Source organism: Oncorhynchus mykiss, chromosome 25, assembly GCF_057628025.1.
Source record: "Oncorhynchus mykiss isolate SJ-2025 chromosome 25, ASM5762802v1, whole genome shotgun sequence".
Taxonomy (NCBI): Eukaryota; Metazoa; Chordata; class Actinopteri; order Salmoniformes; family Salmonidae; genus Oncorhynchus; species Oncorhynchus mykiss.
Genome location: NC_143046.1, coordinates 36,456,518 through 36,580,872, shown reverse-complemented (window position 1 = coordinate 36,580,872; position 124,355 = coordinate 36,456,518). Strand labels below are relative to the sequence as shown.

Genomic DNA, 124,355 nt, shown 5'->3' with positions numbered 1-124,355 from the left:
AGCAACAGTGGTAAGTATGAATATTAGCCATCTCAAGCCTAACTGCACTACTGATGAGAGAGAGCAGAAGAAGCAAAAGAGCCCCCACATAAAAACAAATGACAGGCACTGTCAAGGATTCTAAGGCCAAAATTTATTATTTCATATCACATTACTGTAATTTCAACCGCCCACGAAAGCATCTGTGATTAAGTGCAAGGTCACATACACATACATGTTTATTGTACTATAACAACAACTCAGCCATCTCTCTACCGTCTTTATTGTTCTACAGTGCATTCTGAAATTATTCAAACCTCTTGACTTTTTCCACATTTTGTTACATTACAGCCTTATTCTAAAATTGATTAAATTGTTTTTTCCCCCTCATCAATCTATGCACAATACCCCATATTACAGCCTTGAGTGTTCTTAAGTATGACTCTCCAAGCTTGGCACACCTGTATTTGGGAAGTTTCTTCCATTCTTCTCTGCAGTTCCTGTCAAACTCTGTCAGGTTGGATGGGGATCGTCGCTGCACAGCTATTTTCAGGTCTCTCCAGAGATGCTCGATGGGGTTCAGGTCTGGGCTCTGGCTGGGCCACTCAAGGACAATCAGAGACTTGTACTGAAGCCACCCCTGCGTTGTCTTGGCTGTGTGCTTGGAGTCGTTGTCCTGTTGGAAGGTGAACCTTCGCCCCAGTCTGATGTCCTGAGCACTCTGGAGCAGGCTTTCATCAAGGATCTCTCTCTCTACTTTGCTCTGTTCATCTTTGCCTCGATCCTGACTAGGCTCCCAGTCCCTGCCACTGAAAAATATCCCCACAGCATGATGCTGCCACCACCATGCTTCACAGTTGGGATGGTGCCAGGTTTCTTCCAGACGTCACGCTTGGCATTCAGGCAAAAGCGTTCGATCTTGGTTTCATCAGACCAGAGAATCTTGTTTCTCATGGTCTGAGAGTCCTTTAAGTGCCTTTTGGCAAACTTAAAGTGGGCTGTTATGTGCCTTTTACTGAGGAGTGGCTTCTGTCTGGCCCCTCTACCATTAAGGCCTGATTGGTGAAGTGTATCAGAAATGGTTGTCCTTCTGGACGATTCTCCCATCTCCACAGAGGAACTCTGGAGCTCTGTCAGAGTGACCATCGGGTTCTTGGTCACCTCCCTGACCAAGGCCCTTCTCTACCGATTGTTCAGTTTGGCCAGGTGGCCAGCTCTAGGAAGAGTCTTGGTGGTTCCAAACTTCTTCCGTTTAAGAATGATGGAAGCCACTGTGTTCTTGGGAACCTTCAATGCTGAAGAAATGTTTTGGTACCCTCCCCCAGATCTGTGCTATTCATTCAACATCATGACTTGGTTTTTGCTCTGACATGCACTGTCACCTGTGGGATATTATATAGACATGTGTACCTTTCCAAATCATGTCCAATCAATTGAATTTACCACAGGTGGACTCCAGTCAAGTTGTAGAAACATCTCAAGGATGATAAATGGAAACAGGATGCACCTGAGCTCAATTTCGAGACTCATAGCAAAGGGTCTGAATACTTATGTAAATAAGGTATTTTTGTTTTTATTTTGAATACATTTGTAAAAACCTGTTTTTGCTTTGTAATTATGGGGTATTGTGTGTCAATTTCATCAATTTTAGAATAAGACTGTAACGTAACAAAATGTGGAAATAGTCAAGGGATCTGAATACTTTCTCAATGCACTGTATTTGTCCCCCAAGTTCCGCCTCTCTGATCTTTACTGCACGGCTCCATTGAGAATTAAATGTAAGCCGATCCCTCAATGTAGCGGCCTGCCTGGTCTAAGGGGAGCCAATTTACTGTCTCCTCTCCTCCTCCACTGTACTCTCTCCTTTCCTCATCTCCTCCTCAGCCAGACTCCCCCTGTCACCTCTTCCTCCACTGCTCTCCCCTGTCCTTCACAACAATCTTCCTATTCTCCTCCCCATCAGTCCCCCACTCCTATCTTTTTCTACCAGAATCCCTCTCTCGTCTCCTCTCCTCTCCTCCACATTCCCTCTCTTCCTCGTCCTCCATGGCCTTCCTCCTAGTCATCTATGTTTTTAATAATGGCTAAAAGTCTGTACACTGGCCATGCACTGGAGACTCATCTCCAACTCCCCCGCCTCTTCTTATGGCTACTGTTGGCTGTTAGTCTAAAATCAACTGGCTTTTGTGCAGAGCACAGCAAAGGAGGGAAAATACAAGAATCTGTCAACAATGGTTAGAGGGGGTCTAGACGGTATAGTGACAAATGGACAAAGATGTGGAACACCAGGGGAAGCCATTTTTATGTGTTCAGGTTGAAAGAGTGTTACACACACTGTGTAAGAAGGGGAAAGACATAAGCACATCTTTAAGTTTTTTGTCTGGATGTGTGTGAAGCCGTATTTTCCCATTTCCCCTGAAATGTCCCTTTGTGAAAACATTATCATAAAATAAACAAATTCACAAGCAACATTGAATAGGCTACATAAAGAGCTTAGCTTAGTTAGATTTTTCTAGCATATACTGTACCTGTCACTGCAGGATAGTGACATATTGCTTGCCCTTATCAATAACAGACTATAGGCTACCAGTATAGAACATGGGTCCAGCTGACACATTTTTTTCATAATTAGCTGCATAGAAAAGGTGCTATCTAGAAGTGGTGGAAAAAGTACCCAATTGTCATAAGTGATTAAAGATATCTTAATAGAAAATGCCTCAAGTAATTGCTCAAATATGCTTAAGTATTAAAAGTATAAATAATTTCACATTCTTAATATTAAGCAAACCAAATGGCACAATTTGCTTGTTCTTTTTTTTTAAACCAAAAAAAAAATTACTAAAACCTAAACGTCCCTTGTCTGTCACCAATGTTGAATAAAATTACATTTGAACTTACTCTACCAATTGTCAATGAGATTGGTTGTTATATAGGGTGGAATTTGAGACAAAATACCCAAAGGAACGTAGTATTAAACAGGCCTCTCAAACTTGGGTCTCAAGCCACTTCCTCTCAACTTTCTTTCTGTCAAAATAGTCCTGCATATGCGCCATATATGCACAAAGAAGCTATAACATGTTGGGGATTTTTATTGTGACATGAGGAAAGCAGAGAGGATGTGAGTCGACAACAGACTCATGTTTGGAAAGTCTGTTAAATAATTTCCTGCAGTACGTTGGTGCCTTTGGATATTTTGTCTCAAATTCCCCCATACTGTATATTAGGGTGGCAGGTAGCCTAGGGGTTAGAGCGTTGGGCCTGTGACCGAAAGATTGCTAGATCGAATCCCGAGCTGACAAGGTAAAAATCTGTCATTCTGCCTGCGAACAAGGCAGTTAACCCACTGTTCCTAGGCTGTCATTTTAAATAAGAAGTTGTTCTTAACTGACTTGCCTAGTTAAATAAAATATGAGAAGCAACCCCAAAGACAATTAGTAGAATAAGTTCAAATATAATTTTATTTAACATTGGTGACAGACAATGGACCCTGTAAGTAGAGTTTAATTCAGTAGAGTACTGTACTGTTCAGTTCATTAGAGTAGAGAATGTTAGAATAAAGGAGGATACAGTACATTATACTGAACTCTATTTTACTGAACTATACTTTAGGATATTACATCCAAATTATAACACAGTACATGGGATCATGACACACATCATCAATACAGGCACATATCAGGCATCATAATTAGGTGCCAGATTACATTTAAACCAAGTATTTTTCTGCATATCTAAGCACACATCTTGAGCTATCTGTATCCTCCTGACTGGTGGTTATTTTATTTATTTATTAACGAAACAAAATATTAGTTGCATCTCTGCTAAAATCTGGGTAAAAATATTGAAAGGAAGGTGGGTGGCTAGTACCACAGAGAAACAACCCCCCAAAAATCGTTGTATTTATTATTCAAGAAGGACTCAATACCCTATAGCTTGATCAAAGCTCTGTGCCTGGTCCAGTCAACTCAAAAATATAAACAGGATAAATATGAGGGGGCACGTGCCCATATGGGCCCTTTCGGGAACCCTTGTTTTCTACGAGTGTATATGTTCTTACAATTGGATATGAGGGACACTGTGGAACCAAAACGATATATCAGTATTCCTGGGCTCTGTAATGTATTAATTAATGTCGACAGGTGATGTAAGGCTGATTTAAGGTTACAGGTGGGCGACCCTTTAGATAACGAACGGTTGTATACTGTCGTGATAGTACACCCGCCGCTCTCGCCCCCTTCTATGTGCGCGAGCTTTGTGTGTGCCCACGTCGCGCTTGCGCTGTGGAACCAGAAGAGCCAGAAGAAAAAGACGAGAGAGTGGATTCGATTTAATAAAGCAAGGCAAGAGATTTTGTGTCAATATCGTTTTGGTTCGACGAAATGGAGAAGGTAGGTTGCGCATCATGGCTTTCGGAGGTGCGAGTTAATGCGAAATGCGTACATTAATGGCTCCGATCAAGGATAGCGCGCTATCATTGGCACGCTATTGTGAACAAAAAGCAGCGATGACAGCTGTTCACTTGTGGCAATAATGCACATCTGTAAAAACAAATAATTGTCATTAGAAAGACATTGCCACTATTGAAAATAATTATATTCCTAAATTAAGAAGTGTATCTCATTTTAATGTCAAGGCTTTGTATTTTGGGATATATTCGGGATAGCCTACTAAATAATCGAACGATATAAATGCGCATTATAGTTGACATTTAATATAGAGCTTATTATTTTCAAATAATGGGCACTCCTTAGGCTGTCATGCGATAAAAGGTAACACGGCTTGTGTTGTAAGATTAAGCCATTTACAGCAAATAGGCAACCCATAACATCTTAAGTATATAGCCTACACCTCTCTAAAGCCATTTGATTTGATTCAATTATTATTTCAGCTTTTCATTCTACAGTTCTAATGTGCGGGTTTTTGTTCGTTCCAAAGGCAGCGTAGGCAACATGTATTGGAATAAGAAAACGATGTGAAGAGCACAGAATGTTTTTATGACGGGACGCCGCAGGGAAGACGCCGAGCCCCCGTCAGTTTATTTGGGGGAAAATCGTTGGAGTGGTTCAATTCCCTGAGTAACAGCTTGGATGTAAAGGGGACGTTACAGTAAGACATTCCAAAGATGCCCAAGAGGTGGACCGCAGCAACGCCATGCAGCTATCTCCCTGTCGTCTTGTTGGTGATCGTTCTGCCCAGGTGTATACTGTCGATCCGTGCTGACAAAACCATCAGCAAGGAAGACCATGTTACTGCTACGGTCAATGCCACCGTACTTGACTCCAAAGGCAATCCAAAGCAAATTCTAACCAAGGACGATGGCACCTACGGTCAGAATTCACCGAAAGTGGACGCGAAAGGAATCGTGATTGGACCTGCACCGAATCATGGAGGTAGGTCATATATCATTTATCAGCAGTGATGTATAGTTGCATTCAGAGGTAAATACATGGTGTTAATGCATGCGTGATGTTTAAGTAGCTTACCCCATTAATGCAATTGTTTGAATGATATTGAGGAATTGCTTTGTGGGCTACTTAAGATGTCAATAATACTACTACCAGCATGCAAACTGTGCTTGAAAATGGCAAGTGAAAGCTGTTCCCATAATATTTTCTAGTTCCAGACATTGCTTCTGTGTAATCATCAAGAGGGGCACATACTGTGTGGGTGGGTGGGGGTGTACATAAAAATGGCACCCAGGAGTTCACCTGACTGGGGAAGTAGACAAAGTTGCCTATTAACATCTAAGATAACACTTGTCAGAAATAATAGGGGTCAATGTATGGTTTTCTTCAGGCAATTGTATCTATAAAAAACATCTGAACTATTTGCCAGGCTCTGCTGGTGACACACGCCGCACACAGTAACAAGACAAATGCAGTGTCTCTCCAAATGACACACAGTAACAAACTACTGGGATATTTGCGATCCAGTTTGAAGGGCCTTCTACCAAACCGTTGCTGTATTAATAAATACACAATTGTTTAGGCAATATTTTCCTGTTATTCCAAGATGCTATATTTTCTTTCTTCAGTAGTCGCATTTCCCCTTTCGGCCCTTCTCATTATCTGTTATGGGGCCACATATTGGAAATAGCTCATGTTTCTGCAAAGCCAAGCTGATTTCTGGTCACTTCTTAAAATATCAAAGGGGATCTCTGACATACTTTCTGGACATTGTCATTTACATTATATTTTGTTCAAAATCGAGCACTACTTCCTTTTCAGGATTTGCAAACAGTGGTAACTTTTCAAATCATGAAAAAAGGACACTCTTCTAATTCAACCCGTTTAGTTATTATCTATTTTCTGTATTTTTACCTCACTTTTTCTCCCCAAATTCGATCTTGTCTCAATGCTTCAATTCCCTAATGGGCTCAGGAGACAAAAGTCGAGTCGCGAATCCTCCGAAACATGACCCGCCAAACAGCGTTTCTTAACGCCCGCCCACTTAACCCGGACGCCAGTCGCACCAATGTGTCGGAAGAAACACTGTTCAATTGACAACGTGGTCAGCCTGCAGGCGCCCAGCCCACCACAAGGAGTCGCTAGAGCGCAATGAGCCAAGTAAAGACCCCCCGGCCAAACCCTCCACTAACCCAGACGACGCTGGGCCAATTGTGCACTGCCCTATGGGACTCCCGATCACGGCCAGTTGTGATACAGACTGGGATAGAACCCAGATCTGTAGTGGCGTCTCTAGCACTGCGATGCTGCTCCACTTGGGAGGCCCTAACCATTTTTTTCATTGGACTTCGGGACCTCCTTGCTGTGTAAACTCATATTTACCCGATTTCCCTAAGCCCCTTGTTTGAGTGCCTTCAGGCTAATCTGTAAACAGACTGGATGGGCTGAATACACATTGCAACTGTAGCTGTCCTGTATCTCTCCCCTCAGCTTTCGATGAACACTTAACAGCAGTGTCCCCAAAACACCCTTCCCCAGGGTTTATGTAATCATTCTGAGGAGGCCCTGGCTGACTTGTGAGGGCTTGGCTTGGTAAGGAATCTGAAGAACACTCAGAAGGGGGTTGAGGGCCATTTCGCATGCTTGTTATTTACAACCACAACATCATGTTCCACCCACCCCTTACAACCACTGGTGTGCACTGTGCATTCACCACAGGCTGTGTGTTTTGAATGTGTCCATGATTTTGTGTGTGACTGTATTACTGAGCGTAATTTCATCCTTTAGCTATGAACATTGTGTGCTAGTACACTCTTGGTCCACTTTTTCCCTACTCCAACAAACATTCAAAAAACCATTAACCGGGTCTCTAAGCTTCTGTAGTAGAACATTACATAATGGATCACTTAAACACGTTTTGGCTGAATCATTCTGGCCCTGAGATGTATTGCAATGATAGGCCAATGGTGATGGGGCCATATCATCTTCCCGGCATCGGAGGCGTGAACCCTCGTCTCTCTGCTCTGGTCGCTAGCTTTGTTCAGGATACAGGATGCACAAAAAAGAGCATGACATTGAGAGAAAGTGTAAATGAGGTCAAACATCTTCACCTAGCCAGTCCCTCCAGGATTCTGTGATTCTGCGATGGCAATGTTTTTGGCAAAATCAACAATTTCCCACATATTATGCAAGGGCTTGCAAATGTTAACATTCACCGCACTATTAGCTGTGAAATCATTGCAATATTATAGCATACAACTGACCAATCACTGCAGTACAAAAAGTGGGCTCCAACTAATCACACATTTATCACATAATCTGGTTCAATCAAGCCAAACATCCACATTTCCCTCATCACTGCATTTTTGCCACAAATTGGACAAAATCATTGCATATTGCCATGCAAAATGTCAGAATTGCCGCAGCAAAATCTGGCATTTTTGCCCGCAAATGTATAAAAAAAATCCTGCAAAATCATGGAGTGACAGCATATCCTGGACTTCTGTCAAAGGAAGAGCGAGGATACAAGCAAACAGTCAGTTTCAATTTTCCTACCTCTCTTTGTTCTTGGCATAAGGGTTCTTTGTTCTGAACAGTTCTTTGTCTTCCTTGTTCACAAAGAACAAAATGATACCCTTTTTGTAAAGGTTTTACTTGATATAGAACATGATAGGTGTACAGTTGCTATGGAAACTGAAATGGCCAGAAAAGTAATACCACTGTTTCCATTTCTGTTGTGGACAGAAGGTGCCTTTTGAATCGTCTAAGTGTATATTCAAACTTCAGTATGGGCAGCCTAAAATAGTTACAAACCCCCTGTTCTTGTGGTGTCCAAAAGTATGACAGAGAACTTCATTGGTTGAAATCTGATTTGACGTACAGTGCCTTCAGAATGTATTCAAACCCCCTTTTTTTTAACAAATGATTAAAAATGAAAAGCTGAGATGTCTTAAGTCAATAAGTATTCAACCCCTTTGTTATGGCAAGCCTAAATAAGTTCAGGAGTAAAGGTTTGCTTAACAAGTCACGTAATAAGTTGCATGGACTCACTCTGTGTGTAATAATCGTGTTTAACATTGACTTTTGAATACTTCCTCATCTCTGTACCCCACACATACAATTATCTGTAAGGTCCCTCATTCGAGCAGTGAATTTCAAACACAGATCCAACCACGAAGACCAGGGAAGTTTTCTAATACTACAAAGATACAGGCATCCTTCCTAACTCAGTTGCCAGAGATGAAGGAAACCACTCAGAGATTTCAACATGAGGCCAATGGTGACTTTAAAACAGTTACAGAGATTAATTGCTGTGATATGGGAACTGAGGATGGATCAACAACATTGTAGTTACTCCACAATACTAACCTAAATGGCAGAGTGAAAAGAAGAAAGCCTGTACAGAATACAAATATTCCAAAACATGCATCTTGTTTGCAATAAGGTACTAAAGTAAAACTGCAAAAAGCTTTATGTCCTGAATACAAAGAGTTATGCTTGGGGCAAATCCAACACAACAAATCACTGAGTACCACCTTTCATATTGTTAAGCATGGTGGTGGCTGCATCATATTATGGGTATGCTTGTCATCGCCAGGGCCAAGGGAGTTTTTCTTCAGGATGCAAATAAATGGAATAGCGCTAAGCACAGGCAAAATTCTCCCAGAAAGACACTGGGATACAAATTCACCTTTCAGCTGGACAATAACCTGACACACAAGGCCAAATATACACTGGAGTTGCTTACCAAGAAGACATTGAATGTTCCTGAGTGGCCTAGTTACAATTTTGACTTGGCTTGGCTTGAACATCTATGGCAAGACTGTAAAATGTCTGTCAAGCAATGACCAACAACCAACTTGACAGAGCTTGAATAATTTAAAAATAATAATGTGCAAATATTGTACAATCCAGGTGTGCAAAGCTCTTAGACTTACCCAGAAAGATTCACAGCTGTAATCGCTGCCAAATGTGATTGTAACATGTATTGACTCAGAGGTGTGAATATTTATGTACATTTGATATTTCTGTATTTAACATTCAATACATTTTCAAAAAAAATCTAAAAACATGTTTTCACATTTTCATTATGGGTTATTGTGTGTAGATGGGTGGTTAAAAAAACATATTTAATCAATTTTGAATTCAGGCTGTAACACAACAACGTGGAATAAGTCAAGGTGTATGAATACTTTCTGAAGGCACTGTAGATTAGCCTTGAGTCCTAGACTAGGACTTGTTTTTGGTGTCACTCAGGTTGACTGCCAAAGGCCTAGTTACCATCATCTGCTGATGGCACCGTGGTGGCAGTTCGGCCTGGGTGGGGTGGCGTGACCTGTGCCACAACCCTTCCAGCAAACCACCAACCCCAAACTCGGGTCAGGCAAAGTGGAACATCAACATCATGTTAGTAGGCATATGACCAAGAGAAGGGTGAAAAAACATACATGGAATAATGTTCAACAAAGTAACAAAAGAACGAGTTTGTATGTCTTGGGTCGTAGTTACTTAGGAGATCTCTGATGTTTGGTATCACATCAACACTAATGTCCATTTACCGTACTCAACGGGAATTGCTATTACTGTCATGGTAAGGTTCTTCTGTTGAAGGGGTTACTTAACTGGGCTAGAACTGGTTTTCACACTGCCTACCTACACAGGATTCCATTACTCTGCTGAGGGTCAGTCGGAATTGCTATTACTGTCATGGTAAGGTTCTTCTGTTGAAGGGGTTACTTAACTGGGCTAGAACTGGTTTTCACACTGCCTACCTACACAGGATTCCATTACTCTGCTGAGGGTCAGTTCAGCCATCGCGTCTGTAACTTGGTGAGCAGGAACACTTCCCTGTGCTGGTCTTTCTTCAGTTCAATAGGTCTGACAGAAATCAATTTTCATAGCACCACACATGAACCTGACTCAATGGAATTATCACCAGCACTCGATTTCAAGGAAGTCACATGCCTGTTGAATTCTTCGACCTTGGCAGTTACCTGCATTCCACTTGACACTTTTGTGTTCGTATACCTGAGGGAATGAGAGACATTTGATTTCAATACAGCCTTTTCCTCAGAGGTGTAGGTATGAGACTAACATGGAACCCAAACCGGCTGGGTGCGTGCGCCATCGTGCATAAATGTATTTTGTCCCCCTACACCAAACACGATCATGACATGCAGGTTAAAATATCAAAACAAACTCTGAACCAATGACATTAATTTGGGGACAGGTCAAAATCAGGGTATTTAAATATATATATCTTTTTTACCTTTATTTAACTAGGCAAGTCAGTTAATAACAAATTCTTATTTTCAATGACGGCCTAGGAACAGTGGGTTAACTGCCTGTTCAGGGGCAGAACGACAGATTTGTACCTTGTCAGCTCGGGGATTTGAACTTGCAACCTTTCGGTTACTAGTTGAACGCTCTAACCACTAGGCACAATCCTCTTTGTCCACTGTCTCTTATCAATCCAACAATTCATCCACCTGATTTTGCAGAGTCAATGGAGCTCGGTGTGTGTGGCAGGTCAGAGATCAGCCCTAGGCATGCGCACATGCAGGGGCGCCTTGAATTGCAGGCCGCAATCACACACTATATTTAACTAGGCAAGTCAGTTAAGAACAAATTCTTATTTTACAAGAACGGCCTACCCCGGCCAAACCCTCCCCTAACCGGGACAACGCTGGGCCAATTGTGTGCCACCCTATGGGACTCCCAATCACAGCTGGTTATGATACAGCCCGGGATCGAACCAGGTTCTGTACTGATGACTCTAGCACTGAGATACAGTTCCTTAGACTGCTGAGACACTCGGGAGCTCGTTAAAGTACTGTGTTCTAAATTTGGTGACTGCTATTATTACAAAGCTAACACGTTCTCCACGAGGACCAAATATTGTAAGGACTTCATAAAAATGGCAACTATGTTGCTGCGGTGGCTGCCAGCTGTCACTTCTATGGAGGCCATGAATAGAAACAGAAACAAAATCTTGGCTTCATCAAACTGGTTTACTCTGGAGTCTTGGCAGAGATATAGAATGTATCAGAGCACCTATAAAGTACAACAACTGTCTTCGCAGAGCGCCTTGACCTTTGTCTGTACCCTTTGAACCTTGACCCTTAGTTGTGCCTAGGACATTTCAATCAAACCCACTTCGCTCTGCTGATTTTGAACTCTGTCTGTGGTCTGTTAAGTGAGGTGTCAAACTGATCGTATCCATTTAATTCAGTTCTCTTTTATGTTAATGGAAAGTTTATCTTGTAACATCCTCACATAACCTTTTCAATAGCCCCTGAATTAAATATGATTTGTTATACAGAGTGTGAGTACTGGTAGTACTTCAGGAGAGAAGTTTACATTTCTGAAAGCCATTCTAAACACAGTCCACAGCCTCCAGATCTCTTGGAACATAAACCTGTTGATTTATCGCTTCCTGTTTTGAGTCGTGTAGCATTAGAATTTTGTCCTCGGGCCATTCTGCCTTTCCATCTCTATCTCTCTGCGTCTCTGGCTGCCCAACCGTAGGACTGAGGCGGTCTCCAAGGGCATAGGACATATGGTGGCGAGATCAAACGATCGAAGCCCAAGCTGCTCTGCCTTCGCTAGAGCCATAAAGAAGAGCAGTCGCTCGGATAAATGTTCTTCTTTCCCCTCCTCGCCTCCGCTCCATTCACTTTGCCCAGTCTCTCCTCACCAGCCAGTGCCAGCACCTTAGGCCTAGAAATCATAGTTTAGGAATGAGAAATCATTCCAAAACCAAGACAAGCTATCAAGACAGTACCACCCAATCAGAAGTCAGACCCAGAGCAGCCAGAGTAACCAGCCTTGTCAGATGGATGGAAGCCTGTCCGTATAGAGTACTTGGCCAGTAAGACCGTGTGTCAATGGAAACCCTGTTGTGCCGTTGCGTAGTTGCCGAGCCAGGTGATTTGGGAAGCTCGAGTGAGCCCACATGGCGATAAATGACCCTAGCATGGCATGGCTCGTTGGGGATGTAGGCTAATTAGCCTCACCCCAGGCCATGGATGACCAACACTCCCTCGCTACTGGGAAGAAATATTGGCTTGCAGTAGGTAGGGATACTGAGGTTGCTGCTGTACCCCCTGAAAAATCTGAATTAAAAAAAATGTATTTTAATAAAAGATGTATAATAAATTCTCAAAAGTAGTGCACTGGGTCTTTACGAGTATTAGCTGGCCGATATAGACGTCTGTAGTGCAGGCAAAAAAAAATGTTAAGCATCTCCGCTTTGGCAAAAAGGTAGTTGTATAATTAAGAACAGTGTCTTTCAGGATTTAATAGTTGGAATTGTAAGAGTTGTTGCCCTGTCCCTTTCTCTGCAATTGTCCTTCTAATGGAATCTAGAAAGAACAAAACCCTGTCCACAAACATTTACATCAAAAAGTTCTGGGCAGAGACACAAAACATCCAAATTTTGATCAAATAACATGGAAAACAACAATTTTTTGTGCAGTATTACTTTACCATCCTTACAAACCACTTAATGTACATTACTGCATTGTACATAGGCTGGTCATCTAGGTTTATACCTGTAGACTTTCCATCACCATGAAGAGAAACAGTGCATAATACAGTAATTGAGTACATTGAGACATCAAGTGGTTTGGTGCTGTGATGATGGGGCTCAGTTGGTAGAGCATGGTGCTTGCAATGTTAGGGTTGTGGGTTCGATTCCCACGGGGGACCAGTTTAAAAAAAAAGTGAGTGCATACATTTTCATACTAAGTAAGTTGCTCTGGATAAGAGTGTCTACTAAAATGGAAAATAACTGAAATTGTCAATTCATTAATCACATAGAAATAAGTTACATTTGCAAGATATTTCAAGATACTGGAATAAATATCAAGCAAGTATTTTTTTATTTCACAAAACAGGTTAACTGTTTTGTACAGATAATTTTCAGACGCAAGTTAAAAATTATGGTAAACTTATTTTGTTGCATCCACCAAAATTGCAGCACCCTTACCCCCAAACTGCTTCCTGTGGCTATATCAAATGTAGAGTTTTTTTCCCCCTATGATTTTTATTTTGAGCAGCAGTGGCAACATTTTAATTATATTGTTATCTTCCATTGAAACTCATCTGAATATTGAGGACAGTTTAATTGTATTTCTTGATCTCAATGACATCACCAGCCAATTCTATATTAATCCCAAAAATGATCTAACTAGCGTAAAGTTACTGTTACTACGCTTCTAGGATTACAAGCCAGCTAGTTAGCTAGTTACCATGGAGGTTTCTTGGACAATCTGATGAGAATATGAGCAGATATGGATCTTGACCATATCTGAAAGGCATGATCTTTCACTCTGGGGGGATGCCTTAATACTGTATGCCTTGTGAACCTGCTCAGTATCTCCTTTATCTACTGTGTCTCACAATTAACACAAAACAATTATGTGGGCTGTAACATTGTAATACCACACACGCAGGATAGGAAATGTATGCAGGACAAATAGGAAAAACAGATAATTTAATTTCACACCAAATTGGTTTGGATCGTTTTTTCTAAACTCTGGCACGTGTTCCTCCTTAGTTTGGTTCGTTTGGACTGGTGTGAACACTCTATCCGCACTAGGGAGTGCACTAAACAACGCACTGTGGATTGCTCAAAAAAGGGTGGTCCTGGTCCGATTATATTAGTACCATGATGCAGTTCGCTCCAGGTGAGAACGCAGTCCGGACCAAACACCGGAAAAGAACCAGAGGCGTACAGCATTTGATAAAAATGCATGCAGTACGATGGCTTAATATCTCTGAAACATTCTGTGAGTAGCAGTGCTTTTATAACCTCATCAGATTAATCAATCAATCAAATGTATTTATAAAGCCCTTTTTACATCAGCAGATGTCACAAAGTGCTATACAGAAACACAGCATAAACACCAACAAGCAAGCAATGCAGATGTAGAAGCACGGTGGCTAGGAAAAACTCCATAGAAAAGCAGGAACCTAGGAAGAAACATAGAGAGGAACCAGGCTCTGGAGGGGTGGCCAGTCCTCTTCTGGTTGTGCCAAGTGGAGATTATAAGAGTACATGGCCATTTAAGGCCAGATTGTTGTTCAAGATGTTCATAGATGACCAGCAGGGTCAAATAATAATCACAGTGGTTGTACAGGGTGCAACAGGTCAGTACATCAGGTCAGTTGGCTTTTCATAGCCTAGCATTCAGAGGTAGAGACGAAAACAGCAGGTCCGGTGAACAGGTCACAGTTCCCTAGCCGTAGGCAGAACAGTTGAAACTGGAGCAGCAGCACGACCAGGCGGACTGGGGACAGCCAGGAGTCATCAGGCCAGGTAGTCCTGAGGCATGATCCAAGGGCTCAGATCCTCTGGGAGAGAGAGAGAGAATTAGAGGGAGCATACTTAAATTCACACAGGACACCAGATAAGACAGGAGAATTACACCAGATATAACAGACTGACCCTAGCCCCCCGGCACAAAGACTATTGCAGCATAGATACTGGAGACTGAGACGGGTGTGTCGGGGGACACTGTGGCCCCGTCCGACGATATCCCCGAACAGGGCCAACCAGGCAGGATATAACCACACCCATTTTGCCAAAGCACAGCTCCCACACCACTAAAGGGATATCAACAGACCACCAACTTACTACCCTGAGACAAGGCTGAGTATGGCCCACAAAGATCTTCTCCACCGAACAGACGCAAACCGGACAGGAAGATCACGTCTGTGACTCAACTCACTCAAGTGATGCACCCCTCCTAGGGACTGCAGGGAAGAGCAGTAGTAAGATTAGGGGAGACGGGGGCTATACCAGGGATATAGGCTACTGAATATAGACGCAGTTAGATTGGCTATTCTTCCCGCATGTTTTTTGAAGACCAAAGCGAAAGTAAAATGATGTTTTTGGACACAAGGTATGCTTCTTGCTAATCATAGATGGATTAAATGTGAGCATTTTTCTCCAATAAACAAATGGCTTGCATGAACGCGTGGTATTGTTTAGGCATTTCAGTTTGTTTGACATTTGGCAATGTGAAACCAACCGGACCAAATTAGAAAATAATTCTATGTAACTAATAATCAAACACTGTTTCAAACTATAGCTCAGAACTATGTGTGAAAACACCCTTAGTCAGTGGTGACTAATGAAAGCCTTGGTAGTGGAGTTCCATCCGGTGTTCTGCTATTAGACTGCAGTGTATTATTTCCATTGTGTGCTGCCACAGTATCTGCGGGCTGCTAGCTGTGGCTCTGTGAATGTGAGGAGGAGGGGGGGGGGGCAGCTCTGAAGCAGACAGAGAGAGAGCAGTCTCCTAAGCCTTCAGTGATGATGACGGATGAGCCATTTTGATTGGTTGGAGGTTGGTGGGTCGAACAGAGCGCTCCATCCGCAGCATTAAGGAGAAAATGTGCCGTTAAATTGCCTTGGACGCACCAGCCTAACCACAGACGAGATGAATGTTAGAACAAAGGGCAGCAGCCTACACTCTGTCATCATCTCTCTGGAGTTTCACTGTACATTGGCCATGTTGGGATATAGAATATACCCCAATTGGTTGCCTCTGGAAGGAAACGGAGCAGGTTTGGGGAAGATGTCACTCAAATTTAGTTTGCCTTTGTCATTTGACCATGACTTTTGTACAGTGTGTTGTTACTTATACAGTATGATGCCCAAGGGATTGACATTCATGGCAAAATTGGATGAGTTTTCCTCCTCACTCACACACTTACAAAGTAGACGTGTAAATATCGGCAGAATTTTTTTATATAATTTTTTTAATCAGTTATTCTGAATATTAGATTATTAGCAGTAATATGTAGGTTATAATAACCTTGACCTTGACCTTAAGAGGGTTCAGCTGTGACGTTGGTGTTCCTGTTACCTCACAGTGGTCCTGCTGGCTCTCTGTCACCTATGTGAGCCGAGCCCACTAAGCCGAGTGAGTCAGGCGAGGTTATGTGATTCCAATGGTTATCCTGCTCCCCACCACCATTACGCTAACTCATTCATTAAACAGAAGTCTGAGCTTTGAGGGAGAGCAATCCTCGGGGAGTGTGGAACTGGAGGAGTCCCACAGACAAGTGGTTTACTGGAACTGTGAAGTTAAAACTGTAGCTTTAATAAATAGCACTAGCCATGTTCTGAGAGCTTTCTTGGTTGAAAACTAATCTGGTAAATATACAGTGCCATTCGGAAAGTATTGACACCCCTTGACTTCTTCCACATTTTGTTGTTACAAAGTGGGATTAAAATGGATTTGTCATTTTTGTCTACGATCTACACAAAATAATATAATATCACAGTGGAAGAAAAATTCTAGCATTTTTAAAAGAAATCGATATATTTGTCAATTTTTTTTTGCCTTATTGCAAACAGGATGCATGTTTTGGAATATTTGCATTCAGTCCAGCCTTCCTAATTTTCACTCTGTCATTTAGGTTATTATTGTGAAGTAAATACATCGTTCCTCCGTTTTCTCCTATCACAGCCAATAAACTAACTGTATTAAAGTCACCTTTGGCTTCATGATAAAATCCCTAAGCGGTTTCCTTCCTCTTCGACAGCTGAGTTAGGAAGGACGCCTGTATTTTGTAGTGACTGGGTGCATTGATACACCGTCCAAATTGTAATAAATAACTTCACAATGCTCAACGGGATATTCAATGCCTCCTTCTTTGTGTTTGATATTCACTGCTCGACTGAGGGACCTTACAATTATCTGTATGTGTGGGGTACAGAGGTAAGGTAGTCATTCAAAAATCATGTTAAATATTGTACACGTAGTGAGTCCATGCAACTTATTATGTGACTTGTTAAGCACATGTTTACTCCTAAACTTGTTTAGGCTTGCCATCACAAAGGGGTTGAATACTTATTGGCGAAATACATTTCAGCTTTTAATTTTAATTTCTAAAAACATAATTTCACTTTGACTTTAATTTTTCAATTCAGGATGTAACACAGCAAAATGTGGAAAAAGTCTAGGAGTGTGAATACTTTTTGAAGGCTGATTTGTATTTGTATTTATTATTAGCAGTAGCAGCTACTCTTCCTGGGTTCCAGCATAATTTTAAATACACCACAATACATTTCACAATAGATTTTACCACACATTGTGCGCCCTCAGGCCACTACTAAAAGGACCTTGCTTTCTCGTTGTAAGCTCATTTACTTGTAACTCCCAGCCGAATAGCGTTGCACTTCTGTCATCGGATGGAAATGAAGTTATTTTCTGCCGAATGTGTTGCACAAATGTATATTCTGTGAAGGAAAACGATAGTTGCATGTCCCTGATCACTCTATTGAAGCAAAAAAAACACTGTTGACTTTCAATATAAACCGCAACCCCTGTCAATACACAGCTGGACTCGCCTGCTCCCGCTTTCTCCTGTTGTGCTATTTACAAAAAAACACGTGACTGGCTCAGCTATTCTCTCTTCATAATGTAAAATAATGTGACCGCTGAAATAAAGAACACAATCTGTTTCATCTCCTAACTTTGACTGCAGTTATTCACTTAAAAAATAGCTACAAATATGAAAATGTATAGAAAAACTTAAAAGAAATAGTTGCAACGATATTGACGATTTTGAAAAACAATCCCATGGCTATTTCCGGTGTACTGCCCAAGTCAAATGTTGTTTTTTTTTAACATCAGATTTTACTTCTTGCATTAGTTCAAATAGATTTCCATGTCATGGCTCTATGTAGTACTGTGCGCCTCCCATAGTCCTGGGGGACTGTGAAGAGACCTCTGGTGGCAGGTCTTGTGTGGTAGGCATGGGTATTCGAGCTGTGTGCTAGTAGTTTAAACAGACAGCTCGGTGCATTCAACATGTCAATACCTCTCACAAATAAACTCAGCAAAAAAATCAACAGCTCTTTTTCAGGACCCTGTCTTTCAAAGATAATTCATAAAATCCAAATAACTTCACAGATCTTCATTGTAAAGGGTTTAAACACTGTTTCCCATGCTTGTTCAATAAACCATGAACAATTAATGAACATGCACCTGTGGAACGATTGTTAAGACACTAACAGCTTACAGATGGTAGGCTATTAAGATCACAGTTAAGAAAAGTTAGGACACTAAAGAGGCCTTTCTACTGACTTAAAAATACCTAAAGAAAGATGCCCAGGGTACCTGCACATCTGCATGAATGTGCCTTAGGTATGCTGCAAGGAGGCATGAGGACTGCAGATGTGGCCAGGGCAATACATTGCAATGTCCGTACTGTGAGACGCCTAAGACAGTGCAATAGGGAGACGGGACGGACAGCTGATCATCCTCGCAGTGGCAGACCACGTGTAACAACACGTCGCCTATGGACACAAACCCACCGTCGCTGAAGCAGACAGGACTGGCAAAAAGTGCTCTTCACTGACAAGTCGCGATATTGTTTCACCAGGGGTGATATCGGATTCGCGTTTATCGTTGAAGGAATAAGCGTTACACCGAGGCCTGTACTCTGGAGCGGGATCGATTTTGGAGGTGGAGGGTCCGTCATGGTCTGGGGCGGTCTGCAGGCAATCTCACTTCTGTGCGCTGCAGGGAAGGCATCCTCCTCCCCTGGTACCCTTCCTGCAGGCTCATCCTGACATGACCCTCCAGCATGCCAATGCCACCAGCCATACTGCTCGTTCTGTGCTAGATTTCCTGCAAAACAGGAATGTCAGTGTTCTGCCATGGCCAGCGAAGAGCCCGGATCATAATCCCATTGAGCACGTCTGGGACCTGTTTGAAAGGATGGTGATCGGATTCCCCCCAGAAATGTCCAGGAACTTGCCTTGGTGGAAGAGTGGGGTAACATCTCACAGCAAGAACTGGCAGATCTGGTGCAGTCTATGAGAAGGATATGCACTGCAGTACTTAATGCAGCTGGTGGCCACACCAGATACAGACTGTTACTTTTGATTTTGACCCCCCCCCCCCCCCCCCCACACACATTATTCTATTTCTGTTAGTCACATGTCTGTGGAACTTGTTCAGTTTATGTCTCAGTTGTTGAATCTTGTTATGTTCATACAAATATTTACACATGTTAAGTTTGCTGAAAATAAACGCAGTTGACAGTGACAGGACGTTTCTTTTTTTGACTTCATCAGTACTTGTTAACTCAGCAGTCTTTCCACTGCTTTGAGCCAGTAGAGGTTGACATGCATATTATTCATGTTAGCTCTCCATGTACATTTAAGGGCCAGCCGTGCTGACCTGTTCTGGGCCAATTGTAATTTTCCTAAATCCCTCTTTGTGGCACCTGACCACATGACTGCAAGGGATATAAAGCCACAACACATATGTTTTTCCAGCAGCCTTTTATGGTCAATAATGTCAAAAGCTGCACTGAAGTCTAACTAAACAGCTCCCAACAATCTTTATATTATCAATTTCTTTCAGCCAATCATCATTCATTTGTGTAGTGCCATATATGCTAAGTGCCCTTCCCTATAAGCGTGCTTAATTTGTTTACTGTAGCAAATAGCATTGTACCTGGTCAAACACAAGTTTTTTTCAAAAGTTTACTAAGGGTTGGTAACAGGCTGATTGGTCGGCTGTTTGAGCCACTAAAGAGTTCTTTGCTATTCTCAGGTAGCGGAATAACTTTTGTTTCCCTCTAGGCTTCAGGGCACACACTATCCTATAGGCTTATATTGAAGAGACGGTAAATAGGAGAGGCAATATCGTCCACTGTCATCCTCAGTAATTTTCCATCCAAGTTGTCAGACCAAGGTGGCTTGCCATAGTTGATAGACAAAAATAATTGTTTCACCTCTTCCACACTCACTTTATGGAAATCAACATTACAATGCTTGTCTTTCTACGTTTGGTCAGTTATGCATGGATGTGTATGTTCAGAATTTGTTGTTGTCTAAGTTTTCTAATAACCTGGTAGGTTGACTAATAACCTGAACCAGGCTGCAGGCAATGGTTACAATTTTAAGCTTTTTCTTGAGTGGGCAGCTTGATGAAATCCAGTCAATATTTAGGTCACCCAGAAAACATAAATATTTAGGTCACACAGAAAATGTTGAACAAGTCTTGCATTTTGCAAAAGTACTGTATGTCTCAGTTTAATACCAATGCGTTTCACAACATCCCACATTTGACATGTGCCATTTAAAGCCTTGTGCAACAGGAGATACACAAGATCTGTGTGCAAAGCATTGTCTATTCTCACCACAATACCAGAAGCTGGTTTACTGTCTTGTGGGTCTTGTCGCAGATTCACACTTTCTGTTTGTGTTCTCTCGCTGCATAGTGCAACATTGCTCTGAGTCACCCCACACACTCTATTATGAAGACACTATCAGTGGCTAGCAAGTAACTCAGCTTAACAGCAAAGCATTGCATCGGTCTTCTTCCAATGGAATATATCACCCAAGAAGGCTCTGCAGAAATACATATGGGCAGTGTCAAATTGAAGTGCACCACGAGATGTCTTATTTTCTGTACAAGGCCCGTGGATGACGAGTGCTGTCCTTGGGGGCAAAAAAAAAACATAGTTCTGAATTGCACCGCAACTCTCAGAAATTAGTAGGAGTGAAAATGACCCTGTTGCGAACTTCAGAATCGTCATTGTGGTGACATGTGCCGACAGAAAGTAGTTGACTTGTTCCACATTTAATTGTGTTACAGCCTGAATTAACAAATGTTTCATGTGTTTTCTCACCCACCGACACACAATAGCCCATAATGACGAAGTGAAAATGTTTTTAGAACTGTTTGCACATTTATTGCAAATTAAATACAGAAATCGAATTTACATAAGTATTCACTCCCTGAGTCAATACACTTTAGAATCACCTTTTGGCAGCGATTCCAGGCGAGTCTTTCTGGGTAAGTCTGTAAGAGCTTTGTACACCTTCCTTGTACAATAGTTGCACATTATTCTTCTTTGTGCACAAAATTCTTCAAGCTCTGTCAAGTTGGTTGTTGATCATTGCTCGACAGCCATTTTCAAGTCTTGCCATAGATTTCCAGGCCATTTTTAAGACAACTGTAACTAGGCCACTCAGGAACATTCAATATCGTCTTGGTAAGCTATTCCAGTGTATATTTGGCCTTGTGTTTCAGGTTATTGTTCTGCTGGAAGGTGAATGTCTCCCAGTGTCTGTTGGAAAGCAGACTGAGCAATATTCTCCTCTAGGATTTTGCGTATTCTGTAATTTTGTTGTTGTTGTTGATTAAACTCCCTAGTCTAGCATACCATAACATGATGCAGCCATCGCCATTGAAAATATGAAGCGTGGTACTCAGTGATGTGTTGGATTTGGCCCAAACATAACGCTTTGTTGTTAAACACTATTAAACACTATTATTGCACAGTCCATGCAACTTATTATGTGACATGTTAAGCAAATTTGCCATAACAAAGGGGTTGAATACTTACTGACTCAAGACATTTCAGCTTTTGATTTTTTATTAATTAAAAAATAAACATAATTCCACTTTGACATTATGTGGTATCGTGTGTAGGCCAATGACACAAAATCTCAATTTAACACAACACAACAGAATGTGGAAAAAGTCACAGCCTAATTTGTTTTCAAGGGCCTTTGCTATAAGAGCTACTGCAAATGCTCTGACGGTTCCACCATGCATACATGTAGGGTTTTTAAGCCTGAGAACTAGGCCATGCCTCCATTGGTTGAATTTCTATTTGTCAATTGGCTTATCAGTTCAGATGTCGGTCAACGTATTTTATATAAACTTACCTCAGGTGAAAAGAATAGAGGTTACTTCATTATTTCAAGCGGAAATGTTACCCACTGCCTTGATTCGGAGCCCGATTTAAAAAAATTAATAAAAATAAATAAATAAAAAAAGATTGGATGAAGGTAGAGACTCAGAGCTACTAAATTGTATGTCATACACTGCAGTTTGGGGAACAATGGGAAAGTAATTATGCTTTGAAAGCTGATTAACTTGTAACTCCACTTTTGAGAAAATGGCCCTTGAATGTTTTTGGTACAGCTACTGGAGAGCTCTTATTTGTCAACTCCTATTGAGCATCGTTCACACCATCTTAAAGGAAACATCCACTCAAAACCACTCATTCCTTTAATTTACAGTGTTAAATAATACTAATATGTGAGAATACAATTTCTTGTGAACAAATGTTTCATTTTGCTATTATAATAAGGTTGGTAGCTTGGAAAATCGTTGTGGAAATCTGTTGCCGCTCAAGTCAACTACAAAATCCAGAATGCAAATGTAGCTACACAAAATAATACCAAAGACAATATCAGCATGTAAAGTAGCTAGATAGCTGTAGAATCGGCAAAAAAAAAAATCTGCATTATCAATTTAGGAATCTACAATCTCACCATGTTCAACCTGCAGATCAATGTGCCACAGAGTCGTGTCTGACATTCGCAACGGCAGATATACACTGCTCAAAAAAATAAAGGGAACACTTAAAGAACGCAATGTAACTCCAAGTCAATCACACTTCTGTGAAATCAAACTGTCCACTTAGGAAGCAACACTGATTGACAATACATTTCACATGCTGTTGTGCAAATGGAATAGACAACAGGTGGAAATGATAGGCAATTAGCAAGACACCCCCAATAAAGGACTGGTTCTGCAGGTGGGGACCACAGACCACTTCTCAGTTCCTATGCTTCCTGGCTGATGTTTTGCTCCCTTTTGAATGCTGGCGGTGCTTTCACTCTAGTGGTAGCATGAGACAGAGTCTACAACCCACACAAGTGGCTCAGGTAGTGCAGCTCATCCAGGATGGCAAATCAATGCGAGCTGTGGCTAGAAGGTTTGCTGTGTCTGTCAGCGTAGTGTCCAGAGCATGGAGGCGCTACCAGGAGACAGGCCAGTACATCAGGAGACGTGGAGGAGGCCGTAGGATGGCAACAACCCAGCAGCAGGACCGCTACCTCCGCCTTTGTGCAAGGAGGAGCTGGAGGAGCACAGCCAGAGCCCTGCAAAATGACCTCCAGCAGGCCACAAATGTGTATGTGTCTGCTCAAACGGTCAGAAACAGACTCCATGAGGGAGGTATGAGGGCCCGACCGAGATGAGATCCTCAGACCCCTTGTGAGACCATATGCTGGTGCTGTTGGCCCTGGGTTCATCCTAATGCAAAACAATGCTAGACCTCAGGTGGCTGGAGTGTGTCAGCAGTTCCTGCAAGAGGAAGGCATTGATGCTATGGACTGGCCCGCCCGTTCCCCAGACCTGAATCCAATTGAGCACATCTGGGACATCATCCAGGAGTTTGCGGATGCTTTAGTCCAGGTCTGGTAGGAGATCCCTCAGGAGACCATCCGCCACCTCATCAGGAGCATGCCCAGGCGTTGTAGGGAGGTCATACAGGCACGTGGAGGCCACACACACTACTGAGCCTTATTTTGACTTGTTTTAAGGACATTACATCAAAGTTGGATCAGCCTGTAGTGTGGTTTTCCACTTTAATTGTGAGTGTGACTCCAAATCCAGACTTCCATGTGTTGATACATTTCCATTGAGAATTGTTGTGTGATTTTGTTGTCAGCACATTCAACTATGTAAAGAAAAAAGTATTTAATAAGAATATTTCAATAATTCAGATCTAGGATGTGTTATTTTAGTGTTCCCTTTATTTTTTGGAGCAGTGTACTTTTGAGGAGATGGGCAACGTTGCCCATGCTACGTCAATGGGCCACATGGTGCATTCTGGGCGATTCTAGGACAAGGAGCGCTCTCTTTCAAGGGGTTAATGGAAGTCTATTAAGCGCTAGCTCCAAAACCAACATTAGCAGGCATTTCGTCAACAAGAAGTATAACATTACAAATATTTTCTGAGATGTGAGATAATTAACTTGCTATCTGTAATATTGTATAGCTTTAGAATATCGTATAGCTGAGGAAAATGTGCCTGTTTCTCGACATATACACTGACTTTGAGAAGGGATTGCGTGGCGATTAGCTTAGCAACTGCGTGATGCAGCATGGACGGGGCGTAATATGATTTCTATCTCCTTTCGAATAATATTTCTAGCAACAGAACCATGCAATGCACCCTGGACTGAACTAGCAGACAAACATTTCTCGAGGTAGGAATATCAAAAACATTTGATCAATGGCTCATTCGAGAGAAGACATCCTACCGAGTTATGACATCGGCCAGAAATTAAATCTGACATGTGTGATAGACAGTTTCGCAATCTAAAAGTCGTATTCCTATTAACTTCCAGTGTGTAGTGAGAGCAATTCTATCAGAGTGCTACGTCATACCAGACGGATTTCTGCCTGCTTGAACATCAATAACTCAGATACACATGAAATGACAGAGGAAATCAATAGAACATCACGCAGAGTTGCACAAAAACAATATAACGTTCAAGATGGGTGAACCTTTAACCCCTAGCCCGCCCATCTTTTTAAGGATTCACATGTGAGGCCATGTGCTAAACAGAGTGAGTCGTGTCAAACGACCAAAGATTTCAAGACTAAAAGTGGTCAAGTGAAATGAAAAATTCCAGGTAAAAATACACTTTATCTAGTCCTTTGCCTATGTCTTAGTCTGACTTTGGTGCAGGTCATGTTGTTCTTCACATTACCATCTCTGGTAAACACACACTATATCAATTAAAAGTGTATTTGTCACATGCACAGGATACAGAAGGTGTAAATGGTACGGTGAAATGGTTACTTGCATATTTGCATAGTAGCAATATCAGAAATAGAAAATGTCTAGATAAAAAAAATATTGTTCCAGCAAGCATGTTTCTCATGTTTCAGTCACAATTTCTAAACCATACTGTACTGTCTTTGAGGCAGTCGTGTGTGGGTGTGTGGTCTAATAACTAAACTGGCTAGTTTGCCTGTCTGTAAAGAGAAGGGTGGGCATTGCGTTGATCCTGCTGCTCTGATTGGAAAGAGTGAAGCTCTATTTCCCTGTCCACTCGCTTCATAATTTCTCCCGATCACTTTTCCTTGCATGTTTTCGGTCTGATCGTTTAGATTGCTGCTGCCTGCTACTATGATACATCACATGGCGAGGACGTTTGCTATCAATGTGCATAATATCTAACAAGTGTGGCAAGGGTAGGGAAAACATATGAAATATTAATGCCCATTCTGACTGAGTGACAGCAAACTTGGCTGCCCTCTGCAAATTGAGGAGACACACAGACACACCCACCCACCCTTCCGCACGCTGCTACTAATCCTCAGCTTTTTTGCAGTGATAATGTGCAGGGAGATATTTTGCCAACATCTATTTAGACATATTCAAACACTATCTTTTTTTCCGATCCAACTATCAACTGTCAATTTACGGATACAATTACGAGTATGGCCATGTCGGCACACCCCTGACACACTTGTCTAAATTGATGGGTAATGTGAAAGAAATGCTGTAACCACCCCACAGCCACAACTAGCTAAGTGGATGGGTCACTACCGTCTAGACATGTTCATGAAATACAATAGATGGCCGTAATCACCCCCAGGCACACCTGGCTAACGTGATGGGTCATGTAATCACCTGACAAAGTGGAGTATTTTGTTTAGACATGTAGGTAGCTAAACATTGAGCCATAATCCCAACCCATACTACTAGCAACACAAACGGATTGTCATAGCTAGCCACCACGCATGAGATGCTGTAGTATGAATCTGGAGGTAGCTAAAGCTAAGCATCTATGTTCAATGTTAGCTAGCTAGCTAACATTAGGCTATATCTAACAATGCAAATCGCGTTGTAGATTATGAGAAACAAATAATATTACTACACAGATCATACATGTAAAGTTATCTAGCGAGCCAGCAAGCTTGCAATGAAAACGACTTTCTGACCAAATTAGAAATGTAGCTAGACTCTGACCCATATACATGGATTAACATTTCATGGCAGACATTTTGTTTGGCCCGCATTGTGTCAAGTCACTCCAGTTCACACTGACCGTGTACAGAAAGTTGTCCAACAACTTTTTCCCACTGATCTTTGTCGATAGTGTCACGACTTCCGCCGAAGTTTGTCCCTCTCCTTGTTCGGGCGGCGTTCGGCGATCTACCTTCTAGCCATCGCTGATCCTCTTTTCATTTTCCTTTGGTTTTGTCTTGTCTTCCATCACACCTCGTTCCAATCCCATCAATTACATGTTGTGTATTTAACCCTCTGTTCCCCCTCATGTCCTTCTCTGTGATTGTTTATTGTAAGTGCTTGTGCACGTCTGTCCTGGTGTGCATCAGGTTATGTACCCATTATTTGATTGTTCTGTTTTCCGTTGTTTTTTTTTTGTTATTAAACTGCGCTGTTTGGAAACACAGTTTTTGCTCTCCTGACTTCTCTGCCGCCAGTACGCACCCCTAACAGATAACGTCTGGTAAATTCTGGCCAGCAATGTTGAGAGCAGTAGCAACACTTTAGCAGTTCTCCATGGCTAATGTTATATCTTTAAAAAATGCTGCGGTAGCAAGGATTGCCTATGTATACTGAGCAGCTTTTGTTATAGACAGGAGCATGCTACATGGCAGACCAATCCAAACTAATCTCTCAGCATGTTCAGCCCATCCATTATCTCATCCAGTCATGGCTAGCGAGAAGGTTCCTGCCTTTTTCTGTGGCTAAACAAATTAAGCTTGTAATTGAACAATTGTACAGTATATGTATTTACAGATGGCATACAAGTTTGTTATTAAGGTACATGAAAGTTCACATGTTCCAGAAGGCATTTTTTTTATTAATAAAATGTGTTCAAATAACTCTCCTATGAAGTCGACATACGCCTAGCTTCCTGAAACGGGTCACAAATACTCTGCTTATCATGTGGTGTGGGTGTTCAATTCACATCTTTCGACTATAGCCCAACTTTAGAATGTCGACGACGATTAAAACAAACTGTCAGTGACCCTTAATTACTGTCTACCAATCTAATGAGTGTTGATGGCAAAAAAGCTTCTGGGATTTTTGTCATACTGTGTGCATTGCTTTCAGGCCAGTATTGCCCAACATTTGTGTGTGTGCGCATAGCGCTTTACTTACAGCTTTACTGGGTCATATTGCAAGCCTTTTGATTTGATCCCATCGCCTCATATGAGACGGAATACTGTGCTTCCTGTATCTCTCCCAACAGTAGGCCCACTTCATCATTTTCAGAGTCAGGGTGGCTTAGCCATCCAATGTCAGCCCTGAAATAGATACAGTATGGACCATTGTTTGTGGGTGGGTATGTGCATGAGCATGCCCCAACTACCAATTCCAATGCATCTAAGGCAGACCTGAACTGTCACTACTAGGCGCCAAAACCATCAAATGTAGCTAAAAACCGGGCTCAATCAATATGTGCAAATGATTGGAGCACTATGAGAACCTGTGCTGTAAAGCCATTTTCCCTTGAATGTTTGCTACTGGTACTCTCATAAATGTTCAGGAACGGGATATTGCTGACACCACAACGATAGTGGCTGAAATTAATCTGCCACGATTCACCTGGAAGGCGGCTTATTAAGATTGCATTCCCATCTGTGTGCATTTCCTTCCTCACTTTCCCAGACAGGGTCGGAAGCAGGCAATTCGAATTAGACCATGGAGCAATGAAGAGGGGAGGGGACATTTGCCGCAAATTGCATTGTCTCTTTTTTTTAAACGATGACTCTTAGCTTTTCTTTTTTTTTGGCACTCTCCTTCCTTGAAAAAAATAAAGAATACAAATGATGTTGAGTTTTATCTGGGCCAAATTCCAGGAAAGAGCTTTTGGGTGTTCATGTGCCTTTGAAGTATTAAGGCAGAGAAGAGAGAGGGAGGTTAGATGACACTACAGGGTGTAAACCCTCAAGGTAGGTCAAGGGCACTGGCCGGACAATAGAAGTCAAATCGCCAAAACCACCCTAAATGGATTTGTGATCTAATCCATATAAAACGCACAGTCAATGGAAAAGACTGTGCAGCATTTTCCCTTTTTATCAATGTCATTCTTCGCACAACCTTGATGATGTAAATATAATAAACCATATCGTCGTCCTTTTACAATATCTCAATGAGTTTTATATAATCAATCATGATTTGAGTTGATTTAGATTTCACATATTGATCTTGCATGAGGAAGGTCATGTTCACTTCATCATCAACATATTCTTAGCTATAAGTGTCTTTGGTTAGGCTCCTTGTTTTTAGCTTGCTAAATAAATAGCTAGCTACGTAAACAGATACGCTAGCCCAGGGGTGTCCAACTCAATCAGTGCACGAGCCATATTAAAAATACACAACAAATTTGCGGGCCAGACATGGCCTATTTGTTTTTACACTAAAAAACATGCTACTGCGACCCAAACTGACCATTGTTTTATTAGAAAAAATATGGTCCTTTTATAATGTCCAATTATGTACATAAGATGCTGTATGTAGCATTTTAACATATTAAAACTAAAGAAGATATACATAATATTATACCAGCCTTTGCTGCTATGCTTGCAGATGTGCATAAAATGCTGCGACCCGAATAAAAAAAAGTATTTAATACCTCCAAATAACAAATGTAGCTATATATTTGTTGTAACATTTAAACTTTAACATGTTTTTAAAAAATTGCGCTGCATGAATCACCGGTGCGGTTGAATGCAGCATTGCTGTATGGTGCACCCAAAATGTATTGTAGTCGCCTGCCGGGTGGCGCAGTGGTTAAGGGCGCTGTACTCAAACAAATCAGGTAAATATGTCATTTTTCTATCACACATTCCCTCGGCTGTAAACGGCATTCACGAAAGCAGCCCAATTGAAGTTTGATTTACCGCCGCGAGCGCATCTGATTCAGAGGGGTTGGGTTAAATGCGGAAGACACATTTCAGTTAAATACATTCAGTTGGACAACTGACTAGGTATCCCCCTTTCCCTATCAGGCTGTAATTTCATAAAGTAGATGATTCAACTGTTGACTCATTTATACTTGCTTGTGTGTCCTATTCGGCCCCCAGGCCTTGTGTTTGATCATTGCCCTTGCTAGTTTGATTGTATTGACATTCCCAGCCTTAGTTACAGCTGTCAGTTTCTGTTCAAAATATTGAGTCATTGAAACTGAAACCGTGTATCCCGAAAGGGTGGAGGAAGCAAACAATGTACCAGGCCAGCTATAATTTACAACCTGATGGCAATATCTTTTGGACTACCAAGAAATGTATTGGTGAATTATATTAATCATACATTGAACTGCACCCATCTATTCTGCCAACAATGCCATCATGGAATTTACAGTCAGATAGAACCTATTTTTAAAACCTCTTATAAAGTTGGTTTTGACGCAAAAACTGGGAATTTTATATTTTTGACTGATATTGTGATTGTCTGTCTGTTTCATATCCGCAAAGTAGTTAACTTTAAACCAGCCTGACATTTGGACTGGCCTGTTTATTTGGTCGATTGACCTTATGCACAGGGACTCATCCGTGTTACACATTATTTACCCGAATTGGCACTCTACTCCCCATTATTATAGTGTACTACCTTTGACCAGAGCCCTATGCAGGCCCTTGTCAAAAGTATCATACCTTATTTTAAAACTAAAAAAATGTGCACTATATAGGGTGCAATTTTTTTGACACAAAGTATTGCACTATATGTTAAAAGAAGTAAACTATATAAGGAACAGGGTGCCATTTCAGATGCACTTAGCATGTTTTGTCATGGGTTTCCTGCTGAAATGAAGAGCTTTGCCATCCACTGGTTAGCAGGGCATGGCTAGTACACAACATGAGCCTGATGGTCGTGCAAAATTATTCAGCCCCCTTAAGTTAATACTTTGTAGCGCCACCTTTTGCTGCGATTACAGCTGTAAGTCGCTTGGGGTATGTCTCTATCAGTTTTGCACATCGAGAGACTGACATTTTTTCCCATTCCTCCTTGCAAAACAGCTCGAGCTCAGTGAGGTTGGATGGAGAGCATTTGTGAACAGCAGTTTTCAGTTCTTTCCACAGATTCTCGATTGGATTCAGGTCTGGACTTTGACTTGGCCATTCTAACACCTGGATATGTTTATTTTTGAACCATTCCATTGTAGATTTTGCTTTATGTTTTGGATCATTGTCTTGTTGGAAGACAAATCTCTGTCCCAGTCTCAGGTCTTTTGCAGACTCCATCAGGTTTTCTTCCAGAATGGTCCTGTATTTGGCTCCATCCATCTTCCCATCAATTTTAACCATCTTCCCTGTCCCTGCTGAAGAAAAGCAGGCCCAAACCATGATGCTGCCACCACCATGTTTGACAGTGGGGATGGTGTGTTCAGGGTGATGAGCTGTGTTGCTTTTACGCCAAACATAACGTTTTGCATTGTTGCCAAAAAGTTCAATTTTGGTTTCATCTGACCAGAGCACCTTCTTCCACATGTTTGGTGTGTCTCCCAGGTGGCTTGTGGCAAACTTTAAACAACACTTTTTATGGATATCTTTAAGAAATGGCTTTCTTCTTGCCACTCTTCCATAAAGGCCAGATTTGTGCAATATACAACTGATTGTTGTCCTATGGACAGAGTCTCCCACCTCACGCCCAATTTTTCAGTTTTTGATTTGTTAAAAAAGTTTGAAATATCCAATAAATGTCGTTCCACTTCATGATTGTGTCCCACTTGTTGTTGATTCTTCACAAAAAAATACAGTTTTATATCTTTATGTTTGAAGCCTGAAATGTGACAAAAGGTCGCAAAGTTCAAGGGGGCCGAATACTTTCGCAAGGCACTGTAATTCAGTGTAACCTTTTTTTCTTTTGTGTCTTCTCAGTATTCACTCCATGCAGTTCTTAGCCAAAGATTTTTTATAACAATCCCAAGATAGACCACGGCCTATCGTTTCCAGTGGGAACAAGTGAAGCATAGTGGGCAGAACAAACAAGGAGGTGGGCACAGCTTGCGAGATCCTATAGGTGCGTTCTAGCATGTATTTGCGTATTTCCGTTAGGGAGAGCCCGCTCTGTGAAGTGTGCATGTGCAATAACTCAATTCGACCTTGCACTCCTTTTAAACAACAATTATTCTTTTTTTTTGTTTTGCAAAGGGTCAATTCTACCAAACTTAGTCGACTCTGTTCTTAACAGATTCTAGTTTTGGGAACTGTATTGAGATCGTCTCCCACTTATCTTCCTCTCATCACCATGTTTGGTGGTGATTGGAAATGCCAACCGGATGCTTCAGATGTATACATGCGGTGAAACATCTCGGTCATTGCTCTATCCGTGACTTGGACTTTAGTGGTCCATTATATGGCACTGGATTTCCTGGTTGTGGATTTGTTAAAAGGGCATTAAACTGGGTTACATAGTTAGACTGAAATATGAGCCATTGGCTGCTATCCATAGGCAGCTGTGTGCAGTTTAAACTGCTTTATACACTGATAAAGGTTAAGCAGCTCACAGAGACTGAGCTGTGTGTGTCCTTGTGGTTGTACATTTGTGTGTGTATGTGGATTCTAACCAGTCCAAATGTCAGAATCTGCAACAGTTTTATTTAATTTTTTTCTTCATATGTTTTCTTTTAAAATGGATTTCTTTGTTATCTGTTATCTGTTATCAATGCTGTGTAAAGTGCAGGGGTGGACCCCACACTCATTCCATGCGTTAACTCTTGATTTACAATTACTTTATTTGATTACTAAATGACATATTAATGAGTTATAAGTAGTTTATCAGCAGACCTTCAAATAAACTTGCTTAATATTGGCCAGGTTGCAGTTGTAAATGAGAACTTGTTCTCAACTGGCCTACCTGGTTAAATAAAGGTGAAATAAAATAAAAAATAAAATAAACACTGACACCACTCACCTTTTTCTACAGCCTGCTAAGGTTCCTAACACTCCACCCCTCTCCTTCCCTCTGTCCAGTGGTGGACCGCCAGGGCTGCGACCCCCACACTCGCTTCGTGGTGCCCCCCCGGACAGGGCACTGGGTGGCCCTGCTGCAGCGCGGCAACTGCACCTTCAAAGAGAAGATCCTCAAAGCCTCCGCTTTCAACGCCTCCGCCGTACTCATCTACAACAACAACTCCAATGAGGACACCGTCAAAATGGGCCATGAAGGTGAGGAGTGAAGATCTGGGGCATATTGATATTCATATGGGTTATTCATATGGCTTATGCACTCTATATGGCTTGTATATATGACCCGGTTAATATGGGGTGGCAGGTAGCCTAGTGGTTAGAGCTTTGGGCCAGTAACCAAAAGCTTGCTGGATCGAATCCCTGAGCTGACAAGGTAAAAATCTGTCATTCTGCCCCTGAACAAGGCAGTTAACCCACTGTTCCCTGGTAGACCATCATTGGAAATAATAATTTGTTCTTAATTAACTGACTTGCCTAGTTAAATAAAGGTTACACAATATGGAATCATTCTAATGGGTACATATGGCTTGGCCTATTTATATGGTTTGTTCTATGGCTTCATGTATGTATGTGGCTTCTATGTAGTGATGGGGGCAAAGTTACATATCGGGAAATCATTTTTGACGATATCATTTTGACAACATCTCAAAATATCTTCTTTTTAAATACGGAGCCAATTAGACATATGGTGAGCGATATGTTTGAAACATTGAATCACAATAAAATCACAGTATCGAATCGCAATACATATAGCCTCCATACTCAACTGGTGGTCCGCAGACCGAATCCGGACCCAGAACAGGGTCAATACGGATCGCAGGTTGGGCTTTGACCCTTGGTGTCATATGAACACACATAAGATATGGAAAAATGCATAGAATTGCAGGAAATTAGCTTTAAAACTGCAACAACAACAACAAAAACATCCCCATGCAAAATATGTAGAATTGTGGGGAGTTAGCTTTAAAACTGCAACATTTTCTCTTTGCCAACAAGAGGAGTGTGTGAACAGTTTTTGGGGTCGCATGGGTTGCGAGGTGGGGGTTTGTTACTATGCAGATAAATTACATTATCCCATTATGTCACCTTGGAAATGTGTGTGACTGGACCTTCCCAAATAGTACTTGAGTACCCCTGACATATAGAATCGAGAGAATCTGCTGCTCGGTGTGTCTTAGCCTGTGATGGTGGTGAAGTTAACATTTAGCTTTTGTTATATGGTGCCTATAGCCAGCTAGCCTGCTGTGATGGTGGGTGTACGACAATTATACCTTCTGCCAAGGGTTATTGACAGTGTGTGTATGTGTAGCAGTCATAGTGCAGTATGTTTTCTGGCAGTTTGTCGTTTGTGATGTGGCTGCAGGGGACAGTACAGGGCACAGACTGTGTGGCTGTCCTGACTGGACTGAAGGATATGGAGAATGACTCCTGCATGCTGGACCTCAGCCACCACCACAGCTAAACACCAACACAGCCAGCGGGCTTGGGCATGGCCGGTGTTCTGTTACACTGCAACATGTGCACACACCCACACAGAAGCGTGTTCGGGCACACAAACATATTTACAGCATTGTCACCTCTCTCTATCCTTCCCTCCGCCTCTCTCCTTTGCTTCACATGCATTTCTTCCTACTCACTCTGTGTCATTGCTAGCATCATATTCTCAGTCTCAGCTTATTTAAGCCACAATGTGAATTCATATGAGTACATTCAGGCCTTCTGATCTTTGGATCACAACTTTTACATGAAGCGTCTCTAAGAAAACAACATCAGTTAAAATATAAATCGGACACTTCATGAATGAGTCTACTGTATGAGTGAGTGAGTGAAAGTAGCTAACGGCTAGCCTAGAGACATTTTGTACTTCACCTTAGCGTCCCCCCACCCCAGGGGATGCCCTGAGCTAATTCAAGGTAGCGTTGAAAAGCCTGCATGAATGAGACAGTCTAGTGAGCAGAGGGAGAGAAATAGAGGGCGGGTGCTGGTGTAGCATCCCTATAGCGCTGAGGAGACAAAAGCTGGGAAGGCAGGCAGGCAGTGGTGGTTAGAGGAAAGGAAAAAAGGGAGAGAGGGAGGGAAAAAAATTAAACAAAGTGACAGAGCTAGCTGGGAAAAACAGTGGTTGCTTGAGTCTAGTAACAGTAGGTGGGGAGGAGAGGAGCAACAAGGGAAAGGGAGGGAGGAAGAGGTAGGTGTAGAGAGAGGGAGAATGAGTCAGAAGGTGTGATAGCACTGTCTGGGTGGGATCGATGGGCTTTTATAAATATAGAAGGGGTGCCATGACTAATTTATAAGGTCATTTTCTATCATGAACGAATGATGGAATTCTGATAGTTTCCCTGAGCGCAAACCTTTCAGTATTGATCACTGTTTGCGTGAAAAGCACGTAATTTATCATGGGATGGGAGTTATTTGTCAATATCATGGGGATATGGGAGATGTATGCATTTGACTTTGAGGGAGTGTGTGTGTGTGTGTGTGTGTGTGTGTGTGTGTGTGTGTTTGTGCACATGCTAGGCTGGGGTGGTATCCAGATTGTTATACCTTCATACCGACCTTGTGGTATAACAAGTACATGTAAATCCCAAAGCAAATGCTAGCTAAATACTAACGAACACATACAAACATTTGATTTAATTTGTATTTATTTTTATCCACTTTGTGTCCCCAATTTTGTGACTACCATCTTGTCTCATCGCTGCAACTCCCCAACGGGCTCGGGAGAGGCGAAGGTCGGGTCATGCGTCCTCCAAAATATGACTCGCCAAGCCACACTTCTTAACACTTTCACACATTAACAAGTCCAATACAGCAAATTAAAGATAAACATCTTGTTAATCTACCCATCGTGTCTGATTTTTATGTTTTACAGCGAAAACACAACATAGATTTATGTTAGATCACCACCACATTTTTCCCAGCCAAAGATAGTCACAAACGCTGAATTAGAGATAGAATTAATCACTAACCTTTGATAATCTTAATCAGATGACACTCATATGACATCATGTTACACAATACATTTATGTTTTGTTCGATAATATGCATATTTATATCCACAAATCTCGGTTTACATTGGCGCCATGTTCAGAAATGCCTCCAAAATATCCGGAGTAATTAGAGAGCTACGTCAGATAACAGAAATACTCATCATAAACTTTGATGAAAGATACATGTTTTACATATAATTAAAGATACACTGGTTCTTAATGAAACCGCTGTGTCAGATTTTTTTAAAGTGTTACGAAAAAAGCATACCATGCAATAATCTGAAATAAACATATTTCTCCGCCATGTTGGAGTCAACAGAAATACGAAATTACATCATAAATATTCCCTTACCTTTGATGATCTTTCATCAGAATGCAGTGCAAGGAATCCTAGTTCCGCAATAAATCGTTGTTTTGTTCCATAATGTCCATTACTAGTGTCCAATTAGCTACTTTTGCTAGCAGGTTTAGTTCACATGTCCAAAAGCTGGCGCTTGTCCAGGCGAACTCGGACGAAAACTTCAAAAAGTTATATTCCAGGTCGGATAAACTGCTCAAACTAAGTAGAGAATCAATCTTCAGGATGCTATTATCATATATATCCAATATCGTTCCAACCGGAGCATTCGTTTTGTCTACAGAGTAATGGAACGCAAGGCGACATAATGACTACTGCGCGTAACCAGGAACTGGCATTCTGCCAGACTAGTGACTCAAATAGCTGCCATCCGGTCCCACATCACACTAGATGCTTCATTCCACGTTCTACTGACTATTGACATCTAGTGGAAGGCGTAGGAAGTGCGAACAGATCCATATCTTATTTGGATGTGAATAGGCGATGAGTTGACCAAACAGCCCCAGAATTTCCACTTCCTGTTTGGAAGTTTGCCTGCCCTATGAGTTCTGTTATACTCACAGACATAATTCTAACAGTTTTAGAAACTTCAGAGTGTTTTCTATCCAATAGTAATAATATAATAATATAATATTATAATATGCATATATTAGCATCTTGGACAGAGTAGGAGGCAGTTCACTATGGGCACGCAATTCATCCAAAGTGAAAATGCTGCCCCCTATCCCTAAAAGGTACAAAAAAATAAAAATACCTTTCTAGGATATGTGGGCATCCCACCTGGCCAAAAGCCAGGGAAAATGCAGAGCGCCAAATTCAAATAAATTACTATAAAAATCTAACATTCATTAAATCACACATGCAAGATAGCAAATTAAAGCTACACTTGTTGTGAATCCAGCCAGGATGTCAGATTTCAAAAAGGCTTTTCGGCGAAAGCAAACGATGCTATTATCTGAGGATAGCACCTCCGTAAACAAAGAGAGAAACCATATTTCAACCCTGCAGGCGCGACACAAAACGCAGAAATAAAAATATAATTTATGCCTTAAATATGACAAGCTTCTTTTGTTGGCACTCCAATATGTCCCATAAACATCACAAACGGTCCTTTTGTTTGATTAATTCCATCGATATATTTCCAAAATATCCATTTATTTGGCGCGTTTGATCCAGAAAAACACTGGTTCCAACTTGCGCAACGTGACTATAAAATATCTCAAAAGTTACCTGTAAACTGCCAAAACATTTCAAACTACTTTTGTAATACAACTTTAGGTATTTTTTTGCGTAAATAATCGATTAAAATTGAAGATGGGATGATCTGTGTTCAATACAGGAGGAAAACAAACTGTAGCTAGCTTTCTGGTCACGCGCCTCTATCTAATAGTACACTTGAAGTGACCCTCGTTCAAGATGGCCATACTTCTTCATTACACAAAGGAATAACCTCAACCAATTTCTAAAGACTGTTGACATCCAGTGGAAGCGATAGGAACTGCAAGAAGGTCCCTTTAGAAATCTGGATTCCCAATGAAAACCCATTGAAAAGAGAGTGACCTCAAAAAAACAAAAAGTCTGAATGGTTTGTCCTCTGGGTTTCGTCTGCTAAATAAGTTCTGTTATACTCACAGACATGATTCAAACAGTTTTAGAAACTTCACAGTGTTTTCTATCCAAATCCACAATAATTTGCATATCTTATATTCTGGGGATGAGTAGCAGGCAGTTAAATTTGGGCATGCATTTCATCCGAACGTGAAAATTCTGCCCCGCCACCAAGAAGTTAACCCATCTACCAATAGGTGCCCTTTGCAATGCATTGTAAAATCTCCCAGGTCTTTGTGGTTGAATCTGTGTTTGAAATTCACTGCTCGACTGAGGGACCTTGCAGATAATTATATTCGTGAGGTGCAGAAATGAGGTAGTCATTCAAAAACATGTTGAACAGTATTATTGCACACACAAAAAAATTAGCACATTTCTACTCCTGAACTTTAGGCTTGCCATAACAAAGTGGTTGAATACTTATTCACTCGACATTTCAGCTTTTCATTTGTAATTCATTTGTGTAGGTCAGTGACAAAAAAATCTACATTTTATCCATTTTATATTCAAGCTGTAACACAACAAAATGTGAAAAAAGTCAAGGGGTATGAATACTTTCTGAAGGCACTGTAAACGATTTGCAGGACGGACATCCCAGTTCATAAAGTTCTAAAAGTATCAAAAAAATGCTACTCACAGGTGGCTGCACGCACACCAAATATTAGACAGCCAAGCTCTTGATCCAGGGCGGGATTCTCTGCAGTTACCAAGCGAAGGTTGATTTTGGAAGAAGCTAACCACTTAATGTAAACTCACCCCATTCCGTACAAATGTGCGCAACCGCGACATTCAAACGAGGCTGCAAAGAGAACTAATGGGACTGTAGCGACTGCGTTGACTTCAAAATCTGGGGTGTGAACTACGTTTCTATTCAAGCGTTGATCGACATGGTAATGGCTCTATAGTATTGGAGAAAAGTTGAAAAAAACTGACCCTCCGTTACATGTCATCATGCCGCAACGTAAAGCACTCGTAAAGCAACTATTTCTGTCTTACAATCTCGCTCCACCAGGTGTAGCACTTCTCTCATCGTTTAAAAACAAAAGATGGACAGTGAAGGGGGGATAGGGGGGATACCTAGTCATTTTTTGCGTCATCACTGCAAGCGATCATGATTCTCAAAGCCGCTGTTTACTTCTGAAGATCACTTCAGCACCGTCCTAAAAATCTGTTTCAAATTCGACACAAACTTTCAAATAGGTATGTAATGACACATTATATAAACTCTTTATAGTGTTTTATTTACATTTTAGAGGCGATAAGGTGATAAGTTGGACAGATCGAGTGAAAAAAAGCAGTTTTCCCACACATCTCCTCTCCTTCTCACTACCACGCATTAGTTTCGCTTGCCCACCCGCCATTTTTTTAAAGACCCGACGGAGCTCATTGCCTTCTTGAACCATGCAGAAACGCGCAGCGTGGAGGTCTCTGCATGAATTCTGTTGGAAAGGGGAGAAATTGTGCTTTACAATGGTATTGACATTACAGTTGATCTGGAAGTATTACATTATTTGGGCGCTAAAATAAGGTCAATTGTATGGACCGAGGCGATGTACAAAAGTGAGTGAGTTTACGTTAACTAGATAGCTAACTAGCTACTATGGTAGCAAACCAAATGCACAAATGCAGAGCATTTAGCTCATTTTAGACAGTTAACTTAATTGTTATAAGATATCCAACTGACAAACATTTAGTTGTGAATTAGATACAATAACTAAATCACCTGGTGCGTGATGCACAACAGGGAGTGACTCACAATGCTTCGGTCTCTCGTTGTTGTGTGCTTATAAACAAACAACATGTGACTGGGGACTACCAGTAAGTTTCATAATGAAAATTACATGAGCAGGTGAAATGAAGAACGCAATCGGCTTTTGCTCCTAACGTTTTGCACAAGTTGACTGCAGGTATTTACTTAGGTTTCTACAATTATTCAAATCTTTAAAAATCCGGTGGCTATTTCCAAATACCAAATACCTTGAAAAACCATCTGGCGGCTATTTCTAAATACCTCGGTATACCGTATATACGGTATTTTAAATTGATTACATTGAGATTTTGTGTCACTGGCCTACACACAATACCCCATTAAAAAACAATCTAATGAATTAAAAATGAAAATCTGAAATGTCTTTAGTCAATAAGTATTCAAACCCCTTGTTATGGCAAGCTTAAATAAGTTCAGTAGTAGACCAATTATTAACAAATAACATAAGTTGCATGGACTCACTTTGTGTGCAATAATAGTCTTTAACATGATTTTTGAATGACTACCTCATCTCTGAACCTCACACATACAATTATCTGTAAGGTCCCTGAGCAGTGAATTTAAAACCGATTCAATCACAAAGACCAGGTAGGTTTTCCAATTCCTCGACAAATCAAATTGTATTTGGCACAAGCCCTCATCCAACAATGCAGTTTTAAGAAAAATATTGAATATCCCTTTGAGTATGGTGAAGCTATTAATTACACTTTGGATGATGTATCAATACACCCAGTCACTACAAAGATACAGGCATCCTTCCTAAATTAGTTGCCGGAGAGGAGGGAAACCGCTCAAAGATTTCACCATGAGGCCAATGTTGACTTTAAAACAGCTTTAATGGCTGTGATAGAACTGAGGATGGATCAACAACATTGTAGTTACTCCATAATACGAACATGATGAATAATGGAGTGAAAAGAAGGAAGCCTGTACAGAATAAAATATTCCTTTTTACAATAAGGCACTAAAGTAAAACTGCAGAAAATGTGGCAAAGAAAAACACTTTATGTCCTGCATATTATTAACCTTTATATAAACAGGAGAAACAAGCTGAGACAGTTTATTTTACAGTTGTGTTCTGTGATACAACGATAAAAACAACAAAGCAATTAATAAGAATTTAAAACTAAACAAATTTAAAACATAAAAAAGTACAAGATGGAGATTGAAAATATTAAAATTAATACACATCTATGAGAAAAACACACATTACAAAAAGCAATCACAGTTCATAATAAAAACGTTTATGTAGTGTGCATTTATACTGTCTTACAGGCACCAAAACATCTACCTGGAGTTCTCTCTGCAATTCATTCCATGAGTGTGGAGTATGATACTCAAGTGCCGTTTTGCCTAACTCGGAGTGAATCTGGGGTATCTCTAGCGCTAGCATGTCCCGTGACCGAGTCTGATAAATACTGTTTGACCACTGGATTTTTGAGTTAAGATAATTAGGAAGTTTCTGTGAGACAGCTTTATAAACCAATATACACCAGTGTCTGGTCCTTCTAAATGTCAGGGAGTCCCAGCCAAAGTGTACAAAAAGCAATGATGTGTGCAAAAGTTTGCACCAGTAACAAAGCTCAACGCTGCATGATACACTGCATCCAATTTCTTCAGTACTGATGCTGATCCATGCATATATAAAACATCGCCATAATCAAGCACTGACATAAAAGTGGCCTGTGCAATTTCCTTTCTGTGATGACAGACAAGAATTATTTATAAATTTATAAATTTAATTCTCAATTTCAGCTTCTTTACCAGCTCAGTTATTTTTAAAAGAGATATTATCATCTAACCAAATTCCAAGGTATTTTTAGGTGGGAACACATTCCAAAAGAGAGCCATCATGGATAGCAATGTTCAGCTTTTCCAATTGTATACAATTGGATTGTGAAAATACAGTATACTTAGTTTTACTTGAATTAAGCACCCGCCTAAGATCTACAAGTGCATCTTGAAGCAATTGAAAGTCAGATTGCAGGAATGTAAATGCTTGAGCGAGTGATGGGGCTGTGGCATATAGTACTGTGTTATCAGCATAGATTTGAAAGTTGCATTTTTTTCACTGAGTTGCAGATATCATTTATGTGAATAATAAAGGACCTAAAATCGAACCTTGTGGGACTCCTTTGTGTACAGTGACAACATCTGATTTTACCCCATCTGAAATAATAGCCTGAGATCTATCACTGAGATAATTCTGAAACCACAAACATGTATCTGAGGCCAACCCCAATGAGGTCAGTCTCTTCAGCAGATGAGAATGATCAACTGTATCGAAAGCCTTCGACAGGTCAACAAACAAAGCAACACAGTTCAACTTCTTATCCAAGGCTCTTACAATATCATTTACAACCAGTGTGGTGGCTGTGATAGTACTGTGCCCTGGTCTAAAACCGGACTGAAATTTGTTCAGTATGCAGTTGTCAGACAAGAAATAGCGCAGCTATACATTTACCAATGACTCTTTACATTTTTGCAAGACAAGACAGCCTAGAGATTGGTCGATAATTATCAAGGTGACCAGTATCCCCACCTTTGTGCAGAGTCAGCACATAGGCAGTTTTCCAAATCTTAGGTATGACCCCAGAGGTCAACATGAGGTTAATAATATAAGAGCACCAGAGATAAGTGATGCAGCTCTAGCCAGCAACCCTTGGTCAAGTTTGTCAGCCCCTGTTGCTTTCTTAGTGTCTATGGCTAGCAAGGCATCAATAACTTTCTCCTCTGTGAAGAGGCTTAGTGAGAATCCCTGACCATCAGCATACTCATGCATAATCCCTTCATATGTATCTTTTCATCCGTCATTTGTGGTTGACGTTTTCTCATTAAGATTGCCTGCTGCAATGAAGTGATTGTTGAAGGCATTAGCAATGGCATTCGTATCAGTAATGAGTCCAGTATCCAACCCTATCTGATTTGGGAGTGTGGAGTGCATATTGCTCTTTAATGTTTTTAACTACTTTCCAGAATTTGGCTGGATTCCCATAAGTCATTTAAACATAGTAAATCGATTTTGTTCTTCTAACAAGTCTGATGCACAGGTTTCTCAGCTGCCTAGAAGTCAGCCAGTCAGAACAAGAATACGTGTCTCTAGCCTTAGCCAATTCTACATCTCTTTTACGCATAGCATCAGAAATGTTTCACTCTAACCTTAGTGTATGGAGCATGTTTATCGCAATGGAAATAAAAACATGAGTACACTTTTCTAACGCCAACTCGGCTCCATGTATATTACAAATAGATTCAAGATTACTATGGGAAAGATCCTGTAAGAAAGCGTGTTCACTAAAGTTTCTGCAATTTCTTTTAGTGATAATACAAGGTTTGTCCCTATGAATTCTGACATTCTCTAACACATGCAATGGGGCAGTGATCACGGACACCTAATGGTTATACTCCCATAGCTCTATATTTCTCAGGTGCATTTGTTAGTATATGATCAAGCAATGAGGACTTTGTAGGCACCTTAAGATTTGGCCTTGTTGGCTCAGTGATTAATTGTGTGAGATTTACCTCAGTACAAAAGTCTTTAAAACTGTCTGAGTCCTGTGTTTTCCAATCAAAAGTTCAAATCTCCTCGGAAAATGACTTCAGTTTGTATAAAAGTGGCTAATAATTATGTTAAATGGCTAAGCATATTCTGACTAGCAGAACGTGGGCGATATACTCCCAACAAGTTTAACTTTACAGTTGTTACCCAATGTAAGACTTAGAGCTAAAAATTTCAAATAGATTTGGAATGGAGACAGATTTAATTAGTGAGAGGTAATTTTTTTGCATAGATAGCCACTCCTCCCCATCTACTCATCCTGTCAGCTCTAAAAAAACAAACATTGTAACCATCCAGTGCAATATCTGCATCATTAGAACACCTTGATAACCAAGTTTCAGATGAAAACAAAGAAATCAGGACTAGCCTGAGAAACTAAAATCTTAATGAAATCAACATTTGACAATATACTACATATATTCAAATGTAAAAAACCAAGTCCCTTACAGTTTTTAAAAATGTTGATTGTTGATATCGACCGGGGTACTTGAGGTGTTTGCACAAGTATAATCGCCAGTGTGAACCAAGTGAATGGGGAAAAGATTACTAAGTACATTACCCCTACGTTTATGAAAACGTGGTTAAACGGTAGTCTGATACAATACTTGCTATAGCAATACTGGGACTAACCCTATATCGTCTTTACTGTTTATTAAGTACCTTTTCCATGTTGGATGATAGGAGGTGGACGCCATTTTCACCCAGATGAATTCCATCATTGACGAAGTTCCTCTGTTTTTGGAAAAAGCTATCAAAATTGTCAACAAATGACGTGCCCATGTCTTTAGAAAGACGCATTAGCCATAGATGAAAAGACAACACATGACTAAAACTCTGTCCCACAATGGCGATGAGATTGGATGGTTCCTGAAATAATGATTCTTCCCGCAAGGCTTCAAGCTGTTTCCAAGAGCAACAAGAAGTTGTTTCTGAGTCTCTCAGACTTCACTCCCATAATGTCATTCGAACCAACGTGCAACACTACTGTTGTCAGGTCGGGAATCTGCTTCTTGACTACTGGTAAAATTCCAATTAAGTCGGTGAATTTAGCACCTGGAAAATAAAGTGTGCGTGTATCTTAGATTGACACTTGCTTTACCATTGAGCTCCCGATTTTTTTTAAATAGTAGCTAGCCGTTTACCATTATTGTTTTCTTGCGAAGCCTTTTGCACAGCTCCATTTTTATTATTGGTTTTCCAACTCCAACTCGGCCACCACAGATCATGAAGATCAGAGCTCCTGGCGCAAACAGGCAGAAGAAGAATTATCCGGATCAGACGACCTTGGACCTGAAGGAGCTGGAACGTCAGGATCCAAAGCTGTTTGATGTCTGGAGAACACTCATTGCTTTCGTTGCTGTAGAGGGTCAAGATAGTGGTCCTCGCTGGCATCGAATCCCACGCCGTACCGTGATGCAGCCTCTAGCTGCAGCCTCTGTAGAAGAACCAGCACCCTCCCGCGGCAATGGCCAATCCAATGACGATAGTCTGCCCGATGGTGAGACTCCCCTCAGCTTGGTGGTGTTTGCTGCCAATGGAGTGGAGAATGAGAAGGTAGGAGGACGTGGCTTCCCCAATAGCTGGTGCAAATTAGCGATTTGTTTACTCAAAGTAGCAACTTCTTCTCTATAGCCTTCGGCAATTGCTCCATTGGAAATTCAGGTGTTTTTCTTTATCTCGGAACTGGCCGAAATAGACACAGCTCCGGCATCTTATACATCGCTTGTGCAATCCATCGTCCAACATCGTGCGAGTTGGTCAGCACATGTAAAGCGTTATGTTTGAGGCAAATCCAACACAACACATCACTGAGTATCACTCTTAGTATTTTCAAGCATGGTGGTGGCTGTATCATGTTATGGGTATTCTTGTCAGTGTCAAGGGCTAAAGTTTTTGGGGGGGATAAAAAGAAAAGGAATAGAACTAAACACAGGCAAAATCCTAGTGGAAGACTTGGTTCCAACACAAACCTGGAGACAAATTCACCTTTCAGAAGGACAATAACCTAAACACAAGGCCAAATATACACTGGAGTTTCATACTAAGATGACATTGAATGTCCATGAGTGGCCTAGTTACAGTTTTGACTTAAATAAGCTTGAAAATCTATGGCAAGACTTGAAAATGGCTGTTTAGCAATGATTAACAACCAACTTGACCGAGATTGACGAATTTGAAAAATAATAATGTGCAAATATTTCACAATCCTGGTGTGCAGAGCTCTTAGAGACTTGCCCAGAAAGACTCACAGCTGTAGTCATTGCAAAAGGTGATTCTAACATGTATTGACTCAGGGGTGGGAATGTAAAAAAAAACATATTTAAATTAGATATTTCTGTATTTCATTTTCAAGAAATTAGAAAAAATGTCTAAACATGTTTTCACGTTGTCATTATGGGGTAATTATATTGAGATGGGTGAGCAAATGTTTTATTTCATCTATTTTTTTTTATTCAGGCTGTAACACAACAAAATGTGGAATAAATCAAGGGGTGTGAATACTTTCGGAAGGCACTGTACCAGAGATGATGTGTAGAGATGTGGGGCAGAGAGAGACGTCAGCCTCACAGAAGATGGTACACTGACAACAGCAAGTTTTCCTTTGCTGACGAGGATTTATGTGGGCGTGTTAATGTTCATAACCATGCCTCTGATCACTGTGGTGGATGGGGGATGGTGGTGAGACAAAGAGCGGACGAAAATGAGAAAAAGCCTTGCGTTGGTGCTTTTACTGTGAATTGCTTGTAATTGTAATGGGGTGCAAAGGATGTGATTTAGTCACACAATCTCTGAATAGAATTTCCTCATAGTCACAGGTCTAGGAAAAGCTGACCTTTCGCCAATCCTACCCTTGACCATAAGGGGAAAAAATTGAACCAGACCTTGGATCAGTATCTGGAAGCAAGCCATCATGGCAGGGCGAGGTTCAGCCATTAGGCGCCACCCATAAAACAAAGCCAAAGTGTGAGGCACGTAAACATGCCTGGGCACGTGCCTGCCTGGCTCTGTCTGATTTCCTCTGTGGTGAATGCCTGTCTGGAGACTTGACTTAGCTTTGGAGATTTACAGATAACTGCTGAGAGAGAGAGAGAGAGCAAGAGAGAGCTCAACTTGTTTATGCCTGCTCTTGTTGTCCCTGCAGTCTCATTCTAGTTCAGCGTCTTACTGTGTTTTGGGTGGTTATCAGCCCAAAACCTGTAGGGTGTGTGCAGGGCTCAAAACCAAGTTTAGTTTGAAGTCTTGGTTGAATCTTTGCGATGGAAAAATGTATTTAATCAATTTTAGAATAAGGCTGTAACGGAACAAAATGGGGAAAAGGGGAAGGTGTCTGAATACTTTCCCGAATGCACTGTACTTATCTATCAAAAGTAAAGGGAATTGGGAAAAAATATACTTAAGTATCAAAAGTAAAAGTCTAAATAATTTCAAATGTTAGTTTTTTTAAATTTACGGATGGCCAGGGGCACTCTCCAACAGAAATAATTAGCAAATGAAGCATGTGTGTTTTAGTCCGCCAGGTAAGAGAGTCCGCCAGATAAGAGGCAGTAGGGATGACCAGGAATGTTCTCTTGATAAGTGCGTGAATTGGACCATTTTCCTGTCCTGCTAAGCATTCGAAATGTTTTTTTATTATTATTATTTTATTTGTATCTTTTTTTATTTAACTAGGCAAATCAGTTAAGAACAAATTCATTGGATGTCAGAGAAAAATGTATGGAGTAAAAAGTACATTAAATTCTTTAGGAATGTAGTGAAGTAAAAGTAATCAAAAAATATAAATAGTGAAGTACCATACGACTTAAGTACTTTACACCACTGTGTACATGTCCAGACAGTAGTGACCCATCCACTTAGCTAGTTGTGGCTGTGGGGTGGTTACAGCATTTCTTTCACATTACCCATCAATTTAGACAAGTGTGTCTGGTAGGGGTGTGCCGACATGGCCATACTCGTAATCGTGTCTGTTAATAGACAATTGTTAGTTGGATCGGATGATACTCGTGATCGGGGGAAAAATGGTAGTGTTTTAATATGCCGAAATAGATACCTCCCTGCACTTTCTCACTGCAAAAAGTAGCTGCAGAATAGAAGCAGCGCATGTGTGTGTCCTCAATAAGCAGTGGGCAATTTGCTGACACTCAGTGCATTAGCATTTCATATTTTTTCCATTTTTTTAGTACATGGCCTCACATGTGAATCCTTAAAGAGATGGGTGGGGCTAAGACTTGAGGGTTTGAGAGAGGCTGAATAGTTGTAGACAAAAATGAGCTCTCCAGTACTGTAGGTGTACCAAACATTCGAGGCCATTTTCTCAAAAGTGGGGTTACAAGTGCATCAACTTTCAAAGCAGAATTGCTTTCCCACTCTTCCTTAACCGCAGCGTATGATGTACCATTTAGTAGCTCTGAGTCTCTATTTTTATCCAATATAAAAAACACTTTCAGATTTTGCTACATAAGACCGAATCGAGGTGGTCGGTCACATATATCATTCCCCTCTGCGCAAAGTCAATGACACTTAGCAACATTATTTACATTTTAGTCATTTAGCAGACACTCTAATCCAGAGCTATTTACACAAAAAATTAGCACAACAGATTTGTCAACTAGTTATCTCAGGGATCCGAACCAGATACCTAGCGGTTACTAGTCCAATGCTCTTAACCGCTAGGCTACCTTCCACTTAACATTACGTTGCCCTTGTGCCATCATGTATTTACTGTAGGACGACATTTTGGCAACTAAAATCGAATTACTTAGCTATCCTCAGTAGCTGTAGAAAACAAACAATGATTGAATTGTAATAAAAGGAAACTACTTTAGATGTGTTCGGTTTTATGAGTAACTGGTGTGGGGTTCCATCAGAAGACATCACGTGTCCAGAAGTCGTTATGTTTAATCCAAATTAAGTGAAGTTTGAAAGTCCAAGGTCAACCCGAGGTATCGCTCCTTTTTCTGTGTCAGCTTGTTTTTATGTTTTCAGCATTACAGTGGGGGGAAGGGGACTAGTTAATATTACATTTAAAAAAAAAATGTTTTCCACAGGCATAACCACAGATTTTCAGAAACGCACACATTCGTATCTGCTTTCTTGCTATCCATCTCCCAAACTCACATCCACCTTTTGGCATGAGGCACTGGAGTTAATAAGTCAACGTGCATGTCATGGCTGATTTCCCCCCTGGGCTTTGGTACATCACGTGCACTGTGCTGGGTATATGGTACCCTTTCCTAGTCTAGCCCGGCCAGGTCCCTACATGTGTGTTCAGTGCATGGTCTATGGTGAACTAGCATAGCCTAGCCCCATAAAACCAATGATTAATGGGAGCGGCCCATTGTGCAGCGCCATAGTTTTGACTGGCCGTGATTTCTCATTAACCCTGGGCAATAGAGCATATTGTCAAGCCAGCTGCACGTCTTTCGTGATAAGCGGAGCTGGTGCGTGTGTATGTACAGTATTAGGACCGGGGGCAAGGGGGCGTGTCTCAGGTCAAGGTTTCTTTCTCTTTGTTGTTTGTCCTGCTTGCTTTATGGCCGTTAGATAGTGAAGTGAGGGCCAATTTCTATTGAAATTAGGTGCAATTCCTATCTAAAGAGGGTTGTGTTTGGGTCTTTCTGTGCATACGTGTCATCCGTAAGTGTATGCATATTTGTGTGTTTGAGTAGACATAGCTCAACTGCAATAGTCAGCAGTAGACCAACTAGGTTGTCGGTCAGTGGTTTAACAACTTACTGTTAATTTGAACCTTGTTTTGCGGCGGTTGACCACAAGCCAACCACAATGTGGTTGTTCTGTGGACACCCTTCAATTTGGGACCATGGTCACAAAAACGATGTGTGCGCTTCCATGAGGCTGAAGTCAGCCTGTTGTGATTCTGGATGGCCAGATTGCTAGCAAGAATGACACTGCCATGTGGTTTTGGTGCGGTTGAATTAAGTAGTGGTCTGTTGACACGAATTTGAAGTGAAGAAAGATGGTTGTGGTCAGTTGACACATGAGTTTGACGTGAAGAAATCCCTTCCTCCCTCCATCTTCCCGCTGTTTGTCAGGTAGCTCAGTGCAAGGGTGCTCTCAATCACCCCATATCCCGTGGCACCCGTGCTCCCCAAACACACTGAGTCAGTAGCCAGGTGGCGTTTGGCTAAAGGGCACCTTTAAGAGAGGGCTTCCACTGAGGGAGAGCGAGGGAGGGAGGGAAGGATAGGTACAGAGAAAGAGAAGGAGGGAGAGGGAGAGGAAGAGATGGAGAGAGAGGTAGATTTTAGGAGCCAAATGATCGGTGAAGGATAGTCTTGATGATTCTTTCGTCACAATGTTGGTTTAATTCTGGAAGTGCAACAAACAAACAGAATATCTGACAAGGGAAAGAGGATGAAGCCGTTTGGCTTGTTTGTCGTTTTGACATCTTTGAGGAAGGGGGATGTCTGTAAGAAAAACAATACATGTTCTAAAAGGAGGGATGTCTGAAGAGAAAGAAAGAGAGGTTCATGTCACAGTGAGAATGCAGGTAGTCACTGTCTCTAGAAAATAGAGAATGTGTGCCACAGGAGAAAGGTAGAGGCCTCATGTTTTCTCCACTCAAAGTGGATGTTTCCTGCCCAAGACAGAGCCCTCATCAAACTAATTCATCACAGGTGTGTGTGTGTGTGTGTGTGACCAGTGTGCCATTCGTCAACACTGAGGCAAGTTAAACTGCGCATATACACACACACGCACACACAGATGTGTAGTAAACAGGCACGTAGATTTAGACAGATTCCCGTACACACACACTGATGTACAGTAGACACACTTACACACACGAGCACACACAGACACACACAGTGCACTTTCAGCTGCCATTAGTGGTAAGGCAAGCTGTGGTAAAGAGCCCAGAGGGACAGAGAGGAGTGGTCTCCAGCAGTAACATGACTCCCCCTGGCCTGTAGCAGTCAGCTGTCTGGACCCTCTTACTACCACCAACTTAACATGGAGATGATTATGATGATCACAGATGGCTCTACCACTGCTTATGTAGTTTAAAATAAACAATGATTATTTTCCACTGGCTAATTTCTCTGCAATGCATTGCGGTCATTGTCCATGAATGAATTCCATTATACCACATCACCTTTGTTGGCATCGTATTTCACATTTCTTCAACATAGGGTATACAAAAATTCAGGAGCCCCTTTTCACATAATGGATATATTATACGTTCTCTTACACGTTTCTCTTGTCTCCACATGTATTCCCTCAGGCCATGGGATATTCGATCCGTCACTACACAGCTCTGGTTGGCTGTGCAGGGGTTCAGAACCCTGTCTTAATAAATGAGGAATGGGTAGATCGGATCTAGGGAGAGTAGATCTGATCCGCTGACACTGTCTATTGGGACTGGCTGGTGATGCCATGCAGATGGGTGGCAGACTCTCTCTATGCCACCCTATTAAAACCCAGCTCCAGGACCTTAACGCCTTGAAATGCTAACGCAGGGAACTGATTAATGATCATGTAGAGGAATGAGAATCTGTTGACTGGCTCTGTGTAATCTTTTCATAGTGGCTAAAGAGAAATTGGTTGGGAACCCTCTAAATCTACTGATTCAGGATCGGAAGGGGCTCTGTTATTGACTTTGCTCTGTGGATCCTGTCAATATGGGTGATGTAAAATTACCTATCCAATAGTAGTATTGTGTTATGGATCTGACATAAAAAAAAGCTGGCAGATTGAATATAGTGGAGGGAACATGTGCAAACTGTGAATAAGTGTATGCTAACTGACTGCCTCCAAAATCATGGATCGGGACTAACTGGTTATTGCTTTCATTGACTTGACGTGTCACAAGAAAACATGCAAAAACTGATTGGTTTACCACAAAAACCTAGCCACTATGCTATTAACTCCCCTCTACTGTGTTCATCAGGTACGGGTGACACTGTGGCAGTGATGATCACTGAGTCGTACGGCAAGGAGATCCTGGGTCTGCTGGAGAGGAACCTGACGGTGCTGGTGAGTGTGGTGGTGGGCCAGCGTGGCCAGGCCAAGAATATCAACCGCGGCTCCCTGGTCTTCGTCTCCATCTCCTTTATCGTACTCATGATCATCTCCTCTGCCTGGCTCATCTTCTACTTCATCCAGAAGATCCGCTTTACGAACGCACGTGACCGCAGCCAGGTAGGACATAGAGTATGTTTGCTAATGGTTACGCTTTTGTTTTTTAACAATATGGTATTTATTTGGCGTTTATGTACTTAGGGTCAAAGGTGGGCAAGAAGATACATCAAAATGAATCTCGTTACAAAAATATCAATTTATCAATGTACTTTTATAGAGTTGTATTTTGATACAATACAAATACCTACAGGTATTTTGTATTTTCAAAATACATTTCCAAGTACACGCCTTCACTACAACAACATTCTCAGTAACGGTAACAAATAAACACTTAACTTGCTATGACTGTGATATGTGGTTGTTTATCTAAATTAGTTGAATGCACTGCCTGGATAAAAGTGTCTGCTAAATGACCAAAATGTACATGTAAAAATGAACAATTGCAAAGCACAACAGGTATTATTATTATTGGCCTTCTTTCAGGGGTGGAACTCATTATAATAATACCCAGCATGCTTTGCAAGTGATAATTTTTTCATTTACATTTTGGTCATTTAGCAGACACTTATCGCACCATAGTGCCATCAGACTTCCGATACCAATGCAGGGTGAAAGGGGGGCCACCAAATTATGAACCACTATTAAAAAAAAATGTACAGACAAATACAATTGTACAGGTCTCAAAAGTATCATGTTACAAAATACAGTACATTGGATTGTAGTTCAGGCCATTTGAAATACAAATGACAAAATACTCCACAAAGTATTTGTATTACGTATTTCAAATATATGTAACAGAAAAACTGCACATCTTTTCTTCGCATACAATCCTAACTTGAGATCCACACATCTAGCTCATAGTTACCACACTTGAATGGTTTTATTGCAGTCAGGTACTAATAGAATTAGTTCTCCCATCATATTTTTCTTAAGAATGGAGGCAGACGTCCCCATATTAATACACAGCGCTACAAAAAAATCCAGCTTCTTTTAAAAAATGGAAGTTAACAATTGAGTGCAAACATCTTTAGATAGTGGTGACAAATGTTGTTGAGGCATATGCTCTCAATGTCACTTTGACATACTAGTATTCAGTCGACTGTCTGTGAGGACTCATATCAGGTAAAGGAAGTGGATGGCAGGTGAAGCGCCAGTCACCTTCATGACCTCCAAATGTTGACTGTATGTCTGGCTCGGTTGACCTTCCTCTGCTCTCTCTCTCTTTCTGTCTCCCCCCCTTCTCTCGCTCTCTCTTTGTGAGAGGAAGCAGCCATGAAATGTTTATGTGGTAAATCGTTCATGAATCCTTAATGGAGGGTCGTTGGTGTAAAACTCTGCTTCCTTAGCGTCTGGCATCTTTAAAAATACACACACACCCCTTTTCAGTTGGTCTGGTCTAAGACACTACCTTTAGTACCGTAATTGTGCCAGAAATTTAATCCAGGATAGTGGAGGACAGTGGAGGTTAGTGGGTCCTGTCCCAATTATTTTAAATAGCCTAATTTCCTTTTGTCCTTCCCTCTGTGGTATAAACCTTCAATGTCATTTCACAACTGTGGGAAAAGGAGACAAAACAAGGAGCCATTTAAGACTGTTTACAAACAGTGCTGATCTATGTAGCATCTGACAGGGCGAGACTCCTCTCTAGCTAGCTATCTATCGGAAACAACCCCTCACCATCTGTGTTTATGTGTGGTCACTAAATACTGTGGGCCACTAAATACTGTGGGCCACTAAATACTGTGGTCCACTAAATACTGTGGTCACTAAATACTGTGGGCCACTAAATACTGTGGTCACTAAATACTAAGTACTGGGAGTTTAAAGACTGTCTCTCCTCTCTGAGGCGGCAAGAGGTCACCAACTTTTGTTTGTTTTAGTTTAACCCCACAAACTAATTAAACTGCCTAGTCAACTGCTTCTCACACACACACACACACACACACACACACCGCAGTGTATTCTTTCACACTAGAGTGCAGTATTAATCAGTGGGGGCTGTGTTAATGAGTGAAGATCCACTTAGGTCAGTGAGATAAGTCCACTACACACACTGAGCCCTAGTAGTAGTTAATAGGATAGACCAGACCTATTAATGCTGCTGATCACTTGGCACAGGGGGAGTGTCACTCACTCTCACACACACTGTCTCGCTCTCGCTCTCACTCTCAATCAATGTCACTGTGTCTACAGTACTGGTGCAAAATCAGCAGCCTGTTTAATCAGTGGAAAGAAACTGAACCCGGGTCTTTCCCTTCTGCAGCAAATGTGCTTTACAAATGTCTGTCTCTCTCCACACTGTGAGTACATAGCTAAAATTAGACCCTGACATCTAAGCTTCGGCATCTGTGCAAGGATTCTAGAAACGTGAAGGGTTCTAGAGGGGTTCTAGAAACGTGAAGAACCATGCCTTAAAGATGAGATGGTGTTCTGTTTCTTTGTACACTGTGTCCTCCCAATTAACATTTTCCTGTTATTCCTCTCCAATGTAAAATACTGCAAAATGCTTATGATTCTGGCTCTAGGTCTTTCAACATTGTCCCAATGTACTGAACCTCACTCATTGGCACCTTATTCTGCCCTCGGTTGAAAAGTCCAAAGGTCAATTATTAACGTTATATTTTACAGTAGAACTTGCCATGTCTTCGGTTGACTGGGCTAGAGCTCAATGTACTGCACTATTTTTGTTCCAATTCTCCAATGGTTCAAAATGTTTAAAGCAAAAAAGGTTCCCAACCATTGAAATGAGTGTGAATGTCATTTTATGTCCTTCAATTAGCTATTTCTAATAGTGCTACACTATGGAGTTTTGGGAAATGAGTTTGAGAAGAGTAATTTGTGCTGAGTAAGGTATATTTAATTGTTCTTGTTAATTCAACCTTCAGGCTGCGTTTTCTCTCCATGTTCGCCTTTTTATATTCACCCCTCCTCTCTCTCCACTCCTCTTTCTCCCTCTCTCTCTCTGGCAGCGTCGACTTGGAGATGCAGCTAAGAAAGCCATCGGGAAGCTGACAACCAGGACGGTGAAGAAAGGGGACAAGGTACACCTGCCAGCACTGCTTTCTTGTTTCAAGTTTCACTTTTTTTTTTTTTTATGTCACACGCACAAGTACAGTAAAATGCCTTTCTTCCGAGCTCCAAAAACCAACAATGCAGTAATGAATATCAATGTAGCACTAAAAATAACATAAGCTAGAACAGTAACACACGAGAAAAATAGAAAGAATAAATAAGAAGAACATGAGAAAGTAAGAGGATATATACGGGGGCAGTTTCAATACCACATTTACAATGTGCGTGCAGGGATACTGGAGTGATAGAGGCAGATATGTACAGGGGTAAGGTGACTAGGCATCAGGATATATGATAAACAGAGTAGCAGCAGCGTATCTGTGGATTGTATGTGCGTGTGTGTGTAGAGAGTCCTGTTAGTGTGCATAGAGAAAGAAAATACAAGGGTAAACTCAGATAGTCCATGTATCTATTCTGTTAGCTAGCTGTTAGCAGTCTTATGACTTGGGGATAAAAGCTGTTCAGGAGCCAGTTGATGTCAGACTTGATGGACCGGTACCGCTTGCCATGCGGAAGCAGAGAGAACAGTCTTATGGCTTGGGTGGCTGGATAATGATTTTCTGGGCCTTCCTTTCACACCGCCTGATATAGAGGTCCTGGATGGCAGGGAGCTCGGCCCCAGTGAATTACTGAGCTGTCTGCACCACCCTCTGTAGCTCCATGCGATCGAGGGCGGCGCTGTTGCCATACCAAGTAGTGATGCAGCCAGTCAAGATGCTCTCAATGGTGCAGCTGTAGAAGTTGTTGAGGATTTGAGGGCCCTTGCCAAACCTCTTCAACTTCTTGAGGGGGAAGAGGTGTTGTCACGCCTTCTTCTTGACTGTGCGCGTGTGAGTGGACCATTTTAAGTCGTTAGTGATTTGAAAACCGAGGAACTTGAAGCTCGCGATCCACTCCACTGCAGCCCTGTCGATGTGGATGGGGGCGTGCTCACCCCCCGGTTTCCTGTAGTCCACAATCATCTCCTTGGTCTTACTGATGTTGAGGGAGAGGTTTTTATCCCCGCATCACACTGCCAGGTCACTGACCTCTTCCCTGTTAGTCTCATTGTCGCCGGTGATTAGGCCTAAAACTGTTGTGTCGTCAGCAAACTTGATGATGGTGTTGGAGTCGTGCGTGACCATGCAGTCATGGGTGAACGGGGAGTACAGGAGGGGACTAAGCATACACCTTGTTAGGGAGCCCCCGTGTTAAGGTTCATCTTGGCGGAGGTGATGTTGCCTCCCCTCACCACCTTTGGGTTGGTCCATCAGGAAGTCCAGGATCCAGTTGCAGAGGGAGGTGTTCAGTCCCAGGGTCCTAAGCTTGGTTACGAGCTTGTCAATGTCACCCCCTGTCCATACGAATACAGTAGAACAGATCTACAGAACAACATAGTCCATAGCGGGAACCATGCTCCATTCCAGATCTGGAGAAGATCCAGTCTAGCTGACCTTGGTCAATCCTTGTCTAATTGATGTTAGGAAGAGGTGATGAATGCAGCAACTAGTCCAGATTAAGATGTCCCTCCCAATACCCGTCCATACTTTCCTTTCTTGGGTCTTCTTCCCTTCGTGACCAATGATTGGTGTAAGGTTTGCCATTGGTGATATGTCATCGGCCATGTTTCTCTCACTAATCAAGTCCTTCTAGGGTCTGTGGCATCTGACACCGGGACGTTTATCATTGTATTAGGCTTTCTTCTTTATTTATGCCTCTCACTTCGCAGAGGCATAGGGTTTACAGCTCTGGATGAGGTCATCAAAGGTGACTGATGAGTTTATGGACGGATGATAGGGCAGGATGGCAGGCTGCTGAAGGATCAGCTTAAAGGATGTCGTTTAGCACCGACGTGGGTTGTGGGGGTGGGTAGGTTATAAAATACAAGCAGAGAATGGCTAAAGCCATACGTGTCAAAGGAGATTTATTGATCAAGGGATCTTCCACTCTTGTGAATGTTCAATACAAAACCTGCTTGTGTTTATTATTCAAATATTCCAGAATATGTGGTTGGTAGTCAACATGAGTAACCAGAACAACTAAACAAAGACCCAAGGTTCAAATCCTTTCTAAATCCTTCTATGAGCACACCAAATGTATTTCTCACATTGACACATGCAGGAAAAAGTGCAAATCACATCTGACTGAAAATGTATAATGCTATTGATGTGTAACGGAGATCCTTAGAATGTCTCGAGTGAAGACAAGCGTCAGGGCTGACGGGGCATGGAGGAGAATTGGTTGGCGTTGTGGGAGAGTGTTGGTCCCCTCCGTCCAGGCCTCTTCCCTTCTCACCTCTGAGCCCTCGTCAAGGGTGAGACAGGTCTCTGGCCATGAATTAACCATGGGCCTTGGAGTGCGCTGCAGAAATTGAAACCTTCCATCAGGAGGAAGTCCGCCTGGGAGTGATTGACCGCACTGAGCCGGATGTCAAGGCTGGATATTGAGGAAGGGAAGGAGGAAGAGAGAGGGGGGGGGGCAACTAGGAGTTGGAGATTGCCGGCAGGCACTAAGGGGCCAAGGCCCTTGGTAGAAAATACAGCCTGTTACGGTGATGGCGGAGATGAAAACGGGCTACAGTGTCACCGGTCACAAATAACCTGCCAGTTTATCAGGCCACGACGTCTCTCTGGACAAGCCATCAAGCACGGGCAGGGTTTGGACGTAAGAGCACGTAATGGAGAGATCTTGCCTGGCCATTTACAATTGACAGCCGACGAGGACTGCTTGCGAGAGCTGCAGTCGAGAGATAAGGAGATTATACGTGATACTGTCCAGACACAATACGAGGCATTCTAGCCTAGCTGCCCTTTCCTTATTGACACAACCTTTATACGGTCATTACAGCAAACACATAAGTTCACTGTTTGTGGACCCATGCGGGAATCAAAGCAGTAGCTTTGGAGTTACGAGCAACATGCCCCAACCAATTGAGACATAACTTATACTGTGTATCAGACCTGTATGTAGCAGCATTCACTGCTATATTGCGGCTGCTATGGAGGTCTGTTGTTACAGCTGTGAAGGTCATTAGTTTAATTAAACATTACTGCACAGCCAGAGGGACATTTCCTTCATGGACCTGTCGTCCGGTATCTGTTCAGGAACAATAACATCACTGTCCAACTCAAAAGGGCCAAGCTATTGATCGATTGATTTAAAAGACCAGTGCCAACATGAAAAGGTCAGTGCCGTCACCTATTTTGCCAGGCACTAGGACAGGCCCGTGTCAAATCCGTCAACGCCAATGCTGGTCACGTTCAATAGTGCACTGGTCAGCTCCGTAAGCCATTAATCACAGTCCACATAGGACACGTTCAGGCCACATCAAGGACTATTCCATCACATCAGTAGCCGAAAGATAAAACATCCGTTGTGTCTCATAGTGCAAATCGACTTGTGGTGAGTAACTATTTGATCTCTGCTCTTCTACAACCCCTGTCATCCCCGGGGCCCTAGAAGTCTCAGATTCTGACATCTTGAAAATCTGCCATTAGTGACACAGATCTGCTTTATTTTAGCAGGGGCCAATTTCACACAGGGACTGGGGCCTCATTTTTAAACTCTGCATATGTACAGAATATACCCCAAAACGTTCCTGCGCCACTTTTCACACAGAAGTTGACATTTGTAAAAAATTTTACTTTAAGAGAGAGTGCACATGACTTCCTCGAACTTTAGACCATGCGTGTGCACAATTTATGGTGGTTGAAGTAATGCATTGCAAGCAGGCAAGTTGTATTTTGTGCAAATGGGAGATAAGATTACATGCCTTTTCATAAAAAAAATTAAAATATAACAACAAACTACAATAATATGCCTTTAGGGCTGTTAGGAGTCTATTTCCTGATTTATTTTATTTGCATACTCATTGCAAAATAAATTCCTCACGTTTTCCGACTGTGATGGTTTCACACTCCCAACGTAGCCTAAACAAATTAGGAAACAATTCGTCCCATCTCTCATTTAATTAGGCCTACTTCCCAGTACTAAATATATAAGCTATTTCAAGTAGGCCTATTTCGCCCATTATAATCGGATCCGGATTGCAGTTAAAATGTTGGCTACATTAATTAAGATAACGGTAGAACAGACAGTTCACTTTGATTTCCAAATGTCTCAAGTAGGCCAAGACAACTTTTCAGAATTTGCGGGCAGTGAGCATATTTAGGTTGGGGGGTAAAAGTTGATGCAAAACATTGTTAAATAAAATGTTCTGCCAACTCCACAACAATTTGTCATAGTTGATTTTATTTCAGAGATAGTCACTGTCCTTTGCTGAATACTACAGTGAAAGTCTGAGTCACTGCAAAACATTCTGGCACCACTTCCAAGAATATTTGATCTAATTTGTCATGGCTCTTCTTTTTATTTTTTTTAACTGCTGAGGCCTAATTCCAAAAGTTCCAAATCAAACCGCAAATAAAGGCGTTATTTTCACCATAAATGGGCGTTTTCCAGGTGGAATTATAATGCTTAATATGCACAGTTTACGACAGGTACGATTTATAGCGGGAAACTATAAAAAAAAAAAAAAATCTCTCTCTTTTTAGAAATGGCGCACCCAGATATTTTGTGTGACATTTACTCAACCCTGGTCTGTGCTGTGTGCCTTGGCCTCATTCTGTGCCAGCAGTCGCTGTAGACGACAGCATTCATATTTATTCAGACGGCCATTTACAGCAGCCAGCCCCACTTGGTCAGATGGGCCTCACAACTATGTTTTGTTCTCTATATTGATATCTGCATGGCAACCTGGTACAGATCATTTACTGTTCTACACAAGCTATCAGACTTTATCAATACTCGAATACCCAGAAGTACTGTGCATCCAATTTTGCCAACAGCATGGCCAGTTATGATGGCTTGGTTTGTTGGAACAAAGTTAAGTTGGCGATTTGATTTCTGCAGGGACCTTACAGACTCGATAACTATAAGTCACTTTGGATGAAAAAACATCTCAGCTTAACACAGACATTATTGTTATTATTATCAGTATTTTACGATGCCTGGTCCCATATCTATATGGGCTTAAGCCAACTCCTCTGACTATTATTGCCATGCAATTGTATGGTCCTATGGGGCCACCATTGTACACCGTCAGTGGAGCTATCTAAAGCACATGCATGTCGGACTAGGCTAGTGTTCCCAGGTATGACTGGAGAGATAGCAGACAGCGGGTCTGTGTTCTCTCAGAGCCCTGTTCCTGTCATATCGATCAGCCCCTCTCTGCTTGCTCTGGTTAATTCAGTCCCCGACCAGGCTGGGCTGGGCGCTGGTATGTCCTTGTGCCTCTGTGGCGGCTTCTCCTCTGTCAGTAGAGACAGATAGCCACACTCCATAAATAATATGGCATTGATTCTCTCTTTTTTCTCCATCTCTCCTTCTCTATCACATTCTCTCTCTTTTTTATCACACTCTGTTCTCTCTCTCCCCCTCCCTCACACTCTCTCCCTCCCTCTATCACGCGCACTCTCTCGCTCTCTCTCTTTCATCACACTCTTCATCACACTGTTTCTATTTTTCTCTCTTTCTTCATCACTTTTTTTTCTCTCGCTCCCCCCCCACCTCGCTCTCTCGCTTTCTCCATGCCCTCTCTGTCAGTCTCTCTTAGATTCAAAGAACGTTGGCAGCAATCCCACCATCCCCCCCTCTCTTCCTGGGCTCTCTATACCTCTCTTGTCATGTTTTCACTGTCATCCCCCTGTCTGTCACTGTCTTTCACGCAATCTCTCTCTACCTCTCCACCCCTATTCACACCTCTTTCTCTCTCACTTACCAGCCACTCCTCCCCTCTCTCTCTCTCTCTCCCTCGTTTCCTCCCATGTCATGCTTAAGCATCACCCCGACTGATGGGCATGCCAGGGCAGTTAGCCACAGACACGTCAGACACTGACCATGTTTGGCGCCATTTCCACCTCGGGTCTGTCGCACAAAACAGCTATTTGTAAGCGGGTTGATATTGAATACGAATGGTCAAAAGTGAAGCATTTGTTTCATTGTCACTGTTCATTCACTCCCTCTGTAGATGACTTCCTGTTAGTTGTGGCTATCTAACACTGACTGTACTGTCTCCCTCCTGCAGGAGACAGACCCGGACTTCAACCACTGCGCTGTGTGCATCGAGGGTTACCAGCTCAACGACGTGGTCCGCATCCTGCCCTGCAAGTGAGTGCGTGTGGGGATTGGGGGGAGAGACATTTTGTTAGTTAGGGGTTACATTTTGGGGTTAGGGGTTAAGGAATATAGGATCTTTAATGAGACTGAATTTTGTGTCCCCACAATGTTAGTTGTACAAGACTGTGTGTGTCTGTCCTAGTACCTCCAGTATATACATCCTAAACCAGGAGTTTTAGCTGATAGCCTGACGCCGTCCTTGCCCCTCTTACACGCAACAGACACTCACTCGGATTTGGAATGCAACATGTCCGCCATCCACTCATTCTCAATGTCACACCATCCACTTACATCCCCTTCCCTCCTCCTCCCCTTCCCTCCTCCTCTCCTTCCCTCCTCCTCTCCTTCCCTCCCTCCTCCTGTGACGTGCGTTTCTACCCGTCCCTGACATCTCTCCTCCTGTCTGAGGTAATCACCACACTCATCCGTCACACACCTTTCCTGCAGCTCTGCTCAGTGGGACGAATGTACTGACGCACATCAGGCTAGACCAGAGACACGCCCCACAACAATTTAGCCGTAGGTCATTTGCACACATACATAACACCACAGGAATATGAAAACAGGACGAGCGAAAATTAAATACTGTATGTGTGCAGGTCAGGTGAAAAATGTTTAATCCATAAAATCCCATTTTTACTACCTGTCAATCACCTCTGGTTTGACCATTTGGATCTGATTTAGGATCAGTTGTAGGACACATACTGCATGTGTTGGTGTAGTGGATCACTAAGGTTTACAAAGGAAGTGGAAAATGTAATGTCTGTTAGAGTTGACATTTAAGCTCTTGCCAGGAAAAAGGAGGGGAGAGAGGGAGGAGCTCTGGCTAAATGGAGTCTGGTCTGTTTTGGAAATGCAGACGCTCTGCTATCAAGGCCGTCGGGTCTCGCTATGAGTCGTAACCCCTGCAAGCTCGCTCCGGCTATATTTAGACCCAGCGCTGCCAAATGACCTCCAGGCGCATCCAGCACCATCACCCCCCCCCCCCCCCCCCGCACACACACACACACGTACTTTAACGTCCTCCTCCTCCTCCGACCAACACACACACGTACTTAAACGTCCTCCGACCCACACACACACACACGTACTTAAACGTCCTCCTCCGACCCACACACACACTATGCAACGTGCACACACACACTTAGGCTCATGATCACGCAGGCACGGACACTGTCTTTCTCTGTCTCGTACACACATACACACACCCCTCCCTGCGCCATCTGCCGTGTCCTCTCTGGCCTTTGCTGATGGAACTAAGAAACTGGACTAAGGGACAGCACACTGCTGGTAATCACAGTCACTCACTCTCAAGATGTGTCCCAAGGTGTCCTTCTGAAGACATGTCAAGACATATCAGTCATTCGGTCAGAACATGGCACATCCAGAAAGTGTTCCTCTACTTGCCTCCTCTCTTTCATCTGCACTGATGTGAAAGAACTGGACAGGTGAATGACGATTCCCAGTAGGCATCCGACCACATTGCTTTCACCTATCCTGTCTCTGCAGATGCATCTCCAAAGTTCTCCTAGACTTTGGAGATGCACCCTTGGTCTTGAGTAGCAGCTGACTCAGCCGGCCAATCTCTGCATAATTGCATTGGGGCTGTGTTTCATTTGGCCCAACTGACGCAAGGACGACGTACCCCCTTCTTCAGTCCAGCACAGACCAGCTCAGTACAGATCAGATATCAGAAATGTAAACACAGTCCAGGACTAAACTGGCCAATCGCCATTAATGCTCTCCATCCATCCTGCTTATCCAGTCTCTGTCAAAGAGGAGCACTCAGATTGCTGTGAGAAGGGGAAGTGAAGGACACAGGTCCTTCTTATGAGGCTGAAAGGGGCGAGTCTTCTTTGCGTGTACGTCCTCACAGAAATTGTGGACATGCTGATTGTCTACATGTTTCAAACATTTGAAAGGAAATTGAAAAGTTAGAATTGGCTGGCCTCAAAACCTGCTATCGTTTATTTAAGGAATAGACACAATGCAATGCAGGATAATCACCATTTCAAAATGACTGAATTAGTGTCAGAATTAGGCTAGCTAAAGAGATCTTTCTTTGTCCACAATCCATGGATAAGCTAATTACAGATTTAGAGTAACATGTGCGATTGACTGGTCATGTTAGTGGTTCAAAGGTAAATGTACCCTTGGTTCCTGCCCTTCATCGCTACCTGTGTGTGTCACACTGCAATGATACCAAGAATGCACTAGTAGTTTTTCTGGGTAACCTCAGTACTTGTAGTTTTGTAGATCTAAGACTTGATCCGATGGCAAACACATGGTTTATTCTCACGGACTTGGAGGAGAGCGAACAGAGAGGGGGAGGAAATGAGGACAAACGAGTAAACAAGGGCGAGGGAGTGAGAGAACGAGTGGCGACAACCGGGCTGTTTATGTAGAATGGAGTTTATCAGTCCATATCATGTGTGTGCATGTTGCGTCCTTCTCTGTCTGCATTCAGTATCTCTGAACACCAACCCCATTGAAGCCTCCCTTAAGTACACACTGCTATCCCCAATCAATAACTAAATGCATTGAAGTAATGGGCGTATACTTGACGGCCACTCAATTTGTGTCTCTGTACATTTAATATCAGTCTATAGGACAGTGTGTTGTCAATGGAGGGAAGTTTTCTGGTCAGATTTAGATGGACTGACAGGCAGGCTGGTAGGCAGATACAGAACAGTCTCGATAGCCAATTATTGTAGGATATCCAAGGATATGCAGTAACAACAATTACCAGTATTTCAGTTCTGAAACCATAACACCAACATAATCCCTAATAATCCCCAGGAAGAGTAGCTGCTGCCTTGGCAGGAACTAATGGGGATTTTTCAGACAGGTCGGCAGACAGGCAGAAAAGGAGACAGATATACAGGCAGGCAGACCGACAAAGGTAGACAGATATACAGTTGAAGTCGGAAGTTTACATACTTTAGCCAAATACATTTAAACTGAGTTTTTCATAATTCCTGAGATTTAATCCAAGTGAAAATTCCCTGCCTTAGGTCAGTTAGGATCACCACTTTATTTTAAGAATGTGAAATGTCAGAATAATACTAGAGAGATTTATTTATTTCAGCTTTTATTTCTTTCATCACATTCCCAGTGGGTCAGAAGTTTACATACACTTAATTAGTATTTGGTAGCATTTCCAACAAATTGTTTAACTTGGGTCAAACATTTTGGGTAGCCTACCAAAAGCTTCCCACAATAAGTTGGGTGAATTTTAGCCCATTCCTCCTGACAGAGCTGGTGTAACTGAGTCAGGTTTGTAGACCTTGCTTGCACACACTTTTTCAGTTCTGCCCACACATGTTCTATAGGATTGAGGACAGGGCTTTGTGATGGCCACTCCAATAGCTTGACTTTGTTGTCCTTAAGCAATTTTGCCACAACTTTGGAAGTATGCTTGGGGTCATTGTCCATATGGAAGACCCATTTGCGACCAAGCTTTAACTTCCTGACTAATTTCTTGACATGTTGCTTCAATATATCCACATAATTTTCCTTCCTCATGATGCCATCTATTTTTTTTAATGCACCAGTCCCTCCTGCAGCAAAGCACCCCCCACAACATGATGCTGCCACCCCCGTGCTTCACTGTTGGGATGGTGATATTCGGCTTGCAAGCCTCCCCCTTTTTCCTCCAAACATAATGATGGCCAAACAGTTCTATTTCTGTTTCATCAGACCAGAGGGCATTTCTCCAAAAAGTATGATCTTTGTCCCCATGTACAGTTGCAAACCATAGTCTGGCTTTTTTATGGCGGTTTTGGAGCAGTGGCTTCTTCCTTGCTGAGCGGCCTTTCAGGTTATGTCGATATAGGACTCGTTTTACTGTGGATATAGATACTTTTGTACCTGTTTCCTTCAGCATCTTCACAAGGTCCTTTGCTGTTGTTCTGGGATTGATTTACACTTTTCGCACCAAAGTATGTTCCTCTCTAGGAGACAGAATGCGTCTCCTTCCTGAGCAGTATGACGGTTGCTTGGTCCCATGGTGTTTATACTTGCGTACTATTGTTTGTACAGATGAACGTGGTACCTTCAGGCGTTATGGAAATTGCTCCCAAGGATGAACCAGACTTGTGGAGGTCTACAAAAACAATTCTGAGGTCTTGGATGATTTATTTTGATTTTCCCATGATGTCAAACAAAGAGGCACTGAGTTTGAAGGTAGGCCTTGAAATACATCCACAGGTACACCTCCAATTGATTCAAATTATGTCAATTGGCCTATCAGAAGCTTCTAAAGCCATGACATAATTTTCTGGAATTTTCCAAATGTTTTAAAGGCACAGTCAACTTAGTGTATGTAAACTTCTGACCCACTGGAATTGTGATACAGTGAATTATAAGTGAAATAATCTGTCTGTAAACAATTGTTTGAAAAATGACTTGTGTCATGCACAAAGTAGATGTCCTAGCCGACTTGCCAAAACTATATTTTGTTGAAAAGTGGTTGAAAAGCGAGTTTTAATGACTCCAACCTAAGTGTATGTAAACTTCTAACTTTAACTTTACATGCAGGCAGTCAGACAGAAAGGTAGACAGATATACCAGCAGGCAGGCAGACAGACAGAAAGGTAGACAGTTATACCGGCAGGTAGACAGATATACATGCAGACAGACAGAAAGGTAGACAGTTATACCGGCAGGTAGACAGATATACATGCAGACAGACAGGAAGGTAGACAGATATACAGGCAGGCAGGCAGGCAGGCAAACATATTAGATGTCAAAACAGATGCCATCCGGATAAACCAAACATACCAACTAAGACAGGAAAAACAAATGTAATTTATTCTGGTTGGTATGTTGCGTTTTTTCCGTGATGCCATCTGGTATGGTATCTAATAACCCGTCTGTCTGACCGTCAATTTTTTCCCCCGCTGCTCTAAGAAAGGAAGCATCCCAAATGGCACCCTATTCCCTATGTGGTGCACTACTTATTCCTTCTATAGTGCACTACATAGGGAATAGGGTGCCATTTTGGATACCACCCAAATACTCTGAGCGCAATCTCTCCCTGACTGTAGTTGCTCACTTATGTGTCCATGTGTTTGATGTATTTGATACCGTTCCACTCATTCCGCTCCAGCCATTACCGCGAGCCCGTCCTCCCCAATGAAGGTGCCACCGACCTCCTGTGGCACACACACATTTAAACTGTGAAACAAACAAACTGAAACGCAAGCTCTTATCCGAGTCTGACTGCACTCGCGGCTTATCCAGAAGTCCCTCTCTTGCAGCTCTGCTTCTGACTGCACACCGACTTTCTCCCCAAGCCATTGTATGGTAAACAGACTCCTCATTAATGTATAAAGCCCTTGTTTTCTGTGCCTGCCTTGAAAGCCAATAAAGCAGTGCTAGAGGCCGGGTGCCCCCACTGTTAGAGGCTTTGAAAAGGAACAGCACTTTACACTCCATGCCCAGGAAATGCCAGTCTATGTTAGACAGGCACTTAGCAGAATCAACCGTTGCACTTTTATGTTTGTCCTTAGGAGTATTTTCTATTATGCATTGTTTTTACTCGCACTTAAGGAAGTGTTCTTTAGCAATAAATGGGGCCTTGTATTGTTTTATGGATGCTCCACATAAGGATATTTAACGTTGAAATGGTTTGCGTACCATGCCTTTTAATAAAGACATTAAGGAGCTCAGGTAGACAGGAGAAGCTACCGTGAATGTGGTCGTAATGGTCCTTTTGAAGTGCAGTGAAACTGGCCATCCGCCGTTATGTAATAATATGGAACAGACCATTCATATATACAGTGCCTTGCGAAAGTATTCGGCCCCCTTGAACTTTGCGACCTTTTGCCACATTTCAGGCTTCAAACATAAAGATAGAAAACTGTATTTTTTTGTGAAGAATCAACAACAAGTGGGACACAATCATGAAGTGGAACGACATTTATTGGATATTTCAAACTTTTTTAACAAAACAATTGGTCGTGCAAAATTATTCAGCCCCCTTAAGTTAATACTTTGTAGCGCCACCTTTTGCTGCGATTACAGCTGTAAGTCGCTTGGGGTATGTCTCTATCAGTTTTGCACATCGAGAGACTGACATTTTTTCCCATTCCTCCTTGCAAAACAGCTCGAGCTCAGTGAGGTTGGATGGAGAGCATTTGTGAACAGCAGTTTTCAGTTCTTTCCACAGATTCTCGATTGGATTCAGGTCTGGACTTTGACTTGGCCATTCTAACACCTGGATATGTTTATTTTTGAACCATTCCATTGTAGATTTAGCTTTATGTTTTGGATCATTGTCTTGTTGGAAGACAAATCTCCGTCCCAGTCTCAGGTCTTTTGCAGACTCCATTCTTCCAGAATGGTCCTGTATTTGGCTCCATCCATCTTCCCATCAATTTTAACCATCTTCCCTGTCCCTGCTGAAGAAAAGCAGGCCCAAACCATGATGCTGCCACCACCATGTTTGACAGTGGGGATGGTGTGTTCATGGTGATGAGCTGTGTTGCTTTAACGCCAAACATAACGTTTTGCATTGTTGGCAAAAAGTTCAATGTTGGTTTCATCTGACCAGAGCACCTTCTTCCACATGTTTGGTGTGTCTCCCAGGTGGCTTGTGGCAAACTTTAAACGACACTTTTTATGGATATCTTTAAGAAATGGCTTTCTTCTTGCCACTCTTCCATAAAGGCCAGATTTGTGCAATATACGACTAATTGTTGTCCTATGGACAGAGTCTCCCACCTCAGCTGTAGATCTCTGCAGTTCATCCAGAGTGATCATGGGCCTCTTGGCTGCATCTCTGATCAGTCTTCTCCTTGTATGAGCTGAAAGTTTAGAGGGACGGCCAGGTCTTGGTAGATTTGCAGTGGTCTGATACTCCTTCCATTTCAATATTATCGCTTGCACAGTGCTCCTTGGGATGTTTAAAGCTTGGGAAATCTTTTTGTATCCAAATCCGGCTTTAAACTTCTTCACAACAGTATCTCGGACCTGCCTGGTGTGTTCCTTGTTCTTCATGATGCTCTCTGCGCTTTTGACGGACGTCTGAGACTATCACAGTGCAGGTGCATTTATACGGAGACTTGATTACACACAGGTGGATTGTATTTATCATCATTAGTCATTTAGGTCAACATTGGAGATCCTCACTGAACTTCTGGAGAGAGTTTGCTGCACTGAAAGTAAAGGGGCTGAATAATTTTGCACGCCCAATTTTTCAGTTTTTGATTTGTTAAAAAAGTTTGAAATATCCAATAAATGTCATTCCACTTCATGATTGTGTCCCACTTGTTGTTGATTCTTCACAAAAAAATACAGTTTTATATCTTTATGTTTGAAGCCTGAAATGTGGCAAAATGTCGCAAAGTTCAAGGGGGCCGAATACTTTCGCAAGGCACTGTATATATTTTTTAAAGGATGTTTCTCTCATATCCACAATGGCCGCCTTGTGTCATAAAACACACAATGTCCATTTTGTGTCTAAGTTGCCCCACAATGACCACTGTGTCTATAAAGCGTGACTCGTTTCCTTTTCCCACCAACTTTCTGCTGCCGTTAAAGACACAACATGCCCTCCTAGCTGGCTCAAACAGAGCAGTCATTCTCCAGTCGTAGGATGTAAAGGGGGGAAAAGAGGGCCAAAGCGGATTTTGAAGAGCCCCATGTCCTTCATTTGGGGGGGCTCGTTTGTGGAGGTGGCTTTGTGCTCTTCAACCGTGTTCTTTGTTTCTGTCTCGCTCTCTGCACAGACATGTCTTCCATAAGCTGTGTGTGGACCCCTGGCTGAACGAGCACTGTACCTGCCCCATGTGTAAGCTGAACATCCTCAAGGCTCTGGGCATCATGGTGAGTATTAGTGTTGTCGATGTCTTAGTGCCTTATCAGTGGAAATGTGTTAAAGTTAGTATGCCAGTACCGGTATGGCCTCAGCCCTTTTTTTTCCCCTCACCTGATCACACGATACTCTTGACCCAAATAATGAGAGGAAAAAGATGACCTTAGAAGATATTATGTAAACATGTCTCAATTTCACATGTTTATGTTGATTAACTGTAGAATACAACAAACTCTTTCACTGTCTATTAAACTGCATGTGTTTTTTTGTAGATTAAGATGTGATTGCCCTTCACATGCTGCTCCCGGTCATTGTGACAGATGTTTATCCAGGCGATTGCGTAACCCTCAGTTTATGCCAGCTGTGTGTGACCTCATGTATAGACAGCCCTAGTATGCCCCCTGCTGGCAAGTTGTGGAACCATCGCTCGGACACCAGAAATTAGAGTCATACCAGAACAGACTGAAGTGGTATCATTGGATCTGATGAGCTGCTACAAGAGCTACTTGCTAGGGTTCAGGGTCAAAATCGGGGTCAGCGATCAAAACGTGCCTTGCCTCTGTTCTTTCTAGCGTGAGCTAACATTGGCAAAAGTTAATATATCACAAATTGGACTTCAACCACTAACCATAACATTCCCCTAACCCCTGTGTTTTTACTACTTCTCCCCCTTTAGCCCAACCTGCCGTGCGTGGACAACGCCGGTTTTGACATGGACCACAGGATAGGGCGCAGCCAGACGATGGCCAGCCAGCGGACGGCCTTGGTGGACCTGTCCAGTGAGACGTCCATCAGCCTGGAGCCTCTGCACCGAGGCCCCCTCGGTACCGGACCCCAGATCCCCTCCGAGAGCGGAGAACTCACCCCCCGCACCGGAGAAATCAACATCGCCGTCACCAGTAAGCAGCTTACGCCTCAGACACACTCTTTCTTATTTCAAGTGACTTTATTAATATGAAAGGTTACATTCAGTGTTGTAAAATTGGAACACAATAGAACAGAAATTCTCTCTTTTTTTGTTTAATTCTCTTTCCTTCTCAACCTTTCGAGTTCAGGCACACTCTGTGACCCACGCACATATTAAAAGTGTTTAAAAGTGTCCCACAATTGTATTTTATCCTGGCAAATCAGAATGCAAGCTCTGTCTTTTCAGTTCAAAACACTAAGTGAAGGAATGCACCTTGACAAAATAAAATGTCTCTGGTAATGCTATTTTAAATAATGAGTGAAGGCCAAACAGACTTTTTAAACTGAATAACTAGAGTAGCAAAATATTTACTGGAGCTGCAAACCTTTGGTAAATTGACTTGACACACACACACAATATTTTTCCTAAATCCCTCCCTGCCCCCTCCGTACCGCTCTTCATCCCCTCTTTTGACACACACACACACACACACACACACACACACACACACACACACACACGCACGCACACAATACAGCCCCAGAGACTTGTCTCTTGTAGGTCACCCCCCCCCCCCTCCTGAATCCCGCTGCCACTGTCTGTATAATCCATAATCCCTATCCCACCCTGATCCTAACCTCAACCACGAGAAGGCTAAAAGCACAACTGGCAAAAAGCCATTCTGTAATGTACCGATCCCCTACCAAAACAAAATGTTACACCCCACTCTTGTTTTACTGTGCATAACTATTTATGAAGGGGAAAGAAATGTATTTTCACAGCGCTGCAGCAACAAAATGAGAAATTTCACTGCAGTTATTACGACAACTACTTGTGTACTGTCCTTTCGCTTAAAGCTAGTAATTGTAATTCTGTAATGCATACAACACAGCTAATCAGTGTGAATACTTCAACAGCTAAATAATAGAGTGAGGTGAGTTCTTATAAAACTCTTAGTACCTAGGCCTACTTCCATAAATGAATCAGTCATTATTTCCTAAATCCACCCAATTTATGCTGTTTGATAATGTGACTCAATTTCCTTCTTTCAATGTGTCCAGTGCCACTGCCTTTACATTAGTACTATACACTGAGTATACAAAACATTGTGATCCCTTATTGATGGCACTTGTTACATCCACTTCAATCGGTGTAGATGAATGGGAGGAGACAGGTTGATGAATGGGAGGAGACCGGGTTAAATAATGATTTTTAAGCCTTGATACAATTGAGACTGTGTATGTGTGCCATTCAGAGGATGATTGGGCAAGACAAAATATTTAAGTGCCTTTTGAACGGGGGGGGGGGGGGGGGGGGTGTATGGTAGTAAGTGCCAGGTGCACTGGTTTGTGTCAAGAACTGCAAAGCTGCTGGGTTTTTCACACTCAACAGTTTCCCGTGTGTATCAAGAATGGTCCACAACCCAAAGGACATCCAGCCAACTTGACACAACTGTGGGAAGTTTTGGGGTCAACATGGGCCAGCATCCCTGTGGAACACTTTCAACACCTTGTAGAATCCATGCCCTGCAGCGCAATATTAGGAAGGTGTTCTTAATGTTTGGTATACTCTGTGTACATGCATTGTATAGATACATGCACTGTAGGCCTACATACACCTCTGTTTCTCTTTCTGTCGCAGTTGGTGTGTGCTGTGTGGGTGCTTGTGTGCGTGCGATCTTTGCTTTTGTGTGTGTGTGGGTGCGTTGGAGGTCATGCCTATGTGTCTGTCTGTGTATGTGCACATTTGCCTGTGTGTGCATAACACTCTGTCTACTATGCCCGTGCTTCCAGGTCTTTATCTCCTGTCTTCGAGCTCATCCTGCCTCTCTCCTCTGTCGCTCTCCTCTGGATCTTAAGGACACGCCCCATCTTTCTTCATCTTCTCGTCTCTTCATCCTCCTGACTTTTCCGCTTCACATTGGTTTTCAAAGAGAGGAAAGATATTTTGTGTTTTCCTGTGGGGACTCGGTTTTTAACCCATTGCATGGTGGGCTGCAGTGACAACCCCCCCCCCCCCCTCCTTTCCTTTTATTGACAGAGGAGTGGTTTATAATCGCCAGCTTCGGCCTTCTCAGCGCTCTCACATTGTTCTATATGATCATCAAGGCCACTGCCAGCTTCTCCAGCCCTGAGTGAGTACCACCATCCACTTCCATAGTTAAATCTTTCTACTACTGGATTCAATTGTACTTTCATTCAACATTTGGTTTCATATAGTCCTGATGGTTTTGTCACAGAATATTGTTGTCTATTTAATTTCCTGTTAACTAAGCCGGAATCCAGGCCTATCCTCCTGGATTTGTGGATATCTGAAATTGGCTAAACCGTGACTACTTTGAACCATTGCCAAGACAATGGAGTTTGAATACAGTCCAGAAAGATGCAAAACAATCTGAGACTATTATTCAGATGTGGCAAATGTGGTAGTGTCCCATTAATTTACTAAACTTTTGATCCCAGCTAACATAAATCGAAAAATACTTTAACAGCACAATTGTAGCATAGTGTATATTTGTACTGAAGTCAAGTACAGTTGACATGGGTACTGGCATGTATCTGATACATTTGCGGTTAGAGTTTAAAAAAAAGTAAGATAATATTGGATTGTGCATGTTTGCACATCTATTAACGGAGACAGTGTGAGTAGTGTTTCATAATATTGCCCAATAAGGTAGCACTAGATCAGAACAACCATTTCCGGAAGCCACAGCCTCCATCCATCCCCTCTACTCCAAATCAAATGGAAATAAAAAGTGTTAGAGCTAGGTGCCTTACACAAGAGAAAAGTATTTTTTTTATGTTCAGATCAATTGCATTTCCCTTCTCTGATCCTGCTTGCATGCTATTTCTTTCTTCTGCCACCTTATTTTCTAAATGTCATTCATTTCCTCTTCCTTATCTTCCAGCCTGGAGTGGGAGGAGTAATGACCATCACGTGGTTGCCCCTCTAGACCCTTTCTCTGCCGGAGCCTCGTGGCAATGTTGCCTTCTTGTGACATATTTTTCTGTATTGTATTTGTAAGCTTGTACTACTGTACCTTTTCTGTATTGTTAGTATTTTTTTGTTGTTGTAAAAGGGCAAAGCGCTTTGAGACATTAAACCACTGTGGATCCCTCCTTTTGACTTGTTATGTGAATGTAAGTGTTGTATTTGGTTGTCATACATTATCAGGACCACAATTTCCTAACATTTCACCCGAATGTCCTGACATTTTTCAGGTCTTGAATGTGTTACAATGCTATTTTAAGCTGAAGGGTTAGGGAAAATCTGGATTTGTAATGGTCAAACATTTTTACTCCAAAAAGTCCGGAAATTTCACAAAAACTACGTTGTGTGTGTGTGTGCATGCGTTACTATATTGATTGAATGACACCAATTATTCTTGTTCATCTAAACCAGACACACACACACACACACCTCTCTACAGAAAGTTGAATGTTCTTCTGTGCTCATCCGTGACCATGACTGAGTGTACAAAACATCAGGAACACCTTAATATTAACTTGCACCCCCTTTTACCCTCAGAACAGCCTCAATTCCTCAGGGCGTGGACTCTACAAGGTGTCGAAAGTATTCCACAGGGATGCTGGCCCATGTTGACTCCAATGCTTCCCACAGTTGTGACAAATTGGCAGATTGTCCTTTGGGTGCTGGACCATTCTTGATACACATAAGAAACTGTTGAGTGTGAAAAATCCAGCAGCTTTGCAGTTTTTGACACACTCAACCCGGTGCGCCTGGCACCTTCTACCATACCCCTGTTCAAAGACACCTAAATATTCTCACCCTTTGAATGGCACACATACACAATCCATGTCTCAATTGTCTCAAGGCTTGAAAATCATTCTATAACCTGTCTCCTCCCCTTTATCTACACTGGTTGAAGTGGATTGAACAAGTGATATCAATAAAGGATCATGGCTTTCACCTGGTCAGTCTGTGTTGCAGAAAGAGCAGGTGTTCCTAATGTTTTGTCTGCTCATTGTGTATTTGGCCGTAATGCAAAACTATCCCCAGTAGATGGCACTATTTCTTAGATATTACATTACATGTCTAACCTCACATAAGAATCGTCAGGCCACAAACCTTTTTACATAACACTGCTTAGATCTTATTGAGGTATCAATGATATTGATGATTACTATGATTCAAAAGATGGTCCGGGTGCTCTTCCACATATAACTCTCTTGGCTTGTGGTTCTATAGCAGTTTGAGGATCATTGAGGATTCACAATGTCACAGTTTGACCTCACCATGTCTTACACTCACACTTTTACTCAACTGCAATGTCCATGATGGTGTCCAATCCCAGTGACTCTTGTAATGAGGTTAATTTACAGATGCTAAGACTAAAATATGAATGACACTACATTTTTCTTTGTTGTTTGTTGATGGTGCCAGGCATCATCTTCTCAGATTACACTACTATGTCAAAAGTATGTGAACACCTGCTCATCAAATATCTCATTGCAAAATCATGGGCATTAATTTTGAGTTGGTCCCACCTTATGCTGCCACAACAGCCTCCACTCTTCTGGGAAGGCTTTCCACTAGATGTTGGACCATTGCTGAGGGGACTTGCTTCCATTCAGCCACAAAAGCATTAGTGTGGTCGGGCATTGATGTTGGGCGATTAGGCCAAGCTCGCAGTCTGCGTTCCAATTCATCCCAAAGGTGTTTGCCGGGGTTGAGGTAAGGGCTCAAGTCCTTCCACACCGATCTCGACAAACCATTTCTGTATGGACCTCTTTGTGCACAGGGGCATTGTCATCCTGAAACAGGAAAGGGCCTTCTCCAAACGGTTGCCACAAAGTTGGAAGCACATATTAGTCTACAATATATGCTATAGCGATAAGATTTCCCTTCACTGGAACTATGGGGCCTAGCCAGAACCATAAAAAACATCCGCAGACCATTATTCCTCCTCCACCAAACTTTACAGTTGGCATTATGCATTCGGGCAGGTAGTGTTCTCCTGGCATCCGCCAAACCCAGGGAACGCGTTTCCACTGCTCTAGGCTCCAATGCCGGCGAGCTTTACACCACTACAGCCAACTCTTGGCATTGCACATGGTGATCTTAGGCTTGTGTGCGGCTGCTCAGTCATGGAAACCCATTTCATGAAGCTCCCAACTAACAGTTATTGTGCTGTCATTGCTTCTAGAGGCAGTTTGGAACTCTGTAGTGAGTGTTGCAACCGAGGACAGACGATTTTTGAATGCTACGCACTTCAGTGGTCCTGTTCTGTGAACTGGTGTGGCCTACCACTTCGCGGCTAAGCCATTGTTGCTCCTAGACGTTTCCACTTCACAATAACAGCACTTGCAGTTGACCGGGACAGCTCCAGCAGGGCAGAGATTTGACGAACTGATTTGCTGGAAAGGGTGGCATCTTATGACGGTGCCACGTTGAAAGGCATTGAGCTCTTAAGTATTGGGAATTCTACTGCCAATGTTTGTCTATGGAGATTGAATGAATGTGTGCTCGATTGTAAACACCTGTCAGCAATGGGTGTGGCTGAAGTAGCCAAATCCACTAATTTGAAGGGGTGTCCAAGTACTTTTGGCCATGTAGTGTAAGTATCTTACTGGGAGGTGTGTAGTATTTCTTGGTGTCACTGACATTGACATTTTCCCATGTTCCTTTGCAGGTGGCCACTTCTTCAACCGGAACTCCCTGTCCCCGCGCAGTGTGGTCTGTGAGATGGAGCTCCCCGACATCCAGGCATCGCTCGACCTCTACGACGACAACAAGTCGTGAGGGTCGTCGCCGTGGTTTCGACTCCAGTCTAAGGGACGGATGGCCTTGTACCTTCCTGCACACCGGCAAGCCTTTGTGTGGGAGGGTGACGGGAGGGTGACGGGCGGCTCAACAACTTAGACGACAACCTTGACTAACTTGTGGAACATCGACAATGACATAACATCAAAGACCTTCTTCCAATGCAGAATGTACTATTATTACCTGTCAAAAAGAAGAGGGGAAATAGTCCTCCTCTCCTTTGTTTTACACTTTCATTTAGGAAAAATGTTTCCTCCAGAGAGACTCTCTTTGAAATTTGTTTCTATATTCTGTAATGGGGAATTAACCCTTTCTAGTCTTACTTTGCAGTATCTCTCTGTATCGTCCATTTGAAACGAGCTAGAAAAAAATGAACAACGGGTTTCAGTGTAGCCTACTGTCAGCATCCTGCAATACATCTGGAAGCTATATATGATTAGCAAACCATCATTTTATTTTGCTTTCTTTGGATCTTTATTCGTGAAGGCAACAATAGAAAAGCATACTGTTTCTTCCCTGGTGGACCAGTTGGCTCTGTTGTATTTACTATGCTGCCTAAAAAGGACAGTGGAGAGTACATTTTGACTTGTGGGCTATGTCCAGACATACCCTGTCTCTTCCTCTATATGGCCAGTGACTGGTGCAAGAATAAGACCAGTGGAACAATGGACATGCAGCTATGTGAAGTTATAAACTCTGTGACAGGCAGTGTTTCTTCCCTGTAGCGAAACCAACGTGTCTCTGTATAAAAAATATATATAATAATGACACTTTAACGTGTATTTAAAAAAGCCTATGAAATACCCACAGCGTGTACTAATCAGCCCCCAGTGAGGGGGACCTAGTGTGTATGTGTGTGTATGTATGTATGTATATATACACACACACACACACAATCTATATACAATCTATATCTCTAAAGTGGCCTCTAAAGCAGTTTGTTTTCCTTTCTCAATCTTGTAAATGCTTGGGTGGAAGGCTTTGTCCTCTGTTCTTGTTGTCCCTTTGTGTTCTAGTCTTTGCATCTGATATTTGGGATGATGATTGATGTGACACGGGGAGGGGAGTGTGTGTCACAGTTTCGGGTCACTGTGTTACATACAGTACTGCCTCACCATTAAAAGTGTCATTATTGCCTACGACCTGTTGATTGTGTTGCCCCGTTCTGTGTCCCTCGCTTCAATCTGAAACGCAGTCAAATATCATTAACCTTTCAGCTGGAGTTTGGAGAAGATTCTAAAATGTTGTTGTTGTTTTTTTTTTTGGGGGGGGGGGGCCTTGCCTTTCACCATGGCAAAACATTTCATGGGCTGTTGGTTAAAAGTTACCCATTTGAAGAGGATCTTGGCTCTTTAACTTGGGCCTGGGGATCTACAGGCTGTGCAGGATTTTATTCCATTCCAGCAATACATCTTCTTGTAACTCAGAGATCATCAGCTCTGCTTGAAACAAAGACCCCTAATTCCACTGTGCAATAACATTAATTATTACACTGTTTGTATGACGAAACTCATCATTCACTAAATAGCCTAATGCAAAACATGATTGTCAAAACTGTACGCCTGTATTGTGTCTTATAGGCCTCTAACCACGTTTCCCATCCACAGTTTTTAGGTGAGTAAAGTCGTAACATTACTCTAGAAAAAAATATTTAAAAAACAGTTGTGATGGAAACAGGACGTTTCAGTACAATTTTAGATATGCCGACAAGTCATTTGTTCATTCGACAAGGTGGGAACATTGTGTGTGTAAAATGTATTATGCAAGAAATTGCATTGCCAACGCAATGCAAATGTTGATATAATAACCAATATATCGAAGTAAAACTTGAAGTCGCGCTGATATGGTGTGTGTGGTCCTCCCTCTACGACTCGGGAAAAAAATGCAGTTTATTTGGCTTCAGATGAAATAACTTTTGAACGTCACAGGGGGGTCAAGTGGACGTGATCTTGATGCTCCAATACAATAAATATCGAGGGTCTGATTCTGGTAACATGATGATCGATGCTTGACTGCCTTTTGACGAATACAAGTAGCCTATTCTTGCTCTTATCCATAATAATCTCATTATGTAGACTAGTCTACCCGATCCTATGGTTCTAAAATAATAGTTGTCTTAATATGCTTTTGGGAAACCAGGTCCAAGTTAGGATAATTAGGTTAGGGTTAGCTAAAATGCAATTGATGTCAATTTGACAAAAACTGTTATCTTTCTAGCCAGTGGCGATTTTAGCACGTAAATCTTGGTAGGGCATACCAACAAAAAAAAGTGGCTGTGTGGGCATGCGTCTTAACTACACAACACAGCCCTAAACAATACATTCATTTCACTATAATGGTGACAAACGGTGCCCGCAAACTGTTAGGGCCTACATAAAGATGTCCCAACAGCAGTCCCAACACTTTACTACTGCTACACCTGGCTATCAGCAGAGCCGGGTCTGCCAGGGAAACATATAATTCAGACTAATTAACTGCCTTTAAAAAACTTGCTTAAACAAATGTGGTTTCTACTGACAATTGAGATGTTGAAACTATGGCATAAAGGGACTGAGCGGATAAGAGGCAATCCGTAATTTCGATTAAAACAATGAGCGAGCTAGGACCGACGTAGTCAATATAGCTATTTGTTCAGCACTTTTGAAATCAACACCTACATAATTCAGAACATGGTCGTTCTTATAGTATACTCCCTGTACACCAAGTCAGAACATTAGGATAAATAAAGGGGGTATATAAGCAGAAAATGAAAGAATATTCAGTGATTACATTTCTCTAAAACAGGCTCTAGGCTACATGTGCACCACCAGGACAGAACAGTGTAAAAGGGACCAATTTATTTTGGTGAGGCACCAATACATTTTATGCTGCTGTGCTCACTTGAACAGAACAATTTTGTCATCAAAGTCTGGCATTCTCTGAATTTATGGTGCTTTCAAGAACTCAAGAAGAACTCAAGAAAAAACAAGGTTGAATCATGATGACGTCAGTGATCTTCAGGTCAGAGCTCTAGAAAGAGGACCGAGTTCCCGACTTGCAATTCCGAGTTGGATGACCATTCAAAACGTATTTTCCCAGTCGGAACTCATTTTTTTCAGAGTTTCCAACTGTTTTGAGCGTGCAGAAGTCATGCTGGATTGACAGCATGGCCAATGTTGAATGTTTATCATTTTAAGCTTGGAAAAGAGATTCTTAAACCCAGACTTGGACTACACACCCACTCCACTAAATATCAGGCTAGTGATGGCTTCGCAATGCTTGTATTTAGCCACTGATTCGGTCCAAACCACTCATTTGTTGAATTTGCGATTTCCAACTTATGTAATGTTTATTAACGATGAGCACCGATACGTTTTATCTATAATTTCTCTTCATATGAGAAGGATTGAAAAGGATTTGCCAGTAGATTGTCATCTTAATTCATGAAGATGATTGCTAGCTATGTTTTCAGTCCAATCAAAGCTATTCTTTATATGACGTGATTTGACTTCATTTTATCTGTGGCCAATGACCCTGAGCCTTCTTGGATGGGCACTTCTAATGTAACTATGGCAGCACTCAAGGGGCTTGAATTTTTGAGCCCAACACGTACATTTTGTGGTGACGTAGTGTCCCCATGAGTGACAGAATGCAACTAGAGAACATTACCAACCCCACGGCGCAACTAGAGAACATTACCAACCCCTACGCTCCAGGTTTGTATGCAGCTTTATTAACACAATGATTTTTGTTGATATTTTTTTTACATTGTCTGCAAACTGATATGTGACACGAATTAATGCCAAAATAACATGCAAAACAAAACAACAACAAAAATATATACAGTGGCAAGAAAAAGTATGTGAACCCTTTGGAAATACCTGGATTTCCGCATAATTTGGTCATAAAATTGTATCTGAGCTTCATCTCGGTCACAACAATAGACAAACACAGTCTGCTTAAACTGATACCACACAAACAATGATACGTTTTCATGTCTTTATTAAACACACCGTGTAAACATTCACAGTGCAGGGTATAAAAAGTATGTGAACCCTTGGATTTAATAAGTGGTTGACCCTCCTTTGGCAGCAATAACCTCAACCAAATGTTTTTTGTAGTTGCGGATCAGACCTGCACAACGGTCAGGAGGAATTTTAGACCATTTGTCTTTCCAAAACTGTTTCAGTTCAGCAATATTTTTGGATGTCTGGTGTGAACTGCTCTCTTGAGGTCATGCCACAGCATCTCAAATCGGGTTGAGGTCAAGACACTGACTTTCCCACTCCAGAAGGCGTATTTTCTTCTGTTGAAGCCATTCTGTTGCCGATTTTACTTTTCTGTTTTAGGTCGTTGTCCTGTTGCATCACCCAACTTCTGTTGAGCTTCAATTGGCGAACAGATAGCCTAACATTCTCCCGCAAAATGTCTTGATAAATTTGGGAATTCATTTTTATGTCGATGATAGCAAGCTGTCCAGGCCTTGAGGCAGCAAAGCAGCCCCAAAACCATGATGCTCCCTCCACCATAGTTTACAGTTGGGATGAGGTTTTGATGTTGGTGTACTGTGCCATTTTTCTCCACACATTCTTCCAAACAACTCAACTGTAGTTTCATCTGTCCATGGAATATTTTGACAGTAGTGCTGTGGAACATCCATTTGCAGTTTTGTGAACTTCATGTTTTTTTTGGACAGCAGTGGCTTCTTCCATGGTGTCCTCCCATGAACACCATTCTTGTTTGGTGTTTTACGTATTGTAGACTTGTCAACAGAGATGTCAGCATGTTCCAGATATTTCTGTAAGTCTTTAGCTAACACTCCAGGATTCTTTTTAACCTCATTGAGCATTCTGCGCTGTGCTCTTGCAGTCATCTTTGCAGGATGGCCACTCCTAGGGAGAGTAGCAACAGTGCTGAACATTCTCCATTTATATACATTTTGTCTTACTGTGGACTGATGAACATCAAAGCTTTCAGAGATACTTTTGCAACCCTTTCCAGCTTTATGCAAGTCAACAATTCTTAATCTTGGGTCTTCTGAGATATTTTTTGTTTGAGGCATGGTTCACATCAGGAAATGCTTCTTGTAAATAGCAAACACATTTTGTGAGTGTTTTTTATAGGGCAAGGCAGCTCTAACCAACATCTCCAATCTCATCTCATTGATTGGACTCCAGGTTAGCTGACTCCTGACTCCAGTCATTAGCCTAGGGGTTCACATACTTTTTCCAATATACACTGTGAATGTTTAAATGACTTTCTTTCAGCTTTATTTAACCAGGTAGTTCAGTTGAGAACAAGTTCTCATTTACCACTGCGACCTGGACAGTGAGACGAAAACAACAACACAGAGTTACACATAAACAAACGTACAGTCAATAACACAAAATAAAATAAAAATTGAAAAATCTATGTACAGTGTGTGCAAATGTAGAAGAGTAGAGAGGCAATAAATAGGCCCTAGAGGCGAACATAATTACAATTTAGCATTAATACTGGAGTGATAGATGTGGAGATGATGATGTGCAGATGATGATGTGCAAGTAGAGATACTGGGGTGAAAAAGAGCAAGAGGGTGAGTAATAATATGGGGATGAGGTAGTCGGGTGTACAATTTACAGATTGGCTGTGTACAGGTACAGTGATCGATAAGCTGCTCAGACAGCTGATGCTTAAAATTAGAGAGGGAGATATAAGACTCGAGCTTCAGAGATTTTTGCAATTCATTCCAGTCATTGGCAGCAGGGAACTGGAAGGAAAGGCGGTCAAAGGAAGTGTTGGCTTTGGGGGTGACCAGTGCAATTTACCTGCTGGAGCGCGTGCTACGGGTGGGTGTTGCTATGGTGACCAGTGAGTTGAGATAAGGTGGGGCTTTACCTAGCAAAGACTTAAAGACGACCTGGAGCCAGTGGGTATGGCGACGGATATGTAGTGAGGGAGGGAGGCCAGAATGGATATAGGTCTATAACAGTTTGGGTCCAGAGTGTCTCCCCCTTTGAAGAGGGGGATGACTGCGGCAGCTTTCCAATCTTTGGGGATCTCAGATGATATGAGAGAGGTTGAGTAGGCTAGTTTCAAAAATTTCTGCGGATAATTTTAGAAAGAGACGGTCCAGATTGTCTAGCCCAGCTGATTTGTAGGGATCCAGATTTTGCAGTACTTTCAGGACATCAGCTGTCTGGATTTGGGTGAAGGAGAAGCGGGGGGGGGCATGTTGTTGGCCAGGGTAGGGTTAGCCAGGTGGCCCACCGTGGAAATATGCTAATTGAAATGATCGGTTATTGTAGGTTTATCAGGGGTGACAGTGTTTCCAATCCTCAGTGCAGTGGGAAGCTGGAAGGAGGTGCTTTTATTCTCCATGGACTTTACAGTGTCCCAAAACTTTTGGGAATTTGTGCTACAGGAAGCAAATTTCTGTTTGAAAAAGCAAGCCTTAGCTTTCCTAACTGACTGAGAATATTGGTTCCTGACTTCCCTGAAAAGGGGGCTATATCGTGGGGGCTATTCGATGCTAATGCAGAACGCCACAGGATGTTTTTGTGCTGGTCAAGGGCAGTCAAGTCTGGGGTGAACAAAGGGCTATATCTGTTCTTAGTTCTTCATTTTTTGAATGGGGCATGCTTATTTAAGATGGAGAGGAAAACACTTTTGAAGAGCAACCAGGCATCCTCATTCCAGGATACCCGGGCCAGGTCGATTAGAAATGCCTGCTCACTGAAGTGTTTTAGGGAGCGTTTGACAGTGATGAGGGGTAGTCGTTTGACCGCGGACCCAGTACGCACGCAGGCAATGAGGCAGTGATCACTGAGATCCTGGTTGAAGACAGCAGAGGTGTATTTAGAGGGCAGTTTGGTCAGGATGATATCTAAGACAGTGCCCATGGTTACGGATTTAGGGTTGTACCTGGTATGTTCCTTTATGATTTGTGTGAGATTGAAGGTATCTAGCTTAGATTGAAGGACGGCCGGGGTGTTAAAAGCATGTCCCAGTTTAGGTCATCTAACAGTACAAACTCTGAAGATAGACGGGGGATGATCAATTCACATATGGTGTCCAGGGCACAGAGGGGGGTCTATAACAAGCGGCAATGGTGAGAGACTTGTTTATGGATAGGTGGATTTTTAAAAGTAGAAGCTCAAATTGTTTGGGCACAGACCTGGATAGCATGACAGAACTCTGCAGGCTCTCTCTGCAGTAGATTGCAACTCAGCCCCCTTTGGCAGTTCTAGCTTGTCGGAAAATGTTATAGGGATGGAAATTTCTGAATATTTGGTGGCCTTCCAAAGCTAGGAATCAGACACGGCTAGGACATCCGTGTTGGTGGAGTGTGCTAAAGCAGTGAATAAAACAAACTTAGGGAGGAGGCTTCTAATGTTAACATGTATAAAACCAAGGCTTTTACGGTAACAGAAGTCAACAAATGAGAGAGCCTGGGGAATGGGAGTGATGCTGGGGGCTGCAGGGCCTGTGTTAACCTCTACATCACCAGAGGGGGGGGGGGGGGGTGGAACACAAGGGCTAGCTAAGGCATATTGAAATGGGCTGGAGGCTCTACAGTGAAATAAAACAAAAATGGCTAACCAAAACAGCAATAGACAAGGCATATTGACATTAGGGAGAGGCATTTGTAGCCGAGTGATCATAGGGTCCAGTGAGTAGCTAGGCTAGCTGGAGGCACGGCGATTCAGACAACTACCAGGCCAGAGCTAGCAGATGGGCCTCGGGAACGTCGCAACGGGAGAGTCTGTTGAAACTCCCTCAAACAGTTACGTCGGCAGATCAGTCGTGATGGATCGGCGGGGCTCCTTGTCGACAGCAAAAGGTCCAGGCCAATTGACAGAAGAGGTATTGAAGCCAAGGATTTATCTGATGGAATTCTTCGGCTAGCCGGGAGAAGAGCTTTGCTCCAGGCTAGCTCCAGGCTAACTGGGGCTTGCTTCGGGACAGAAACCCCCTCGGACGGTTACGTCGGTAGACCAGTCGTGATGGATCGGCGGGGCTCCGTGTCGGCAGCAAAGGGTCCAGGCTAATTGGCAAAAGAGGTCATTGAAGCCCAGGGATTGCTTGAAGGAATCTCTTCGGCTTGCCAGGAGATGGGCCTAGTTCGAGGCTAGCTCCAGGCTAACTGGTGCTTACTTCGGGACAAAGACGTTAGACAGGAGTAGCCATTCGGATAGCAGCTACCTAGCTATGATGATCCGGAGTAAAGGTTCAGAGCTTGCGGTAGGAATCCGGCAATGTGGTAGAGAAAAGCAGTCAGATGTGCTCTGGGTAGATATCGCGATGTGCAGGCTGGCAGGAGATGCTTGGGCTGAGGCTGGCAGTCCGAGTTAACGGTGATAACTGATAGCAGTGGCTAACTGACTACTAGCTAGTAAGTAGTTAGCTGGCTAGCTTCTGAAGGTGGTTCTGGTTTAAAAGTGTACAAATATTTACGAAATATATACGAAGAAAAACTATATATACAAGGGACGGGACAAGACAATCAAAACAGACATCCCCACTGCTACGCCATCTTGGATCAATATAGATAAGAAAAATCCAATAATTTGTGTGTTGTGTTATATTATTGTGTTATATTGTGTTAGTTTAAGCACACTATGTTTGTCTATTGTTGTGATTTATATATATATATATATATATATATATATATATATACAGTGCCTTGCGAAAGTATTCGGCCCCCTTGAACTTTGCGACCTTTTGCCACATTTCAGGCTTCAAACATAAAGATATAAAACTGTATTTTTTTGTGAAGAATCAACAACAAGTGGGACACAATCATGAAGTGGAACAACATTTATTGGATATTTCAAACTTTTTTAACAAATCAAAAACTGAAAAATTGGGCGTGCAAAATTATTCAGCCCCTTTACTTTCAGTGCAGCAAACTCTCTCCAGAAGTTCAGTGAGGATCTCTGAATGATCCAATGTTGACCTAAATGACTAATGATGATAAATACAATCCACCTGTGTGTAATCAAGTCTCCGTATAAATGCACCTGCACTGTGATAGTCTCAGAGGTCCGTTAAAAGCGCAGAGAGCATCATGAAGAACAAGGAACACACCAGGCAGGTCCGAGATACTGGTGTGAAGAAGTTTAAAGCCGGATTTGGATACAAACATATTTCCTAAGCTTTAAACATCCCAAGGAGCACTGTGCAAGCGATAATATTGAAATGGAAGGAGTATCAGACCACTGCAAATCTACCAAGACCTGGCCGTCCCTCTAAACTTTCAGCTCATACAAGGAGAAGACTGATCAGAGATGCAGCCAAGAGGCCCATGATCACTCTGGATGAACTGCAGAGATCTACAGCTGAGGTGGGAGACTCTGTCCATAGGACAACAATCAGTCGTATATTGCACAAATCTGGCCTTTATGGAAGAGTGGCAAGAAGAAAGCCATTTTTTAAAGATATCCATAAAAAGTGTCGTTTAAAGTTTGCCACAAGCCACCTGGGAGACACACCAAACATGTGGAAGAAGGTGCTCTGGTCAGATGAAACCAAATTTGAACTTTTTGGCAACAATGCAAAACGTTATGTTTGGCGTAAAAGCAACACAGCTGAACACACCATCCCCACTGTCAAACATGGTGGTGGCAGCATCATGGTTTGGGCCTGCTTTTCTTCAGCAGGGACAGGGAAGATGGTTAAAATTGATGGGAAGATGGATGGAGCCAAATACAGGACCATTCTGGAAGAAAACCTGATGGAGTCTGCAAAAGACCTGAGACTGGGACGGAGATTTGTCTTCCAACAAGACAATGATCCAAAACATAAAGTTAAATCTACAATGGAATGGTTCAAAAATAAACATATCCAGGTGTTAGAATGGCCAAGTCAAAGTCCAGACCTGAATCCAATCGAGAATATGTGGAAAGAACTGAAAACTGCTGTTCACAAATGCTCTCCATCCAACCTCACTGAGCTCGAGCTGTTTTGCAAGGAGGAATGGGAAAAAATGTCAGTCTCTCGATGTGCAAAACTGATAGAGACATACCCCAAGCGACTTACAGCTGTAATCGCAGCAAAAGGTGGCGCTACAAAGTATTAACTTAAGGGGGCTGAATAATTTTGCACGCCCAATTTTTCAGTTTTTGATTTGTTAAAAAAGTTTGAAATATCCAATAAATGTCGTTCCACTTCATGATTGTGTCCCACTTGTTGTTGATTCTTCACAAAAAAATACAGTTTTATATCTTTATGTTTGAAGCCTGAAATGTGGCAAAAGGTCGCAAAGTTCAAGGGGGCCGAATACTTTCGCAAGGCACTGTATATATATATATATATACACACACACACACACAGTTGAAGTCAGAAGTTTACATACACTTAGGTTGGAGTCATTAAAACTAGAAAATTCCAGAAAATGATGTCATGGCTTTAGAAGATTCTGATAGCCTAATTGACATAATTTGAGTGAATTGGAGGTGTATCTGTGGATGTATTTCAAGGCCTATCTTCAAACTCAGTGGCTCTTTGTTTGACATCATGGGAAAATCAAAAGAAATCAGCCAAGACCTCCACAAGTCTGGTTCATCCTTGTGAACAATGTACAAATGCCTGCAGGTACCACGTTCATCTGTACAAACAATAGTATGCAAGTATAAACACCATGGGACCACACAGCCGTCATACCGCTCAGGAAGGAGACGCGTTCTATCTCCTAGAGATGAACGTACTTTGGTGCGAAAAGTGCAAATCAATCCCAGAACAACAGCAAAGGACCTTGTGAAGATGCTGAAGGAAACAGGTACAAAAGTATCTATATCCACAGTAAAACGAGTCCTATATCGACATAACCTGAAAGGCCGCTCAGCAAGGAAGAAGCCACTGCTCCAAAACCGCCATATAAAAGCCAGACTACGGTTTGCAACTGCACATGGAGACAAAGATCGTACTTTTTGGAGAAATGTCCACTGGTCTGATGAAACAAAAAAAGAACTGTTTGGCCATAATTACCATCACCATCATTATATTTTGAGGAAAAGGGGGGATGCTTGCAAGCCAAAGAACACCGTCCCAACCGTGAAGCACGGGGGTGGCAGCATCATGTTGTGGGGGGTGCTGTGCTGCAAAAGGGATTGGTGCACCTCACAAAATAGATGGCATCATGAGGTAGGAAATGTATGTGGATATATTGAAGCAACATCTCAAGACATCAGTCAGGAAGTTAAAGCTTGGTCAGCAAATGGGTCTTCCAAATGGAAAATGACCCCAAGCATACTTCCAAAGTTGTGGCAAAATGGCTGAAGGACAACAAAGTCAAGGTATTGGAGTGGCAATCACAAAGCCCTGACCTTCATCTGATAGAAAATTTGTGGGCAGAACTGGAAAAGCGTGTGCAAGCAATGTCCTACAAACCTGACTCAGTTACACCAGCTCTGTCAGGAGGAACTGGCCAAAATTCCCTCAATTTATTCTGGGTAGCTGGTGGAAGGCTACCTGAAACATTTGACCCAAGTTAAACAACTTAAAGGCAATGCTACCACATACTAATTAATTAACTTCTGACCCACTGGGAATGCGATGAAAGAAATAAAAACTGAAATAAATCATTCTCTCTACTATTATTCTGACATTCTTAACATAAAGTGGTAATCCTAACTGACCTGAGACAGTGAATTTTTACTTGGATTAAATGTCAGGAATTGTGAAAACTGAGTTTAAATGTATTTGCGCTGGTTTATTTAAACTTCTGACTTCAACTGTATATATATATATATTTGGAATTGGAAGTGATGCAGACAATTACATTGATGGTAGCTACTATCTGCAATATTAAAGCTGATCTACCCCCCCCCCCCCCCCCCCCCCACACACACACACACACACACACACACACACACACAACAGGAACAGGATCATCTACATGCCTTGATCATTTTTACTAATACTGTAGAACTTTGTTCTAAAGCTGTATATGTGGCCATTGGAAGTAGTGGCTGTAGTAGTGGCTATATCCAGGAACACCAAAGTTCCAAAAGTTCCAAAAGATGGGCCTAAAATAGTGTATAAGAGATCATACAAAATATTTTGCTGTGACTCTTATGTGGATGATGTTCAACATATTTGTTGGTCTGATGTGATTGGAAGAAGCAATTTAATAAATTAATAAATCATTGATAAATATGCAACTGTTAAGAAACTGACTGTTAGAACTGATAAGGCTCCATTAATTGATGAGGAATTGAAAAACTGTTTGATTGAAAGAGATGGAGCAAAAATAGTGGCAAATAAGTCTGGCTGCACATCTGACTGGCTGACTTTCTGCAAATTGAGAAATTATGTTGTGATGGAAATGTTATACTTGTGCTTTTCTAATAACTAATGTCAGTGTTCTATTCGTATGCTGTTCTAATAACCAATTTCTGTCTTCATGCAAGTGACTGATTGAACGAATGCTCACTTATCAGTATCTGCAATTTGGCATTACTTCCAGAACTTGTTTTGAGAACAAAATATATCTCAGTTTCAAGGTCTCAGATTAGAGAGATGAAAACTTGTGAGGTATTGGTCAGTCACATGAATGAACCAAATGTTAATTAATTATGAATGATGAATAAGCAAAATCGTTCAAATATTACTTGTCTGAAGTAAATAAGGGAACTAATGGGACTGCTCCGATAGAGCTTCTGACAGACGTTCACTACGGTGCATTAACTTTGTTGGAACCTCTCCAGCGCGCTGACAATGAACTATGATTAATTTAAGATTGAGTGTCCCTGTGTAAATGGATTTCGACAACAATTAGACTAAACTCATTGTACTCATGCATAAAAAAAACAAATAATGAAAGGAAAGCATTGCAAGTTGGAATTTTGTAAAGTTTGTCTGGGAGAGGTGGAAAAATGTAACAATCAATAATGACAAACCTCCTGGCATTGACAACTTAGATGGAACGCTACTGAGGATACTGAGGATAGGAGTGACTAGTCAGCTACCATCTGTCATATCTTTAATCTGAGCCAAAGTCATTCCGCTACCCAAGAGTGGTAAAGCGGCCTTTACTGGTTCTAACAGCAGACATATCCGCTTGTTGCCAGCTCTTAGCAAACTATTGGAAAATGGTGTTTGACCAAATACAATGTTATTTCTCAAATTAACAACAGACTTTCAGAATGCTTATAGAGAAGGCCACACAACCTGTACTGCACAGACACAAATGTCTAATGATTGGTTGAAATAAATTGCTAAGAAGATTGTGGGAGATGTACTGTTAGATTTCAGTGTGGCCTTTGCTATTATTGGCCATAACCTGTTGTTGAGAAAACGTACAATATCAGTCAAAAGTTTGGACAAACCTACTCATTTAAGGGTTTTTCTTTATTTTTTACTATTTTCTACATTGTAGAATAATAGTGAAGACATCAAAACTATGAAATAACATATATGGAATCATGTAGTAACCAAAAAAGTGTTAAACAAATCTAAATATATTTTATATTTGAGATTCTTCAAAGTAGCCACCCTTAGCCTTGATGACAGCTTTACACACTCTTGGTATTCTCTCAACAAGCTTCATGAGGTAGTCACCTGGAATGCATGTCAATTAACAGGTGTACCTTGTTAAAAGTGAATTTATGGAATTTCTTTCCTGTAATGTCAAACATGTAAAGTGTGATGTACCGCAGGGCAGCTCTTTTTTTTACCAATGACCTGACACTGGCATTAAATAAAGCATGTATGCTGATGATTCAACCATTTACACACCAGTAACTACAGCTACGGATGCCACTGAAACCCTTAACAAAAAGTTGTTTGCATAGTCAATTTACACACAGCGCTGACACGCACACTTACCCCACCAGACATGCCACCAGGGGTATTTTCACAGTCCCCAGGAAACGTACAGTATTATACAGAGCCATGAGTGCATCGAACTCCCATCATATATAGCGTCAGTTAACCTCAAGCCTGGTTTCAAAAAACAAATTATGCAACACCTCACGGCACAACGCCTCTCCCCCTTGTGACCTACTTGTTGTGTGTATGTACCGACAAAACTGTTATATTGATGCTGTTGACCCAGATCACTGTTTGCCGCGAAAAGGAGGAGGTCAAAAGGGGGGTGAGTGTAACCGGTATGAAATGGCTAGCCAGTTAGCGGGGTGTGCGCTAATAGCGTTTCATTCGTTGACATCACCCGATCTGAGACCTTGAAGTAGTTGTTTCCCTTGCTTTGCAAGGGCCGTGGCTTTTGTGGAGCGATAGGTAACGATGCCTCAATGGTGACTATTGTTGATGTGTGCAGAGGGTCCCTGGTTCGAGCCCGGGTAGGGGCGAGGAGAGGGACGGAAGCAAAACTGTTACAAACTGCAAATTCCTGCATGCTCCTGCACGTTATCTTCTAGCTGACACCTTCATTACGGGTATTGTGTCCATTTAAAACATGCACAAGACAGATCACAGAATTGTCAATTTAAACAAATGTAGCCAATTTGTTCATTACTGCATTTAGCTGACATTAGATAGTTAATCCAGAAAATCCTACCTTTGCCTCAATTTGGCAGTCTCGTCCAGTTCCTCATTTGTAGTTCTTTATGATAGCCACATAATCAGCTAATTAGCATTTCATTTGGGGGGGGGGGGGGGGTAACTACAAGCAAATATATTGATAAATGTAACCTTGTCCTAGAGCAATTTGCAGTAATCAAATGTCACTCCAGGGTATGCCTACAAATCACAGCCCTTATTTGAAGTGTTTCTGAAATTCACTGTGGGAAAAATGAAAAGTGGAAAAACGATTGGAACCAATTCCCTGTTTGACCGCTAGGTTGTATTCATACTATTGTACTCTTGTCGCATTCAGAACAACTGGGAACTGAGAACTCGGAAATATCCAACTTCCAATCGTTCAAATCAACTGGGAACTCGGAAAATAACGACCTCCGAGCGGGAAAAATCGATTTTAATGGTTATCTAACTTGGAATTCCAACAAGGGAACTCGGGCCTGTTTCTAGAGATCCGACTTTCTGACCTGAAGATCACTAACTTCCCAGTGGTTTTGAACGCGGCATCTATGTAGTCCTACCAGTATGTGCATTATGATTAAAAAAATATTGCAGTGACAGTGACCACGTCAAGAAGCGACGCAGCGTACAGTGGGCGTGTTTCGTGCAAGTAGGAGGCGACCCGTTTCAGAAACACAACAGAGCAGACAGCTGCACAGACGGACTGCCCGCGGTCATGAACTCAAAACAGCAGGCAACACGTCTGCAAAACAGGCCTGTGTAAAGTCTCTTAACGTACGCGGAGCAGCATAATATCCAAGTATAAGTGCGTAATTTGGAAAAAGGTAATTCAAAATGTGGATAACTCCGGAGGAGGTGTTGCTGGCCAACGCTCTGTGGGTGAGCGAAAGGGCGAACCCCTTTTTCATTCTCCAGCGGAGAAAGGGCCATGGCAAAGGAGGGGGCATCACTGGTAACTATGAAATTCAATAATTTGGTATAACTGTTTTCTGAAAAATATAATTTGTGTTGGCTAATGTCTTGCATTAGTAACGAAGGCTTTTGTTAGCAGTCTTGGGTGTTAGCAAGATAGCTAGCACACAGGCTAGCTGTTGTGTTGACGTGGGGAAAAGTGGCGCTAACTACTGTTAGCTATTTAACGTTAGCTTTGTTTTTTCTTCACTTACCATGCTCGCTCTTTGCTACTACTAGCTAACAGAATTGATAGCTATAATGCTTGCTAAAATGGTGCTTTCATGACATCTGGGAACTGGGAAAAACGAGGTCAAATCATGACGTCAGTGATCTTAATTTCGGATCTCTAAAAAGATGCCCGAGTTTCCGAGTTGGAAGCCCGTTAAAAAAAAATCCCAGTCGGAACTCGTTTTTGCCCAAGTTCCCAGTTGTCTGTAACGCACTGAAGTGTGAATTTTGAGATTTTCGAATTTCCAGTTCCTAGTTGTTTTGAATGCGTTTGAATTGTGTAAAGTTTGTCAAATACATCACTAAACAACAACAGCTAGTAGACTATTGCTACGTTCAAGAGAACTGGTAGTTTTGAAAGGTCATCCAACTCGGAATTCCAGGTCGGGAACTCGGGCCTCTTTCTTGAGCTTCGATTTTCCGACCTGGAGATCACTGACGTCATGATTCGACCTCGTTTTTTCCGAGTTCCCAGTAGTCTTCAAGGGACCATATACTAGTTTAGCCAACCCGAGACTGTGCTAGCTAGCACTGCCATATGACCAAAACATTTCAGTTGGATTAGCCTCCCACTTTGAATTTGGTGCTATCATAAAACACCAGATATAGGTAACTTTAGCTATCTCCTGTAATTCTAGTAATAAAGAGAATAACAATGGCATGTAATGAAAAACGATTTCATATTAAATAACTATTTTTAGGCTAGGAAGCTATCTAGTCCGACACTCATAATTTAGTTAGATTTGTACTGAATTAGATCAAGTCTCATTTTAGGTGACTCCACACAAGTGGCCTTTCATTCACAAGGGTTTATGATGTTTCCCTTTGATTTAGATATCTCTCCCCCAAGTCCTTGTCTAAAAGCAACAGCACCACCGCAGCTGTGTTGCTGACGAGTTCTAGGAACATACGCAAGGTCTAAGACCACACTCCCCCTAAAAAATAGATCTCAATTCAGATCTTAACCAAATAACATTTGTTTACCCAGAAAGTAGGTTAAAAGTCACACATGCAAAGTTAGGATTCCTTCAGCCAGCTACTTCATATTTTGCATGGTTGACCTGTAGTCCCCTATTGGGATTCATGCCTAAAATGCTGTGCTGTTTTACTTCAGGATTGTTGGTGGGCACCATGGATGTGGTCCTGGACTCCAGTGCCAGAGTGGCTCCCTATAGGATCCTGCACCAGACAGGGGACTCCCAGATCTTCTGGAGCATCGCTTGTGGTGGGTGCAAAACCATGCCATGACACTTCTGAATATTCTGGGATAGGCAAACTGTTTTGAAGCTAGCTTATTTAAATACAACTGTATAAAAGCATCGGGACTATATAAATTCTATCCATTATGATCAGGTCTAAAGAGACCTCTTCTTGTTGTGCTGAAATACTGTGTTTTCCCAGGCTCCTCCCGGAAGGAGATCACAGGGCATTGGGAGTGGCTGGAGACCAACCTGCTCCAGACGCTCTCCATCTTCGACAACGACGAAGACATCACCACGTTCGTCAAGGGGAAGGTCTCGGTAGGCACTGCTGCCACAAAGCATAGTTCAACCTCCTAGAATTAGAACACATTCAAATTCTATGGTCAAACCTTGGGTTAGCCAATGTCTTAATTGTTTATCCTGCGTTATGTAAGCTGCTGACTCAGTTCCTCTATTAAGAGCAGATCTATGCATCATGGTCACATTGACCGAAATCCACGCAATCCGGAAAATGCCATTCATACCCATTCTAAGTGGCATGCGTGTGTTCATGCACGTCAGCACAGAGTCTGAACTCCCTCTTCCTCCAATCTTTCTATCTAGGGCATCATCGCCGAGGAGAACAAGAGCAAAGCGGCCCAGGAGGACGAGGACTCTGGCAAGTTCCGCGAGGCCGAGCAGAAGATGCGGAAGCTGTTTGGCATGCCCGGTGAGGAGAAGCTGGTCAACTACTACTCCTGTAGCTACTGGAAGGGCCGTGTGCCCCGCCAGGGCTGGGTCTATCTCAGCGTCAACCACCTCTGCTTCTACTCCTTCCTCCTGGGGAAAGAAGGTGAGTGTGTGTGTGCTCGCTCACCCGACATGCTTGCATAGGATGTGTGTGAGCATGCATGCATGTGCATCTAAGAATGAATGAAATGGGTAGGAATCTTATGAGACTGGTTACAGAAGAAGATAATGGGGCTAAGAGAGAGAGTGTGTGAAAGACCATGGAGTATTGAGTTTGTACGGGTGTAGAGGTAACCCCACTTGAATGTTGCAGCAGTAACCCCCGACAAATGGAATTATATTTATTATAATTATATTTCCCTTTCTGTTGTTACTTCCCCTCTAACTTTACACCAATCTCTGCTTGCTCACTGCCCCCTTCCTTTGCTCTCTTTCTCTCCCTCTTATCCATTTTCTCTATCTCTCTCCTCCCGTCTCCTCTTATAGTGACCCTGGTGGTGCAGTGGACAGAAGTGACACGTCTTGAGAAGAACGCCACGCTGGTGTTTCCGGAGAGTGTGCGGGTGAGCACACGGCACACGGAACACTACTTCTCCATGTTCCTCAACATAAACGACACCTTCAAGCTCATGGAGCAACTGGCCACCATTGCCATGCGCCAGCTGCTGGACAACGAGGGCTTCTCCGCCGACCGCACGCTGCCCAAGGCATGCAAGACGCTCAAGAATGTCTCGGCACTCAAGAGGTACGAGGTTTCAAGGTTCAAGAGAGATGAGTCGGTAATTTCCTTCTTTTTCTGACAGGAAATTTTCCGAACACCTGTTTTCAATGAAATGGAGGGTTCTTCCAAGAACTTGCTTGTTCAACCTGCAGAGAACAGGGGTAGGCAATTCAGGTCCTGAAAGGCAGCACGGCGTGTATTGTTCCTCCTAACACACCAGATTTTTGTTAATGACAGTCCTCAATTTTCTGCATCTCACTGATAAATCACAATTCTTTATTTTTTTTCATGTGTATTTATTTACTGTATCTACCTTTTGCTAATTTACTCCTCCTCTCACTATTGGATGTCTACTTCAGGGACCTGGACGCACGGGCCAAGAACGAACGCTACCGGGCGCTGTTCCGCCTGACCCCGGACGAGCGCCTGGACGGACACACAGACTGCACGCTGTGGACTCCCTTCGCCAAGATGCACATTGTGGGCCAGCTGTTTGTCTCCAACAACTACATCTGCTTCTGCAGCCGTGAGGAGGACCTCTGTCAGCTCATCATCCCCCTCAGAGAGGTACCTACACACACACAACGCAAGCACGCCCCTTTCTTTCATTTTCGGGCATCTTGCCTCTCTCTCTTTCCCTATGTCCTGCCTCCCTCTTTCTCTCATTTCCTTTCTCTCTTTGACAATCTTTTTCACTCTCACTTTCTCACTCTGTCCATATTTTTTCATGGGTGACATAACATGCCCTCGTGGGATGCGCCTAATGTTCTTAGTTGTACATTAGAGTAAATAAACAAAGCACTCTTCCCCCCCTCTCTCACCTCCCCTTTCTCCCTCTTCCCTCTTTCTCCTCACTCCCTCTCTCTAGGTGTCCATTGTGGAGAAGGCAGACAGCAGCAGCGTCTTGCCCTGCCCCGTGTCCATCAGCACCAAGAACAAGATGACCTTCCTCTTCGCCAACCTCAAAGACCGTGACTTCCTGGTCCAGCGCATCTCCGACTTCCTGCAGCGCACACCTGACAAGCTGTGGAGCGACGGCCACCCGCTGGCCCTCAGTGGCTATTCAGTGAGTCAATCAGAGGGGATGTGTGCTGTTTGGGTGGGCCCTTTGATCTGTCAGTAACACTCTGTCGTGAAAGAGTATGGTTGCAAAATTCTCAGGTTTTCAAGAAATCCTGTTAGGAGGATTCCAGATTTCCTGCTTATTCACTCCTGATTCTGTGAATATTCCAACTGGGAATTTGGGGAAAGTTACTGTAATTCTGCGACCCTATGAGATTGTGATCCATAATATGGCTTTTTGACGTTTTCTGCTACGTTCTAGATTACATTAATATGATATGACCACTCATTCACGGTCATGCTTTTGCTAGAATGACTTCTTTTGAATGGATTTGTTTATTACATACTATATATACAAATTTGTATTCTCTCTCTCCTTCTTTTTTAGCATGACAGGATATCCAGCTGGTATGTTTTAGCTGATAACGACCCTTTAAATCCACAATCTCCTCCTTCCCCCCCAGGTTTCTCCCAGCCCCAGTACCACCCCACTTTCCTCCAGCCTCCCCACACCCACGGGCGCAGGAGGGGAACCGTCCCAGGGGCGCCACTACAGCCCCAGCCTGCCAACAGCCACACAGGGCCTGCTCCGCATCTACCAGAAGGACGACCCAGAGGACCACGGGCCCAAAGCTGTGAGTCCAACCCTGCCCAGACCCACGTCAACGGCTTCGACTGTCTTATGCTCTTAGAATATCCTACCCATTTTTTAATGTTTTTTATTACTTCAGTGTGCTCTCTCTTTTTCTTTTTTTTTAAGCTGAAGTGATCCTTTCTGAACAGTCTTTTATTGTCCCTACCTAGAGATGTAGACCGAGATTTATGCTTTAGAATGTAGTTTAATGTATGCCGTGTCTATGGTTCTTGTCCTATCATGGTTAACATTACACGAAAGGAAATAATATCTTAACCAAGTGTGTGCATAGGCAAGCTTGAAATTTGACACTTGAAGGCCACCATCTGTTCATCGATCTATCTATCTAGCTCCCAAACTCAAGGATTGCAAGTCAGGCCTGGCTCATTTGGAAACAGTGCTCACTTCGCCATTCGTTGTCTTATCTCTTTGACGTTGTTTGCTTTGCTCATGGTGCCAAAGGAGCATAAAGACCATGTCCTTACAGCATTCTAGTCATTGATCACCAATGTCATTATATTGTTATAACATACCTTTAGCTTGATGTCTTTTTATTTTTTGGGGGTCATACTGATATACTGACACCCCCCCCCCCCCCCCCCCCCCCCCTCTTCTCTCTTTCTATTCTCCTCCTCAGACCAAGGAGAAAATGAAAGAGGAGTCGTGGAACATCCACTTCTTTGAGTTTGGCAGGGGGGTGTGTATGTACCGTACCTCCAAGACCAGAGAGCTGGTGCTCAACGGTATCCCTGAGAGCCTCCGAGGGGAGCTGTGGCTGCTCTTCTCAGGTAGACATTTTGTTTTCTACAATTCAATTTCTAGAATTCTCTTAGCCTATGTGTCCCCAAAGAGCACATAAGAGGTTTGGTTAGCCCACATAGATACCGTGCTTCAGTTACCAAATGCCTTAACTGGAGCATCCCAATATGCAGTCATTGCACTCAGTTTTTCTGATGGAAGTCAGGCTACATTTCTAAACTTCTGCTTTGGCTGTGTAGTCTGTGGCTGATGGCTCCAACCACTAGGCCACTCCTACTCTAGCACAGATGCACTATGTCTTAGTGCTGTTTTTGGCAGCAAGTCTGTGGGGTTTCTAACCACGAACCATAAGTAGGTGTCATTGCAGAGGAACTCTCCCCCCGTATGGTTTCTGTTCTTGTACCAGTTCTCAAAGACGCCACTAATCACCTACAGGCTAGCTTTGAGGTTTCAAGTTTGGTTTAGGTGGAGCTAGCAGAAAGCCAATGGGCCTGTACCATGAATTCAACAGAATTGTAGATTGTAAAGGTGAGTTAGATCATTTACCAAATAGAAACAAATGCATTCAATAATAGCCTATAAGGTTTCTTCAAACATGGTGATTTTGAATGGCAGAGTTTGAAGGTTGAATATAGACTATATATACACAAAAGCATGTGGACACCCCTTCAAATTAAAGGATTTGGCTATTTCAGCCACACCCGTTGCTGACAGGTGTATAAAATCAAGCACACAGCCATGCAGTCTCCATAGACAAACATTGGCAGTAGAATGGCCTTACTGAAGAGCTCAGTGACATTCAATGTGTCACTATCATAGGATGCCACCTTTCGAACTAGTCAGTTCATAGTGCGTAAAAATCGCCTGTCTTTGATTGCAACAAGCAATGTCAGCACAATAACTGTTTTTCGGGAGCTTCATGAAATGGGTTTCAATGGCTGAGCAGCTGCACACAAGCCTAAGATCACCATTTGCAATGACAAGCGTTGGCTGTAGTGGTGTAAAGCTCGCCGCCCATTGGAATCTGGAGCAATGGAATCGTGTTCTGTGGAGTGCTGAATCAGGCTTCACCATCTGGCAGTTCGGCAGACGAATCTGGGTTTGGCAGATGCCAGGAGAACCATAACCAGCTCTTGCAACTCTTATGTTAATAGTATGCTAAGTCTACCTACATATTTATGAAAAAGGCTATGGCAAATAGGAATAGGTAGGTCATTTGGTGTGTCGCTCAGCTGTGAGCTGCATTGTTGTGCGCTGCCTGACTCCAGAGGTACCAGTCATTTTCAAATAGGTTAAACTATCGTCTGTGCATTTTTTTAAATATTATATACAGTACCAGTCAAAAGTTTGGACACACCTACTCATTCCAGGGTTTTTCTTTATCTTTACTATTTTCTACAATGTAGAATAATAGTGAAGACATCAAAACTATGAAATAACACATGGAATCATGTAGTAACCAAAAAAGTGTTAAACAAATCAAAATAGATTTTATATTTGAGTTTCTTCGAAGAAGGAGTTCCCACATGTGCTGAGCACTTGTTGGCTGCTTTTCTCTGCGGTCCAACTCATCCCAAACCATCCCCGTTGGGTTGCGGTTGGGTGATTGTGGAGGCCAGGTCATCTGATGCAGCACTCCCATTACTCTCCTTTTTGATCAAATAGCTTTTGTTTGTGTGTGTGTGACAATTTATATTACACATCACAATGTTGTTGCCATCGATGTCTTTTAAACATAGTTGATATCCGATTTATATCGTAATATCGCCCAACCCTACTTTACACCACTCCGGCCGACGCTTGACATTGCACATGGTGATCCTAGGCTTGTGTGCGGCTGAGTCAGTTTGGAACTCGGTAGTGAATGTTGCAATTTTTACATGCTACTAGCTTCCGGACTCTGCGGTCCCGTTCTTTGAGCTTGTGTGGCCTACCACTTCACGGCTGAATCATTGTTGCTCATATACGTTTTCACTTCACAATAGCAGCACGTACAGTTGACCGGGGCAGCTCTAGCAGGGCAGAAATTTGACCAATTGACTTGGAAAGGTGGCATCCTATGACGGTGCCACGTTGACTCACTGAGCTCCTCAGTAAGGCCATTTTAGTGCCAATGTTTGTCTAGGGAGATCACATGGCTGTGTGCTTGATTTTACACAGCAGCAATGGGTGTGGCTGAAATAGCCAGATCCACTAATTTGTGTGTGTGTGTGTGGTGCACATCCACATCAGCAATCTGTTGGTTTCAAGGAAAGCACTCACTCCTATCTTGTGACTTGAAGGTAATGTGTTTCATTGTCTCTGCCATATTGACGAGGGAAGTGTTGTTATTGCAACGTCACCAAGCTGACCCCTCCCCTCCATCATTCCTTTCTGACTCATCTGGTATCAGCTGACCAACTAGATTCCTGAGTCATGCGGCCTAGCAAAGCAAGGGTTACACAATAATGAGAGAACCTAGAAACGGAACCGCTGGATTGTGTTGCTATGTGGATGTGTTTTTGTACTTTGGCTGTTTCCTCTATGTAAAATGATAGCACTCAATGACCAGGATTGTGTCCTGCAATGATATCTGGAATGACTAGTCTGTTTTCAGGAATCTGTCGACTTTGTGTTTTCTAGCAAATATGTAAAGTTGGCTCATGTTTTTGTTGATACAACAAACAAACAACCAGTCATACAACGGATAGAATCAAAAGGATCTAAACGTTAGATCCTTTGCCGACTGACAAATCCATATGGACTGAATCTGCCTCATAATCCATTGAATTAACCCTTTTACTACCATACATCTCCTCTCCAGGGGCTCAGAATGAGATGGCCACCCACCCTGGCTACTATGCTGAGCTGGTGGAGCAGGCCATGGGCCGCTGTACCCTGGCCACGGAGGAGATCGAGAGGGACCTGCACCGCTCCATGCCCGAGCACCACGCCTTCCAGAATGAGATGGGCATCGCTGCCCTCCGCAGGGTCCTCACCGCCTACGCCTGCCGCAACCCTGGCATAGGATACTGCCAGGTATGACAACTTAAAAAACAACAACTTTACTTTACTTAGGATCATCACTCTCCAGGGAGCATCATAGGCCATCAATGACTCTCCATCACACTCAGTCTTGTTCCATCTTATGCCAGATCTTTTGGTGTCTGCTTCAAGCTCCCGCTGCCAGGTTTTTCTTGGGTGCCCTCTCTTCCGTTTTCCTTGTGGGTTCCAGGATAGAGCTTGCCTGGCAGTGGCGTGCCTGGGGCCTGGGCCTTCAGTGAGGTCCTACACAGTCCGCCCCCCCCCCGAATTAATCCACCTCTTATTACCATCATTATGATGCCATGGCTCTAGACACTATACATTTTGACAGAAACGCAGTATAACCAGGCTTTGCGTCACCTTGAAATTTACATTTTTATTCTGAGAATTGCAGGGGAAGAGTACAATACAGTACAGTTCAACTAATAGGCAAGAACATAGTCGAGTGCAACAGAGTTATATTAATATTCTTCTTCTATCCATTTCTGGTCCACAAACTTTGAGCTTTAAGTCCAAAAAAAAGTCAGCATTTTCATTGTGTCCCCTAAATGAAAGTTCCTGTTTACCCAAAAACATGACACAATCAATCTTTTCAATATTTCCCTAATTTTCTTCACCTTTTCATTGTGCAGCTCTGTTACCCTGCGCGCTTGTTTGTTGAGCTGTAGATCCACTCGGGTGTCCCCCGAGTGTCCCCCCAAAAGTTTTCAAAAGCACCATTGCTTGTAAGTGCTCAGCCGTACTTTGGTGTCTCGTTGCTGCCTTGGTTAGACAACTCAAGTTTGCAAAGCCAGTGTGGCTCCAAACACCAAATTGATCACTTGCAAATAATAGGCATTCCCAGCAGTACAGTTTGCAGTGCTTCTCGGAGCCTGTGAGCCATTGATAGCGCTCGTAGTTGGAACTTTGAAAGTGGCGAACGAACCCCTTTCCCGCCTGTGACAGGTTTTGTAGCGTCGGCATCGGGCGAACTCTCCTTACAATGTCTAACTTTTCTTGAAAGTTCGTCTTGAGAATGGCGTTATAATTATATCCTCGACCAAATCGATATCTTCTCCTCCTTCTGCCATTGTGGGTTGAAAAAACAGCTTAGTAGTACGCAAATTAAATTCATCAAATTCAGTTTCCTAGTTCTGAGGTTCTGCATAGACCTGCCCATAGGACCTGCCTCTCAATATTGGTAATCCAATCAAAAGACGTGCACGCACTACGCCTGCTAGCTGGCTCCTGTGTAACACTGGAGCCAGCCAGCAGGTGTACAATAGCCAACTCTAAAGCTGATTGGTTGAAACTAAATTTTAATTTCCATTCACTTTAAGATTCTGAAGTCCTGAGGGCAGATTTTAGACCCCTGGCAACACATGATGGCTGAATATGATTGGATAAAAGATCTAACATAAAGACCAGCCCTCCAAATCTCAACCTGGGGCTGGAAGCAGTGCAACCAAGAGGAAAGCTATGAAATGAAGAGTATAACTCTTACTCTGGGGAATAATTTAATACATATTTGTGGGAAAATATATATATTTTTTAAATATATATTCTGATGATGTTTAGGCCAGCAGAGAAGGCTTTGCTGGCCCTGAGGGCACACCACTGTTGCCTGGTGATGTTGGAAACTTGTTAGGTTCCTTTTTGTTGTTTTAAATGTTAAAACCAATTAACATGGTCACTGGCTGTGAGATGGCTGTGAGATTTCTTACACTTAGGTTTATTAAGTAGCAAACTCTAAAACAATCTGTTATATTTAGAAACTTCTCTGGAATGCAGAATTTGGTTCCAGAGAGTGGGCAGTTGAGTTGGATGCTTTTGAAGTAGTTGAAAGAACTCAATGTAATGCTATAGTGGAATTAAATTCCTGGAAATGCCATCTGAATCAGACTGACTGTTTGAGTTGACTCAAACATGAAAAGCCTCAAGCTGATAATGAGATTGGAACGAAGGCCTAGCGTCCTAAGCATTCCCTGGAAATAGTGCTTGAATTATATGGGACAGGGAAACAGGCTTTCCTTTAAAAAATGTGGCACCGGACATTTCTGTATTTATTTACAGGATAGTTCAGAAATTTGCCGGACCCATATGCGTTGGGTGAGTAGCCTGATTACGGCATCCACCCACGGTGCTCAGAATGACAGAAATCACATATATAGATCTAATATGCAACAACTAGCATGGGCTACTATGCTAATATGATTAGGATTGTGCATTTGGCTACAGGACAATGAAAGAAAGTTAATATAAAATAATTGCCTCCACTGATATGGTCAGATTTTGGCTAGGCTACTTTGAAGCAAGGTAATGCCTCGATATCGATTTAAAATGTTCAGGTTCCAAACGATTTAAGTATATGTTTTGAAAAAGCATACTGCCTCCAGATCATTGCAAAGTGGTGTGTGATGCGCTGATGAAGCCTGCCTATGCATTTGCTGTTTGAGATGTTTTAGCAGCAGCTCTCGCGCTCTGACAGATTTTCCGCTCAAAGGTTTTGTATTTGTATGCTGTACATGTTTGATAAATAAGATGCATAATGAATATACTGTACAGGTGCCAATGTATTTCCCCTAAATTATGCACATTTACCTATAGATGGATAAGCATGACCAGTCAAATGTATTTGCATGAACTGGTGTTTTAATTAATAGGTGAAAAGGGACTATTTTATTTATTGGCTTTTCTTTTTTATCGGCCAAACGCCGGCCATTAACGGCTAACAGAAACCTTGCAAAGAAACTACCGTAGTCTGGTGGTCTATTCTTTACTGTAAGGCTATTTCTGCCTGTTTTTGTCTCTGATTCTTCCTTCTCTTCAGTTTGTCTTCTTATTGTTCATTCTTAAGTGTGTCCCCCGTCTCACTCAATGGTCCATACCGTCGGGCAGACCGGTTCAGTGCATGATGTCTGATGCGAACAGACTTAGCGACAGCTTCTATCTACAAGCAGACTGCCTGAACACGAACTGGACTGACCACCTGTTCTAATTCTCCGCACCTTAGCACACAACCACACAGACACATATATACATTCATGCTACACACACACACATCACAACTGCTGCTACCAGACTCTTGTTATACTGCTCAATGTATACACTTATCCCCCCTTCCCCAATACACATGTAAATATTGGACTATAAATTGTGCCTTCTTGTATTGTCCTTATGCTAAAATGTTTTCTATTCTACTGACATTTTACTTAGTTCATATTATTTATTGTTGTCGTTGACTTGTCGAGGAAGAACCTGCAAGTAAGCATTTCATTGGAAGATGTATATCATGCGTATCCCGTACATACGACTAATAACTTGGAACTAGAAATTCACTAAGACAGGAAATAACATTTGTGATGCTGCACAAGCAGAAGAGTAGACAATGATCGATGCCTGTCCCCTCCAGGCGATGAACATTGTGACGTCGGTGCTGCTGCTGTACTGTACAGAGGAGGAGGCCTTCTGGCTGTTGGTGGCTCTGTGTGAGAGGATGCTGCCAGACTACTACAACACCAGGGTTGTGGGTGAGTGACAGCTAAGACTGACAATAGAAATACTGAGCTGCTAATTACCATAGAAATAGAACGATTGCTGAAGGTTCTAAGGGTGATAAGAACTCAGTAGTTGATGTGGGCTGTGGTCGATTCAGTTTTCCAATTTTCTGAAAGGACTTTTCATTGCATGAATTTCATTTTACCTCTCTTCCTAAAATGAATTGAACCCAACCTTGATGCGTATGTTTGGATATGGATGTCTTTTTTAAATTCTCCCTCTCCCCCAGGTGCTCTCGTTGACCAAGGCGTGTTTGAGGAGCTGACTCGTGAGTGCCTCCCCCTCCTCTACGAGCACATGCAGGAGCTGGGTGTCATCTCCACCATCTCCCTCTCCTGGTTCCTCACACTGTTTCTCAGCGTCATGCCCTTCGACAGCGCCGTGCTCCTGGTCGACTGCTTCTTCTACGAGGGCATCAAGGTCATCTTCCAGGTGGCACTGGCCGTGCTGCACGCCAACATGGACACGCTGCTGGGCTGCACCGACGAGGGAGAGGCCATGACCATACTCGGACGGTGAGTGGGGGGTGGGAGAGACTGTCTGCACTGACGAGGGAGAGGCCATGACCATACTGGGACAGTGAGTGATGGATTTCAAGTGTTTCTTGGAATTGACACCACATATTATGTAGCCAAAATGTTCCATTGGAAGGTAACTATACAGAAACCTTAATTGTTTTACATTTTTATTTATGAATGGTGACATTACCATTCTGGACTGATGAAGCTGTAGCCATATTGCGCTGGACTGAGAATAAGTGGTTGTTCTCTCACTCTCAGGTACCTGGACAATGTTGTCAACAAGCAGACTGTGTCTCCTCCCATTCCCCACCTCCACGCCCTGTTGACCAGTGGTGATGAACCACCACCTGAGATTGACGTGTTCCAGCTCATCAAGTCATCCTATGACGTAAGACAAGTCCTCCCAGCATGACTAGTAGAGCCAAATTACTTTTTCACAGAAAAATCCATTCTTAGTTCTCAAACACAACTCGCTTGTTTACTCAATCGCATTGAACAAGGAGAGATTGATGTAGTTTCTACAAATCAGTGACTTCGGGATACATTTGTAACCGACTCTATTGAACTCTATTTCAATTCTATTATACTACAATTCTATAACACCTGCCTTTTCCCTCTGTTTCTGTGTCCCTGAGCAGAAGTTTGGAAGTCTGCGTGCTGATGTCATCGAGCAGATGAGGTTCAAGCAGAGGTTAAAGGTTATCCAATCGCTGGAAGACACTGCCAAGAGGAGTGTGGTGAGTTCATATGTCAAAGAAGTGACTGTGATTGAAACGCTTAGTGACGTTAGTTTCTTGATCTCATTGCGTTGATGGTTGTAGTTTGACGTCGACAACTGAATTTCATAGCATTGAGATTAGTCTACATTATACTCCATTCCAACCATCACTTAATAATGATCTATTGTCTTACTGTTCCTACTTGGTCCAATGTGCTATAGCCAGAGATGTTTCTCTGTCTTGTTGTAAAAGCTGTGTGTCTGTCCACAGGTGAGGGCCATCATGACCGACTCAGCCTTTAGCATCGAGGAGCTAGAAGAACTCTATGTTCTCTTCAAGGTGAGAAATTGGCATAATTATTACCGCCCATGTGGCTTTTTACACCATTACCAAACACTGGTCAACATTTTATTCAGTAAGTTCTTTGTTAGCAATGTTCTAAACACAGGCATGGCAACTTAGTGTGGTGGGTATTAGTCATGATTGCGGTGATGATAACAGGTCACACAGCTGTCACATGTTAGGTGTTGTGCAACCAAGTGAGCCATTATCAATAGACTGAGAACAAAACAAGTTGTGGCTCATGCTGCAAACAAGTGTAAACCTGAAAGCCCTCAACAAAATCCATCACTATCAAGCTGTTAGCTCAAGTCCCTCAACTGTCAAGCATCATTGGACAATCTATTCAATGTTTCAATCAGCTAATACCACCTCTGAACTGCATCCCACTCCCCTTGCCCATGGCAGGCCAAGCACATTATGAGCTGCTACTGGGGGGCCAGCTGCACGGCGGCGGAGCGCCATGACCCCAGCCTGCCCTACCTGGAGCAGTACCGCATCGACCTGGAACAGTTCTGCCAGCTGTTCGGGGCCCTGGGCACCTGGCTGTGTGGCACTCACACCGTCACACTGGCTGCTCGCCACTTCCGCCTGTTGGACAGCAACAAGGACGGCCTCATCAACTTCAAAGAGTTTGTCACGGGCCTGAGTGAGTTTGGAGATTTGAATTAAGGAATCGCAACTTAACTGACATGCATTACAACATTGATGTTTTCAGCTGTGGTTTTGAGAACAATTATGTGATAGTTTGTAGAAGGATAAGTCCCCGTGCCTAATTTGACTGGTTGATTATAAGATTGTAGTTGGCATGGATCCCATCTCTGCCACCAATTGGGTAACTGACCAGCCATATGTCTCCCATCAGGTGGGATGTACCATGGAGACATGACAGAGAAACTGAAGTTACTGTACAAACTTCACCTGCCGCCAGGTAAGCAGGGAAAAACAACTCTTCAGGTTCAATAACAGTCTAACCTACAACTGATAAATGTATTGCAGACATACTGCAGGATATTGACACTCACATTCTGACTTGGCTTCAGACTTTTCACTCAGAAACAACAGTTCTAGTGAATCAATAAATGCAGAAGATGTGAGCCTGCAGTCAGCCAGCCAGCAGACACACTTGTGACTTGTGCTTTGGGTGGTGTGTTTTTAAAGGGACAGAATGCACATGAGAGAAGAATTGTCTCTCTCAAATCAAATTACATTTTTCACATGTGCTAAATACAACAGGTGTAGACTTTACCGTGAAATGTTTACTTACAAGCCCTTAAAACCTCTTTGGGCTAGGGGGCAGTATTTTAACATCCGGATGAAAAGCGTGCTACCCAGGCCCAGAAGCTAGGATATGCATATTATTATTAGATTCGGATAGAAAACACTCTGAAGTTTCTAAAACTGTTTGAATAATGTCTGCGAGTACAACAGAACTGATTTGGTAGGCAAAAACCCGAGCACAATCCACCCAGGGAAAACATTTTTTGAGCTCAGTAATTTCCGTTAGGTTTCTATGGTAATCCCTTTTTAATAGAAATATGCTTGCAGTTCCTATGGCTTCCACTAGATGTCAACTACTAGTCTTTAGAAATTGGTTGATGTTTTTCCTTTGAGAGATGAAGTATTCCTTTCCTTTCCATGTCACACAAAGGGACTCGAGTCTTTTGGAGCGCACAACCTGGAACGCGCTTCACTTTATTTTCGTCCGGAATTGAGCACAGTATTTCCCAGTCTTAAGTTTTATCGATTATTTACGTTTTAGGATACATAAGTTTGGATTAGGAACGTTGTTTGGACCAAGTTTACAGGTAAGTTATTAGATACTTTGTAGTCATGTTGGGCGGGTTGGAACCTGTGTATTTCTGAATCAAACGCGCCAAATAAACTGACATTTTGGGGATAAAATGAAGGAATTGATGTTCATGGGAGATTTTGGTGTGCCGACAGAAGAAGATCTTCAAAGGTAAATCATGAATTATATTGTTATTTCTGATTTTTGTGTAGCACCTGCCTGGTTGAAATCTGATTTTCATGTGTTTGTATGCGGGGTGCTGTCCTCAGATAATCGCATGGTCTGCTTAGGCCATGAAGCCTTTTTGAAATCTGACACTGTGGCTGTATTAACAAGAAGTTAAGATGTATTTTGATGTAAAGCACTTGTATGTTTAATGAATTCTTATTATGAGTATATCTGATTTTTTAATTTGGCGCACTGCAATTTCACTGGATGTTGTCAAATCAATCCCGTTAACGGGATCCGAGCGGAAATGGGGGTGAAGGGATTTAACCAACAATGCAGTTAAGAAAAGTGAGAGTTAAGAACAATTGAGCAGTTGGAGAAAATGTGTGTGCTTGTGGGAATGAGTGACAATGTGTATGTATTATAATATTTCATTAATCTGATGACTGCTATTTTATCTAATCAAATAATTGTTTTGTTACCCAATTTTAAATTAATCGTGTAACTATTAACTCAATAGGAATTTGGGGCACCACGAGAGCGGTTCTTTTACCATCTCCCGAATTAAACTCTAAAGGTTACATCCAGAAACAGTCAACTTATTAATCATAACCTCGTATCATATCATCATTCTGAACAGTCGTAGCCTCCAACATCTGCAAAAAGCCTTTCTTATGATTCAGTACTACACAAATTGGTTAATTTTAGCTAACGAAACGGGTCCCTTGCGGACTAACACAATATGGCAGCTTGTTACAAAAGAGAGAGAGAGACATACTTTGGTACATTTAGAAACTACTCTCACATTAACCATATACTTTGCACACGAACTGCCACTGTTTGGAGTAAGAAATCATTCATGTATTTACGTTTAGATGTCTTGATTCTTCCAGTGATTGTCTGGCAGGTGAGCTTCTCGCCTCTCTCGTGTTGAGATTTCAGAGTTTGAACCACTTTAGAAGTGAGCTGCAGCTACATGCTTCTCTGGCCTGATATGTTAATTCTAAACCCACCGTTTTACACAGTTCATTCAAAAGGGGTGGTTCGTGAGGCTGACACGCTCCCTGACCTCACTCAAGGGGTGGTGACTACTTGCTGTGCACAGTTTTATATAAACAATTTCGTCTTATAGTTTCTAACATTTACATCCCTCAACAAAAACACTATTGTATGAAATACTACTCGTATTTCATACACAACATACAGTGCCTTGCAAAAGTATTCGGCCCCCTTGAACTTTGCGACCTTTTGCCACATTTCAGGCTTCAGACATAAAGATATAAAACTGTTTTTTTTGTGAAGAATCAACAACAAGTGGGACACAATCATGAAGTGGAACAACATTTATTGGATATTTCAAACTTTTTTAACAAATCAAACACTGAAAAATTGGGCGTGCAAAATTATTCAGCCCCTTTACTTTCAGTGCAGCAAACTCTCTCCAGAAGTTCAGTGAGGATCTCTGGATGATCCAATGTTGACCTAAATGACTAATGATGATAAATACAATCCACCTGTGTGTAATCAAGTCTCCGTATAAATGCACCTGCACTGTGATAGCCTCAGAGGTCTGTTAAAAGCGCAGAGAGCATCATAAAGAACAAGGAACACACGAGGCAGGTCCGAGATGCTGTTGTGAAGAAGTTTAAAGCCGGATTTGGATACAAAAAGATTTCCCAAGCTTTAAACATCCCAAGGAGCACTGTGCAAGCGATAATATTGAAATGGAAGGAGTATCAGACCACTGCAAATCTACCAAGACCTGGCCGTCCCTCTAAACTTTCAGCTCATACAAGGAGAAGACTGATCAGAGATGCAGCCAAGAGGCCCATGATCACTCTGGATGAACTGCAGAGATCTACAGCTGAGGTGGGAGACTCTGTCCATAGGACAACAATCAGTCGTATATTGCACAAATCTGGCCTTTATGGAAGAGTGGCAAGAAGAAAGCCATTTCTTAAAGATATCCATAAAAAGTGTTGTTTAAAGTTTGCCACAAGCCACCTGGGAGACACACCAAACATGTGGAAGAAGGTGCTCTGGTCAGATGAAACCAAAATGGAACTTTTTGCCAACAATGCAAGATGTTATGTTTGGCGTAAAAGCAACACAGCTCATCACCCTGAACACACCATCCCCACTGTCAAACATGGTGGTGGCAGCATCATGGTTTGGGCCTGCTTTTCTTCAGCAGGGACAGGGAAGATGGTTAAAATTGATGGGAAGATGGATGGAGCCAAATACAGGACCATTCTGGAAGAAAACCTGATGGAGTCTGCAAAAGACCTGAGACTGGGACGGAGATTTGTCTTCCAACAAGACAATGATCCAAAACATAAAGCAAAATCTACAATGGAATGGTTCAAAAATAAACATATCCAGGTCTTAGAATGGCCAAGTCAAAGTCCAGACCTGAATCCAATCGAGAATCTGTGAAAAGAACTGAATACTGTTGTTCACAAATGCTCTCCATCCAACCTCACTGAGCTCGAGCTGTTTTGTAAGGAGGAATGGGAAAAAATGTCAGTCTCTCGATGTGCAAAACTGATAGACATACCCCAAGCGACTTACAGCTGTAATCGCAGCAAAAGGTGGCGCTACAAAATATTAACTTAAGGGGGCTGAATAATTTTGCACGCCCAATTTTTCAGTTTTTGATTTGTTAAAAAATTTTGAAATATCCAATAAATGTCGTTCCACTTCATGATTGTGTCCCACTTGTTGTTGATTCTTCACAAAAAAATACAGTTTCATATCTTTATGTTTGAAGCCTGAAATGTGGCAAAAGGTCGCAAAGTTCAAGGGGGCCGAATACTTTTGCAAGGCACTGTAAGAGGATGACGACTTCGTACATGTAGTGTATATACTTCAAGTTACAGTATATTTACTTTAACATTTTTAATGACATCACAAAATAACACCCGAAATGACATTATTATTTCTCACCTCTGACCATTCCCCACGTTCTATGTTAGAAATATTGTTCCAGTATTCACTTAAGAACGTGTTACAGTTTTGGCGGGGAAAACGTCTGTGAGACAAAGGCACATTCCTTTGGTGAATTTGGAGAGGGAGATAGCTTAAAGTTCTAAAACTTGATTTACAACAGGGTGTGAACTGTCAACACCCCCCCCATCTGCAGGTGAGAGGGGGTCAGGCTGAAGTTATTTATTGCAATACTGACCTGTATGGATCCTCACATGGACAGTCATGACAAATACATGCTAGTGCTAACATGCTTCTTGTTTCTCTTACAGCATTGTGTCCAGAGGAGGCTGAGTCGGCACTAGAGGCTGCGCAGTTCTTCACTGACGATGACAGTCCACAGGGTACACACACATTGCTGTTGACATATGCGTAGAGCATACACTCTTATACTTCTATAGGGGGAATATACACACTTGGTAACCATCTCTCATACTTTAGTTTGCTCACAATGTAAATGTGATATTTGACATTTTAGATGTTCTACTTAAGGCAATGAGTGGTTCCTACGGTCCTGCTCCGTTGCATATGTGTGTGTGTGTGTGTGCATGGAAAATGGATTCCTACTACTTGATTTAACTGACAGTGTGTTATCATCATCATCCTCATGGATCTGTTTCCTCCCTCACTTACTTTGTCTTAATCTCTTTCTCTATATTGCGCTTTATTTCTCTCATTTCTGTAATTTCTTGCTCTCCCCATCTCGTTTTGTTTTCTTCTCAACGCTCCAGAATCTCCCTTCCTGTCTGATCTGGACTTCCTGGTGCAGGAAGTGACCTCAGGTTTGTTTCTCTGTGACTCTGTGTCACAAAGACATGTTTGATCAACAAAATGTTGGCCACGCTGTCAGGCAGAATAGTCCATCTAATATTCCAATCTACAAATTTGTGAAACAATTATTTGTTTTAGTTCATAGAGGACACTCTAACCTGTTAATAACCTCGCCATGTGATAGAGCATACCAGCAGATTACACAACTTTATACAGAGTGGGTCCCCCCTCATTTCTTCTTCCTGTCCACTTGGTACAGTCCACTCGGGGCTCTCTTTGGAATGTTCTGGTGTGATAGACATCACATCTTTCCCTTATCTGACTTTCTGTGATATCTGCATCTCAGAGCGTGGACGTTCCATCCCTGCCTGTTACCCTCCTAGTATCTGTGGGCTAGTTGACTTCCCTCATCTTCCGTGAAGTGAATGTCTCACAAACTAATACAAACATCAACCCCCCCCCCCCCCCCCCCCTTCTAACCTCTGTCTAGATAACCCACTTTACCCCTGTCACTGTGTAGTGTGTACACTGGTGTGGATGGTCTGAGTAGTGGCTTTGTGGACATGATGATGGTTGTCTTCGTCTGCAGGAGAGGAGATGAAAGAGGCTGGGGAAGCGTCGGGATGCGGAGATGCAGAGGAGAAGAAAGGTGAGCCTCACTCCGCCTATGTTAATTACCTTTCTGCAGTATTGATATTCTTCCTCTGCAGGATTCAAGCTGTATTGCTATACGTATCCAGTGTAATATTGTGATGTCTGTTTCAGAGGTGAAGGACTATAAGTATTACCTGAGGATGTGGGCCAAGGAGAAGGAGCCCAAGATTGAGACCATTAAAGATCTTCCCAGGATGAACCAGGTACACATTACTGAGAGATGACCATAACTTGACCACTCATGCACACTTGGAGAAGCCATTTCTGTGACTGATCCCCTGTGTGTCCCCTACAGGAGCAGTTCATAGAGCTGTGTAAAACCCTGTACAACATGTTCAGCGAGGACCCACTGGAGCAGGAGCTCTACCACGCCATAGCCACTGTGGCCAGCCTGCTGCTGCGCATCGGAGAGGTGGGCAAGAAGTTCACCAACAACGGTGCCAAGAAACCAACCGACACCACCTACACCCAGGCTCCCACCCTTTCCGCTGAACTGCCCCAGCCCGAAAAAGAAGAGTCGAATGGGGAAAGCAGCTCAGGACAGTCCCTGGTCTGCAAGGCTTTGGCGGAGGCCCAGCTGGAAACGCCGCCCCAGCAGACGTCGGACGAAGAAGTGAAGGATGACACATCGGTCTCGTCCTACTCCATGGTGAGCACGGGTTCGCTACAGTGCGAGGACATCGCCGATGACACAGTCCTAATTGGCTGCGCCGGCGACCAGCAGCGGCGAGGCAGCACGCTGGACGGAGATTGGTCCATCACCTTCGAGCAGGTGCTGGCGTCGATGCTCACCGAGCCGCCCCTAGTGGACTACTTTGAGAAGAAGGGAGATATTCAGGCAAGGATGGCAACCTGTAAGATGCAAAGGGGGGTGGAGAGGCAGGTGAGCTCGTCAAGCGACCATGAGTTGGCCCAGCTCTCGACCTGAGTGGACCCATCCAGAACTCAACACTCACTGTCATTTCTCACCCGTAGGGGAAACCGATCACTGTCCAACTCGAGTTACCGTCCGGCCTTGCCTCACTCCCGTTTCACAGGGAGCTGTATCTAGACCTGTATCTCTGTTGTGATTGTCATCATTTTACAGAACCGTGTGTGTGTGTGTGTGTGTGTGTAGGAAATATATCTATTGAAACAGTATTCAGTCTGTAAGCATAGAGTCTGCCCAACGGTTCTTACCTTGGATAAAAGCCACATAACTCTAAACATTTACAACCTATTACATCAACCCTAATACATTCAGAACCAGATTCAACCTAAGCCTGTTCCTAGACTAAAAATCACTTTCAGTAGAGGTTCTCCATGTCACATGCTTTCTAGTCCAGGGCTAAGCTTAATATTTGTCTGGGAAACTTGCCCTTGAAGTGTAGTGGCTAATCCAAGGATGGGATGTTGTGCAGAGGAACATTGGTGCAGGATATCAGAGTTTTAACGTGTTAGTACTCAACTGTATTTCTGTCGCTTCTCCTAGCACTCTGCGGACCACAATCTAAGCTGTGGGTAAAAGCCTTCAACTGGAAGACCTATATGAGACATGTATAAGACATATGAGACATATATATATACGTTTGTATCTGTGAAATCCACAGCCATCTCAAACTAAAGAAAGAAAGCCTTAAAAAAAAAAAAAAAGACTGAACTAGATGTTAGATTTTAGAAACCGCTTGTTTTTGTTTTGTGTAGGTTTTTCTTAGAGAGAACGTTGGGAGAATGTCTGCGTTACCACTCTGTTCTCTGGCCAGTACTTGCTTCATTAGTCCCATTTCAGCAGTCGGTTATTTAAACTACCTTTGGGTGTGTAGTCTTATAGTACAACTCATGGTAACACATTGGTGTGGTTTGGGAGAGTCCTCCCTCCTTCACTAACTAACAATTAATCTGCAGCCTTCAGATATGCATGGCGCTTCACTCATTTGGTGACTCGCCTGCCAGGACCTGATTGGACTGTTTTTGTAATGGTAGGTTGGCATATACACAGGGATAATTGTAGTGTTGGCATTTTGGGGAGGGACCTCTGAGGCTAAAATCTGCAGAGTTGGAGCATCACAACAAACAGCATTGTTTTCATTGAAAGCCCTTCTTGAATTTTTGACCTGCATATCAAACAAGGCAGTATCTCTTCCCCGTAGTTCAAAGCAGACACTCAGGGGGCGCTATGTGTCATTCATCAAATGACCTCAAATATTGTTTTACCCAAAGAAATACAATCGTTTTTCCATTAGTTACTAGACCTAGCTGTGAGTCGGTTGTATCTTTGTATTCGGGCCGGAGTTAAATTGACCATCTGTAAGTGGTCAATGGTTACCCCTGAAATGCACTGCTTCTGTCATTTCAGAATAGCAGTAAAGAAACATTTCCTGCAAGCAAATACTATTTTAACAGATTCCCATTAAATTTCAGTCTCGAGACACTTGCTAAAACGCCATGTAATGCTTTTCCTTCAAGCCAATAGGAGTCCCAAGCTGTGAATTACTGCATATCATTTTCATATTATCTTCTATCGTTCAAAGCTTTTAAGTGTATTAGATGTTTCTTGATAAAAATATAGCCTCAAATTGGTCTCATGTTATGAAGGAATTGAAAAAAACGTGTTACTGTCCTCCTGAATATTCATAACCTTGTTTTAACAGAGATAAGCTTCATACACAGTATTTGACTACACACCCACATTGGTCACAAACATAGATATTTTGCATTCTTCATGTCTACTTTTGTCAACAGCTATTTTTTTATGTTTGGCAAGAAAAAGTATCTTTTTAAGAATCCGTTGTCTTTTAATCCATTCACCCCCCCCAACCCCTAACTTCGGAAGAAACTAGACAGATGAAAGCAATATGGTAGCTCCATCGGTCATATTGCTTACGCCTATCTAGTTCCTTCAGAACTTCAGATTGAGAAACACTAGAGAAGTAGGAGTTAGAGATTGTTGTACAAGGCTATAGGCTCCTCAGTTAATGTTTCCATTGTGGTTATCCAGACGGGTCTGAGATCAGTGGAGAAATGTGCTGGCACTGCTCAATACTGGTCTCTGAACTGTTCTTCTATGACACTAAAACCAGACTTAAAAGGTTGTCTGGCTGGTCCTTTGTTCATAACTCAACAACAGTCCAGCATTGCCCAAGGAATTTGCTTGCAGCATTACATACCAAGTTTTTTGGCACTTTGTAAGATAGTTTTATACCCCAAGTTAAATTTATCAGTGTTATTTGCGCTCAGCCCCAAAGTCCCAGTTAATCAAATTGTATGTAGATTATTTTATGTTGGCACACACAACCTGTCTCACTTTGTATATTCTTTGCTTTTCATCTGCATATGTTTCTTATATCTAATGAAAATGACTAATTTTACTTGTTTACCTTGCAGACTACTTTCTAAATGTGAAAACAAAGAACAAGGAAGCAGTTTTGCATCTTTTGGGGTTCTGGGATAGCCTATGTGGCTGTTAAATCTGTTTATCCACCTATAGATATGTCATTAATGTATCCATGTAACGGATGTGTTTATTCACAAACTTGCATTTTAAATTGTATTTGATCAGTACTGTACTATATTGTGTAATAAATTAAAATACTGAATGAAATAACTTGGTTGTATTTAATAGGACAGGTTTACACCCTTTGGTTATATTAATAGTTTGTTTTTAGCTCTGCAGACAAGATTGACCACTTAATCCAATTATTGTACATTATATATGATAAAACATGTATTTTTACTGGCCTAATTACGTTGGTAACCAGTTTATAATAGCAATAAGGCTACTCGGGGGTTGGTGGCATATGGCCAATATACCATGGCTATGGGCCTTATTGCTTAATTGAACAACATAGTACTATATCTTCATGCTTGCGTCCATTTAATAACTGCACTTAAGCCAATGCCAGAGGGCGCTCAATATAGTTGATTGTGTTCTGCTCCAATAAAATGGCGCCGACATATGGTAGTTCTGCTTCAAGCTCCTATGTACGACTGCACGGTTGTAACTAGGAATGCAAGCGTTTCGCAACACCAGCAAAAACGTCCGCTAAATACGTGTATGTGACCAATACAACATTTTCTTTCGTACCTGACGTATGACGTCACGTTTCCTCATTCGATAGTTTTTCAAAACATTCCCGGCAAAATCTCAAACTAGTCGTTTTTAGCTAGCTACTACAACTAAAACAAGGAACATGGTTCAGGAATTTCATGTCCTAAGATGCTGTTCTTGCCAAACCTACCAAGTGCAACAGGTAACTTAAGTTTGCTAGTTGTAGAAGGAGCTATCTTTCTAGTTAGCAATGTTGCTAACCTGTTAGCTAGCTATCTTCAAACTTGCTTTGCACGTGTAAACAAATTTGCGCACTTAATTGCAGGTTAAAAAGAGCAAAAAATGGAACTGCAAGCTGTGTGGGGAAAAGCAGTCGGTCATTAAGGTAAGCCAGCTAATGATTTGTTCGAACCACAACAAGTAAAGTATTTGTAAAAATAAATATAATAATAATGGGTTTGTTCGACATTGCAGCCGGTGAGTGACTGATATACAAATAATCATAAATAATGACTCATTATTATTTGTAAGTCAGTCACAACTTACCCATGATAAATCACGGTTTTGATGCTCTCGAACAAGGCCTACGTGTCTATTATGTAACCTTTCCAGGAGTTTGGTCGTGGCTCTGGAGTGGATTGCAGACGTCATGTTCAGAAGGCCAATGCCAGGCGTGGAGAGATACTTGAAGAGCAGGACCAGAGAGCCTGGTCACGATGGTAACTCTTCTGATATTTACATGTTGGAGGAAAAAATAGCATCACTCTCAACACTGTCTACTCCACCCTGGCAGGAAGGAAGCAAGCAAGCAGCGTACAGAGCATCCCATTTCAGCCCTATGATTTGCATTACTGAATTTAAATAGGCCTAGGCGGAAATGGAAGTCAAAAGATTATTACTGTGGAATGTATTTATCTGTATACACTGCCACTCCTGTTTGGGTGTTGTGTGAAGACTTGGATCCACATATGCCCTGTATGTCATTTCCCCCTAGCTTAACTTCCAGATGAGGTGCAAAATGTGTGCTTAAATGAACTATATCATGCTATATCTCTTTCTTTATTATTTGTGATAGGGAGGAGGTGGATGATGTGGCTGAAGAAGAGGTTGTAGAAAAAGCTCAGGAGTGTTGTAACCAGATTGTGAGTTCCCACCATTGTTATTGCCCATCACTTTTTTGGGACACAAACAAATGTATTTGACACAGTCAATTGAATGTAGGCATGGGCAGTTGGGCACAAACTGAACATGCAGTTTTAGGGCAGCAGCCCTAACCAATAATCCATGTTGTCCATTGAATATCATAAGAAAACATTGTTTACCATTCAAAATACCAGTAAATTAATAATTGTATTCCTGTAGGCAGAAGAGGCTAATGGGAGTCGCTGGGGTAAATACCTGCAGGTGAGCGATGAAGGGGCGGGTCAAGAAGAAGCTGAGGAAGAGGAGAATGTTTACATGGACAGAAACCATCTCCAAGGCAACATAAATGTCAGGTATGCCCATGACTCATGTCAGGCTAATTATTTTGTTATGTCTGTACAAGTTTGTGCCTAAACAGTGGCCTACATGTTGACAACCCACTGTTGTCTACACCCTCCTGATTCTCAATAACACCAGTGTCATCTGACAGGGTCATCCGAGGATCAATTGGCCACCATTCTAAAACACACCTGAGAAACCAACAGCACCACTCATCATTGTCAAAGTTGACCATTCAGTCCACTTCAATGTGATTGTTTATTTTCTGTAAAAATAACTTCTAAACCTTCACTGTATGACAGACTCTGTGTTTAGATTGAGCATAGGTATTTGTGACAGCATGGATTATTAATGTGGGCCAACAGAAAGAGGAAGAGAGGTCGAGGGGAGAATGAGGGGAGGGGATATCACAGTGGAGAAGAGGACACCATGCCTCCTACACAAGGCTGGAGGACGAAAGGGAAGTCGGCTAATGTAAGCAGCTAAAGCTAATTCATACCAGCACATGTCCAAGCAGTCTGTACTAACTAATATGCTTTTTCTGGTTTGCTTTTTACCACAGACACCACAACACAAAAGCTCATTGGCCCCTGTACAGTGGTCTCCCAAACAGTCAGCTCCCTGCAGACCACCAGTCCTGGCTTACAGCAAACCCCCTACTGTAATTGAACCACCCTCAACTACCAGCAGCAAACCCTCTTCAACCTCAGTCCCCTACAGAGCAAATGCAGCGACGACCTCGCAACCTTCTGGATCCTCGGGTACTGCAGTGTCACAGACCTCCAAATGGGCCCAGTTCCTTACTGCCTCTCCTGAGGAAGATGAGACCAACTGGAGTGGTAGTACAATGCATATGGATGAGTTCCAAACCACTGGTTCAATGTTCTCAAATGTTCCTAATGTGGTGCTCAAAAACCAGAACCCTTTTGGACAACCGGCCTGTAGTGGTTTTTCCAAATTGGCTGGGCTAGGTGGGGGTAGTGGTTTTCTGGGGAGGAACACCAGAAAGACATTTGATAGGCTGAAGTCGACTACCCCCCGTTGTGGATTTGGGGAGGCATCCTATAGCGAAGGAGGTCCTGCCCATATGACGTTACCTGAGGAGGTCAAAGCACCAGTCTGTCATCAGCCCCCGCCCACCAAGCACCCATGCACCCTCTCTCTGGGGACCATTTTCTACACGGATGACGACTTTGATGACACATTTTAAAAGCCATGTAATGGGTGCTCTTTTTGTGCATCTATAGACGAAGTGGCCTACTCTAAACAAGTCTGAATGTTTTGTAATTAACATTTAACGCATTAATCTCTGGATTTTGTCTAATAGTTCATGGTTGCAATAAATGATTAAACTATGAAAATCCAATGACAATACAGTTTCTTTGCAGAAGTATTTTATTTGGTCTTGACAGGGAGAGAAATGTTTTCAGTGTTACACAGTCATGATTCACACCCTTCACTTGATGCTGTTGACACCGATAATGGACATGACAGTTTATACGTCTGGCAATAATAACACTAAGTAATGTGTAAGAATCATAACTTGATTAATTGACAACTTGCTTGGTACTAGCTCGAGTTAATATTCTGATACTATATGTTGGTTAACATTTTTTACTGCTTTTTTTCAATACAATTTAAAAATGAACCCATGCATCTGTTAACGGTTATAGAAAGTCATTATCATTACGATAAATACCTGATTAGTAAATCCTTTATACTTAAGTGTCAGTACAAGATATCTTAAAAGAGCAAGAGATTTCCCATTACATATTCAGATCTAATAGACTATTATTGCTTGAGGTACTAATTGCCAGAGAGCTGTGAAATAGATTAGGGGGACAGAAGAGAAGGCAGTATTGGTGAAATGGCTATGATAAGAGGATGGAGTGGTGTGCCTCAGGGTTCTTTGTTTAGGCCCCTTTACTTCTGGGGGGGTTTGGAGTAGTGGATGGTGTCCAGGGCGGCCCCAACGTCACAGTCCTTGGTGTGGAGAAGACGGGTGAGCCAGCCACCCTCGTCTGTGAAGCCCATGGACAGCATCTGGGACAGCGACTCCACCAGGCGTGGGTCTGCATCTGGACACAGTGGAGGGTCAAACGCTGATGTAAGTAACTTCTACTAGTCAATACTACTGTACCAGGTGTAGTCAGGGATATAAGAACCTGTCTGTATTATCACCTTCTCACATCACTCTTTTCTCACTTCTGGTGTTACCTATTAGGGATATTGAACAATCAAGGGCACCTCATGGGAAAATATGTTGTGACTTTGTAAAATGTGTAAATAGTTGTATGTCACAACTATGACACCTATCCCTAACTGAAACCACAACTCAGGATATAACTACCACTGACTGAAGTGGTTACTACTAGCAAGGAGGATAAGGAATCACTACAATTAATACTAGGGATGGAGGATATGAGAATTCTCAAACTATCGTACCTTGAGGCAAGTGGGGGTAGGCTGCGGCCTCAGCGAGAGTGAGGGACTTCAGTGGTTCCTGTGAGGGACCCTGGGAAGGGGTGAGGGACCCTAGGGCTTCCAGTGAGCCCTCCTGACCCACCCTGAGAGACTGGAGCTCTCCAGTAGAGGGGTCCACCTCCTTGGAGGTCACGTGAGTCCATTCCTCGTCACCACTGCCCCCAGCGTCTTTACCACCCTGCACATATAGAGAGATACATCATTTAACAACACACACCATCTGACAGGCAATGTTATTCTTCACCATTAACTGATGAAGTATCATTAATTAAAATGAAACAGATTTGTTAACTTTCAAGTAATTAAGCTGTAAAGCAGCGTGTCATACCTTAGCCAAACCACTGGCGCTCCCCAGGCTGCTCAGTTCGTCCACCTCCATGTCTCCCTCGTTTGCCCCTGCTCCCTCAGACCCCCCTGTCCCGTTGTCACTCCTAGCACCGGGGTGACCTCCTGACCTGGATGGGGTCGGGTTGGGGGTCATCACCTTGGTCCTCTTCCCCTCGTGCTCCACGTCAATATCCACATCGATACCTGCAGGCAACATGGAGAGGTAAGTAAGCAATTTCAGTTCTTTCAAATTTAGAGTAGTCAGTAGATTTCTAATAATGGATTGATAAATTACTTTTTTATATGGCACTTTTCACTTGGTCTTACCCAGTGGGCTAAGCATGGCTGCCACCCCTTCTCCAATGTTCTTTAGGTAATCCATATTGGCCTGGGACTGCTGGGAGGAAGCAGATGAGGCATCAGAGGATGGCTGACTGTCTTCGGGGGCCGCCTGGCCTGGCTGGGACCCAGATGGACCAGGCTGGGACCCAGAGGGACCAGGCTGGGCCTGGCTTTGGGCCTGAGCCCACATGCAGTGTCTCATCTTCCGCATCCACTTCCCACGAGGGAACCACTGTGTAGAAGAACAAGATCAAAGTATAGAGGCCATTTTTCTCTCCCTAACCACACAGATATGTCCCCCCCTCCCAATTCCAATGGAGTTTTAAATTGCTCAGATGTGTATCTGCAAGAATATCCACTTTAAAACACAAGAAATAAACATGTGTCTCACCTCAAATGTGTTGTTGAAGGGGTGCCAGATGGGTAGGAGGACATGCTCCTTGTGGAGCCCCTTGGCCTGGCACGGGGAGCATAGGTCGTAGTTGGAGCACACAGTGCACTTGAAACGGGTCCCTGCCACCGGGCCCTCGCATTCATCACAGGTCACGTTGGGGTGCACCATGGGGGGCCCGTGAGGGCCATGACCATGAGGTGGTGGGCCATGGGGTGGAGGGGGCCCCATATGGGGTGCTCCAGGGTGAGGGGGGAAGGCGAAAGGAGGGACACCGCCCGGGAAAGCAAAAGCAGGGAACTCGCGCCTGTGCTCCTTCTTCTCTGTAAGGGAAAGAAAAAAAGGATATGCGGGTAGGTGTTAATAACTACAATGTTTCAGTAACAATGAGAATGCTATATCATTATAATAGTGGTAATGATGACTTGGTGCATTACACATTAATACCAGATGGATTAATCTTTATATATTATATATGAAAATGCACCATCTTTGATCACAAAAGACTCACCCTTGATGAAGAGGCGGAAGGTGTCGTCCTTGATGCAGGTGAGGCCCATGATGAGCTCATCGTCGGTGGAGAAGGCAATCATGTCACCGTCCTCGTCTGGGTACAAGGGAAAGAAAAAAGATAATACGCTTTCACACACTGATCTCCTCACGTGTTTCACAAGCCATTGTTTGCTGTCAGCTCCTTATCTAGGCCAGATGATTAGATAATAGCAGTATGAGTTCACTAGTAAGGAAATCTGTCCACAGCTTATCCTCACTGGCTTATTTGATTTAAAACAGGTTAAGGGAATACTGTTGTTACAAAGGTGTTGTGCGCAGACCAACATTTGTCAATTTCCAGTTCAGTTATTGAAAATCCCCAAATGTTTTCAATACATTCATTTCAAGTCATGTATTGAAATACAATTAATTTCCTGGTTTGACTGAGTTTTAATAGAATTGACCCCAACCCTGATACCCAATATGGAAAACAAATTTAGTGATGTGGTACCAGTCAATAATACTACTGTATGAATTTGGTTAACCTAGATTCCCTGTTTGGGTGGAGAGCTCTTACAGAATTTCTCTCTTTTCTGGGTTAATGCCATCTGTTGCTAAGTTACCGAGATATATATATATCTTATCTATATATATTAGTCCACTATGAACTAATGGTAGGCCTACAGGTAGGGCGAGCTCAGAAATGTAGTACAGGTATACATCATTGCATGTATGACATACATGTAACAGAGCCTATTTGCTGCTCACTCTCGATCTGACATTCCCTATGAAATGCAATGTCAAATGTAGACTTCAATAATGTTCTGTGTACCAGTTCTATCAGATTTCTTCGGGTGCATAAAGACAAATTGTCATCTTGATATCTATACTGTTATTCGTCAAACTCACTCCTGTTATTGAAGCTTTCAGTCAGCAGATTATTTCACTTAACTTCTTGACGCACTTTGGTCTAGGCCTATGACACGACATTAATCAGTTGATAGGCCTACTCAAGTAAACTAGGTAGTAACGTGCGCAATAACTTTACTGTAGTCGTGAATTACTTTGTCGGGCGCGATGTTATGGAATATTACAACAAAATTACCGCCAGAAATATTGACGACAATAACACGATCGAAAACACTGTACCATAGGCCTATAATGAAACACTGACAGTATAGGCTTACCTTTGTAAAACATTTGGTAGGGGACATTTCGCAGTGTTGAGAAAACATCAACAACCTTTCGATTCAAATACTCAAAACTCGTTGAAACATCTTGGTCGACGGCAAAGCGACGAATTTCTTTCGGCATGTGTTCCTTCCCAAGGAGATAGGCTTTCACGGTCATAGACATAGTCGAGTCTTCTCACGACTTACTTTCAGCCCAATTCGCTGTAAAAAAAAATTGTTGCGCAGTTAAAATGTTAAAGGCCGGATCCACTGTAAGGTAGCTGTCAGTGCGTCTCGCTGTTCTGGGTACAGTTCCGCGTATGAACCTGAATACGACGGCTGGTGTAATATTTATACTTCGGTCTAGCCAATCACAAGATTTTGGTTCGGCATCGGGGGGGAAGTCCACCGTCCGAAATGACAAAGCTCTAGTCGCCTTCTGTTATTGTGCGCAAAAGGCAAGGTAATGTAAACAAATGGGTGGGACGCGACGCCAAAGGGTGAAATGGAAGGCCGAGGTATGACAAGGCACTTTCCATACGGGAATTCCCCGCGTGCAGACTGGTCTCATAGACTAGACGTAACATAATAAACGTAAATCTGGGATACTCTATTTACTATATGTTACATTTGATATGTATGGTTATAGAAGATAGAGTGGGTGGTTGGTTGTAATAACGGGAACATCTAGCAACCCAAAGGTTGTTTGTTCAAATCCCATCACGGACAACTTTAGCATTTTAACTAATTAGCAACTACTTACTACTTTTTTGCTACTTGACAACTACTGAGCATGTTAGCTAACCTTTCCCCTAAACTTAACCCTTTAACCTAACTCCTAAGCTTATAACCCCCTAAACAGAGTTAGTCACCTATCTAAAGCCAGCGACAACAAATTGGAATTTGTAACATGTCATATGTTTTGTAAATTCGTAACATATTGTACCAATTGTAATTCGTAACATATCATAAGAAATCGATGATAGACATCCACAAATTAATACATCCCATGCATTCCTCGGATTTATATATATAATAATACGAAATGCTCTGAGACCATGTTGCAGGGTGAGATCAGCATCATCGGACCACAATTTAACTGGACTGAGCTCTAGACTTGAAGAGCACCTGTGCCGGGACTTTAAACATTTTGACCTCGATTAATACTTGATATTTGAAGAGGGGGTTTACGGATATTTATATTCTGTCAAAATCGTCCACATTGGATTCCCATAGCATGGACCAACTCTATTACTGTTATTTAGTCATATAAAATTGTGAGGAATATATTTGGTTTAAATCAGAGAGCTAGACTACTGTAGGCAGGTATCCACATTGTAAATTCATATGCAGGTGGGCAAATAAAAACCATGCACTTTGTTCTAGTGCCCAAATGACTTAGGCTATAAGGAGATGTGGCCAACTTATAAAGCTATGTGCCCTATACTTGTGTTGTGTGTAGAATAAGTTGGTTGATTTGGCCTACTTTGACAAACAGCATTATTAAATCAAGACATAAGATAATATACTAAAAGCATCTAGGCTAAACACAGTTAGGCAGGTAGCCTAGTGGTTAGAGCGTTGGGTCAGTAACCGAAAGGTTGCCAAATAGAATCCCGGAGCTGACAAGGTAAAAATCTGTCATTCTACCCCTGAACAAGGCAGGTAACTCACTGCTCCTAGGCCATCATTGTAAATAAGAATTTGTTCGTAACTGATTTGCCTAGTTCAATAAAAAATTATATTAGTTTATGTAGGCCTGTTCATCATTGTGCAGTATTTTATTTATTTAACTAGGCAAGTCAGGTAAGAACAAATTCAGTGTCTTGTTCAGGGGCAGATCAACAGATTCCTGTCAGCTCAGGGATTTGATCTAGCAACCTTTCGGTTACTGGCCCCACGCCCTAGGCTACTGAGCCCAGCCAATAGGAAAATGATCAAATATAGGCCTATGATTATTACACCTTTAAGGTGATATGTTGTGTCAGGCAATTCTCTTTCACCCAGATCACCAGACACACCACTTTGGTTGAATATGTTCTGAGCAATAAAGTGCATTGAACCACTTTATGCACTTTATTGCTCAGAACATATTCAACCAAAGTGTTGTGTCTGGTGATCTGGGTGAAAGAGAATTGCCATCAATTACCACACCCACAAACTCAAAATTGGCTCTATTGCAGAAATTAATTTTAAAAAATTTGCATTTGGTAATCCGTAGAAAGCGCAGGATGCTTCTAGAAACAGATATAGACACAAGATCAAATCTGTTTATGGCCCAATGATTCATGGTCGTTACTAGTTACCACAGCCACAAAGTTATAATTATGGCTAAATCACGCCCATTTATAAAAATGTATCTTCTTAAAATCTCATTTTAAACCAAATCATATGCTTAACCCTTAAATTAAGACCAAGCAGCACATGTCTGTTTTCATGCATTTTTACAATATAGCCTAGACGGTTTTTAACTTTGTTGCTGTGGTAACTAGTGACAACAGTGAAAGAGCGACACTTTTCCTCTCACCCTCACGTCCTGCCTTTTGGTGGTGCTCCGTCACCTGATTCTCATGCCCCATGACCGCTTTATCAAACTAGATTTTTTTCGCGCGTTTTGTAATCCGTAGAAAGCGCAGGATGCTTCTAGAAACAGATATAGACACTTAGATCCAATCTGTTTATGGGACGATTACTATGTTGTCCTAATAATTCATGGATCTCAACCATTAAATATCTGGATTACTGACATCAAGACTATTCATTTACATTAGTTGTGGTTGTGTTGTGTTGTGTTGTGTTGTGTTGTGCTTTGCTTTGACAAGTCTTATTTGTACGCATGCACGATTTGCCTACCGGCCAGAGGGTTGTCACTAATTATCACAGCCACAAAGTCGTAATTGCCTATATTGTAGAAATTAATGAAAACAAAAATGTGCTTTTTGTTCCTAAGGTGAGGGTTAGGCATAAGGTTAGCAGTGTGGTTAAGGTTTACAATTCATATTTTAAGAAGATAAATTGTAGAAATAGACGGGGTTTAGCCTTAATAACAAAATACGGTCGTTACTAGTTACCACAGCCACAACGTTGTAATTATGGCTAAACCACGCCCATTATAAAATTAATCTTCTTAACATCTAATTCTAAACTTAATCTCATGCCCAACCTTAAATTAAGACCAAACAGCACATTTGTGTTTTCATGAATTTTTACAATATAGCCTAGCCGTTTTTTTTTACTTTGTGTTTGTGGTAACTAATGACAACCGTGAAAGAGCGACACTTTTCGTCTCACCCTCACTTCCTGCCTTTTGGTGGTGCTCCGTCACCTGATTCTCATGTCCCATGATCGCTTTATCAAACTGGGGATTTTTTTTGCACGTTTTGTAATCCGTAGAAAGCGCAGGATGCTTCTAGAAACAGATATAGACACTTAGATCCAATCTGTTTATGGGCCGATGACTAGGTTGTCATAATAATTATTGGATCTCAATCATTAAATCTCTGGATTAAGTTTTATTCATTGTCACTCAATGTGTCCAATGAATCAATCATTATTACCATTATGCTCAAATGGAAATGCCCATAACTTTAAGAATAGCCTATGAATGTGAATATATTGAAATGTTGCAAAGTTCTATGATTGAACTAGATGTTGCAGATGATTATGATGTTGCTGATGATGATATATCCATTGTCATGGTTATTTTAGGACTATGGCGAGTACTTGTCTTCTGGTCGTAAATGGTGGGATGATCGCACGCACGACTGGCCTGCTTTGTGGCATGCGTAAAGTTCTACTTTCACCGCTAGATGATAGCATTTCTCCACGAACCTAAGGCCTGCCACATGGCACGCATATAATATTATTGAATGCCAGGGACCTGTTGTAATTGCAGGATATTGCTGAGAATTGTTAGAAGTTCCCTCACAGAGATGTTTTATTTGTACATTTAGCCTATGTATAGCCTTGCCCTGGTAATGTGTGGCAAATGTGCAAAATGATTGAAGTTTATTCTTTCTCATTGGAATAATCACCTACACAAGAGATGAATTGCAGGCTTAGTCGATATGAAGAAAGTA

At 42.3% G+C, this 124,355-nt stretch overlaps 4 protein-coding genes across 16 annotated transcripts; 3 read left to right on the top strand and 1 right to left on the bottom strand.

The window, feature by feature from the left end:
• Positions 1–3,959: 3,959 nt before the first annotated feature.
• Positions 3,960–75,442, top strand: rnf130 (ring finger protein 130). Of its 9 annotated transcripts, XR_016491682.1 has the most exons (11): positions 3,960–4,367; positions 4,915–5,369; positions 32,186–32,380; positions 50,372–50,622; positions 53,532–53,603; positions 59,699–59,781; positions 67,524–67,620; positions 68,286–68,508; positions 70,557–70,650; positions 71,425–71,656; positions 74,170–75,442. XR_016491682.1 is itself a non-coding variant. In XM_021584090.3 (10 exons), the coding sequence occupies exons 2-10, from the start codon at positions 5,102–5,104 to the stop codon at positions 71,441–71,443; spliced, it is 1,314 nt and encodes a 437-aa protein (XP_021439765.1). In that variant the 5' UTR covers positions 3,960–4,367; positions 4,915–5,101; the 3' UTR covers positions 71,444–71,635. The 9 variants fall into 9 exon arrangements, 3 of the variants coding, with proteins under 3 accessions (XP_021439765.1, XP_021439768.1, XP_021439766.1); XR_016491684.1 differs by lacking the exon at positions 74,170–75,442 and having other exon boundaries at positions 70,310–70,650; positions 71,425–71,635; XR_016491686.1 differs by lacking the exon at positions 74,170–75,442 and having other exon boundaries at positions 59,699–60,198; positions 71,425–71,635.
• A 13,592-nt stretch (positions 75,443–89,034) lies between these two features.
• LOC110505110 (TBC1 domain family member 9B) lies at positions 89,035–113,139 on the top strand. 2 transcript variants are annotated; one of them, XM_021584087.3, is made up of 22 exons: positions 89,035–89,712; positions 91,057–91,167; positions 91,344–91,462; positions 91,748–91,976; positions 92,360–92,618; positions 92,954–93,161; positions 93,463–93,660; positions 94,121–94,291; positions 94,928–95,078; positions 97,853–98,067; positions 101,465–101,582; positions 101,840–102,125; positions 102,390–102,519; positions 102,770–102,868; positions 103,121–103,189; positions 103,598–103,838; positions 104,055–104,120; positions 108,407–108,478; positions 108,866–108,916; positions 109,495–109,554; positions 109,671–109,762; positions 109,855–113,139. In XM_021584087.3, the coding sequence occupies exons 1-22, from the start codon at positions 89,595–89,597 to the stop codon at positions 110,485–110,487; spliced, it is 3,696 nt and encodes a 1,231-aa protein (XP_021439762.1). In that variant the 5' UTR covers positions 89,035–89,594; the 3' UTR covers positions 110,488–113,139. The 2 variants fall into 2 exon arrangements, with proteins under 2 accessions (XP_021439762.1, XP_021439764.1); XM_021584089.3 differs by lacking the exon at positions 108,866–108,916.
• Positions 113,140–113,450: 311 nt separating this feature from the next.
• mrnip (MRN complex interacting protein) lies at positions 113,451–116,434 on the top strand. Of its 3 annotated transcripts, none has more exons than XM_021584085.3 (7): positions 113,451–113,788; positions 113,912–113,971; positions 114,199–114,305; positions 114,662–114,728; positions 114,949–115,082; positions 115,434–115,542; positions 115,631–116,434. In XM_021584085.3, exons 1-7 carry the CDS (start codon positions 113,729–113,731, stop codon positions 116,276–116,278), a joined length of 1,185 nt encoding a protein of 394 aa, XP_021439760.3. In that variant the 5' UTR covers positions 113,451–113,728; the 3' UTR covers positions 116,279–116,434. The 3 variants fall into 3 exon arrangements, with proteins under 3 accessions (XP_021439760.3, XP_090075889.1, XP_090075890.1); XM_090219763.1 differs by having other exon boundaries at positions 113,453–113,788; positions 115,440–115,542; XM_090219764.1 differs by lacking the exons at positions 115,434–115,542; positions 115,631–116,434 and adding an exon at positions 115,220–115,427 and having other exon boundaries at positions 113,453–113,788.
• An 11-nt stretch (positions 116,435–116,445) lies between these two features.
• Positions 116,446–123,095, bottom strand: sqstm1 (sequestosome 1). Of its 2 annotated transcripts, none has more exons than XM_090219762.1 (7): positions 122,804–123,095; positions 119,124–119,219; positions 118,613–118,935; positions 118,207–118,453; positions 117,881–118,083; positions 117,514–117,730; positions 116,446–117,146 (listed from the first exon to the last, which is right to left on the bottom strand). In XM_090219762.1, exons 1-7 carry the CDS (start codon positions 122,853–122,855, stop codon positions 116,992–116,994), a joined length of 1,293 nt encoding a protein of 430 aa, XP_090075888.1. In that variant the 5' UTR covers positions 122,856–123,095; the 3' UTR covers positions 116,446–116,991. The 2 variants fall into 2 exon arrangements, with proteins under 2 accessions (XP_090075888.1, XP_021439759.2); XM_021584084.3 differs by lacking the exon at positions 122,804–123,095 and adding an exon at positions 120,292–120,847.
• Positions 123,096–124,355: the final 1,260 nt, after the last annotated feature.

Bases quoted from the DNA above. Each gene is read 5' to 3' on its own strand.
- rnf130 (XM_021584090.3), top strand. From the start codon at position 5,102: ATGCCCAAGAGGTGGACCGCAGCAACGCCATGCAGCTATCTCCCTGTC. The intron at 59,782-67,523 runs GTGAGTGCGTGT...CTCTCTGCACAG, and splicing joins GTCCGCATCCTGCCCTGCAA to ACATGTCTTCCATAAGCTGT. The intron at 68,509-70,556 runs GTAAGCAGCTTA...TTTTATTGACAG, and splicing joins AATCAACATCGCCGTCACCA to AGGAGTGGTTTATAATCGCC.
- LOC110505110 (XM_021584087.3), top strand. From the start codon at position 89,595: ATGTGGATAACTCCGGAGGAGGTGTTGCTGGCCAACGCTCTGTGGGTG. The intron at 89,713-91,056 runs GTAACTATGAAA...GTTTTACTTCAG, and splicing joins CAAAGGAGGGGGCATCACTG to GATTGTTGGTGGGCACCATG. The intron at 102,126-102,389 runs GTGAGTGGGGGG...TCTCACTCTCAG, and splicing joins GCCATGACCATACTCGGACG to GTACCTGGACAATGTTGTCA.
- mrnip (XM_021584085.3), top strand. From the start codon at position 113,729: ATGGTTCAGGAATTTCATGTCCTAAGATGCTGTTCTTGCCAAACCTAC. The intron at 113,972-114,198 runs GTAAGCCAGCTA...TAACCTTTCCAG, and splicing joins AAAAGCAGTCGGTCATTAAG to GAGTTTGGTCGTGGCTCTGG. The intron at 114,729-114,948 runs GTGAGTTCCCAC...GTATTCCTGTAG, and splicing joins AGGAGTGTTGTAACCAGATT to GCAGAAGAGGCTAATGGGAG.
- sqstm1 (XM_021584084.3), bottom strand. From the start codon at position 120,460: ATGTCTATGACCGTGAAAGCCTATCTCCTTGGGAAGGAACACATGCCG. The intron at 118,936-119,123 runs GTGAGTCTTTTG...TTTCCCTTACAG, and splicing joins CTTCCGCCTCTTCATCAAGG to AGAAGAAGGAGCACAGGCGC. The intron at 118,084-118,206 runs GTAAGACCAAGT...TGTTGCCTGCAG, and splicing joins AGCCATGCTTAGCCCACTGG to GTATCGATGTGGATATTGAC.